The following is a 112183-nucleotide window of genomic DNA, read 5'->3' as shown; positions in this document are numbered from 1 at the left end:
TGTGTGGGGGCCATTATTTACTGAACTGGGACCCTCTGTCGGCAACTTTTAAGTGAAGCCTAAATGAATAGCATTGATCATAATCTAACACTGAGGGTATGTGCTACTGGATAACTAATTATAACTTGAAATTATATATGACAAACTACAATCACAATTTTCCCCTGGCTTCATCTAATTGTCAAAGGGAACTGTGATTCAAAAAAGGAAAAGAACCATCATTCTAAAGGGTACAGGCTGTTTTTTACAACAAAGAGTTAATTTATCTAGTATTCTTTCTGTTCCCTTTGAGCATCCATCTCTCCAGTACCATTTTCCACATCATTGTAAAGAGTCGGGGTATAGGTCCAGGTACACCCGGATTTCGAAAACCTGAATTCCCAGCTGGACAATTTTGGGAAGATACTCCATCTTTCTAATCCTCCATTTCTTTATCTGTAAAATGGGGATTATAGTACCTGCCTCATAGGAGTGTAGTGAGTTGAATGAGACAGTGCTCAGTACACAGAATGCCTGGTGCACAGTTGGGGCTCAATAAACGGCAGATTTTCACTCTAGGACTTTGAAAGAGAACCTCTAGTAGGAGTTTCTCTACTCCACATCAGCTCCTCTCCAAGCACTGAGATACGTTCCAAGTATATATGGCAGTGCCAAGCTAGTAGGTGACATAGACTGTGCTACTGAGGGAAGAAACAGAAAGATGTACAATTAGACTGGTCTCAACGCTCCCCAAAATACTTCCTGCATTTGGTATTTTCTTTATGTGAAAGCTAATCAAAAAAGGAGCCTTAAAAGGAAACTTAGCTAACAAGGACGCTTAGACCCCCAGCTTTTCCTTTCTTTAATGTACAAATGACAAAATTAAAGTTTTAAAGAAGGTTTTTTACAGAGAGAAGAGAGACCAAGCCAGGATGACTTCCCAGAAGGAAGAGATCTAAGAGCTGCCCGATGAACTTCCTCAGCTCACCACGGCTACTTCCTCCTTTTGTACCTATGAAGAAAATGAGCAGGGTAAATAAATACCAACCCACAAGCCCAGACAGGAAGGAGAAGCTCCTTTCCCAGAAAACCTTTATTCACTAACCCCACTCGTAGCCTCCGGCCCTCCAAAACTGTAAACATTACCTGGATTTAGATTTAAAGTTTCCTCCTCGTCTCTGGTGGGGCAAGCCCAATTTTTTTCTTTCTTCAAAGGAGGGGCTGTGAATGAGAAGACGGCAGGATGGTGGACAAGCGGGCAGTGTCTCACCATCCCCACCACCAGCTCTCACACGGAGCAGCAGCACAACGCAGATGCATCATCTTTAGGGTCTGAGGTTCTAAGTCTGTGTTTTTCCACCTGATGATAACAGGTTTATCAAAGTCAGGGCCCAGCTCTAAAGCAAGACTGGAAGAGGCCCTTCCTTCCTGTGTATATAAAAAAACTGCTTGCGTAACTTAGTCTACCCAGCTGCCAACCCCAGCCCAGACGATGTGGGGAGGAACAAAACGTTCCAGAGCACACCACAGTCCTCTGTTCTATTACTCCCCTGAGAGAAGCTATACTTCCAAACCATAATGTGCTATTTTACCTCCAAGGCAGGAGGGCCCTCACACTTCACTTACTCTCACCCTGGGACCCACAGATGGGCTTGGGGAGGGAGTAGATGGGAGCCCTTGAAATTATATATAGGCAGACCTCAAAGATACTGTCGGTTTGGATTCTTTTTTTTTTTTTTTTTGGTTTCCCAGTGCATGTAACAGTTAACGTATATACTATACTAGAATCTATTTAAACTGTGCAATAACATTATGTCTAAAAAACAATGCTCGTATCTTAATTTAAAAATATTCTATTGCTGGGAATACCCTGGTGGTCCGGTAATTAGGCCGTGTTGCTTTCACTGCTGGGACCTAGCTTCAATCCCTAGTCAGGGATCTAAGATCCTGCAAGCCACGTGGTGTGGCCAAAAAACAAAAACTAAATAAAAATAAGAAAACTCTATTACTAAAAAATAAAAAAACGCTAGCCATCTGACAAGGCAGGGTTGCTGCACTAAGTACAATAAAATGAGGTATGCCTAAATTATTAATCTGTAGGTATATGAGAATTAAGAGTGGGGAACAAGGGAGAAGAGTCACAGCTTTTATCAGAAAACCAAGAGCTCCATGATGACTTAAAACCCTACCCAGCTCGATACTGTTTCAGGGCCTTCTTGCTCGTGTTGGTGAGTTCTTCATCAAATACTGATTTCTTCACCTGCTTCTGCTTCTTTGCTGCACACAGAGAGAATGAGTTAGATAAGGCTTCTTTGTCTCAAGCTCCTAAATCCCCTTATGCTCAAGGTTCCCACTTTAGTGGATGCTCTGGCTTGATGTTTTATTGACATGGAAGTGACACACCAGATCCCAGCAGAAACGGGAAAAAGAATCAATTACCAGGTGTGTGTGTGGTCGGGGGGCGGGGGGGGGGGGGGGGTGGACGACAGGATGCTTAAGGACTCCAAAGGTAGAATGGACCCCTAAACATGAAAGTGTCTTCACATCGTTCTACCCTGACCCGCTCCTCCAACAGCAGCTGCTAGAGATCTAGGCTCCAGAAACAAAAAGTGTTAGTTGGTCAGTAGCGTCCGACTGTTTGCGGCCCCATGGACTATAGCCCACCAGGCTCCTCTGTCCATGGGATTCTCCAGGCAAGAATACTAGAGTGGGCTGCCATACCCTTCTTCAGGGAATCTTCCCGGCCCAGGGATCAAACCTGGGTCTCCTGCATTGCAGGTGGATTCTTTACCATCTGAGCCACCAGGGAAGCCCAAGAATGAGAAAGAGCGGGGTTCAAATCCTAGCTGTCCCCACTAACCATGGGATCACTTCACCACTTGGAGCCAATGAAGGACAGCTGTACATGCAGGCACATACTCAGTACTCAAAAGATGTGGGCCCTTGTCATCATCATCCCTCCTATTTCCTCCCTGACCACAAGCACAGGTTTCAGGGAGATCCCTCCTACCAGCGCCTTCAAGCTCCCCATCTACCTACCAGGAGCCCTCACTGGCTCCTCCTCGGGCATTGCTCGGGCCCGCTTGGCTCTGCGGTTCCTCTTGGCCAGCCGCTCCGCAAACATCTGTGCCTTGAGGATTTCGAACTGGGATCTCTCCTCTGCCTGGGGAGAAGGATGACGTGTATGTACAGAACAGATGAGGCAGCCCTGACCCAGGGCCCCAGGCAGGGATCCACCTCCAAAAGGGAGGCCACTCACTGTCATCTCCCCCTTTTTTTTGGCTTCCTTCATAAACTTCTTCCTTTTCTTCTTTCCTCTTAAGGCTAAGTCAAACTCCTGCAGAGCCTTGGCAACTAGGATGAGAAGAGAGCGTGGAATTTCAGGTACTGTTTTATAAAATGTTGTTTTTTTTTTTTTAACTCACAGTAAGTAAACATATTTTAAAGTGATACATTTAAGGGCTTAAAATGAGAAGAACCAACCACTCCCTCTTCTGGTGATTACCTCCATCTCACTAAATAACATGTTTATTCCACTATTCCTTAATTAATCCACTTGAGACATTCATTATCTATTTGCCTCTTGTTATGAAAGACATATTCCCTATACCTTCCCACAATACAGTTTTAACCCTATTTACAACAGAGACTTAACATATATACAGACACCTTAATGTTTGGTCCCATCACATAAAGGCAGTGTTTCTTAAATTCCTGGTACAACCTCTTTGGAGGGTAATTGTGCAACCCCTAACAAAATAATAAATACACATACCCTCTGACATACAATTTCAGTTTCTGGAACTTACCTTGCAAATCAAATATGCTTGCTTAATTGTGAAAAGACATCTTGATAGCTATTCACTTGTTTATAATAGCAAAAGATAGGAAACAATCTCAGTGTCCCTCAGTGGAAAAGTAATAAACTATAATCCACCCGTATGATGGAGAAGACCAGTCATTAAAAAAAGAAAAGGCAGCTGTGTCTATGCCTATATAAAATGATCTCCAAACGACAAATAAGTGGAAAACCAAGGTGTAGAACAACGTGAATTCATCTGTTTGTTTGTAAAAGGGAGAGAGAAAGGAATATATATATATATAAAAATATCCAACTTACTTTTTTTTTTAATTGGGGCAAAATATATATAAACTTTGCCATTTTACCATTCTTTAATGTACAATTCAGTAGCATTAATGACACAATATTGTACAACCATTGCCATCATCTGTTTTTAAAACTTTCATCATCCCAAATGGAACATTAAGGAGCAACTCCTTGCCCACAACATCTAGTAAGTTCTGTGTCTATGGATTTGCCTCTAGGTACCTCATATAAATGGCATCATAAAGATTTGTCCCTTCGTGTCTGGACCATTTCACTTAGCATGTTTTCAAGGTTCATCCTTGAAGCATGTGCCAGAACTTCCTGACGGCTGAGGAACACCCCACTGTACGCATATACCGCGTTTTGTGTACCCACTCATCTGCTGATGGACACGGCTGTTTCCACCCTTTGGCCACTGTGAATAATGCTTCAATAAACACTGGCATACAAGCATCTGTGTGAGTCCCTGTTTTCAGTTATTTAGGGCATAGACCTAGGAGTGGAACTGCTGGGCCTGATGGCAACTCCACGTTTAGCTTTTGGAGGAACCTCCCCAACATACTTTTTTCCTTCTTCCTCTCTTCCTTGGTCTGGAACCAGCTCCTCTCAGGCTCAGGGTTTGGTGCCTCCTTCCCTTTCTCCAGGAGCCGCTGTGCTGTGTTGATCTGTGGGGACAGCAGAAGGATGAAACCACGTCTGATAACACAGAATACGGCGACTGCAGGAAGCCACGGCCTGCAAATGCCTGGGATTCTGATGGTACGTTTGGCAGACACAGCCCATCAGAAGGCAGACCAGCAGGAGCTGTGTGGTCTGCTCACTGAGTGGACTCACCTGGGCTTCCGACTTCTGCATCTCTTTCTCCTCAGCCTCTAACTGCAGAACTGCATACACATCTTTCTCCATTTTCTCAATCTTATCCCGGAATTTGAGGATGACGTCTCAAGGGAAAAGAACAAAAGAGATTTTAAAATAAAGATGAATATGGTGTAACTGATTAAAATAATGCAGGGTGGGTATTTAGTGACAAAACTGTTTTTTTTTTTAATATGTGGCTTCTCTGCCTAATACCTCCCCAAAGGCTTTCTGACACTCCTGGAATAAAATCTGAACTCTCAGCATGGCCCTTCCTACCTCTCTGACTTCTGTCTACTGCTTGCTCACAGGCTCTGGGCCTCTGGCCCTCCTCTTCTACTCACACACCAAGTGTGTTCCTGTCTCTGAGTCTTTGCCCTGGTTTTCTCTGCTCAGCACAAGCTGTCCCCAGACCACCCCCACCTCATTCTTATCATCCAGGACTCAGCTCAAATGCCATCTGTTCAGAGTCCTTTCCCAATAGCTTTTCAAAAATAGTCACTTCTCCTGTTGTTCTCAATCACATCTACTATTGACTTATTTATTGTGCCTCTTTCTCATCAAAGTCAGCTGCTTTGTTTCCTGCTCTATCCCCAATACCTAGAATACAATAAAGAGCAATAGACTGAATGAATCAAATGAAAAAAATTTTAAATGAAAGGGAAAGAAAAAGACCCATGAATGGGAAAAAAGGTCTGAAAAGATGTACCTCAAATGCTACAAGCGGTAAGCTCTTTCATATGCAATTACATTTTTTTAAAGATTTTTTTTTTTTTATGTGGACTATTTTTAAGGTCTATTGAATCTGCTACAATCTTGCTTCTGTTTTATATTTTGGCTTTTGGCTGCAATGCATGTGGGATGTTAGCTCCCTGACCAGGGATCAAACTCATAGCCCCTGCCTTGGAAGGCAGAGTCCTAAGAACTGAACCACTGGGGTGTGCGCGTGTTCAGTCACTTCAGGCACGTCTGACTTTGTGATCCATGGACTGTAGCCTGCCAGGCTCCCCTATCCATGGAATTCTCCAGGCAAGAATACTGGAGTGGGTAGCCGTGCCCTCCTCCAGGGGATCTTCCCGACACAAGGATGGAACATGCGTCTCCTGCATCGCAGGCAAGATTCTTTACCACTAAGCCACCTGGGAAGCCTGGACTGCAGGGGAAGTTCCTACAATCACATTTTACTCTTATTTGATTTACTTTTTTCCAACACTGAATACATATTATTTTTGTAACTTAAAAAAAAAAATTTTGTAAGGATGCACTTTATATGACCCTTACGGATGAGAACAACAAAAAGAATGAAAACTATCCAAAAAGAATGAGTACTGACTTCCTCCTCACTCTCTGGAAGAAGAAGGGAGGAAGGGTTAATAGGGGTGGCACCTTAAGAAGAAGCCTTCTCTTCCCAAAGGCTGACAAATCCTGTGAGTAAACACTTGGGGCACAAGCCTTTCCTCACTCCCTCTCACACACAGTCCTGCCCAAGACTCCTCAACAACGAAGTGGCAGAGCTGGGATACTGATCTGGCTCCTAACAGCAAAGCACCTGCTCTTACCCATCACCTTCTGTCCCCTGCCCCGCCCTCCTGGGTCTGATTGAGGACCCTGCCCGCCCCGTGCCCCACCCCAAGCCATCCTGGGCTGCTACACTGATGCCTGCTCACCCTGGGGCAGAATGCGGGCCTTCACAGGGGCCTTGGCGGCCTTGACAATTTCCTTCAGCATCTTCCGCTCCTCTTCCCCTACCAGAGAGACCGAGCGCCCGGCCCGGCCGGCACGAGCTGTGCGCCCCACCCGGTGGACGTAATGCTTAATGGTGTTGGGCATGGTGAAGTTGATTACCTGGAAGGCCAAAGCTGAGCATCAGTCAGGTCTGGGAGCTGGCAGGGAGAGGAGGGCACAAGGAGGCAGAAGGATCCCCACCGGAAGCTCAAGCAAAGGGAAGCCTGCTCACCGTTTTGACCCCCTCGATGTCCAGTCCACGGGCTGCTACGTCGGTGGCCACGAGGATGTCAATCTGTTCGTCTTTAAAGCGCCTACAAACAGCCACAAACACGTTCCTCTGAATATTCGACCCCAACGCTCTGCAGGAGCCTGAACCCACAGCAAGAACACAAACCCTTCTGGAGTCAAGCAGCAGAGTACAGACCGTCACGGTGGGGACAGGTCCTAAATGTCAGTCTAACAACACTTATGTGCCCCCCAAACATCCCACAACATACAGCAAACGTAGTTTTGTGGATCCAACTTTAAACAGAAATTCCTATGAATGTGGAAGCTCGGGAACCACAGAGCTAGACTATAAAAAGCAGCACACGCAAATGTCTCAGCATTCAAAGCAGCCTTTAAGAAACAACTCTCGGGCTTCCCTTATGGTCTGATGGCTAAGACTCTGAACTCCCAGTGCAGGGGGCCCAGGTTCAATCCCTGGTCAGGGAACTAGATCCCACATGCTGCAGTTAAACATACTGCTGCTGCTGCTGCTAAGTCACTTCAGTCATGTCCAACTCCGTGCGACCCCAGAGACGGCAGCCCACCAGGCTCCCCTGTCCCTGGGATTCTCCAGGCAAGAACACTGGAGTGGGTTGCCATTTCCTTCTCCAATGCATGAAAGTGAAAAGTGAAAGTGAAGTCGCTCAGTCGTGTCCAACTCTCAGCAACTCCATGGACTGCAGCCTACCAGGCTCCTCCGCCCATGGGATTTTCCAGGCAAGAGTACTGGAGTGGGGTGCCACTGCCTTCTCTATAAACATAACTAAGCACAGCCAAATAAGCAATTAAAAAAAAACAAACTCTCAACTGCCTATGATAATGAATAGGGACAGGTGGAGTGTTCTAAAGGGTACTTCCTTGCCTACCAAGTTGATCTCATTCTGTGGGACTTAAGAAATCACATGGAAAAGCACAGGGTCTGGCAAAGTAAACACTCAAGAAATAGTGAATGGATTTGATTCAGGATCTCGCTCCAGCAGACCTGGGGACGTCCACTGCTCTGGAAAGGCTGCAGAGGTCAGAACCTGCTTCTTCCCGAGTCGGAATTTCCTGCTGTGACCCCACTCAGCAGCTCCCAGTTTCTAAGCCCTGGGGCAAGGGTATCATTTCCTACAAAGTCAAAGTTCTGAATGTGTCTGAGACATGACCCTACAATGGTTAGGCCAGAATGTGGGGAACTCTGCTGAGTGCCCTGCCATTACACTACCATGACCTCTGGGAGGACTCCCCCTCTGGAATGAAGACAGCCCTCTCTGAAGGATGCGTGGGAGCCTCAGCCCCCGAGACTTTACCGGAGGGCCTCCAGCCGCTGCGTCTGAGACAGGTTGCCATGGAGCTCGCCCACCTGCAGCCCCATCAGCCCCAGAAGGATGTGCATACGGTGGGCCTGCTTCTTGGTCTGGGTGAACAGCATCACATGGTCAGTGAAGGTTCTCATCAACAGAGCTGCCAGGGAGACAAGAGTGAGCCAGTGGCCATCTCCAAGCACGTCCTGCTCCTCGCCCGCAGTGTGGCTGCTGTGCCTGGGGCCGCCAAAACAAGTGAGGGCCCCGCCGTGTGGAGCTTCCACTGCAGGACAGAAGCAGGGAAGCCAGCACCGCTTCAGGGCTGGCCTCTCTGAAGAGGTGACGTTAGGCTGAAGTATGGGACAGGCTCATCTACGAGACAATCTAGGGGAGGATTCCAGGCAGAGGATCAAGAGCAAATGTAAAGGTTCAGTCAAACACAAAAGCTCGATGGGTTTGTGAAAGCGAAAGCAAGCGGGTATGGCTAGAAAACCATGAGCTAAGGCTCCAAGGCCAGGAAAGCAGGGGCAGGTCCAGAGGATTTTACAGGACTTGCTAGGGAGCGTGGATTTCAGTCTAAGAGCGATGAGAGATGGCAGAGGGGTTCAACAGCGAAGGAACGGGGTGAATGCTTGTTTGTTAATGATCCTCTTTAATGGTCTGCAGTGTGGAGAAGAGACAGAGTGGAAGCAGAGAGCCAGGTAAGAGGCTGCTGCAACAAGCCAGGCGACGCAGTAGTGGCCCAGGAGAAGAGCCAGAGGGACCGCTGGAGGAGGTGTCCAGGAGTTCAGCAGGACATAAGGAAGGCTGGATGGTCGAAGGGAGGTGAGGGGATGAAAGAGAGAGGGGAAGCACCCCTGGTTAAAGTATGGAGCAGACAGCAGGCCCAGGCACGGGACTGGGGAAGACTGGATGGAGGAGGGGGTGCCGCGGGAGAAACCAAACCTTCCGTGTGAAGCTCAGGGGAGTTGAGCACCCTACCCTCCCCGGTCCCACCCCGGGCTTTCACCTGCCACGATGGCTTCCCGGTCCCCTTCCCGGTTAGGCCGGATCCGGATGAACTCCTGCCGCAGGAAGGGGGCCACATCCGTGTTGCTATTCACAAATATCCGGACGGGATTCTTCAAGGAGACAGAGGCCAGATCTTTCACCTGCCAGCCACAAAGACAGAGAGGCTGACTGGTCTGCCAGAGGGCAGGAGGGAGATGCTGCCCCAGCCCAGCCCAGCCCAGGGGCCTCTGTACTGTCTCTCCATTCCCCACGGCCCACCTCGTCCGTCATCGTGGCTGAGAAAAGCATGGTCTGGCGGTGGTGGGAGCACATGCGGATGATCTCCTTCATCTGCTCCTCAAAGTACTCGTCCAGCATCCTGGCCAACAGGGGAGGGGAGAGGTCAACAAAATGGGCTGGGCCTGCGTCTGTATCGACGAAGCACAGAAAACATACAGGAGATGTTTGCGTATCATCCCTAGCTACGTTTCAGGCTCACGTATTTCCTTATTTTATGAGTGTTACTTTATCCTTTTACCAATATTCACCAAGAATTACCATCTGGCCACATTTGCGTAATCTTTCTTTTTCCTTTTGCGAAATCATTTGCTTTTCAGTGGCAGGTATCACAACACCTGACCCCTAAATATTTCAGCACACGTTCCCTAAGGACAAGGATTCTCCCCTACACAGACACAATGTCATTATCACCATTAAGAAATTCAGGTAATCGAGGCTGCTGGCTGAATCCTCACCAGAAACACTGGCACTTTACCGGGGTTACTCCTTGAATCCTCAACAACATGAGGTTGGGTACTTAACCCCCACTTACAAACAAAAAGGATTTGCTTTGAGAATCTACATAATTGCTTCCCAATCTCAGGAAGTGACAGAGCCAGAATCTGACCTGCCTTCCCTCTTAACCATCACGTTACACACAGAGAAAGAGAGCCGGATAATCTGGGCGAAGATGGACAAAGGCGTGAACCTGACAGCTAAACTGGTGAGAGCTACGTAGGACCATGTGGAGTGCAGGTTCCCATCCAGGGGTGGGGCCCTGGGGACCCCAGCATTTCAGGTGTACCTGTCAGCCTCATCCAAGATGAGCACCTCGATGCTGCTCAGGTGGAAGGAAGGGCAGTTGTGGAGGTGATCGATGAGCCGGCCTGGGGTGGCGATGAGGATGTCAGGCGCTGCCCGAAGCGCTGCTTCCTGAGACTTCACGTCCAGGCCACCTGCAAAGAGCAGAGCCCACCAGGTGGGCAGCTGAGTCATTACCGTAAGGACTCGCTACCTGGAAGGACTGAGCCCTGCCACCCGCCAGGTCTCACGGCAAATGCAGAGCAAAAGGCAGAGGACAAGGCCAGCGGAGGCCCCACCCGCATGGATTTTACAGGACACTGGGAGAGATGGGTTAGTTAACTCCAACTGTACTAAATGCAAAAATCAAAAAAAGAGGACGACACAAAGGCACTGCGGAATAAAAGGAGCCACAGAATAGAACGAGTCAACCATCCAAGGACTGAGAGATGCAGCTGTGAAACCGATAATCTTTCTAAGTCACCTGTGACTTCCTACCGCATAAAGGGTAAAATGAAGACTGAGTGACTATCATATAACGTCATCAGAAAAAGCCTGCTCCAATTAATATTTGATTCAGTATTCATGCAAGACAAAAATTATATCCTAAATTTGTTGAGTACCAAGAAAAAAAGTGTTCTCAGTATTCTGAAGTTCCATTTTGCAAGGTTCCTCCCTCCCCGTCCCCCTCACTCTCTACTGTGGAAACGTCATCAGCCCCATGAAGGTTTTCCTACACCAGTCATCCTTCACGGTGGCACACATCCATTCTTCCCGTGTCAGCCTTCCAGGGGCAAACGGCCCTTAGCCAGACACTCACCCACAGCCAGGCAGGTGGTGATGCTGCAGAACTGGGCCAGCTGCTTGGTGACGGAGTGCACCTGGATGCCCAGTTCTCGGGTGGGAACCAGCACCAGCACGCGGGTCACTGGAGCCTGGCGGGGTTTGTAGATCAGGCGCTCCAAGACCGGCAGGGCAAAAGCTGCCGTTTTACCTGGAGGGAAGCGCAGCAGGAGCACAATAAGCAGAAGGGTGTGAAACACTCACAGGCCCAGGTGTTCACCTGCGTACAGAGAGCCTGCACATCTGCTCAGAGGGAAGTGAGGGAACTGAGTTTTCATAAAACTTTCTCTCTGGTTTTAAAATCACATGGTTAATGTAAAACATCTGGGAAATACAAAAAAAAAATTTTTTAAATCATCCACAGTTCAGCCAACCAGAGGTAAGCATTAACAAAACTATATTACCAATCACTTTTTATTAATGGACAGAAATATATAAAAATATACACTTTAATGCAATAATACTATATACTGTTTAGTAACTTCCCTTTATATATATATTTTCCCATTTCTTTATGTACTCTACTTTTAAATGAGTACATCGTGTTCTATTACATGATTATTTCTTCTCTATGACATGACTGTATGATTAACTGCACTAGTCCACAATGTTGTGATAAATATCCCTTCTATAAAATCTTTATTCCAATGACAGGGGCCTATCACGGGAGTGCCAAGAGGTCATGGTCACAGAGACACCCTGATAGAGCCCCTAAAACCTGTAACCTGTGACTACCCTATTTAAAAAAAGTAGAGAGCATTTAAAGAAAGAGAACATATATATAAGCATTACTTAGAAGGGAAGTTACTATACAGAATACATAGTGTCGTTGCATTAAAATGTGTGTCTGCGTATTTAGCAAAGCAGCCTTGTAGTCAGCCAGCCCTGAGCCTCTGCTCCGTTATGCGTCCTCCTCCTGCCGTCCCCCCGCCGCCACCCCAGCTCCCTGTCCTCGGTACCTGTCCCCGTGGCTGCGCAGGCACAGATGTCCTTCCCCAGCAGCCCCACAGGTATGCACGCCTTCTGGATGGGGGTGGGCTGCTTGAAGCCCATGGCTGTGATGGCCTGAAGAGAGAAGGTGGGACCAGACAGGAGGGGGAGGGGGTCTGAGCGTCAAACTAACAAGGCAGGTTTCCATCGGGTTTCAGTCCCTTCCCATCATTCAGTCCGTCTGGTGTGTGTATGTATATGTCGATATTCCAGGCACTGAGCACAGAGCAGGCAACAAAAGAAACAACCCTGCCCTTAGGAATCTTGGAGTCTGTGAGAAAAAAACAGGCCAAAACCAAACAGCTGTGATGTGAAGAGAAAAGCTGTGGGGAAAACCACAGCAGTTGAGCAGGCTAGGGAGGGCGGCAGGGAAGGGATGAGAGCGATTTCCAGGAAGGTGGCCAGGGTATACTGAGGAGAACCCTGAGAGAAGCGAAGAGCAGCCCAACCAGGTTTTTGGAACCATCTTCCAGGCAGTGGGAACACCAAGTGCAAAGGCCTTGAGGAAGAAGATGCCTGACCTGTGTGAGGGTCAGCGAGGAGGCCAGCGTGGCCAGAGCAGAACGGCTGCTGGGAAGCCTCATCAGAGGGGACCAGAAGGGGCAGGGCCGTACGCACAGGCCAGCAGGGGAAACCTCGCAAGAGCAGGCTCTCCAGCAGCTGTGTGGACAACGCAGTTCAGGGAGGCCACCAACCCAGCTTAGGGCAGAGAGCCCAGTTACGGGGCAACTGCAAGAATCCCATGGTTGACGAAAGTAGCCACTACCTTCAGCAGAGGACGGGAAAGGTTCATGTCCTGGAATGAGAGGTTTTCATCGTACTGAGATGCATCTTCAAAAAATCCTCCTGCTTCCTACACCAGAAAATCAAAAGACAAAGAGAATTCAGCAAAAGGGGCCTAAGAAAACTAAATGACCTGAAAATCCTTTCAGGTTGTAAAATAAGCTCCATACGGTTGTCCAAGCCCATGCTCACCTGTCCTTTCTTCTTTTTCTTCTTCCGCTCCTTTATTTTGAGTGTATCTATGGAGAAAAAGAGAGCAAATAATCAGGGCTCACACCTCCTGAGCACTCAGTCAGCTAGACACTGTCCTAAGTGCATTACCTGGACAGACACCTCACTGAAGCCACACCACGACCTGGGGGAGCTGCTGTCACCAGCGTCACCTCACAGAAGAGGAGGCTGTGCGGCTGGGAAGGTAAGTCACTCAGACGAAGGAAGCTTACCATGTTCCAGAGACCAGACTCCCAGTCACTGTGCTGTGTAATAATGCTTTAGCTCTGAACTTCATTTCTGCAAGAAGTTATTCATGGAGCAGCTACTACGTGGGTGGACTCATCTGAGGTGGGAGACCCATCACCCCAAATAAGTTTGAGTCACAGAAGTGCCAATTGCTGTGTGGGGCTGGAGATGAGGAAAAGAGTGAGCTTGGGACCTCCTTGGCAGTCCAGTGGTTAGAACTCACGGCTTTCACTGGGGCCTGGGTTTGATCTCTACTCAAGAGAACTAAGATCCTGCCAGCCATGTAGCATGGCCAAAAAAAAAAAAAAGAAAAAAAGATTTCCCTGGTGGTCCAGGGATTAAGACTTTGAGCTCCACCCCCCTAAAATAATTAATTAAAAAAAAAAAAAAAAAAAAGATTGCACTTGCAATCCAGGGGGCTCAGGTTCAATCTCTGGTCAGGAAAGATCCCACATACCTCATGGCATGAGCCAAGAGGGAAAAAAAAGAAAGACTGAACTCAGTCTGTGAAGTACAACAGCCCTAATAAAATCCCAAGGAAAAGAGAAGCTAAAAGAAAGGAGTTCAACATGGAGACATCTTAAATTTAACTGTGCAGAAGGGCATAAAATAATCTACAGAAGTCAAGACGAACACTCTGGTTTCCTGTCCCTGCTTCTCACAGCATCACCTACCTGCCTTGGTGAGGATGTTCTCATCCGCTGATGAGTAGTCAGTCTCTGATTCTTCATCTTCTGAGGCTTCTACATCTTTTCTTTCAAGGTCTTCCTCCTCCTCTGGTTCAGAGCCCTCCTTTGCTTCTTTCTCCTTCTCTGACTTTCCAGACTTGGCTTCTTTATCCTAGAAAAAGAAACTGTAATAAAGCAAGACGACTACACATTTTAGGCAATCAAGAACCTATGAACAATGTTATGCTCGCCACCCTGGGAGAATGCTATGTGGACTCTGAGTGAGTATTAACCACAGACACGCAGAGAAAGCCTGCCTGGACCAGCTGCACTGCGACCTAGGCTCAATGAGAAACAGGAGGGTTGTTCTGAGAGCAACGCTCAAGGCTGACCAACAAAGAGAAGTGATGCTTTGCTTACTCACCTCTGTTTTCCTTTTCTTTCGAACTTTCTCAATCTTCTCATCTAATGTTGTGGCAGCCCTCTACAAATAAAAATGAAGAGATGAAAAAGAAACATACATACGGGAAAGAGACAAAGCAAGCATCTTCTGAGGGTTGGTTCTGAGATGTTCAGTATAGAAAAAGCTCGTCTGTCCTTGGACAGATTGATCAATCTAGATTACTCACAATAAGGCAAACAAGCAAACAAAAAAACATTAAATAAATGGTCTGTTTGTTTAAAAAATACCTTTAAATTACCTGGAACCAATAAGGACATCCACATTCTAGAAAGTGTTGACTATTCAGAATGATACAATTACCAAGAGATGTCACATCATATCTGAATGAATGCTACTTGGAAAAAACTTTCCCCCTTGCCGATTGAACATAATTTAGCCTATCAAATAAAATATTGAAATCTGAGCAAATTCAGGGAATGATGGGTACTGCTAAAACTCTAGAAAGAGTAAGTAATGGCAGGCCCCCCTTCTGCACGCTCAAAGCACCTTAAACTGCTATGGTACTTACCATAACCACAATTAACTGTTTAATTATTTGTCTAGTTATTTTCTATCCTGCTAGAATGTAAGCTCTATAAGACTTAAGAATGTAAGTCTTCAATTACATGAATTTCATATGAAAAGAAAAAAAAATCCTTCCAAGATGACTTTGAAAAGGCAATGCTGTTTCATTTCAGTCAGAACAAGGACCAGCAGTTCAGTTCAGTTCATTCACTCAGTCACGTCTGACTCTGTGACCCCACGGACTGCAGCATGCCAGGCCTCCCTGTCCATCACCAACTCCCGGAGTTTACTCAAACCCATGTCCATCGAGTCAGTGATGCCATCCAACCATCTCATCTCTGTTGTCCCCTTCTCCTCACACCTTCAATCTTACCCAGCATCAGGGTCTTTTCCAGTCAGTTCTTCACATCAGGAGGCCAAAGTATTGGAGTTCCAGCTTTAACATCGGCCCTTCCAACGAATATTCAGGACTGATTTCCTTTAGGATGGACTGGTTGGATCTCCTTACAGTCCAAGGGACTCTCAAGAGTCTTCTCCAACACCACAGTTCAAAAGCATCAATTCCTTGGCACTCAGGTTTCTTTATAGTCCAACTCTCACATCCATACCTGACTACTGGAAAAACCATAGCTTTGACTAGACGGACCTTTGTTGGCAAAGTAGTGTCTCTGCTTTTTAATATGCTATCTAAGTTGGTCATAACTTTTCTTCCAAGGAGCAAGTGTCTTTTAATTTCATGGCTGCAGTTGCCGTCTGCAGTGATTTTGGAGCCCAAAAAAATAAAGTCTGGCACTATTTCCATTGTTTCCCCATCTATTTCCCATGAAGTGATGAGACTGGATGCCAGGATCTTAGTCTTCTGAATGTAGAGTTTTAAGCCAATTTTTTCCCTCTCCTCTTTCACTTTCAAGAGGCTCTTTAGTTCTTCTTCATTTTCTGCCACAAGGGTGGTGTCATCTGCATATCTGAGGTTACTGATATTTCTCCTGGCAGACCAGCAGTCTGGATTAAACTGCTCTGAGCAGGCAATAATTCTCTCTGAAGCACATGAAATGGAAAAAACTTTCAAGCATCTTCTAGCTTGTTAATAACCACATTCAAAGGAAAGCACAGGATTTTGGCAAATAAGCAGATGACAACAACATTTGTGGTGGTTTTGCCTGTGATGTGTGGGAACCAGGAATCCTAAACACTAAAGTCACCTGAGATCACCTGACAAGTGACAGAGAGTAACAGTCTCTGGGGACTGCATCAAGCCTTCAGAAACCCCACTACCAAGGAAATCTGCTGGACTGTTCTTTGTAATAAACTGACATTAAAAAGGTTTCTTTCTAGAGGAATGAACATCTAGAAAAGAGACCATTTTAACACAGCTATGTCCATTTTTTAGTCAAGCAATTTATATGTGACATTTGGTATTCCTACAACACTGGATCCTGAAACCCAGTGTCCAACCTTAACTGTGTCCGATTCTCGGCCTGGAACTGCCTATCACTGTCAATCTCACCTTCTTCTTCAGCTGGCTTAGGACATCAGCCATGGCCCAGCTGCCATCGTACATTCCCTCCTTCTCAGTGAAAACAAAGTCAGGGTTGAAATCAGCGCTGCGGTTCTTTTGTAAGGCTTTCTGCTTTCTGCCCAGCACAATGGGCCCCTGGGAAGAGGAAGAAGGATGACTATGGGACTAAGATGAAAGAACACCAGAAAGAGAAGAAGGAAATGAGGGACTTCCTTGGTGGTCCAGTGGCTAAGACCCCACCCTCCCCATGCAGGGGACCCGGGTTCAATCCCTGGTCAGGGAACTAGATCCCAGATGCAGCAACTAAAGATCCCTGTGCTATACAGAAGGACCTTGTTGCTTCTCCATCTTATATATATAATAGTTTGCATCAGCTAATCCCAAATTCCTAATCCGTCCCTCCCCTGCAACAAGTCTGCTCTCTATATTTGTGTCATATTTTAGATTCCACATGTAAGCGATAACTTTTCTATGACAGTTTTCCATTCACGAAGTGAAAAGATCATTCTGGCTGCTAAGTGGAAAATACACTGTGGGGGAAGAGGGAGGCGAGAGAAACAGCTAGAGACCAGGTATATTAAGACTGTAGGTAACCAGGTACACGATGGTAGTGGGCTGGACTAGGGTGGAAGCAGTGTGGACTGAGCCCAGAAGTCGCTGAAGAGAGATTTCCAAGGTAGCCTACAGAGCATTGGAGGGGAGAGAGGAGAAGGAAGCTGCATGACTGCAGGGTTTCTGGTGTGAGATGGAGCAGGTTGGCAGGGTGAGGGAGACCCAAGAGTTCAGTTTTGAAAAAACTGAACCCTTAGAGGCCAAGGGACCCCCAAACGGAGGTGTCAGTAAGCAGATGAGGCCACAGAGGGGGAAATACTTGAGCTGGATCTTTAAAGGGTGAGCACCTTTCCAGGACACCTATGCCTTTTTAATCGCCATCCTGCTTAAGTCTCTTAACTCCCCCAAGCAACATAAGCTTCAGGAGAGCGGTTTCCTTGTCTACTCTGTTCACCGCTATGCCCTGGATGCTCAACACTAGGTGTCGCACACGTAAATCAGTTCAATCAGTACTGACTTAATGAATGCATGGATAACACGGCTCCTTGAATAAGAAACCAGGACTGACTCCGTCTCTGGATCTCTGACACAGGCCTGGATTAAACTTCAGTTCAGTGAATGGGTACGGAGCTCACCAAGGCGACACAGAATGGCACGGGCACAGGTGAGGAAAGGCTAGTGGCAACCACCGGGGGTCCAGGTGAGGCCCAGGGACACTTGGCAGCCAGGCAGAGGATACCGAGGACCTGGGGGCAGGGACCTGAGGCACGGCGGAGAAGGGAAGCAGTCAAGGACAGCGACTGCCTGCCGCCGCGCTGCCACCCCGATCGGCCAGTACCTCCTCCTCCTCGTCCTCAGAGTCAGTTTCCGGCTCCACCTGCACGTCCTCATCTTCGCCTATGGTCCGGATGAAGCCCAGCTCCGAGAGCATGGTGCCTCGGCAGCCACTTCCGGAAAGCAGCGCGGTGCGCCGGCCGACTCGCACACTTCCGCGCCCCTCGCGTCGTCACTGCGAACGTGCTGACGTCACTTCCCCTCGGCGCCCTCCTCCGCCGGCGCCCCCCCACCCTCTGGGAGCGCGCATGCGTGCTTTGCGTGACGAAATGAAGAATCGTTAAATTCTGTTTTGTTGGTGCTTGGAAAACGGTGAGGTGGTTGGAGGCGTGTGTGAGGAGGAAGTCTACAGAGATGCGTGGATAAGCCCCATATATATCTGTACAAAGAATTGTGAAAGAAAAATACAGTAAAAAGTTACTAGTGATTGTCTCTGGGTGGTAGAATTCATAGGTGATTTTTATTTTCGTCTTAGATTTTTTTTTTCCCACAATAAACATTTATTTTCATCAGTTCGGTCGCTCAGTCGTGTCCGACTCTTTGCGACCCCATGGACTGCAGCACGCCAATCCTCCCTGTCCCTCACCAACTCTCGGAGCTTACTCAAACTCATGTCTTTTTATTTTCATAAAAAAGAAAATAAGAATAGATAACACCTATAACATTTACTCTGTACCAAGTAATGATCTAAGCACTTTTACAGGTATCAACTAATCCTCACCGCAGTTCTCGCAGAAGGTACCATTACTGTCGCTTTGCCATTTTACAAATGAAGAGACTGAAGGCTCAGACAGGTTCCCAAGGTCACAGAGCCAGTGAACTAGAGAGCCAGGATTATAATCCAGGCAGGGGCTCGAGGGTACTTAGGAAAGAAGATCTCACAATTTACCAAGAAATTTCCATCTCTGCTTGCAGATATCTTACTGAATCTTAACTTTACTTAAACACACCTCCTGCATGAAGTCTTCCTTAACTACCCATCCTCCTTAATAGCTATTTGCTGCTTCCGTATTAACACTCTACTTGCAGCAGAGTAGTAGTTATGGTGTAGAAGTAGGTTCAGTTATCTTTTTTTTTTTTTTACTTTTTTTTTTTTTGGCCACACCTTGTAGCTTGTCAGATCTTAGTTCCTCAACCCAGGATTGAACCCCAGGCCTTCCACCCTGAAAGCGTAGGAGTCTCAACCCACTGGACCACCAGGGAAGTCCTAAGTCCTAAGATTTCCTTCTTTTTAATGGCTGAGTAACATTTCATCGTGTGTATATACAATGTTTTCTTCCTTCATCCACCGATGGACACTTAGGCTGCTTTCATGTCTTGGCTGTTGTTAATAATGTTGCTATGGATATGGAGGTGCAGATATGGTTTTGAGTTAGTGTTTTCATTTCCTTTGGGTAAATAACTGGAAGTGGAATTGCTGGGTCATACAATTCAGTTCAGTTCAGTCGCTCAGTCGTGTCCGACTCTGCAACCCCATGAACGGCAGCAGTTCTATTTTTAATATTTTGAAGAAACTTCATACTGTTTTCCATAGCAGTTGTACTAATTACATTACCACCAACAGTGCATAAGGAGTCCTTATTTTCTCCACAGCTTCACCAACAGTTGTTCTTTCTTGGCTTTTTGATGATAGCTGTTCTAACAGGTGTAAGGTGATACCACCTTTTGGTTTCGATTTGCATTTCCCAGATGATTAATGATATTGAACACCTTTTCATGTATGTAACCATTGGCCATCTATATGTCTTCAATGGAAAAAATGTCTATTCAGATTTTTAATCAGATTTTCTGGGGTGTTTGCTATTGAGTTGTGTGAGTTCCCTATATATTTTGGGTATTAATTAGACTCTTACTGGATATATGATTTGCAAATATTTTCTCCCATTTGGTATGTTGCTTTTTCATTTTGTTGATGGTTTTCTTTGCTGTGCAAAAACTTTAAAAAAATTTATTTTTGGCTATACTGGGTCTTCAATGCTGCAAGAGCTTTTCTCTGGTTTCGGAGAGCAGGGGCTTCTCTTTGCGGTGGTACATGGATTCTCACCTTCCGATGAGCTCTCTTACTATGGAGCAGGGCTTCTGGCCATGTGGGCTTCAGCAGTTGCAGCCCTTGGCTCCCACACTCTAGAGCACAAGGTCGGTACTTGTGGCACAGGGCCTTAGTTGCTCCCCAGCATGTGGGGTCTTCCTAGACCAGGGATTGAACCCATTTCTCATGAATTGGCAGGCGGATTATTTACCACTGACCCACCAGGGAAGCCCTGTGCAAATGCTTTTTAAGTTTGATATAGTCCCACATGTCTGTTTTTGTTTTTACTGTCAAATCTAAAAAATCATCACCAACACTGATGTCAGGGAGCTTACGGCCTATGTTTTCTTCCAGAGGTTTATGGTTTAGGGTCTTAGATTCAAGCCTTTAATCCATTCTGAGTTAATATTGTGTGTGGTGTGAGACAGTAGTCCAGTGTTATTATTTTGCTTGTTGTCGTTCAGTTTTCTGAATACTATTTATTGAAGAGACTGTCCCTTCCCCATTGTATATTCTTGGCTCCACTGTCATAAAACCATTAACCATATATATTTGTGGCTTTATTTCTGGGCATTCTATTTGGTTCCATTGATCTATGTGTCTTATTTATATCAATACCATACTGGTTTGGTTACCATAGCTTTGAAATATAATTTTAAAACCAGGAAGCAGAATACCTCCAACTTTGTTCTTCTTTCTCAAGATTTCTTTGGCTATTTGGGGGTCTTAAACAATTCAAAGTACTCCAGTACTTTGGCCACCTCATGCAAAGAGTTGACTCATTGGAAAAGACTCTGATGTTGGGAGGGATTGGGGGCAGGAGGAAAAGGGGACGACAGAGGATGAGATGGCTGGATGGCATCACTGACTCGATGGACATGACTTTGAGTAAACTCCAGGAGTTGGTGATGGACAGGGAGGCCTGGCATGCTACAATTCATGGGGTCACAGAGTCGGACACGACTGAGAGACTGAACTGAACTGAAACAATTCTTTATGTTAAATTTTCTGTGTTAAAATAATTAGTATAGTTTCTGTCTTGTAACTGAACTTTGATACATAAGCCAATATATATATATACATATATATACAGATAAGCATACACAATCATGTACATCAGAGTGCTATTTATAAAGGTAAAAACTTGTACATGACCCTACTGTGTAACAGTGACAAAATAGTTCACTCAATTGTGGTACATTCTTGCTAAGAAAAACTGTTCAGTTCAGTTCAGTCGCTCAGTCATGTCTGACTCTTTGTGACCCTGTGAATCGCAGCACACCAGGCCTCCCTGTCCATCACCAACTCCCAGAGTTTACTCAAACTCATGTCCATCGAGTCGGTGATGCCATCCAGCCATCTCATCCTTTGTCATCCCCTTTTCCTCCTGCTCCCAATCCCTCCCAGCATCAGAGTCTTTTCCAATGAGTCAACTCTTCGCATGAGGTGGCCAAAGTATTGGAGTTTCAGCTTTAGCATCAGTCCTTCCAATGAACACCCAGGACTGATCTCCTTTAGAATGGACTGGTTGGATCTCCTTGCAGTCCAAGGGACTCTCAAGAGTCTTCTCCAACACCACAGTTCAAAAGCATCAATTCTTCGGCGCTCAGGTTTCTTCACAGTCCAACTCTCACATTCATACATGACCACTGGAAAAACCATAGCCTTGACTATGTTTTGTTGGCAAAGTAATGTCTCTGCTTTTCAAGATGCTATCTAGGTTGGTCATAACTTTCCTTCCAAGGAGTAAGCATCTTTTAATTTCATGGCTGCAATCACCATCTGCAGTGATTTTGGAGCCCCCCCAAATAAAGTCTGACACTGTTTCCACTGTTTCCCCATCTATTTCCCATGAAGTGATGGGACCAGATGCCATGATCTTTGTTTTCTGAATGTTGAGCTTTAAGCCAACTTTTTCACTGTCCTCTTTCACTTTCATCAAGAGGTTTTTGAGTTCCTCTTCACTTTCTGCCATAAGGGTTGTGTTGTCTGCATATCTGAGGTTATTGATATTTCTCCCTGCAATCTTGATTCCAGCTTGTGCTTCTTCCAGCCCAGCATTTCTCATGATGTACTCTGCATATAAGTGAAATAAGCAGGGTGACAATATACAGCCTTGACGTACTCCTTTTCCTATTTGGAACCAGTCTGTTGTTCCATGTCCAGTTCTAACTGTTGCTTCCTGACCTGCATATAGGTTTCTCAAGAGGCAGGTCAGGTGGTCTGGTATTCCCATCTCTTTCAGAATTTTCCACAGTTTATTGTGATCCACACAGTCAAAGGCTTTGGCATAGTCAATAAAGGAGAAGTAGATGTTTTTCTGGAACTCTCTTGCTTTTTCAATGATCCAGCAGAAAACTGTAGACATTAAAAAATATGTAACTCCATTTATGCTAACATGGAATAATATCTAAGATACCATAAGAAAGCAGATTATAAGACAACATGTGTGGTAAGATTCCACTATTAAACAGTTGGTATTTTGTGCTTTTTGCTGCTGTGGATTCACCAGAAGCAGTCAGTGAGATGTTAGGCCCATCAAGGAAGGTTAAATTCAGAGAACCAGAGGAGAAAGCAGCAGAGGTGTGTGGCTTCAAGCTTGTGAGAAGAGTGTTGTCCAATGTTTATGTTGGGTTGTAGGTTTTCTAAAACTAGTAAGAGGTGGAAGCTCCTGCTTTGAGTTGAAAATGGACAACTAATCCAATCCCTGAAAGTTGTTTATTGGTCAGTGAAATGATTAAATGTATGTGTCAACTTGAGTGGGCCAGGAAATGTCCAGATATTGGATCAAACATTCTAGGTATTTCTGTGAGAGTGTTTTGGGGTGAGATTAACACTTAAATCACTTGATTGAGTAAAGCAGATTATCCTCCATAAGGAACCTAATCCAGTCAGTTGAAGGCCTGAATAAAACAAAAGACTGACCCTTTTTTCCTGTGGTCATGTATGGATGTGAGAGTTGGAATGTGAAGAAGGCTGAGTGCCGAAGAATTGATGCTTTTGAACTGTGGTGTTGGAGAAGACTCTTGAGAGGCCCTTGGACTGCAAGGAGATCCAACCAGTCCATCCTGAAGGAGATCAGCCCTGGGATTCCTTTGGAAGGAATGATTGTAAAGCTGAAACTCCAGTACTTAGGCCACCTCATGCGAAGAGTTGACTCATTGGAAAAGACTCCTTTGCTGGGAGGGATTGGGGGCAGGAGGAGAAGGGGATGACAGAGGATGAGATGGCTGGATGGCATCACTGACTTGATGGACGTGAGTCTGGGTGAACTCCAGGAGTTGGTGATGGACAGGGAGGCCTGGCGTGCTGCGATTCATGGGGTCGAAAAGAGTCTGACATGACTGAGCGACTGATCTGATCTGATCTGCTCTGACCCTTCCCTGTTTAAGGTGGAGCTAGTTAGTGGTAAGAACTGGAGACGTGGGTTCCATCCCTGGGTTGGGAAGATCCTCTCGGGTAGGAAATGGCAACCCCACTCCAGAATCCTTACCTGGAAAATTCCACGGACAGAGGAGGGCTACAGTCCATGAGGCTGCAAAGACATGACTCAGCACCATACCACATCTTAGTATGGTGAATTCTTAGTAAGAGAGAATTCTTCCTGCCTCGGGCATTTATTGAACTGGAACTGGAATCCTCCCGATTCCAAAACAACTTCCAGCCTTCAGACTCCAACTAGGACATTGGTTCTATAGATTTTGGACTTACCACACATGATTACATGAACCGCTTTCTGATAATCTCTATCTCTCTCCAAGTCTTCCTCTGTCTCTCTATCTATATCTCTATAAAATATCTCTAGATAGATGGATGGATAAATGTATAGGAAGGAAGGAAGGAAAGGAAAATATCCTAACCCTTCATCACATCTCTGGAATGCTGCTTCCCTCCCATTGGCCAAAGTTCAGTCTGTGGGCATACCTACCTGCAAAGAGGCTGAGAAATACAGATTTTATCCTGAGCAACCATATGCCCAACTAAAATTCTGTGGAAGAAGTGGACAAGAGCTATTGGGGGCAACAGGAAATCTGTCACAGTCAAGAGGTATATACACCCCACTTTATCTCTGGAAGGAGGATAAAATGACAGGTGAGCTTTAGTTCCTTACAGTTTTTTTTTAATACTTGATTTTTAAATAACTGAACATATGATTAGAGGAGGGGGGTAAGCACTGTCACTCTTTTCAGTTTGAGAGGGAAATACAGTTTGAATAAAAGACATGGTAAAATGATACCAAGAGGGGCTTACCTAGTGCTTCAGTGGCTTAGACTCCGTGTTCCCAATATAGGGGGCCCTGGGTTCCATCCCTAGTCAGGGAGCTAGATCCTGTATGCCGCAACTAAGATCCAGCACAGCCAAATAAATAAATGATACCAAGAGCAAAGGCAATCCTTAAAGAAACACATCTGCTTTCAGAAGGTCTTGAGCAGTGTTCCCAAGGCAGTAAAACTTCCCTGGAAATGCTGCTTCCTTTAGCAACCCTGTTTGGTTCTCTGCACCTACAGATACTATCTGCATTGACGTGTGTCTACTTGCCTCAGTCCTGGTGCGCCAGACTGTGTTCTGGGAGCGCTGTGTGTCTCCCTGCACTGCGTATGGTGCCCCCAGGGGCTTAGGCCTCCCTATATGTGTATTAGCCCAACCCAGGCTGCCTTCACATCTTAATTCCCTGAAGTGATTTGCCATGGATAAGATCTGGGTAGATGTGGAAATCTTAACAACCTTGACCAAGAACGAGCAAGTCCTCTGAAATCCTTGGAAGTCAAAGATTGGCAGCTTGCTGTACTTGCCTGTAAAAATCCATCTTGACTCTCACTCCAACTCTCCCCGTCACCATCCACACTCAATTTTTTATCTGCTTTCCAAACCAAAATCTAAGAAGAGCAGACTGGAAAAAGGAAAAAAAATTGATTTATTTTTCTCCCTGGGGGTCTAGCATCAGTCCCAGATCTTTAGGTGCATTTAGAAGAACCAAGTGTTCGCTGTCCAGTTCAAAGCAGAGAGTTTCCTACCGATGTTATTCTCAGAGAGTTGAAGTGAATGTTCTCAACATTTGTGAATGTTCTCAACATTCTACTTCTGAACCATGGTACCAGCTTAAGATTGGTTTGTTAATGTCATGTTTTTATTAATTCCACAAATATTTATTGAGCTCCTGTTTTGCTCCAGCCTCCCTTCTACACACTGGGTGTATTGCCCTCTCATCAGAACCAGCCATTCTCATGAAGTTGAAGTGTAGCCTTCCTAATGGTGCTGTCATATCCTCATTGTACAGGTGAAGAAACTGAGACACAGGGAGATGAAAGAAATTGCCCAAGGTCACACCCATGGTAGGTTGTAGAACCAGTTCAGTTCAGTTTAGTCACTCGGTCCTGTCTGACTCTTTGCAACCCCATGGACTGCAGCACCCCAGGCCTTCCTGTCCATCACCAAATCCCAGAGTTTACTCAAACTCATGTCCACTGAGTCGGTGATCCCATCCAACCATCTCATCCTCTGCCGTCCCCTTCTCCTCCCACCTTCAATCTTTCCCAGCATCAGGGTCTTTTCAAATGAGTCAGCTCTTTGCATCAGGAGCCTGAAGTATTGGAGTTTCAGCTTCAACATCAGTCCTTCCAATGAACATTCAGGACTGATTTCCTTTGGATGGACTGGTTGGATCTCCTTGCAGTCCAAGAGACTCTCAAGAGTCTTCTCCAACACCACAGTTCAAAAGCATCAATTCTTCAGTGCTCAGCTTTCTTTATAGTCCAGTAGAAACAGGTTATAAGTAAGATGAAGAAACCAAGGGAGGTTGATACGGGGACTGTTCCAAAGCAGAGAACTGAAGGTGAAGAAAGGCACCAAATGAAGCTTTCTTGGAAATCCTCCCCACCCACCCCAGCCCTAGGCACCTACTAATCTACTTTCTGTCTCTGTGGATTTGCCTCTTCTGGAAAATTCATGTAATTGTATGATATTTTGACTGGCTTCTTTCATTAGTTTTTCCCCCCAGGTTCATCCATGTTGAGGCATGTATCATTACTTCATTCTTTTATACACAGCTCAATAATCCACTGTATAGATATGCCAGGTTTCATTTATTATCTGTTTTTGTAGGGTGATTTTAATGGTATGTGAATTACATCTCAGTTGAAAATAAAGCAATAGATTATAACCTGTTCAATACAAGAGAAAAATAAATTGAAAGTCTTTATCTGTACAAACTACTGTGCATAAAATAAATAAGGTACAAGGATATATTGTACAGCACAAGGGCTGTAGCCAATATTTTATAATAATTGTAAATGGAGTATAATCTTTAAAAATTCTGAAACACTGTGTTTTACACCTGAAACATGAAATATTGTACATTAACTATACCTCAATGAAAAAAATTTTTTAAAGAAAGAAAAGTCCGATGAGGAATCTGATATTTACCTAACTTCAAAGTGCCTCTCTACAAAATACATAATAAAAAGGAAAAAAGAGTAACTATACAGATGTGAAGCCCAGCAGATGCCACCTGAATCAAGCGTGCAGAGTGAACACCATCAGTTCAGTTCAGTTCAGTCGCTCAGTCGTGTCTGACTCTTTGCGACCCCATGAATCGCAGCACGCCAGGCATCCCTGTCCATCACCAACTCCCGGAGTTCACTCAGACTCACGTCCATCGAGTCAGTGATGCCATCCAGCCATCTCATCCTCTGTCATCCCCTTCTCCTCCTGCCCCCAATCCCTCCCAGCATCAGAGTCTTTTCCAATGAGTCAACTCTTCGCATGAGGTGGCCAAAGTACTGGAGTTTCAGCTTTAGCATCATTCCTTCCAAAGAAATCCCAGGGCTGATCTCCTTCAGAATGGACTGCGAGGGGACAAATCACAGTCCCTTGTCACCTGGCCAGATGTCAGTGAGAACATTCCATTGTTGGTGTTTCATTTTCCTGCCAAAAACCTGAATAGAATCATGAGGAAACCTCAATTAAACCCAGATGGAGGAACATGTCACAAAACAGTTGCCCTGCAATCTTCAAACGTGTCAAGGACAAGAAAGTTGAGGAAAGACTGACGAACTGTTCCACATGGAAAGAAAGAGAACAATCCGAATGCAAAGATGTTATAGCTGGAAGTTACATTATTTGGCATATTGGCAAATCTGAAGGGGGTCTGAGGATTAGATTATAGTTCTGTATCATATTAATTTTATTTGGATGTGTGTATCACATAGCAGAAAGTCCTTATTGTAGGAAATACGCACTAAAGTGTTTGGGATGATGAGGTATCAAGTTATCCTTTACCCTCAAATGGTTCAGGACAAAATATCTGAACCATATTTGCAACTTTTTCTCTGCAAATCATATTGTTTTTAAAAATCCATACACCAGTTTCCACTGACCCTACACGCCACAACTGCTGAAGCCCGGGCACCCAGAGCCCATGTGCTGCAAGTAGAGAAAAGCCCCTGCAGCAACAAAGACCCAGCACAGTCAAAAATAAAAAAAGATAAAAATAAATAAATTTTTAAAAAAGAAGAAAGAAAATCATCCATCCATACTGTTAAAAAAAATTTGTACGCCATTTTCCAATGTGGTTTCATACTTTCTGAATTATTTTAACATTAATCTTCATTTTATAATCTCATATCTCATTGAATATTAATAACATCTACCATTTATATAGCATTAAATTCTTTATACATGTGTGACAATACGCATGAAAACCCTATAATTTATCATATCACATAGAGTTCAGAAACCTGCTCTAACTTAAGTAAGAAAAGGAATTGACTGGAAGGATGTGAGATATATGGCAGGCTCTGTTGGAAATAGCTCCTCCACTTAATAAAAGTTTGTTGATCTTGGGCAAGTGACTTAACTACTCTGCCTCAGTTTCTGCATCCATAAAATGGAAGAAATTATAGTACCTACCTCGTAAGATTGTTGTCGGGAGTTAATTAGGACACGTAAAGCACTTAAAAGAGTACCTGACACATAGTGTTCCTCCATAAATAGTATTTATTATCGTTACCTGACTTGTCCAAAGAAACCAGTGAGTGGCCAGTGCAGGACTTGAACTGAAGTCCATTGGAAACCAAAACCTGAACTTACCAGAGACACTTTGTCCCAACATCAACCGAGCCATGGTTCCCCCTCTCTTCTCCTAAACCTTGATGCAAACTGAAGGATGTTCCTTCTTCCGCCCCAGAAGCAGTTACTTCCTTTTGCATTCTCCTAAGCACTGATAAACAAAAACTTGTCAAGCCAGCTCCACCCTTTCAGAAGCTCTGTCTGTGTCCACACCCTCCAGAAACTTTTGCTTCCCTGGTACACTTTGTTTGCCTTGAAAGTGAAAGTGAAGTCACTCAGTCGTGTCCGACTCTTTGCAACCCTGTGGACTGTAGCCCACCAGGTTCCTCCGTCCATGGGATTCTCCAGGCAAGAATACTGGAGTGGGTTGCCATTTCCTTCTCCAGGGGATCTTCCCGACCCAGGGATCGAACCCAGGTCTCCCGCATTGCAGGCAGACACTTTAACCTCTGAGCCACCAGGTAAGCCTTTGTTTGCCTTGGGTAATGTTATTCTTTTAAGTATGGAGGACATTTAATCTAAGTAATACTGTTCATGATCTTTGATCTAGGGCTGCAACAGTACAGCTATGAGTAACAAACTTGCTTCATGCAATGTCTATCTATTACTCTTCCTTCTCATGCGTGTGTGCTAAGTCGGTCCAGTCATGTCTGACTCTCCGCAACCCTGTGGACTGTAGTCCACCAGTCTCCTCTGTCCATGGGATTCTCCAAGCAAGAATACTGGAGTGGGTTGCCATTTCCTCCTCCAGGAAATCTTCCTGATCCAGGGACTGAACCCACAGCCCTTATGTCTCCTGCATTGGCAGGTGGATTTTTTTACCACTAGTGCCACCCGGGAAGCCCCTTCTTTCTCAGATTTGATGGGAAGTATCAGGTTAGCATCTGAAAGAGTAATGTAATTCCCTGGAAGATGTAGTATCAATCATGTTTTAAATTTTCTGTATTTTTCTGATGTTTTGATATCTTAAAAACACAACTGCCTCATGGTCCAGGGATTAAGAATCTGCCTGCCGATGTGGGGACATGAGTTCAATCCCTGATCCAGGAAGATCCCATATGGCACAGAGCAACCAAGTCCATGTGCCACAGCTACGGAACCCGCACTCTAGAGCCTGCAAACCGCAACAGCTGAGTCCATGTGCTGCAGCCAATGAAGCCCGTGAGCCTAGAGCCTGTGCTCTGCAATGAGAGAAGCCACTGCAATGAGAAGCCCACGCCCTGCAATAAAGAGTAGCCCCAACTCACCACAACTAGACAAAGCCTGCACACAGTGACCAAGACCCAGTGCAGCAACCCCCCCCCCCAAAAAAAAAAAAACTTGTTGATGGGGAAGAGACTGCTCCTCCCAGGGCTGCTCAATCCTTAAAGATAGCAAAGGGCTCAGCTCAGAGCACATCTTTCATACACAAGCCAACGAATCTCTAGGCTGTAACTCTAATCACCTCCTTATCTAACTCACTCATCAAGTCAATACACTCAGCAAACCAACATTTCCCCTACCCTACATCATCCCAAGGCTAAGTGTAATATTAGGAATGATAGAGAAGTAATTTTTCAAGGTCTTTTAATTGACAAAAGCAGTTAGTCAGCCAAAGTGCATTTCATCTACATGATATACCTGTGGTCTTGCTACAGCAGTAGTTCGAACACAACAGAAGGCGTAAGAACCAAAATTCTCTGCTTTGTAAATACAATTCTATGATAGGAAAACAGTTGTGTGCTTTCTGATAGCTCTAGAGTTTGAGAACCTGACAATATAGAATTTTCCCCCACCACCAACAGCAAGAAGAAGAAAGAGGAGGAGGGGGAGGCAAAGAAAGAGAGAGAAAGGGAAGAAATAAGAGAAAAGTTGGTTCCCCATCTAAGTGTAAGGTTCTAAGGAACAGATTTCCACTCCCCCCATCCCCTCTGCCAGAATAAGATAGAAAAATTCTGTGTTCTGAAGGGACAGTGTTTTCTAACCCAAAGTTCTATACCCAGCCAAATTATCCATGAACTGTGAGGATAGAATGAAGACATTTCCAGATATGTAATCTCGCAAAATCTTCTCTTTCTCAGAAAGTGAATGGAGCATGAGGGAGAGAGCCATGAAAAAAGGAACTTAGGGAATCCAGGAAACAGGAGATCCAGCTCAGGAAAGAGGCAAAAGGAAGGGTTAGTGCTGCCCCTTCTAGCAGGCTAGAGAGGAATCAGTCCCAATCAGAGCAAGAGAACAGAGAAGCACGGGGGAAGTCTCCAAGACAGAGAAAAAGAAAAATACTAATAGGCTATCTTATGTATTTGAACCTATTGAGAGGTTTCTATTCCTGTCAGCGACTCTGTGGGTTGACTGGTGATAAGCACATAGAAAACGAAGTGTAGCCAATTTGTTGAACAGATGGGACCTATGAGGTGTAGGCAAAAAAGAAGTTTATTCTTGGATGCAAAGTTTATTCTTCGCATCTTCAGATTGTCTCTGGGAAGACAGTTCTTCCCTCATACCCATTTGATAAAGTCTAGGGCAAACCTCACTCTGAGGTAATAAAACTCTCATCACTTAAAACCCCCAGACAGTCTCAGTTCAGTAATTATAATGTCCCCTCTTATGCATTCTGCTGAATCACATGAACTTGTCATTCTTGTGAACATAGGTGGTTGAATACTGGCAGTTTCACTTGATTCGCTCTAATGAGTCAAAACTTTCCAATTTATTTAAAATAAAATCATCTTCCCTTCTGTCTCTTTGGACTGGTCACCTGAGGTGAGAAGGGTTAGCCTGGTGGGCTTCTCTGTTTCCCCACCCAGGCCTTCCACCACCCTCCTCCACTCAGGAGTCAGCCTGTGGTGCCTCCAGGAATGAAGCGGGCTGTGGAGGCAAAAGAGAAGAGGCGATGTGGGTGCTCTGTGACCTTGGCAGGCGTTCACAAAGAACTCTACCTCTTCAATCTGTGAGGCTCCAGAGACACTCCTCCACCCCACCCCACCCCACCTACCAGCCTGCATTCTACTCCATGGGTGGGGCCTTGGTCAACCTGAAGACCCCTCGAGTTGATGACTGCTTACAATTCTGCCTTTAGCCCCCAGCCATCCAACCTCTTTTGATGGGGTCACCTCACACCACAGGGCAAACCTCTCAGGAAAGATGCAAGCTGGTGTTTGCCCAGCACAGCCCAATCTGGTCCTCGGGACACTGTCCTGCACCCTTGAACGCCACCTCCCCGTGCCCTCTGCCTCCGTCAAAGCAATTAGCCAGCCTCGGTGCCTTTTGTCTACGCCTCTCGGCATGAGTCAGAGAGCACTCACTGTGTCACCTGGGCTTCCTGAGACTCAGCAAGCTCTTCAAGAGGTCTTACCGAAGTGCCTTTCTTTAGGCGCAAAGAAAAAACACCTTTCTCCTCCCCTCCCCACAAACGAGCAGATGTATTATCACATCTCATTCTCTCCAAACTTTTTTTTTTTAATAATCTCTGGAAATTTCAACCTCAGCCCTTTCATGCTCTTGAATGGGTAAGGGACCAAAGATAAAAATCAGTTTTTTTTTTTTTTTTTAATTTAGTAGGTTTAATTTATTATTTTTTTAGAGCAGTTTTAGGTTCACAGTAACATTGATCAAAAGGTAGAGAAATGTTCTGTGTATGCTCTGACTGAACAGATCCATAGCTTCCTCCACTGTCAACCTCCTGTACCAGACTGGTACATGTGTTACAATCATGAACCTACTCGGGGATTTCCCAGGCAGTCCAGTGGTTAGGACTCTACGCTTCCAATGTAGGAGGCATGGGTTCAATCCTAGTTGGGGAACTAAGATCCCTCACGCCACTTGTAGTGACCAAAACAACAACAAAAACCTACACAGCCATTATTATCAAAGTCCATAATTTACATTAGGATTCACTCTTGGTGTTATATATTCTATATAATACCACATGGTATCACATGGTATCTATTTGAAAAGATATATAATGGCATGTACCCACCACAATGGGGCTTCCCTAGTGGCTCAGCTGTAAAGAATCTGCCTGCAATACAGGAGCTACAGGAGATGTGAGTTCAATCCCTGGGAGGATCCCCTGGAGGAGGCATGGCAATCCACTCCAGTGTTCTTGCTTGGAAAATCCCATGGACGGAGGAGCCTGGCAGGCTACAGTCCATGGGGTCACAAAGAGTCAGACATGGCTGAAGCAACTGAGCACGCACGCATCCACCATTATAGTGTCGTGCAGAATAGTTTCACTGCCTGAAAAATCCTCTGTGCTCTTTTTATTCATCCTCCTTCCCTCCAAGCCCCAGGCAACCATTAATCTTCTTCTAACAGTCTCCATAGTTTTGCATGTTCCAGAATGTCATACAGTTGAAATCACATGGTATGTAATCTTTCCAGATTGGCTTTTTCTCAGTAATTTGCATTTAAGTTTTCGTCATGTCTTTTCATGGATTGATGCCTCATTTCTTGTTAGTGTAGAATAACAGTCCATTGTTTGAATGTACCACAGTTTATCTCTTCATTTACTGGAGGACATGCTTCCACATTTTGGCAATCACGGATAAAGCTGCTGTAACCAGTTTTTAATCACCTCTTTTACAAGTCCCGCCTGGGTGGATTTAACTTTGGAATGGGGAAGCATCAGTTGAAACTGAGACTGAAATAGTTCTCTATTACATCCTGTTACATGAGGAAATGAAAAATCAAGGCAAATAATAACTTCAGGGAAGGAAATGTATGTAAGAAATGCAATTGAACCATAATACTCTATATAATCAGTGGTGAATACCATTACTTATACAGTCAATATAAATATTGAGTCAAGAATTGTGATAGAAACATATTGGAAGGATGAGAAAAGGAGAAATCTGTGTTGTGGAGTGGGTTGGAATAGGACTAAGAGAACAAAATTCTCTATACCATAATAAGCGAGCAACAGTAGACGTCTAAATGGAAGAATCAAGAACTATCTGTACAGGCATGTCATTTAGAAATACACAGGAAGAGACTTCCCTGGTGGTCCAGTGACTGACTCCATGCTCCTAATGCAGAGGACTGAGATTCAATCCCTGGTCAGGAAACCAAATCCTACTTGCCTCAGCTAAAAGTCCTGACCACAGCAATGAAAGATCCCAAGTGCCACAACTAAGATCCGGCCCAGTAAAATGAAAGAAAGAAAGACAGACAAAAGAAGATACCAGAAGAGCTGAAAGAGTTCACAGTGAGTGGGTTGGGGTGTTGTTTCATGATAAGCTTCTTAAAACTATTTGACTCTCAAAACTATGAACATATTACATTGAGTAAGCAATTTAATTTTAAAAACTGTAATAAAATATAGGGCTTCCCTTGTGGCTCAGCTGGTAAAGAATCCGCCCACAATGCGGAAGACCTGGGTTCGATCCCTGGGTTGAGAAGATCCCCTGGAGAAAGGAAAGGCTACCCACTCCAGTATTTTGGCCTGGAGAATTCCATGGACTGTGCAGTCCATGGGGTCGCAAAGAGTCGGACGCAACAGAGCGACTTTCGCTTTCACTTTTGCTTTCCTTTCAAGCGATTTAATTTTAAAAACGGTAATAAAATACAAAAGCTCTCTAGAGACTACGTAATATTTGAGTATAACAAGAGCACTTGTGGGAATCCCCTGGTGGTCCAGTGGTTAAGATTCGGATCGTTCACTGCCGTGGGCCCGGAGTTCAATCCCTGGTCAGAGAAATAAGATCCCAGAAGTTGAGCATTGCAGCCAAAAAGAAAAGTGCCCTTAATGAGAAATTATTTGCACGAAGCCAAAAGTTATTTTGCACGACCAGAAAGCTTTCTAGTGTTACAGAGAAAATTGCTCCCTGTAGCTTTCTGCTTGTAGGATAATGTAAAAATACATCATCTTATTTCCAAATAACTTTGAGATAAGCAGTGGATTCTCCTACAGGATCAACTTAAACTTATATCGTGAAGGATCTGTTTTCCCTATTGGATTACTTAGTAATAAATTTGAGAGATAAACAGGTTGGCTAAGCCAACAAGGGCCACCTCATTGCCCTAGAAGTAACTCATGATCACTACTTCTCACCTCACTTATCCTGGAGCCTATAACGTATCCCTATAATGAAACTCAAGCAAGATTTTTTAGGACAGGGGAAGTCCAATACTAAGACTCCATGCTCCCAGTGCAGAGTTCAGTCCCTGGTCAGAGAATTAGATCCCACACGGTGCAACTAAAGACCCTGCATGCAGCACAGTCAAATAAATAAATTTTTTAAAAAAGATTTTTTCGGACAAATGGGAAGAGAAAATGACCAAAAAATGAAAAAGAGAGGGACGTTCTTCATGTAACCTCCATGAGAACAGGGGTCTGTCTTGTTCATTTCAGTATTCTCAGTGTCTGGCCCATAGTTATTGCTCAGTAAATATCTAATTTTGTTTATTTATTTATTGAATGAACAAATCAACGAGTGACCCTACTTCCCCAATTTTCCCAAGGTCTAGGTGCATTGGGAGAAAGTTATATCTACCATAAATCTAGAAAAGTCAACAGGCAAGAGGCCTTAGATAAGGGTATCTCACTGGATGTTTTGTGAAACAGCCCATTACAAATATTGGAAACGTAAAATCTACCAAGTGCGTGAGGAGATACGTGAGGATGTTGACGCTAGTATTGGTTACAATAGCAGGAAATGGCACTAACCTAAAAGTCCATCGAGAGAAGCCTGGGTAAATACAAGATGGTATCCTCATTTGACGCCTTACTCTATAGCAGTGACAATGAACAGACTAAAGCTATGCATACAGGTATAGATGAACCACCGAAAAATGTAACGTTGAAGGGAACAAAAGCAACTCATAGAAGAATTCAAATCGTATGATGCCATTTATATAAGATTTTTAAATATACCAAAGAATATTGTTTCCCAAGCCTTCATTTGCAGTGTAAGTATAAAAATGCAGCTGTTGGTGTTTAGTTGGTAAGTCATGGCCAACTCCTTTGTGACCCCATGGACTGTCACCTGCCAGGCTCCTCTGCCCATGGGATTTCCCAGGCAAGAATACTAGAGATTGCAATTTCCTTCTCCAGAGGATCTTCCTGACCCAGGGATCAAACCCCCCTCTCCTGCATTGGCTGGAAGATTCATTACTGCTGAGCCACCACAGAAGCCCCAAAAATGCATGGATATAAGAAATAATAAATGTTGAATGAATGAACCTGTGCCCCCTGCTTTCAATTTTATTGCTATCTGCTCTTATCTTTGTTATTTCTTTCCTTCTGCCTGCTTTGGATTTAATTTGATCTTTTTCTATCTTAAGTAGAGACTTAAGAAAGTATCTTAAGAGACTAGGATTGAGACTTTTATGCTGTGCTGAGATAAGCATTCAACACTACAAATTTTCCTCTCAGTTCAATTCAGTCGCTCAGTTGTGTGCCACTCTTTGCGACCCCATGGCCTGCAGCATGCCAGGCTTCCCTGTCCATCAGCAACTCCCAGAGCCTACTCAAACTCATGTCCATCGAGTCAATGATGCCATCCAATCATCTCATCCTCTGCCGTCCCCTTCTCCTGCCATCAATATTTCCCAGAATCAGGGTCTTTTCCAATGAGTCAGTTCTTCACATCAGGTGGCCAAAGTATTGGAGTTTCAGCTTCAGCATCGGTCCTTCCAATGAATATTCGGGACTGATTTCCTTTAGGATGGACTGGTTTGATCTCCTTGGAATCCAAGAGAATCTCAAGAGTCTTCTCCAACACCACAGTTCAAAAGCATCAATTTCTTGGTGCTCAGCTTTCTTTATAGTCCAACTCTCACATCCATACATGACCACTGGAAAAACCATAGTTTTGACTAGACAGACCTTTGTCAGCAAAGTAATGTCTGTTTCTTAATACGCTGCCTAGGTTGGTCATAGCTTTTCTTCCAAGGAGCAAGCGTCTTTTAATTTCAGGGCTGCACTCACCATCTGCAGTGATTTTGGAGCTCAAAAAAATAAAGTCTGTCACCGTTTCCACTGTTTTCCCATCTCTTTGCCATGAAGTGATGGACCAGATGCCGTGATCTTAGTTTTCTGAATGCTGAGTTTTAAGTCAACTTTTTCACTCTCCTCTTTCACTTTCATCAAGAGGCTCTTTAGTTCTTCGCTTTCTGCCATAAGCGTGGTATCATCTGCATATCTGAAGTTATTGGTATTTCTCCCAGCAATCTTAATTCCAGCTTGTGCTTCATCCAGCCTGGCATTTCTCATGATGTACCCTGCATATAAGTTAAATAAGCAGGGTGACAATATACAGCCTTGACGTACTCCTTTCCTGATTTGGAACCAGTCTGTTGTTCCACGTCCAGTTCTAACTTGCTTCTTGACCTGCATACAGATTTCTCAGGAGGCAGGTCAGGTGGTCTGGTGTTCCCATCTGTTTAAGAATTTTTCCTATTTTGTTGTGATCCACACAGTCAGATAGACAGAGTACCTGAAGAATTTTCCTCTAAGTATTGCTTTAATTGCATTTCCAAATTTTTTGATGTGTTATAATTGCATTTTCATTCAGTTCAAAATACTTTTAGATTTCTCATTCCTATGAGAAACAGATTTACCAACTAGAATGAGTGTTTTTTATTTTTTCAATTTTACTTTAAAGCGAGTGTTTTTATGCAGTTGTTTTTGCATTTAACTTTACAGTTACCAGTCCAAACACCATTTTCCAATGTTATTTAGGTCAGCTGCTTTTTTATCTCACGCCATCAGTGAGATCCATTTGTTATAGTCTTCATTCCATCTTGGAATCTTTGTTGATTTTTAAACATTTCCATATGATAAAGGTCATTCTGTAATGGTTTTGGAAAATGCAGAGTCATGGATCCACCACTTCAGTAGCCTGCAGACCAGTTCAATCACTGAAACACCTAGATGTTCTCTGTAGCCTTTTGGTCAACTATGTCCCCTTCCCCCAACCCCGGAAACCATTGATCTGTTTTCTGTCCCTATAATGTTGCCATTCTCAGAATGTCATATGACGGAAGCAAACATCTGTAGGCTCTTGGGTTTTGTTTTGCTCATCTAAAGAGATACAATCTAGTTTCATCGTGTTATTTCACACACTTGGCTCCTGTTCCTTGTTATTGCTGTGCATGGAGGGACTGCTGTTTGTCCATTCACCTGTTGAAGGACATCCTGGCTTTACCCAGGATTGACTGTTACGAATAAAGTTACAGTAAACATTAGTGTAAGGTTTTAATGTCTTTTTAATTCACTTGTATAAATACCTAGAACTAGGACTGCTGGGTTGCAGGATAAGTATGTTTAACTTTGTAAGAAACTGCAAGCTGTCTTCCCGGTGGCTATACTGTTTTACATTCCCGTCAGCAATGAATAAGCATTCCTGTTGCTCCGCATTCTTCTATTTGGTGGTGTTGTGTGTGTAATAGTATCTCATTGTGTGTGTGTGTGCGTGTGTTCTATTAGCATTTCCCTAGTGACATATTTTCATGTGTTTATATGTGTTCATGTGTCTCAGTTCTTTTGACCATTTTTTCCGCTCAGGTTTATTTTCTTATCATTGAGTTTTAAGAGTTCTTATGTATTCTAGATACAAATCCTTTATCATTGTGACTTGCAAATACTTTCTCCATGTCTGTCTTATGTTTTCATTTTCTTTATGGTGTTTTTCATCATTCCTTTTTTAAAAAAGAAATCCCTGATTATTATTCCATTGTATAAATTTGTCATAATTCATTTAACCGGTCTTTGGTTGATTGACATTGATATTATTTCCAAACTCTTGCTATTAAAATCTGTATTTTCTTGGACTCATGTTGTTATTTCTAAGAACAATTTGTTTTTCATTTCCCATGAACTGTTTGATGCTATCCTTTAATTCATTTTTTTTTTTATTTTATTTTTTAGCTGCACCATGTAGCTTATGGGATCTTAGTTCCCCCATCAGGGATTGAACCCAGGCCCTCTGCAGTGAACCTCAGAGTTTTAACCACTGACTGCCAGGGAATTCTCCTATCCATTCTTATTTTGGGTTAGTAATCATTTTGTTATTCACAGAAACTCTTCTTTCCCCAGTTTTATTCAGATGTCGCTGACCTACAGCGCTGTGTGAGTTTAGGGTATACAACATAATGATGTGCCTCACATACATGTCATGCACTGATGACCACAAGAGATGAATGAGCATCCGTCATTTCACATTGATACATTTAAGAAATAGGAAAAAATTTTTTTTCATGTGATAAGAATCCTTAGGATGTAGTCTTTTAACAACTTTTATTTGTAACAGGCAACAGTGTTGATCATCTTTATCATGTTGTATATTACATCTCTAGTACTTATTTTGGAGAAGGCAATGGCACCCCACTCCAGTACTCTTGCCTGGAAAATCCCATGGACAGAGGAGCCTGGTAGGCTGCAGTCCATGGGGTCGGGAAAAATCGGACATGACTGAGCGACTTCACTTTCACTTTTCACTTTCATGCATTGGAGAAGGAAACGGCAACCCACTCCAGTGTTCTTGCCTGGAGAATCCCAGGGATGGGAGCCTGGTGGGCTGCCGTCTATGGGGTCACACAGAGTCGGACATGACTGAAGCGACTTAGCAGCAGAAGCAACAGTACTTATTTACCTTATAATTAACCAAAAGTTTGTACCTATTGATGACCTTGACCTAATTCCCCTCCCCCTACGTCTTAGGTCCTCTTTACATGTTATAAATAAAATTTGCCACACTATGCTGCAGCTTATGTGATCTCAGTTCCCCAAACAGGGATGGAATCCAAGCCATTGGCATTGAGAATGCAGTCCTAACCACTGGACCACCAGGGAATTCCTGAAATTTGCCTTTTCTGTAATTGAGATGCAAGTCTTCCTCCAGTTTGTCATTTGCCTTTTTACCTCACATGATTACGTTTTGTATCTTCTTGAAGTCAAATACATTGATCTCTCCCCCTCAGGCTTCTGAATTTTGTGTTATACTTAAAAGGGTCTTCTCCACTTCAAGGTTATAAAAGAATTCTCCCAAGGATTCTGCTGGTATGCACATGGCTTCGTTCTTTCCATTTAAATCTTTGATCCTGGGGATTTCCCTGGTGGTCCAATGGTTAAGAATTAATCCTTCCACTGTAGGGGGTATGGGTTCCATCCCTGGGCTGGGAACTAAGATCACACATGGGCAAAAAGAAAACAAAAAATACACTTTTATCCTTTCAGTGCTTTTCCAGGTATAGATGTGAAGTACGGACTTAGTTATTAATACATTTGTTTATTTATTCAGCTGCACTGTGTCTCAGTTGTAGCACTCAAGATCTTCAGTTGTGGCATGTGGGATCCAGTTCCCTGTTGTTGTTCAGTCACTAAGTCCTGTCTCTTTGTGACCCCTTAGACTGCAGTGTGCCAGGCTTCCCTATCTTCCACCATCTCCAGGAGTTTGCTCAAATTCACGTCCGTTGAGTCAGTATTGCTATTTAACCATCTCATCCTCTGCCGCCTCCTCTTCCTCCTGCCTTCAATCTTTCCCAGCATCAGAATCTTTTCCAATGAGTCGGCTCATTGCATCAAGTGGCCAAAGTATTGGAGCTTCAGCTTCAAGATTTGTCCTCCCAATTCAGGGTTGATTTCTTTTAGGATTGACTAGTTTGATCTCCGTGCAGTCCAAGGGACTCTCAAGAGAGTCTTCTCCAGTGCTATAATTTGAAAGAATCAATTCTTCAGCATTCAGCCCTCTTTAAAAACATTTTTTTAAATTTTAAATTGGAAGATAATTACTTTACAATACTTGGTTTGTTTCTGCCATACATCAACATGAATCAGCCGTAGTATACGTACATCCCCTCCCTCTTGAACCTCCCTCCCATCAGCCTTCTTTGTGGTTCAACTGTCACATTCATACATGACTACTGGAAAAACCGTAGCTTTGACTATATGGACCTTGGTTGGCAAAGTGGTGTCTCTGCTTTTTAGTATGCTATCTAGTTCTGTCATAACTTTCCTTCTAAGGAACAGGTATCTTCTAATTTAATGTTTGCAGTCACCATCTGCAGTGATTTTGAAGAAAATAAAATCTGTCACTGCTTCCACTTTTCCCCTTCTATTTGCCATGAAGTGATGGGACCAGATGCCATGGTCTTCATTTTTTAATGTTGAATTTCAAGCCAGCTTTTTCACGCTCCTCTTTCACCCTCATCAAGAGGTTCTTTAGTTCCTCTTCTCTTTCTACCATTAGGTTGTATCATCTGCATATCTGAGGTTGTTGATATTTCTCCTGGAAATCTTGATTCCAGCTTGTGATTCATCCAGCCTGGCATTTCACATGATGTACTCTGCATATAAATTAAATAAGAAGGGTGATAATATACAGCCTCGACATACTCCTTTTCCAATTTTGAACCAGTCCCTTGTTCTATGTCTGGTTCAAATGGTTGCTTCTTGACCTGCTTATAGGAGACAGGTAAGGTGGTCTGGTATTCCCGTCTCTTTAAGAATTTTCCAAAGTTTGTTGTGATCCTCACAGTCAAAGGCTTAGGGTAGTTAATGAAGCAGAAGTAGATGTTTTTTTCTGGAATTCCCTTGCTTTCTGCATGATCCAGTGAATGTTGGCCATTTTATCTCTGGTTCCTCTGCCTTTCTAAACCCAGCTTTTACATCTGAAAGTTCTCAGTTCACGTACTGCTTAAGCCTAACTTGAAGGATTTTGAGCATAACCTTACGAGCATGTGAAATAAGCACAATTGTGTGGGAATTTGAACATTCTTCGGCATTACCCATCTTTGGGATTGGAATGAAAACTGAACTTTTCCAGTCCTGTGGCCACTGCCGAGTTTTCCAAAGTTGCTGACATATTGACTGCAGCACTTTAACAACATCATCTTTTAGGATTTGAAATAGCTCAGCTGGAATTCCATCACCTCCACTAACTTTGTTCATACTAATGCTTCCTAAGGCCTACTTGACTTCACAATCCAGAATGTCTGGTTCTAGGTGAATGACCACACCATTGAGGTTATCTGGGTCATTAAGACCTTTTTTGTATAGTTCTGTGTATTTTTGCCACCTCTTTTTAATCGCTTCTGCTTCTGTTAGGTCTTTATCGTTCCTGTCCTTTACCCTGCCCATCCTTGCATGAGATGTTCCCTTTATATCTCCAGTTTTCTTGAAGAGATTGCTGCTCTTTCACATTCTATTGTTTTCCTCTATTTCTTTGCATTGGTCACATAAGAAGGCTTTCTTTTCTCTCCTTGCAGTTGGGCATACCTTTCCCTTTCTCCTTTGCCTTTTGTTTCTCTTTTTTTCTCAGCTATTTGTAAAGACTCCTCAGACAACACACGTCAGGTTCCCCAAGTAGGGGTCTGGGTTCTGTCTCCTCACAATGTGACCTGGCCTTAGCCACCTGATCATCAGGGAAGTCCCTGAAGTATGGATTTAACTCTATTTTTTTCTTGAAGACGCTACATAGCAGTTTTCTCAAACCACTTATTGAATGAAATCCATCTTAACCAGTTTGAAATACCACCTTTATTGAATATTAAATGCCTACATGAGTTTGGGTCTATCTGGGAATTTCCCTTCTCCTCCACTGATTCATGGAACTTATTAGATACTAGTACCTAATAGTCTTAATTATAATAGTAAAGGCTTTATGATACATTCACTACGTGGTCAGGCATTTTCAGAAATGTTTTCTTGTTGATTTTTCCATAGGAATTTTAGACATGGTTCATCTAGTTCTAAAACAAAACCCTGTTTGTGTTGTTCTTGGGCTCTCATTAAATGTCTATTTTATATCTCATTAACCACCCTTATGGCAGAAAGTGAAGAGGAACTAAAGAGCCTTTTGATGTAAGTGAAAGAGGAGAGTGAAAAAGTTGGCCTAAAGCTCAACATTCAGAAAACTAAGATCATGGCATCTGGTCCCATCACTTCATGGGAAATAGATGGGGAAACAGTGGAAACAGTGTCAGACTTTATTTTTAGGGGCTCCAAAATCACTGCAGATGGCGAGTGCAGCCATGAAATTAAAAGACGCTTACTCCTTGGAAGGAAAGTTATGACCAACCTAGATAGCATATTCAAAAGCAGAGACATTACTTTGCCAACAAAGGTTCGTCTAGTCAAGGCTATGGTTTTTCCAGTAGTCATGTATGGATGTGAGAGTTGGACTGTGAAGAAAGCTGAGCAGTGAAGAATTGATGCTTTTGAACTATGGTGTTGGAGAAAACTCTTGAGAGTCCCTTGGACTGCAAGGAGATCCAACCAGTCCGTTCTAAAGGAGATCAGTCCTGGGTGTTCATTGGAAGGACTGATGCTGAAGCTGAAACTCCAATACTTTGGCCACCTCATGCAAAGAGTTGACTCATTGGAAAAGACCCTGACGCTGGGAGGGATTGGGGGCAGGAGGAGAAGGGGACGACAGAGGATGAGATGGCTGGATGGTATCACCGACTCGATGGACATGAGTTTGAGTAAACTTCGGGAGTTGGTGATGGACAGGGAGGCCTGGAGAGCTGTGATTCACGGGGTCGCAAAGAGTCAGACACGACTGAGCGACTGAACTGAACTGAACTATCTGGTATCTTAATAATGTAGAGTCTTGCTGGCCATGAACATAGCTTATATTTCTATTTGTTGAAGTTTTTCCTGTGTCAATCTATTAAATTTTTTCTTCACATAGGTTGTGAATTTTTGTTGTAATGTTTATTCCTAGGAATTAAATAATTCTTGCTTTGGAAATGGGGTCTTTCATTATATCTTTTGTTGCATCCCTAAGATGTCTGAAATAGCCCTAGGAAATCGGTCTACCATTAATAATCACTCTGACTGGCAAGTAGTTCTCAAGCACTTTCCCCTTGCAATGTGTAGTATAGGTGACCTTGACATACGCCATTCAATCCTACAGGTGTTCCTTGTTTTTTAGAGACTCCGGCAGAGAAAGAAAGGCTCTGGTTCTTTAGCAGTTGATGGAAATTTATATGTATCAGCTATTGTGTTGACAGTTAGGGATACCATGGTGACCTGAGTCCCCGCCCTCATGAAAGCTGATCACATAGTCCTAGCCAAACAGAACAAACTCAGCAAATAATTGAGTAATTATAAAGATGCAAAGTTCTGCCAAGGGGCTATGAGATTGGAGCAGTGATAATTGTCAGGTGTTAACATCAATTAACACCCACACTGAAAGCTTCAATTACCTCGCAAATGCTTCTCACTCACCTGCCGTGTCTCCAGTCCTGACTTTCCTTTAAACTCCATTTCCACTTCTCCCTCATGAGGTAGAGTGTAATCGCCCTAACCCAGTCTGGACTGGCTTGTGTTTTGCTTGTAGCCAGTGAGTGCCTAGTGAGTGGGCCAATGAGTGGCTTAAAGCTCAACATTCAGAAAACTAAGATCATGGCATCTGGTCCCATCATTTCATGGCAAATAGATGGGGAAACAGTGGAGACAGTGGCTGACTCTATTTTGGGGGGCTCCAAAATTACTGCAGATGGTGATTGCAGCCATAAAATTAAAAGCCGCTTACTCCTTGGAAGGAAAGTTATGACCAACCTAGATAGCATATTAAAAAACAGAGACATTACTTTGTCAACAAAGATTCATCTAGTCAAGGCTATGGTTTTTCCAATAGTCATGTATGGATGTGAGAGTTGGACTATAAAGAAAGCTGAGCACCGAAGAATTGATGCTTTTGAACTGTGATGTTGGAGAAGACTCTTGAGAGTCCCTTGGACTGCAAGGAGATCCAACCAGTCCATCCTAAAGGAGATCAGTCCTGGGTGTTCATTGGAAGGACTGATGTTGAAGCTGAAACTCCAATACTTTGGCCACCTGATGTGAAGAGCTGACTCATTTGAAAAGACCCTGATGCTGGGAAAGATTGAGGGCAGGAGGAGAAGGGGACGATGGAGGATGAGATGGTTGGATGGCAACACCAACTCAATGGACATGAGTTTGGGTAAACTCTGGGAGTTGGTGATGGACAGGGAGGCCTGGTGTGCTGCAGTTCACAGGGTCGCAAAGAGTCGGACATGACTGAGTGACTGAACTGAACTGAATGAGTGCCGAGGAATTGATGCTTTTGAACTATGGTGCTGGAGAACTCTTGAGAGTTCCTTGGACAGCAAGGAGATCAAACCAGTCAATCCTAAAGAAAACCAACCCTGAATATTCATTGGAAAGACTGATGCTGAAGCTGAAGCTCCTGTACTTTGGCCACCTGATGTGAAGAGCCGACGCATTGGAAAAGAGCCTGATGCTGGGAAAGATTGAAGGCAGGAGGAGAAGGCAACGACAGAAGATGAGATGGTTGGACGGCATCACTGACTCAGTGGCCATGAGTCTGAACCAGCTCTGGGAGATGGTGAAAGACAGGGACGCCTGGCTTGCTGCATTCCATGGGGGTTGTAGAGAGTCGGACAGGACTGAGCGACTGAACAACAGCAAGTGAACGACAGCAGATGTGGCTCTGCGTGCCGTCCAAGGCTCAGTCAGATGAAGAGTGTATGTCTGCCTTGCTGTTGTTGTTCAGAGCCCTGCCTTGCTCTGTGGGATTCTCTCCTTAAGCCTTCAGCTGCCAAGTAAACAGTTTGATCACCCTGAGGCTGCCATGCTGTGAGGAAGCTCAAAGTAGCCCATTGAGAGATCACACGGATAGGCTTTCCAGAGGCCCAGCCGGCCCCCAGGCACTCTATCCCCCAGTGGTCCATTCCACACTATGCTATGCTATGCTAAGTCGCTTCAGTCGTGTCCGACTCTGTGTGACCCCATAGACGGCAGCCCACCAGGCTCCCCCGTCCCTGGGATTCTCCAGGCAAGAACACTGGAGTGGGTTGCCATTTCCTTCTCCAATGCATGAAAGTGAAAAGTGAAAGTGAAGTCGCTCAGTCGTGTCCGACTCTTCGTGACCCCATGGACTGCAGCCCACCAGGCTCCTCCGTCCATGGGATTGTCCAGGCAAGAGTACTGGAGTGGGGTGCCATTGCCTTCTCCTCCATTCCACACTAGAGATCCCAAATTAGAAGATCCTTGTCAAGCTCCTTCCAAATTCCAGACCCACAGATCTACTAGAGATAATAAAATGATTGCTGTTCTTTCAAGCTACTAAATTTGGGATCAGTTCGTCTGGCAGTGTAGTAACGAGACCTGGGCCACGTGTCCCAACACAGGGCTTTGCACATGCTTTCCCTCCTACTTGAAACACTTGCACTGCTTTTGCCTAGTTACCGCCTACATGTCTCCTTGGATCTTGGTAAAGCTACAAAGCTTCTGGAGGCTTCACTCTCCAAACCTTGAAACTGGGATTTCATAATGCCCTCATAACACCAGGCATCTCTGGTACTTGTCACAGCTGTACTTAGAGATACTTTCGCTCGTCTTTTTCACAAGTCTTCAGCTCCATAGACCAGCATTCAGTCCATGCAGTTATGTAGGCCAGGCACTGTAAACTCAAACATCAACAGGAACAGGAGAGTAACATAAATGAGAGATGCGGGGAAGGCAGAGGTTGTGGTGAAATAAAAGTACTCATCTCTAGGACACAGTTGCCACTCAGCAGGCTCTGTGCAGCCAAAACTGCCTCCTTTTTAAAAATTTATCATTATTTGGCTGCACCGGGTCTTAGTTGAGACACTTGGAATCTTTAGTTGCCACATGTAGGATCTAGTTCCTCCACCAGGGATGGAACTCAGGCCCCTGTATAGAGTGTGTGGAATCTTAGCCTACTGGATCACTAGGGAAGTCCCAAATCTGCCTCTTTAAGGAAATGATACAAACCCAGATTATTATGTGAATGTTACAATGACAGCTTCCCTGGTGGTTCAGATGGTAAAGCGTCTGCCTGCAATACGGGAGACCCAGGTTCGATCCCTGGGTCGGGAAGATCCCCAGGAGAAGGAAATGGCCACCCACTCCAGTACTCTTCCCTGGAATATTGCACGGATGGAGGAGTCTGGTAGGCTACAGTCCGTGGGGTTGCAAAGAGTCAGACAGGACTGATCGACTTCGCAATGACAGCAACAAATTAAAACTAAAAACCTAGAAGAAAGAAAAGGAGAGAAAAGAAAAACAACAATCACCTTAAGATTTAATACTCCTTATTTTTTTAGAACAACTTTGAACTCTCACTTTGTATAACCAAGGAACTGTGTTTAACTGAGGCACAGGTTAGCCGTGGGCTGGCTGAGGTTCAGGAGTAGGTCACTTGGATTTGTTTTTCTCTATTTATACCTAGAGACTGTCAGTCAAATTCTCTTCCAAGGGCCAGAAGACTTGACTCTTGCCTAATTATTAAAAAAAAATTATTTTTAGGAATTACTTATTTTTCCTTAGGAAGAAGGTGGAAATGAGGAATTGTGACCATTAAGTTACACTAAATCCTGTGCATTCCTTCCCAGAATTTACATTATATGTATTTATAATAAGGAATGGGAACTCACAGAGCTCATGAAGGTCCTGTGAGAGGTTGATATTTATCTAAAGATCATACCTATGATTTCACGTATCGGTTAGAAAATAGAGAAATGAGCTATCAAGCCATGAAAAGATATGGCTTGATATCTTTTCAAGGAATCAAGGAGGATGGACTTCCTGGCTGTCCAGTGGCTAGAACTCTGTGCTTTCACTGCAGTGCCCCGGGTTCAATCCCTGGCTAGGGAACTAAGATCTCGAAGTTACACAGCACAGCCAAAAAGAAACAAAGAGCAGTTGGTCACCTTCGCTGATCAGAGCAGCATACTTAATTCTTTACAACACTAAGGCGAGTCCTACGAGTCTTTAGATGGGGAAGCTGAGAAAGGGTGTCTTCAAACTGCTAATTCTCATGACCCCTAGGTCAAATGGGAACTTGTTCCTATTTAACTAAGAGGAAAACTGAGGCCCAGCTGTATTGATGCCCAAGGCATAAGATAACCTCCAAGGATTGTGTTGGGGCTGCGGGATGGGGAAGAGAAATACCCCCTCAATATATAGAAGGAGGGAAGAAAGCTGAGATTGGAAGTCACAGGCCCATCAGCTGGGTCACAAGGGGTGACAGTGAAATGGGTCAAAACGCTACCTTCTACTTTTAAACCTTTGAAGAGATTGTCTGATTGTGCAGAGACCTCAGCACTGGGTTTAGGGAAACCTTTCTGTGCTCCTTTACCCAAGTGAACTATAGGATCTAGATTGCTTGAAAGTTAGAAAGAAAAATAAAATTAACCTTTAGCAGAGGGCTGGGCAGAACGTTGCTTAGTACTGTCTTGCTACTGCTGCTGCTAAGTCACTTCAGTTGTGTCCGACTCTGTGCGACCCCATAGACAGCAGCCCACCAGGCTCCCCGGTCCCTGGGATTCTCCAGGCAAGAACACTGGAGTGGGTTGCCATTTCCTTCTCCAATGCATGAAAGTGAAAAGTGAAAGTGAAGTCGCTCAGTCATGTCCGACTCCTAGCGACCCCATGGACTGCAGCCTACCAGGCCCCTCCGTCCACGGGATTTTCCAGGCAAGAGTACTGCTGCTGCTAAGCCACTTCAGTTGTGTCCGACTCTGTGTGACCCCATAGACGGCAGCCCACCAGGCTCCCCCGTCCTGGGATTCTCCAGGCAAGAACACTGGAGTGGGTTGCCATTTCCTTCTCCAATGCATGAAAGTGAAAAGTGAAAGTGAAGTTGCTCAGTCATGTCCTATTTTTCCCGACCCCATGGACTGCAGCCTACCAGGCTCCTCCGTCCATGGGATTTTTCAGGCAGGAGTACTGGAGTGGGGTGCCATTGCCTTCTCCGTAGTACTGTCTTACATGGGTACTAAATGGACAGTGAGGTTCCTTTGACTGTTTTTGGTGTCCTAAAATTCAGGTTTCTTGTATTTTTTTTTTTTAAGACTACATAAAAGTGCCTTTTAATTTAGCTAATTTATTATTTTATATGCAGATTATAAGTAAGGAAAATAAAAAATCTTTTTTAGATCAATGGGGGAAAATAATAAAATCTTTAACTCAATATTACTTTCTCATCAACAAGCTGTTATTTCAATTGTTTTTTAATTATTTTCTTTTTTTCCCCTAACTTTAAACTTTTTATTTTGTATTGGGACATAGCGGATTTAACAATTTTGTGGTAGTTTCAGGCCAACAGTGAAGGGACTCAGCCATATATACATGTATCCATTCTCCTCCAAACCCTGTTCTCATCCAGACTGGCAAATAACATTGAGTAGAATTCCATGTGCTATACATGGAATTCCATACGTAGGTCCTTCCTTGTATTTCATAAGGAGCAAAGTCAGGAGGCTTGCCCGATCCGGAAAAGGGAGTCCTCTATGCCCGGGGCAAGGTCCCAAAGCACTGTTTGGAGCAGCCCCATCAGCCACTTGATATCATGAACTCATGCAAATTAAACTATATTGCCCTGGCAAGAGAGATTGAGCAATAGTTAGATTGAGAGATCCTGAGAAAGAGATAGAGAAACTATTTTTAAAGAGTAAGGACGCAGTCCTAGAATAAGCAAGAGAGAACGTGCCTGGACATCAGCAGCCCCTTCGTTTACTGTTCCCTCAACCTCCAACAACGTGTGCGGTTCTTAACTGTGGCTGATTCAACGTTCCCCATGCGCAAACCTCAATCTCTTATATGAGGGCTGCAAAACACTACTTAGTTCATCTAAAACTCGGCGAAAGAACTAAAAACCCGGCCCTTCTTGCCTTTTAACTCATTATAAAAGTTGGGGCTTTTATTGTGTTTTACTCTCCTTAGAACGTAAGTTCCATGAGGGGAGGGGTTTTGTCTGATCACCACTATATTCTCAGCCCTCGGAGCACTGTTCTGCACGTAGCCGGCGTTTCATAAACATTTACGAAATGAGGAATTGAGAGGCGAGAAAGGAGTAACGCAGGTCGGAGGAGACGATGACGGAAAGGGGAAAAGGGAAGAACGAAGCGGAAGGAGGAAAGAAGGAAGGCCCAGCCTCCGTTCCTCTCCAGCGGGCAACCCACACCTCCCCCGCCCCGACCCCCAGAGGACTACAACTCCCAGCAGGCCCCGGGCGCCTAGGGCTGACAGGCGGGGCCGGCCCGGCTCCAGCCAGCCCGGTTCCCGTCGCGCCTCATGTGACGGCGGCTGCCGCAGCGCCCGCCGGGACCTGTAGTATGGGCCGCAGGTGGGGGTGGGGTTGGGCACGGAGACGGGCGGGGGCCGGGAGGGCGGGCGCAGGCCCCTCCCCCGTCACTTCCTGCGGGGCTGCGGGCGCCGGGGCGGCTCTTCAGCGTTTGCGCCGGCAGCGGCCGCGTCTGGCTCTGCTCCCCGCCTCCCTCAGACCCCCCCCGGCCCGGCGGCGCCCGCCTCCTTTGCGGCCACTCCGCCTCTCCCAACCCGACGTCCCTTCCTTCTGCCCCTTCCTCCTTCCCCTCCTCGCCGCCGCCCAGGACCGCCGGCCGGGGGACGAGCCCGGGGCAGCAGCCAGGTGAGACGGCCGGGCCTGACGGGGCCGCGGGGGCCGGTGGGCCGCGCGCCTGGGGCTTAGGCCGCGGCGGGCCTGCGCGCTCTCGGCCTTGCTCGGCGCCCCCTCTCCACCCCCCGCCCGGGCCTCTCTCTCCCGCCCGCGGGGCCTTCCCGGAGGAGGCGGGCTCTTCCGCGCCCCCCAGCCCCCGGGCGCCCCGCGCGGCCTGGACCCCGGGGCGCCCGCAGCCACTCCGTCCCGCGCTGGGCGGCCCAGAAAACAGGTGCCACGCCGCCTTGCTTCATTCCTTTTCCTCGCGCGGCGTTGCCGAAGTTATTCTCGGGGCCGGGGCGGGAGGGGTGCGGGGGGGGTCCCCCCGCTTCCAGTCCCTGGGGGTCCGGGACACCCAGATCACCTCAGCCGGGTATGGAGCGTGATACGAGCCTGGCCCAGGTGTCCGACGCGGGGGTTGTGGGGCAGATCCCAGCACTGTCCCCCCCTTCGGCAAGTCGCTGGAAGTCTTTTGTGTTTTGGTTACTGAAAAAAAGGGGGGCGAATGCCGTCCCTGCCTCCGAAGGCTGGTAGGGTTCAGTGAAACGGGGCGTGGGAAGCGCTTATCAGGGTGCCAGACCCACAGCGTGTCCCAATACACCGCCTGCATAGTTTATTAGCGTGATATTAGGGTCAAACTTAATGGGTAGAGAGATTGGACCAGAGTTGACCTACCTACCCGTTTTGGGTTTCCTTAGAGGCGGAAACGTTTCAGCTTCGTGCCCACCGCCAGCGCCGGGGCATTGTTTTGGGGTGGTCAGCATCTGAAAGGGGCGTCTGTTTCATGGGGACACCCTGAGCCGGCAGTCTGTGAAAGATAAGTGTTGTTATTTCCATCTCCTCCGCTGAGTCAACTGCAGGATTTTCACCAGTTCCCTCAAGTCTATGAGCAACCTGTCCTTTTTTTTTCTTTCCCCCTGCCCATCATCCGGCTTCTTGTTGTCATTCCATTTCTGGGAAAGTTTCCTTGAGTTTAGCAAACCATTCTGGAGCACTTGCTGTGTTTGTCAGGCTCTGGAGGGAGGGTGTCCGTGTCCGGAGCTGGAAAAATGTCTTGTCTTTTCTTGCCGCTGCATCTCTAACTTCTGACTTTTTTTCCCCTCACCGCAGCTTTGCTTTTAAGTCCCCTCTGTCCCCGCGGGCCGGCCTTGCTTTTAAGCCCTTGCCCCACCTCCGTGTTGCAGTGTTGCTTATGTGGACGTTTCCTTCTGTTCGGCGAAGATGTGTGCTTCCGTCTGTTCTGCCTCTGTTCTCTGGCTGAGGGACGTTTTTAAGGTCACTCTTGCCCTTTTGCTTGTCGCTTTCATCGTTTAGAGGGTGGTGGAAAAAGAGACCAGATTTTTGGTTGATTTTGGACTTTTCAGGAATCAGTGTGCTTACCAAAGGTAGATTGCACTGCAGCTTGTTGAAGTCAAAACTAGTGGTGGTGGAGGGAGCTTCAGTCATCCTGGTCACGGGTGGGATTTTTAGTTTTTAATTTTTATTTCTTTTGTTGGTGGTGATTATTTAGTTGGAGCATAATTGCTTTCCAGCGGTTGTGTTAGTTTCTGCCGTACAACCTTGTGAATCAGCTGTATGTGTGTCTATATCCCTTCCCTTCTTAGCCTCCCTTCCAACAAGTGGGATTTTTACACAGCAGCTTGATTTGAAGATACTGAGTTTCTTTTAATTCTGTTTTCAGTTGTCCAGTTGTCCCCTTCATTAAGGAAACTCAGTTTATGGGGGTTCTAACTTATGGAAGAGTGAGGAAGGTGTGTTTGCTTTGCTGACTGACCCTCCTATATCATAGGGTTGTTTTAGGTAGTACATTTCCTTCTGAACTTAAACTTTGATTTACACCCATCTCTCAGTAACACACTGGATGCAAAGTGGCCTCCTGGATTTTGACGTTTTCCTAGAATTTTTTGACACAGTCTTACATCCAAGAAATAGTTTAAAGTCTTTGGATGACTCTCTAAAAACAGCTATACAGGCAATACAAAGCATGTCTTCTGCCATATTCAAAATTGTAGTATTAGGGAAATGACTTTAACTCTGCAGTTGATAATCTAATTTTTTAAAAAACATTTTATTATGGAAAACATACAAAAGTCGAATAGTACAGAGAACCCCCTGAATTGATCATTCACATTTGATAATTATTAACTCATAGCCAAGGTCAGTCTTGTTTCATGTAGTGCCCCCTCCCCCAAACTAGGTTATTTTGAAATAAATCCTGAATATCATACAATTTTACCAGATTGCCCCAGACTCTTAGTCTGTCACAAGGTTTACTTTTAGTGGAATCATAGTTCTTATTTTGTTTGTTGGGCTTCTTATCTCTGTTTATGCATGATTACTGTATATTGGGGGGGGGGGACTTAACCACCCTCAAAGACCTATCCAAAATGCTGCCCTGCTTCTTTGTGTACAATATCAACAGTTCTTGAGCTATTCACTGTAATTGAAAAGCAATCATAAATACATATATCCCTAATCTTGTTTTGGTGGAGGCCTACCTGTTAAACCATTTTTAATGGAGAAAAGCTTTGTGTCAAAGTTAAAGTACAGTTAATAATTCATTATGAAACCTCCAAAGTTTCTTTACAGTAGTTGTGTAAATACACTATCACCTTAGGGTAAGAATTAAGCAAAGGATATTTTATTTCAAAGATTTATTTTAAAGATGGCCACTCCCCACAATCTGCTGTATTTATAAATCAATTTTGTAAATAAGAATGAATTCACAGCATGAATATTCATGTTTTTCCTTCTCATCTAAAAAGAGATCTCTCTTAGAATGGAGGTTGACAGGAATATTGTGTTTGTTACTGTTACTTTTGAAATTTCTGGTTATGAACAGTTTTCAACTTGTAGACCTGTCATATCATTATTTCAATTGTTCAGATTTACTTTTGAGCTTAATCAGTTAATTTACGTGTTAGTTACTACAACCTGGGAGATGAGCAGGAATATGCCTGCCTCTTAAAATTAGGGAGGGGGGAAACCCAACCATTTTGATATCTAAGAAAGGACACAAAACATAGTTTATTTTTAAAAAATGCACAGTGTTTCCCAGTAGGCGTTAAGTAAAACTTTTAAATATTTGGAATTGTTACTGTTAGTTCAGACTAAAGTGCTCACTTTTAAGATTCGGCCAGAAAGCCTATTTATATACAGATTATCTTAAGTTTAGAGATGAGCATGACTCATGGAACTTCCCCCTCTGTGATTCTGAAGTCTAAGCCATTAACATTCTGGATATAATTATTAAACATGGGCTATAGCGTGCTGCTTTATCCAGAGTTTCTCTCCAATAAGACTTGACCATGGGCGGAGGCATAGAGTGGATCTCAGCTTATGGGGCAGTTTTCTCTGATGTGCTTTGACTGGATGGAGTGAGAAAGAGTGAAATTCACCAGCAGAAAGATGAAACTTTCATGAAAAAGGTATCTTTCTGTAGGATGTCGTATATCAATACTAGAAGCCTAGTTTATGAGTCTCCAAACTGGATCATATTTGATGTCCTACTTAGTAGCAAAGAATTGCTCAGTTTGGGGAAATATTAATTTCTCTCCCTCAAATGAGAGCTTTTGGAGTTGCTTTATTTCTCTCAGAATAGGATTTGGGGCCTTCAAAATTATTTAGAGAACTTTTGTTTCCCTTATGTATGTGTACGTATTATATATGTGTGTTCATTGAGTTGTTGTGTAAAATTATTTTTTCAATCAGTAAAGTTCACAAGCTACTATTGTTAAGTTATATTGGTGCTGCTGCTGCTGCTGCTGCTGCTAAGTCACTTCAGTCGTGTCCAACTCTGTGCGACCCCAGCAGCCCACCAGGCTTCCCCGTCCCTGGGATTCTCCAGGCAGGAACACTGGAGTGGGTTGCCAATTCCTTCTCCATATATTGGTGCAGATTCACCTAAAAAAAAAGTTTAGAGAATTTTATAGCATATTTTTGTTTCACATTAGATCTGTAACAGATTGTTTCAGATTAACTTCTTGTGACAGAGACCTTTGTAGTTAAAATGCTTCTGGTGAATTTTCTGCATGGGCTTTTCCTTAAATGCTTGGTTTTGACCAGGTTTTATTTATGCTTTTCCAAAAAATATAATTTATACATTTAACCATGAGAAGACATTTTAGTTGCTATGGTTATTTTTCCATAACATTTTGTTATGAAATTTTTCACACATATAACAGTTTCAAGAATTTCAGTGTACACCTCTGTATTTACCACCTACTTTCTGCCATTATTTTACTATATTTGCTTTATCATGTGCCATTTCTGTCTGTCCATCTCTTTTAATTCATTAATCTGCTTTATTTTCAGTACATTTCCAAGTAAATTATAATATCAGCACACAGCATGATTATCTACCAGAGTTAATCTTAATTGAGACAATTCTACAAGGTATTCCTTGATCCTGAAAGCCAAGAGCTTTGTTGACTTTTGTTTCCAAATTTTATTTTAGTTACAGAACTCTTTGCTTTATTTTTTTGGCTGCACTGTGCAGCATGTAGAACTTCCCTGACCAGGGATTGAACCCGTGCCCTCTGAAGAAGAAAACCAGAATCTTAACCTCTGGGCCACCAGGGAAGTCCCAGAACTTTGCTTTCTAAAGGGAATTGTTTTAAGAACTTTTTGCATGAAGATGTGCTTATCCATGTATCAAGTATTATAAAGTTTGAGTAATGTTGATCAGATCCTTTCTTCTCACATAAGGAGATAGTAAGATTATAAATATGCAGCTATGTTGATCTTAACAAATGCTGCCAGATGGATGGCTTGGATATATTTTGCTGACAGCTTCATGCTCTGAACTAAAAAATTCTCTGAACTATCAAAGATAATTATTTATTTTAATAAAATGGTAGAATGAGGAAATTACTGCCAATAGCTTGTTTATTTTAAATATGTACATTTCATAGAAGTGAATAAGGCTGATGTAAAGTGATTTGTGTCACCAGATAAATGGAGGTAGAAGCAAACTCTCTTCAGACTTAATTATATTTTCTGAAATAACACATGTTCAATTGTTAAAGGAGTATATTCAGGGGACTCCCTCAAAGTATATTTACTGAAAACAAAAGTAGGAAAATCTATCCAAGAATGTATTTGCTTTCAATTAAAAATTGGTCTTCTAAATATTAAATCTGTAGCCCATCTGCTTCTGTTTAAACTGGAATCTAATTTGGAAAAGTGTGATGACTTTGTGAGTTTTTAACAGTAATGAAAGCAAAACAGAAAATTGTTTTATCATATAATAGAGGTCATATTTATCCTAGAGGCCTTTTGAAATGTCTGCTGAACTACAAAGTCTAAGAAAACCTATTTAAATGCCCTGGGGTCTTTTCCCAAAATGAAATGGTTGCTCATCAGATTGTGTGTCTACCTGAGGTATCGGTACAGTTGGTTACCCAGTGAGTGTGGGTTGATTTTAATCAGCATGTTCTCTACTTCCATTAAAAAAAAATTTTTTTTACAAGTGGTGTGTAACTGTAAGTTTATATTTATAGATGTTTTATGACTGAGGACAGGATCAGTGAATTTGCTGGACAATTTTTGCTACTATTTATTGAGCTCTTACCATGTGCCAGGTTAGGATTACAGGGTGAGAGTTACTTGATGCAGCAAAGGAATCTGAAAGGTCAGATTGAATTTATTTAATAATATAAAAGCTGCTGTTGATTGAGCTCTTCCTTTGTGCTAGAGGTTGAAGTGGACACTTTATGTTGTATTTCTGATCCTCCTGAGCTGCCTTTGCAGTGAAGGGTTGTAATAGCTGAGGTCCATCCAGGAGGCCCGGTACTGGAGCGGGTCCTGAGCTCCTCCTACTGAGCACGCCGTCTCTAATTATTCTCAGGTGCTTTTTGTTTAGGATGATTGATTCTGCCGGTCAACAGTGCTTTCTTCCCAGTTTTCCCACCCAGGGCAGTTAGGATGAATTTTGTTCACTAAGGCTTTAGACCAATCCGGGAAAAAGTTTGGCTCAGTAATACTCAGTCTTTTAAATGAATGCTGTGTCATTTCCTTGAAGTAGCTTGGATTTACAGTTTCCTTTTATTTGTTGTGATAGATTGCTCCAGTCAACTTATCAACTGTTAGGCTGCTTCAAAGGTTGAGGGTAGGGCTTAGAAGTAAATGGGGAGGAGGAGGTTTCCTTAGCCTTTCCCTAAATTATTGCTATAATCTCCCTTCATGAAGTTTATTATAAATGATTGATTAACTATAGACAAGATTGTTGCTAAGAAAACTGGTTTCTTTAGAGTCGCGTTATTCTGCTTTATTGGAAATGAGTTAACTAAGCCTCTGACTTTATAGAGCTGTTGCCCTCTTTGGTTCCCAGCCATTTCTAACATTCATTTCCTGGCTGACGGTACTCAGAATATTTAATGTAACTTTCTATTTGGTATTGGACTGCCTCTTAAACAGTTTTTTTTTTTTACTTTCTTTGAATCGATGATCCCCTGAATGAGAAGCCTCTTTGGTTCTCCAACTCTGCAGTCGTCATCTCTTATGGCTAATCTTAAAAGGCTAGATCAGTGAAACTAAGTGTGCCTTTGGTTTTGGCGTTTTAGTGAGATGGTATTTGAGTTTCCATTCTGTGTTTAATCTCAACCAAGGTGTTGTAAGTGTGTCTCATTAATCAGGAAAAGGTGTTGGAAATAGGTCTTTTCTGGGAAGGGAGTGAGCAGATAATGCTTCTTAAGTGGTTACTGTATTAGCTCCTCTCAGGCAGGAGCTTTGGGATCTACCTGCTGCTAAGTCACGTCAGTCATGTCCGACTCTGTGCAACCCCATAGACGGCAGCCCACCAGGCTCCCCCGTCCCTGGGATTCTCCAGGCAAGAACACTGGGGTGGGTTGCCATTTCCTTCTCCAATGCTTGAAAGTGAAAAGTGAAAGTGAAGTTGCTCAGTCGTGTCCGACCCTCAGTGACCCCATGGACTCCAGCCTTCCAGGCTCCTCCGTCCATGGGATTTTCCAGGCAGGAGTACTGGAGTGGGGTGCCATTAGATCTTGTCTAATTCTCGCACATTTTTTTCTTTTTTGAAGTCCATGCTTTCTATAGATTAAAATTAACTGAGGCATGAATTTTCTACCCTTGCAGATTCCATCCTGATACAAATAGGGCCACTGTCTGCCGTTGCCATTGTGATTTGGTATAAAGTGCTAGGTGGTCCTTTCCTCTGTTAGCAGAGAATTTATATGTAATAATAAGTCTGATTATTCTTGGATGCTTATGTTCTTTGTTGCACAGTTTAACCTGCTCCTTGAAGCTCCATGACACTTTACCTAGATGACAGTCAAATATGGTTAGGTAAATAAGTTTCCTTTTGGTTTGTCGTAGAATGAACCTTTAGAGTCTGGAACAGTTAGAGGATGACTGCCTCAGGGAACTATTTTTCCCTATTAACTCAGAATTTATTAAACACCAAACAAAAAAGAATAAAGTAAAAAAATTTTTTGGAGGGGATGAGGTTGTTTTTAAGTTTGTTACAGTCTTTTTTTGCCCGTTTACAAGGCATGTGAGAGCTTAGTTCCCCAACCGGGGATCAAATCCACGCCCCCTGCAGTGGAAGTGTGGACTCTTAACCCCTGGACCCCCAGGAAAGTCCTATATATTTTTTTCTTTCTCAAATAATGTATCTTAAGCATAATTTATTAGTATTATAATGTTGGTTACTGTGTACCCTAAGAAAGTGATGTTTAACAGCTGACTTTGGTGTGACATGTCATCATTTACAAGCATTTCATCTACATTACCAGTTAATCCACCCAGGAATAATATGAGTATGGTTTATTAATCATGTGAAATTGGTGGCAGTAACTCTATTTAACATATTAAAAGGTTGAGCCTACAGAGTAAGTTGCTCAGGATGATTCAGCTGAGCACCAAAATTGGGACCCAGCCTCAGATCCCCAGTCGAGAGCTTTCTCGGCCACTCCTTCTGGGTTGTCCTGCCCTCAACGCTTTGAGGGTGCACTATCCTTTGTTTACCAAATAAAATTCTGAGCTGTAATCAAGCTGTTAAAAAAAAACAGGTTTCTGTACCTCACCCAAACAGCCCTGTAATAGCTAGTCTGCCTTATCCTACATCAGTGTCTTGCAGCCAGAGTGCCTTTTATGTTTTGTTGTGTCTTCTTTAGTGATGAGGTAATGTGTATTACAAATGATGTTACTACTAATTAAAATGCTACTGTAAATTATTTGGAGAAGGCAATGGCAGCCCACTCCAGTACTCTTGCCTGGCAAATCCCATGGACGGAGGAGCCTGTTAGGCTGCAGTCCATGGGGTCGCTAAGAGTCGGATACGACTGAGCGACTTCACTTTCACTTTTCCCTTTCATGCATTGGGGAAGGAAACGGCAACCCACTCCGGTGTTCTTGCCTGGAGAATCCCAGGGACAGCGGAGCCTGGTGGGCTGCCGTCTATGGGGTCGCACAGAGTCGGAAACGACTGAAGCGACTTAGCAGCAGTAAATTATTTATTTAAATTTGTGTGGGTTCAAGGTTGTTCCTATACAAATGTGGAGTCCGTGAGGACAAGAACTTGTGTACTCCTCTCTCCCTAGTGCCCAGAATAGTGCCTACAATGTAGTGGGTGTTCAGGAAGTACTTGTTGAGTTGAACACAACAGTGAGTTTAATTCACTCTCTTGCATTCTAGTGTGTTTCTTGAGTGGGAAAGAAAGGGAGTTGGGCTTAACCTATAGTCTTCTCTGCTGCTTCTTGGCGTGAATGCTATAAACATACACGGATAATAACCATGTTGGCTTTGGAAATGGTTGGGGATTTAAAGAAAAAGTTTGCTCATGGAAATGTGAATGTGTATGTGAATCTCAGCTATCACTTACATGTGTTGAGACATTTGAAATCCAGGTGGTTGTAGACTGCCCTCCCCCCACCCCTATTTTCCTTGCTGTTAAGTTGCTGGCAGGTGTTTCTCACTGTTTTCTGAATCTATTAATAGCAGCTGCTTTATTCCATTTGAATTTTTTAAAAATTAATTAATTTATTTGGCTGTGCTAAGTGTTAGTTGCAGCATGCGGGACCTTTCGTTGAAATGTGTGAATTCTTAGTGGAGGCATGTGGGATCTAGTTCTCCAACCAGGGATCAAACCCAGGGCTCTTGCATCGGGAGCACGGAGTCCCAGCCACTGGACCACCAGGGAAATCCCCCATTTTAGTTTTTTAACTTCAGGTTTGGGCTGGAAAACCAAACCTACCAAAAGCATTCAGCATAGATTTAGATGGGCTTGGATTGAGGAAAGCCCCATTGATCAAAGGCACAGGCTCTGTTAGGTGGCCTTAGACACCTGTTTGGGCTCTGCACAGGCCTTTTCAGTTCCATTCATGCTAGTCTTTGAATGGGCAAGATTGTGGAACAGTAGGGTTCTAGATTGGAAAATTGTTAGTGTAGTATACTATTTACAGGAAGAACTTGGGTTGTTAAAATACTGTAGAACATTAGAACTCATGATTTTATTTCTGAAATTAGTTGGACAGCAAAGCTACTTTTTATTGCTTATTAATCACAGTAGCAGTGTGTAATTGAAATGAGCAACATTAAAATTATTTTATGTTGTAAGAATGCAAAAAGCATCTCAAGGTAAGGAATTCTGTTTGTTACTGACTATTGGCCATTTAAAGAGGAGGAGCCGCTAGGTAAATGAGACTTGGGAGTTTGAGAGTTAAACTCTTATGTTACCTGAAATCCAGTCCTAAAGAATGATTATGGTTTTAGATTTACTAGAGGTAATGTGTTTTTTCATATTTTGCAGTTTAATATAAGAATACTTGTGTACAGAGTGCCTTTTTGTAAATTTTCCCATGTAATTGCATTTGCATCATCAAGCGTATGGTAAGGACATTTATGCCCTAAAGTATTTAACCAGTAGTTAAAAGAGGGGGGCTGCAAATTTAAAAATCAGACTTGTGTGGTTGGAAAATATTTTATGTCTGGATCCTTTTTTTCCTTTTCGGCCACACCATGCAGCTTGAAGGATCTTACATCCCCAGTGAGCAATCGATTGAGCCCGTGCCCTAGGCGCTGAAACAGTGGAGCCCCAACTGCTGGACCACCAGGGAGTTCCCTTGAGTTCCTTTTAAAAAATTAATTTCCGAGGTATTCATAGTTCGCTTAGCAGGAAGTAATTAAGGCTTAAGAAGGACATTTCTGTTGTCCCTTATGTCTGTGTCTGCGACGCGCTTTGCACCCAGTCGGCTCCCAGGCAGGTGTGTCTTCTAGTAGACGCTACAGTGTGCTGCTGCAAGCCTTGACTTCACGCTTTCAGAAGCTTCCTGGTAAATTCAGCAATATATATCTTTGTTTTCAGAAAAAGATTGACTCTAGTAAAGTACCATGCTTTCTTATTTTCCAGGAGTTTCCTAACCACGTAACTAACCTCTCAGAACTGAACCAAAACGACATTGTTGCTGAAGCACTTGTTTTTAAGGTATGCATAGTTTGGCTGTATAATTTCAGGCTTGTTCATAATCTATAATGTTTTTGAATTCTTCGGTGATTTATATGGCAAATGGCTTTTACTTCTGGCTATAATATTAGAGAAACAGAAGAAACTTTATGTAGTTTGATTTCTTTTTACTTTTAGGATTTAATTCAAAAGTAAATACAGGGGAAATTGTTGAAATAATGTAAAACCTTCTAGCCAGCCCTACCATGTACTTTAAATGTAGAGACATGAAAATTGACCACTGAAGCGGCATTAAACATAGCATCTTGGTTATAGAAACTTTATTGAGTTTGCCTTTGATTTAGAGATTTATTTAGAGATTTGCCTTTGATTTTTGCTAAACTTGGTTTTTAAGCTGGTGGGAATAATTCAGCATCATTTTCTATTGTGAATGAAAACAAATTCCATTTCCCACTGGCTGCTTTTGATTGTCTCAACCAAAAAAGGTTTACAGTAAGCATGTTCAGGATTTTACAGTCCTTGATGAGGAGACTGCAAAACACACTGCAAGCACTGGCCCTGCTCTGTGCTCTGTAGCAGTCTCCCTCTAAGAGCTGGAAGCCCATCATCAACACCCTCTCTCTGAGGTGGCGATTAGGAGACAAGTGAGCCCTTGCTTTCCTTGGGAATGAGGAAATTGATGCAAAAGAAACTGTTATACAAAGCCCAGGGAAATGGATATATATGCACTCAACACACTGAATTTGTAAAATACTTTTCTTTTCAAAGAACTGAGTAACTGTTACAGTGCCTCAGGATCCCATCAGGGTTGTAGCTTTCAGATCACTACAGCTGAGGCTTTGTCAGAGAGCCTTTACGTGGCACTTTGGGCAAACCGAGGCAAGCAAGCAGTGGATTGCCAGGAGCTGGACATAGAATTGCGGTCTGAGTTGGGAGTAGAACTGAAAGCTACAACTCAAAAGTTTGATCTGATTTAACATTGTTGGTTGCTACTTAGCAGCAAAGGGCTTCCCAGGTGGCTCAGTGGTAAAGAATCCACCTACCAATGCAGGAGACACGGGTTCAATCCCTGGGTCGGGAAGGCCCCCTGGAGAAGGAAATGGCAACCCACTTCAGTATTCTTGCCTGGAAAATTACATGGTCAGAGGAAGTCTGGTGGGCTGCAGTCTATAAAGTTACAAGGAGTTGGACACAACTGAGCACACAGCCTTAACAGCAAGGCCGGTTTCTTAGAAGCGTAAGTCTTGGCACTGGTCCGTTTTGCCTGAAGATGGTGGTAAATGCTGTTGTGTTTCTAGGTAGATGGCACAGGGCTACAGTCTACAATTTCTCTTCTCTGAAAGGAAAAGCCAGTTAACGGAGTTGAACCAAGCCCCTTCTTATTCAAGATATGGTACACAGTACTACTCTTACAAATCTCCAGCGAATCACAGATGGATATTTTGATTTAAAAACATTTCCATTTTGGGAATGCCCTGGTGGTCCAGTGGTTAGAACTCCTTGCTTTCACTACCGAGGGTCCGGTTCAGCTGCTGGTCAGTGAATTATAGAAGATCCCACAAGCTGTGCTGCGTAGCCAAAAAAACATACCAACCTCTCAAACCCACTTCCGTATTTACAGAAATAATGTATTTGTGTTATTTTTAAGAGTTTCTTCTAGAAGAAGGGAGATTGGCGGGGCGGGGAGCTCTTGATAAGGTTTCAAGCCTAGAAAAGAAAGATTTGCAACTTGCTAGGCTGCAGAACGAAATCTTTTTTTTTTTTTTTTCACTTTAGCCTACGGTATGGTGTGATAGCTTTTCTGTGATAAACAATTAATAATGAATTCTCTTTTAGGAAGTATTTCTTTAAATGGACTACCCAGTGGTTACATTTGTGTGGAAAGAGAGTTGCCCACTGCCCACATGGCATTGGGCCAACTGTGTGAGGGCTGCAGTCAGGCTCTTGTATTGGGTGCAAAGGTCTTGACGAGTCTGGGTTTCCAGGCGTTATTTTTGGCTCACTTTATTGCCTTGCAAGTGATTGTGCCTCAGCATGGCTGTTTGTCCTGTGTCTTTCTCCTGGGCACCAAGTACATTGCTGTCTCTCTCTCTTTTTCCTCTTAAGTAGTTCAGTCATGTTTCTTTTGAAGAACCTTTTATTATTGTGTGATTTGGTATATGGGCCTGTTGTTGAACATTATTTGCTTGACATTGACATTGTCTTTTTGGAAATGATTATGTAGGATGATAATGACTGCCGTGTTTCTGTGCTTCTGGTGCTCTGCCTACGGGTGTTTGGATAACCTTTGGAGTCAGTGAAGTGCTGTCTTTGGGGGGTAGGGGGTGGAGGATGCTGCTGGAGGGGAGGTGAAGGTAGGGTGAAGTGGTGGTTGGGGGAGTGAGTTCACTTGCAGAAAACTGTGTAACCTCATTGCAGCTAGAAAGATGTCTGGGAGAAGGATCTTGGAAGTAACCTGTTGGATGTAAGGGAATGATGTGGGTATTTTAGGTATATTTCAAGACTTTTATAGGAAAAGTGGTTTGTTCCTTAACTTTTTGTTGTTGTTGACGAAGTTGCTCTAAGTAAAGCCTCTCAGAAGCTGTAGAGAACAGATTAATAGATGTTGCTTAAAGAGCTCTTCTTGTGTCTTTGAGGAAAAGTTTAACAAGTAGTTCTAGCACTTGAGAATGTATAGTCTGCCATAGAAGAGTTCACATGTAGTAGAGGCTTAATAGATTTTGTTGAATAGTGAATAAATGTATCCTAAAATTGCCGTTGGTACTGCTAAAGCTGTGTTATGGTGAAGCACAGATCCTTCATATCTGTGTACCCATACTATGTAAGATTTATTAAGTTGGCACAGAAGTAATTGTGGTTTTTTCGGATCGTGAATTTTAAATCACTATAACTAGGCTCAAACACATCTTTGTTACTTAAAGTAGGGATCATTACAATCAACATATTTTTGTCAATGAGAAATAAGTTAGTTTATTCCTGTAGCATAAAAATCTGTGCTTCAGGATTCAACGAACTCATGGAAAGCATTTTCTGCCTCCTGCTGGTTGTGGAAGCGTTTTTCCTGCAAAAAGTTCTCGAGATGCTTGAAGAAGTGGTAGTCGTTTGGTGAGAGGTCAGGTGAATATGATGGAGGAGGCAAAACTTTGTAGCCCAATTCATTCAACTTTTGAAGTGTTGTGCGACGTGCGATTGGATGTTGTGGAAAAGAATTGGGCCCTTCTGTTGACCAATACCAGCTGCAGGCATTGTAGTTTTTGGTGCATCTCATCAATTTGCTGAACATACAGAAAGCTGTAGTGGATCAGACAGGCAGCAGACCACCAAACAGTGACCATGACCTTTCTCTGGTGCAGCTTTGGCTTTAGGAAGTGATTTGGAGCTGCTTCTCAGTCCAGCCACTGAGCTGGTCATCGCCAGTTGTCATATAAAATGACAAATTTATTTAATGACACTTTTCGTCGCATGTTACGATCTGATCGAGAAATGGTTTGTCGTTGGCGTAGAGCAAGAGAAGATGACACTTCCGAACGATTTTTTATTTCTGGTCAGCCCACAAGGCACCCACTTACTGAGTTTTTTCACCCTTCCAATTTGCTTCAAATGCTGAATGGCTGTAGATGGTAGACGTTGAGTTCTTTGCAGCCTCTTGTGTAGTTATAAGAGTATCAGCTCTGATGATTGCTCTCAGTTGGTCATCGTCAGCTTCTGATGGCCGTCCACTACACTCATCTTCAAAGCTCTCATCTCCTTTGCAAAACTTCTTGAACCATCACTGCACTGTATGTTCATTAGCAATTCCTGGGCCAAATGTGTTGTTGATGTTGTGAGTTGTCTCCACTGCTTTACAACTCACTTTGAACTTGAATTAAAACTTGCTCGAATTTGCTGTTTGTCTAACATCATTTCCATAGTCTAAATATAAAATAAATAGCAAATAATGTCGTTCGAAAAAAAAAGTGAGAAATGTGCATTAAAATGATATATTAATACAACATAACCACATTTAAGGATGCATTTCCAGTATCAAATGGCAGGGTTTAACAGGGCAAAATTGCAATTACTTTTGCACTAACCTAATAATAAAGGCAAGAAGGGGAAATACTTAGTGCGGTGTTTTGGCTTTTAAAAGCTTGTCCAGAATTGGGATGACTTTTTTCTTTTCTTTTTCTTTCCTTCCTTCCTTTTTTTAAAAAATACATCTTGTTTGGAAACATCACTTATTACAAAAGGGAATGATGTGTAGATTGCACAAAAGTATGGACACTTATGTGTTAACGCTGTTAAAAAATGGGTATTAGTAATAGAAATGATGTTTTCCCATAATTGCTGAAGTAGATGTTTCATACTGCACAGTTTAGTAGTCTGTTAGTTGAAAGGGATTGGTACTAAGCAGTACTGTAGGTGGTTCTGTAAACTGTTTCTAGAAGGGTCTGCCTTTTTGTGTATTAAGTCACTCAGGCTGTGCACTCAGTATGGCCCAGTTTTGGTAGATTCATTGGCTGAGTTAGGAATGTGCATTTTGTGCCTGATCACTTTTTAGCACATCATGTACAATTTTTCAAAATGCTTTTATAATGTGCCCATATTCCCCTTACTGCAACCCATTAAAAAGTACTTGACACTTGTAAAGTGGAAATTGCCAGGTGAGACTGTTTTTTATGAGATTTTTATGTCGCCAGGCCCAAGTTAGGATCTGGGGGGACTTGGAATTAGGAATTTTTTAAAAAGAGGTACCCATAACTCTTGTCATCTCACCACTCACAATGTTGTAGTCCTTTATTTGCATTCCATAAATTTAGGATTTGAGAACAGGATGAAAATGGTTTCTTGAGTTGGTATCTCAAGCTCCCCAATTAGAGGAAAAAATCAGTAGATGAACGGTTCTCATCTGTGCTGGAGGCAGGAGGCAGGGAAACAGCACAACACAGGCTTCACAGTCAAAAGTGTTTCCAGCCTCAGGGAAAACTGGAGTCTTTGTGTTTTAAACTTTTCAACCTAATTTTCCTGTGTGTGAAATACTCTTCTTCTGTAAGAAGACTCTAATAAAGCATTTACATCTCTTTTAAGTCCCTAATTTATCTGATGGAAAACAATGCTTAAAGACAAGTGTAAAGGAAAGTGTAAGTTTTCATTTAAGGATTTAATCTCAGTATGGTTGAGCAAAAGGTTCTTAATTTATGCGGAAATAATATCTCTGAAATTCTGTGATCCCCCTGAATGCTTCCGTGAACTATATAGATGGCAGTAGTGAAAAGCTTTATTTGTAGCTGCCTGACTTCTCTTAGGGGAAGAGCATCTGTTTGGGTAACATATTAGCATCAGTATTTCAGGGCCTTTTGAGATGAAAAGGGGTTTTCTTTCCTCTCTGAGAATATGAGCTCCTTCATACATGAGTAGGGTTCTGCTCTGTGAATGCATATGTATGTGCTAGAAATGGCACCCTTGCTCCTCTCCCCACTGGATCACCAGTAGGTTCTCCCATTTCCCGGACGTGACGGCCAAATGATGTCTCCAGATACTGTCAGGTGCCCTTGGGGAGCAAAATTGCCTCTTTAAAACTATTTCTTTAGATTCTATTTTCAGGCTTAAAAACACATAGGAAAGTTAAATTAGTAAATGACTTAAAAGGAGTACTGTGCTGAATTTTTATTGGCCATATTGCAAACTAAAAAATTATAAAACATAGAGCCTTATTAGGGTTTAAAATATTTTCTGTCTACAGTTTTGAACTACTTATTTCAACCAGTTGTTTGAAAGATAAAACTCCTCCAGGTGTACCTGAGGTTAGCATTTTTGGGGCAGTCTTAATTAATATCCTGTTTGTTTCATTTCTCAACTTCTAGCAAACCTATGAATTTATGCCTGTCATTGGAAATGCTGGCAGTGGGCCTGCTGTAAAGAAGCTAGCCAACAAAGATCCCTTTGGGCCCCACCCTTTCTAAATTTAGTTCATTCAGTCTCAGACTCTCAAGAGCCACCCAGGGCAGAGTTGGGTTGCTTCCCTGGATCGGGAAGATTCCCTGGAGAAGGAAATGGCAACCCACTCCAATATTCTTGGCTGGAGAATCCCATGGACGGAGGAGCCTGGTGGGCTACAGTCCACGGGGTCTCAAAGAGTCAGACACGACTGAGCGACTTCACTTTCATTTTCTGGGATGCGGGTAGACTCTGGAGCAAACACTGTGCTTTTGGCTTATGTTTGGACCTGTGATCTGTGGTTGGTGTTGTGAAGTTGTGAGTACAACTCTCAGTGGTTTTTTTTTTTTTTTTGCACGGGAGGGTAGAAAAATGCCGTCAGGACAGAGTTGAGAGAGAGGGAGAGAATGAATAAGAGCAGGAGGGGAAGATTGAGAGAGAAATATTTATATTTTGGCAGCTGATTGAACAATGAAAGGAGGTCATAGCTGCCTTCTAAAAGGTTTTGGACTTGTTGCTTGACACTGGCAACTTGTCTGCTAAGACCAGTACCCAAATCTTCAGTGCATCTCCTCTGTTATTTTGTTCTGATTTCAAAAGTAGACAGGAAACAACTGTAATGTTGGAGAATTGTGTCGTGTAAGGTAGTATTTATGCCTGTTACTAACCAAAGTCATAGTTTAGCCAAGGTGCTTTTGTTTCTGATTTTTGCCTTGTTTTGAGTTTTGTAGTCCTTTTTGCTCTCTGCAAAGGGCTTCCCTGGTGGCTTAGATGGTAAAGAGTCTGCCTGCAGTGCGGGGGGAGACCAGGATTTGATCCCTGGGTTAGGAAGATCTCCTGGAGAAGAGCAGGAGCAACCTGCTTCAGTATTCTTGCCTGGAAAATCCCACGCACAGGAGCCTGGCAGGGTACAGTCCATGGGGTCACACAGTCCATACAGTCCATGGAGACACAACTGAGCAACTTCACTTTTTCACTTTGCTGTCCACAAGGGAGGGTGTTCCAAGACTTCAAGTAACTTACGTGCTTTGGTCATTCATCTGTTTGTAGAGGTTTGGCTTTAATTAAAAATCATTTTGAGACTTAACAAAAAACGAAAGTAACAAATTACTTTATAGTAGAACTTCTAATTTGTTAGTTTGCTGGTTTCTGCCTTGCTTGGCTTTTTCTGTTCTTTGTTGCTTAATGGTTATTTTTGAGTACTTTTGATTTGCTTAAACATTTTCAGCTTTTTGAACGATGGCCATGAAAATGAGCAGAACTGTCCTTATTTTTGACTGGTGCAGAAATTTAAATGTATTTAGAATTAATACCTTTGGAACTTACAAGATACAATAAAAATCTTCTCTGTTCCCTTCACAAGCCACACTAGTAAAATTGTCAGCCTGAAATCTGTTCCTCTCTTCTGCATCTTCTCCACTTTTGCTTTTAATAATAAACATACTATAGAATGTTCTTTGCTATTCTGAGGATCCATGAGCATGGTTGTGGGTGCAACAATTCTTGTTTGGAATCTGTAAATAAATGAGACTATCTCAAACAAACCTTACAGGGAACAAAAAGGTCTTTTATCATCATAAGGAAAAAGAAATGGCAAAAAGGAGGAATTAATTCTCTTTCTTCAGTCAACTTAAAGGAGAGCTCCAGAGGTGCCATTCTGAGCTCATGGCCAAAAAATGGAAGCCGTGTTTACGTTCACCAGTAATGGTGTTACAAACCCAGTTTACTTTCAGTTTCTTATCATTTTGAGCCCAGAAACCTTTACCATATCCCATATTCAGTGGAAAAGCTCTTCATGTTTTTAATTTGATTTTTTAATGCAGGCTATAGTTTATAATTCTTAGTATTCAACAATAAGTATTATTGTACCCTGCCGATAGTCTTTGTAAAATGAGCGTGCAGGGTATGTGGGTGTTGTAAGTCATTTTAAAACACTCTGGGGGAAAAAGCACTATGAGAAATTCACAAAGCTAGTGAATCTTACTGTACATCACAGTTACAGACTGAACGGGCTGTTTTCATACTTGAGTAGGTGACACCAGTTTTTGACTGAATATTGGCAATTACATATCTCTTCTATAATTTATCTTTTTATTTTCTTTCCCTTACAACTTTCAGGTAGAACTTTAGACTTCATAGCACTGAATTAACCTGCACTGAAAGCTGTTTACCTGCAGTTGTTCACTTTTGTTGAAAGTGACCATGTCTCAAGTTCAAGTGCAAGTTCAGAACCCATCTGCTGCTCTCTCAGGGAGCCAAATACTGAACAAGAACCAGTCTCTTCTCTCACAGCCTTTGATGAGTATTCCTTCTACTGCTAGCTCTCTGCCCTCTGAAAATGCAGGTAGACCTATTCAAAACTCTGCTTTACCCTCTGCATCTCTTACCTCCACCAGTGCAGCTGCAGGTAAGCGTGTGATCCAAGTGTCTTCTGTTTCAAATGTTTTCTTAGCCTGTTTGCTGACCTGATAAGTAGATTGCAGATACAGGGAGCTCTTGCACATTTACCTTCAAGAAGCAGGAGAAAGTATACTGCCCACACTTCTTTATATCAGATATAAAACACACTTGATAATATACTGGCTCAATAGAGGCCTTTTACAGACTATTTCAAAGTGTAAGGAGAAAATTGGAAACCAAACTGTAAAGCCTACTCTGTTATAAACTGGTAGCTGGCAGAAAAAAATTGAGCAATAAATACCACTTGGGATATTCATTGTTATATGGGAAAATTCTGCTGTTAAAATGATTTCCCAGAACTGATTTGTAGCTGTAAGTACCCTTTTTGGAGGTCTGTAAGATTTATCCCAAGCAAGGGGACAGCCAGATTTTGGGATACAGAAGAATGTGTTGGCATTTGCTAATTTTTATTTTGACTAAGTTTAAATTGCCATCCAGAGGTGGTTGAGAAATCACAGTGAGGGCCAAAGAGAAATTGAACAAAGCAGCAGAGATGTTTAAAAAGGAAGGCCTCAAATTTGAATATTAGGAAAACAAAAATGAAATAAAAATATCCATGGATTGGAAAAGACTTGGAACCCCTGGGGAAATAACCCTTAAAAACAATATTCTGCTCCCCATATCTCCCCCTCTCCTCATCCCAAGTTGCAAAGCTAGTTAACGGGGGTGTCCACACAGGTGTCTCTGTACTGGAGTCGCCTTATAATAAGCTCTTCGCGGCCCTTGATGCCTGACATCTCCCTTGCATTTCCTCCTCCATCCTCTCGCTTCCTTCCTTTGTACCTCTCTCCTTAGGGTTTCAGCTCGTCCCACTCTCCGCTGCACAGACTCGGTCACGCTGCTGCCTCTGGACTTCTTGGACCAGCTCCCCAGGTGGCGTTCTTGACTTGTCACAGTCCCCTAGAGGCTCAGGGTTCCCCCTGTTTGCCATTTGAAAACCATCTTAATAGGCAATGGCACGGACTAGTTCAGTCCTCTGGGATTTAATTGCTGTCTCTTCTAATGTGTTCTTATATCCACATTTTGTTGACTTTATAAAACTCCCGCCCTCCAAGACCATTTTATTTTACTTACATAATTATTAAAGATAGGTAAAGTCTGAGGATGGCAGCCTCTGGAGATAAGACGAGAAGATGTCCCAGGAAGGAGAAGTTAACTATTTGGAAAAAGACAGTCGTTTGAGAAATGGTATTGGCATATTGCGTTTTGTGAAATAATGAACAGGGTACAGCTGACAACTGTTGTAGTAACCAGTGTGTGTATGTGTCTCTGCTCAAAAGACCTCATTGTTATTCCCTTGGTTATAATAGCAGTCCCTCATCCGATTTCAAATCTTGTGTGCTTGCCATGGTTTAGTTATTCCTGTGTTTTCTGTTCTCTCTCTTTTGAAGACACACCCCCTCCTAGGTTACCTGACTTCAACTGGTTCAGAAAAGATCCCAGCTGTGTCTTCAGATACGTGCCCTCAGTGTGGTTTGCAGTTTTGCATTGCTGTTGGCTCTAAATCATTAGACGTTGCGTTTGTTTTCCCTCTCTTCGTAGCCCTGGAGAGCCGCCGTCTCTAACACTGCTAGTTGACGTCAATGCTCTCACATTATTTTTCAGTTCCTTCTAACATGGCACACCCTAAAGAGAAAACCCCAATGTGTCTTGTGAATGAGTTAGCCCGTTTCAACAAGATTCAGCCTGAGTATAAGCTTTTGCGTGAGCAAGGTCCAGCTCACTGTAAGGTAAATATTGTCCATACTGCTTGTGCATTTATAACCCACTAGGAATGTTTTCTTTCTTTTCATACAGTTGCAAGTGATGCAGTGATTCAAAACACATATTTGAAACTGCTGAGGTGGTTTTAAAGAGATGCAGAAGTATAGATTTTGGGCGAGTCACTTCTTTTTTCCATCCTTGCAGAGTGGGTCAAACAAAAGAGATGCTTCTCTGGGGGATATTTGGCTTTTAAAACTTCAGTTAGCTTGTGGTTGTTTAGGATTCTGAATCAAGACAAGTCCCAAGCACCTGTGAATGGTTTCCTGTGAGTTTTCCGGGCTCTGGGCCTCCTGGCTGCAGCCTCCGTCTGGCTCCTTTCCTGTTCGTTTGCACATGCATAGGTACCTTAGGTCCGGGCAGGGAGAGGAGGTGAATGGGAAATCAGTGTTGCTTCTTGTTCAGAATCAGATACAAGGTTTGAATGTGAGAGGTGGAAATTAATCTCCTTGTGAGTACATGGGATTATCTCTGATTTCAGGTTCCCTTGTCACTGTCACCTTAAAGGATGAAAGACTGACTGCAATTTGAATTTTTACTATTTGTTATTCAGGAGTTCAGACTTTTAAGCTTGCTTGATATCTGTGCTAATGTGCTTGGACCCTAAATGTTTGTGTATCTGGTTTTATCTTTTGCAACTACAGTATGAGAGAGAAGGAATTAGGCCTATTTCTGATTCTAGCCTTGAAGTAAGATAATACAGTTTTATAAGGATGAGTTGTTTGTCTCTTTGTGCCTCAGTTTTCCTGACATGCAAACCTCAAGCCTTGAATGATACCAAGTTTCTCTTTTTTCTTGGACTAAAAGTAGCATTGACCACAATTATGAACAGGCCCCATAGGGTAGCACATTTTGGTTAGTTGCCTTTGGAGTCAGGCAGATCTGGGTTTGAATCTTAGCTTCTTACTAACTGGGTGACCTTGTGCAGGTTACTACTTTTTTTGAAACTCTGTTTCCTCATCTGTAAAATGGAGATAATAGTACCTACCTGATAGGTCTATTGTGAGAATATATGTCAAAGTGTGGAGTGCAGTGTCTGGCACATAGTAAATGCTTGAGAAATGGTAGCTATTACAATTAAGCAATTATACATTTAAGAAAAACAGAAATTTCCCACTCTCATGAAGGTAGTTTTAATATTATTCTAAAGCATAATTATATTTGAAATATTTCTTTACTTTTAAAAGGCAATTAGCCAATTTTTTGGTAACTGTTCTGTTTCTTCTACAGGATTTTTTTTGCAGATCTTAACTTTGGGATTCCCTTTATTAACTGTTTTTGATATTTTTGGAAATACGTACTGTCTCACTTGAACTTTGGTACCTTTTAGGTAATTTGGCTGTGTGTTCAGTCTGTAGCTGCTTTTTTTTTTTTTTTTTTTTGCCTACAAGTTCAAAGAGAAAATTTTATTCCCTCCTAGATGATTATTAGACTATTTAAAAAGTCAGAGGTCTGGTGTACTTTTAATTCTGTCTGAACTGAGATCTAACCTCACCACTGCCCCTCCACACAGAAGGCAGCAGCATGGCCGCAGCACCATCGGGACAGTCGTGGAGAAAGGCAAGACTGACCGTGAAATCAACTCTTTTCTGTCTTACAGCGTTTTACCCCTTCGATGTGTTTCTGTGAAAGGGTCACGAAAATGACTGAGGGGCTGCACAGCATTGCAGGCTGCTTCTGCTGTTTGACTTCTCGTGCCAGCCAGGGTTTTGAGTTCATGCTACGGTGCTTTAATGAGTAACTTTATAAACTGCAACATAAATACAGGAGACCCCTAATATTTCAAGGAGGGTGAAGGATTCTTTAATTTTTCGCCCTGTAGTGGAAACTGTGCACTGAGGGAATCCTGAAGTTAAGACCTACAAGAAAAATCAGCTGTAAAGGCAAGTTGCCCCCATCCCTAGAGGCACCAAATTTAAATGACCTACTGCTACTGCTACTGCTAAGTCACTTCAGTCGTGTCCGACTCTGTGTGACCCCATAGACGGCAGCCCACCAGGCTCCCCCGTCCCTGGGATTCTCCAGGCAAGAGCGGGTTGCCATTTCCTTCTCCGATGCATGAAAGTGAAAAGTGAAAGTGAAGTGCTCAGTTGTGTCTGACCCTCAGAGACCCCATGGACTGCAGCCCGCCAGGCTCCTCCGTCCATGGGGTTTTCCAGGCAGGAGTACTGGGATGGGGTGCCATTGCCCTCTCCGTTAAATGACCTGGACATACTCAAATCACCATTTCTCATGTGAATTATTGGTAAGTTAAATAAAGTGATAGATTCCGTGATAAAGAAAATCAGAAGAATAAAAGCTCCAGAGCAGTGAATCCCAACCATTGAAGTGCATCAGAATGACTTTGGGAGCTTATTGAAAATACACAGGCTCAGGCCTCCCTTCATGCTGTTCTTTTCAGTCAAAACTCCTGGCACGTGTATTTTACCAGGCTTCCTGGGTTATTCTTCAGATGCACACAAGTGTTAAAGAATCACTGTGCTGTGATGGGTCCTAGTGTTTTTTGGATGAATTATTTGTCCAATTCTGATGGGATTAACATAACCTAACTTTACGAATGGAGAGTGCACACAAGTTCCCTTTATACTTAAAAAGGAAAAAAGAGGCTTGTCATTGTCCGCAGTTGTTAAGGGCAAAATTAGCTCTTTTGAATGCCTCCTTAGAATTGAGTTCAGAAATGTTAGATCTTTGCTTGCAGTGAATCTCATCTTCTGAAAGAGGGGGCAGTGTCTGAATAGCACAGTCTTAGAAAAGTAGAAGGTAGCATTGCACTACCTGAATGACATTCCCAAATTCATCTGAGGTTTTGGCCTAATGAGATTGTATTTTCAGACAAGAATCAGTGAACAAATTACAACAAATGCTGTCTTCATTTGTATGAGGTACTATTACGTGTCTAAATTAAGCTTGCTAAACTTCTTCCATGAGAAGAAATGGGAAGACAATTTTTATTTGGATGGCTTCCAGATAATTAGCATTTAATATTTTAATATATAAGAGAACAGTTTTTAATTTCTGTACTTATACCCATCTTTCAAAAGATGTTTTTTCATGGAGTGCTGTGCAGTACAAGTTGATGTTTGTATCTTTTCATGTTTCTAGAAACAGTGAAAAGGGGGTGAAGGGATAAATTACAAAGATGATGACAGGCCTTTTAAACCATGACCGTAAATTATGTTCAAGGTCCAAGTGACATATTTTAGTCAATATCAGGTTTCCTGAATTGAGAGCTCACAATTTTCATTTGTAGGTGTTTACAGTACAGCTAACACTTGGAGATCAGCACTGGGAAGCTGAAGGAACTAGTATTAAAAAGGCCCAACACACAGCTGCTGCCAAAGCTTTGGAAGGAGCAAAATTTCCTAAACCTATAGTCCGCCCTTTTCGTAGCGAAGGAAGAAATCCAGGTATTATGCGTGGGCCAAGACAGGTTCCTTTCAAAAGTGTGTCTAGAGGTATCCGTTTAGTATGTATATGAATTCTTTCTTAACTCACTTGTTGGTTTTGAAAGCACAGAGTCTGCACTACCAGTGGCAAATGCTTATCTTTTAGGAATCTTAACCTTACTCTAAAGCAGTGGTTCCCAGTCTTCAGCCCCTTGATGCTTGATGATCTGGAGAGGTGGTCACGGGAGGTGGGGAATGTCACCAAACGATTTCGGAGACTTTCAGAAAAGCTTAATGAAAGGAATTTTTTTTTCTTTTGATAAGGGTTCTATAGATTATGAGAATGTGGGTTTTAACTAAAGTCACTTCAACTTTGTGTGGTAATATTGATTATAACATGTTGATCGTAACCCCAATTGTCGGTTTTATGTCTCTTGATAATTAGCAAGAATGAGAAAATAGATATTTATTTCTTAAATTCAGATTAATAGATATCTCTTCAGGCAAGGTCCCAGTTGGGGAGAATACTGTTAAAGAGGAGTGTCCTGTGAAAGCTTGGGGACCACCGACCTGGCAGCTGTAGGTGGTAGTGGCTGTTTGAGGAGAGTCACCCTCAAGTGTGTGAAGTCACCCAGGCCCTTCGCATGCAGGAATGATCCGGGAAGGCCTCGGCCACGCCTTTCTTGTCCTTTTGCTTTCTCTGTGGGATCTTTGCTTCACATTTATCCTCTGCTGCTGCTGCTAAGTCACTTCAGTCGTGTCCGAGTCTGTGCGACCCCATAGATGGCAGCCCACCAGGCTCCCCCGTCCCTGGGATTCTCCAGGCAAGAACACTGGAGTGGGTTGCCATTTCCTTCTCCAGTGCATGAAAGTGGAAAGTGAAAGTGAAGTTGCTCGGTAGTGTCCAACTCTAGCGACCCCATGGACTGCAGCCCACCAGGCTCCTCCGTCCATGAGATTTTCTAGGCAAGAGTACTGGAGTGGGGTGCCATTGCCTTCTCCGACATTTATCCTCTGCTGCAGATAAATTTTATGGGTCAGAGATGCTCTTACTTAAAACACAACTATTTGAATTGTGTAAAAAGTATAGTTCATATGTTAGCTAAGAAAGAAAAAGAGAGAGCCTAATTACTTATGTGACCCTCTGACTTTGCAGACTTAAAGATATTCTTATAAGTTTGATTTATGCACTAGATTAATGAAACCAGTTACGGTACAGAATCAAGTCATTTTTATTTTCCTCTACCTACATCCTAAAGATGCATTTTCAAGTGGATTTTTGTGTGCGTTTCAATTGAACTTTGCCATTGCTAGTGTTGTTCTGTGTTTGATATGAAGCTGTTGATTTTAAATGTGATTGTGCACTGATGCTAATCTTTCCAGGTTGGTTTTCCTTTAAAATGATTTTTAAAGGTTTATGAATTGGATGAACTTAGAGGGGAAAAAAGAGAAGGAAGAATGATGAGTATTTTCTAAAATTGATAATTTTGAGATAACCTAAGATATACTTGTTCCTGTTGTATATGGAAACAGAACTCATTTTTCTAACAAGTATTACCACAAATCAAATCCGATTATAAATATTAAGAAAGAAAACATCTAAGTATTTTGTGGATCTCATCTGACTTCTCCAGAGAGAATTTACAGTCTTCTCCTCGGCGATTCTGCACCTTTCCTTACAGCACACAAAATGTTGTATCAGAGTTCTTGAGTGTGTCTTGTGTTCTCTGGACTCCTCTGGGACAAGAATTGTGTTTCTCAAGCTCAGCACAGTGCTTTGCCTCCAGTTAGTACTGAATAAATGCATTGTCCTATGAAATAATGTGTATGGACGTCCTTCTAAGTGTAAGGCAGTCAGTCAGTACAACCAGAGTTATATTGGTTGAGTACTGCCAAACAAATGATTTGGACAGTCCTGTGGGATCTTTTAATCATGAAATTTGATGTGTATTGAAACCTATTTCTGACAACTGATTCTCACTGCTAACATCTTGTGTTACATTGCTGCTCCTCAATAGCTGTTACCGTATATTTTGTGCTGTTGATTTTGTATTAATACCTAGAAATCACAGCAGATTCTTGGATTTCCTGACCTGATGCCTAGCAGTGAAGTACTTAGAGCCTTTCACGAAATGCATCATGAGTCCATTAGTAGAAAGCATCCTGTTCTCTTTGATTTTAGTCAGTGTCATTCTCATATCGGAAAAAAAGTTCTTTGTTTTGATTCTGTGTTGCAGAAAGCATAACCCCTACTGTAGAGCTAAATGCACTGTGCATGAAACTTGGGAAAAAACCAATGTATAAGCCTGTCGACCCTTACTCTCGGATGCAGTCCACCTATAACTACAACATGAGAGGAGGTGCTTATCCCCCAAGGTACGTGTCTGTTTTGTTTTAAATCCAGGTGAAAATATATTTGCTCTTTCATGTAGAATGGTGAGATGTATAGATTGCAGCGTGCGTAATGGTCTGGCCCTCTTTGCCTGCCAAAGGCTACCGTCAGTCTGGATTGTCCTGCTGTCACTGGAACTGCATGTTGATGCTCTTTGAACTCCTGTCTTTGGAAAGGTCTTGGGCACATCCTCACAAGCTGTGCGGCTCGTGCCCCAAGCAGTCTGGTTAAAGGTCACCCGCGTGTAACTGCTTTGTGCAGCTGAGTCATATTTGAACATAATTCCTGTGACACCACAGTTCTCAGCCCTCATCGATTTCTTGATTATTTTTACTGGGTACTTTTTTACTTTTGAACTTACTTATGTGCTTTGTAAATAGCCTTGGTATACAGGTGCAGTGCAACATTAGTTGAAATCTGAAAGTGCCATGCATTTAAAACCTTCTGCTCGAGGTCTTAAGACACTAGTAGAGAGATTGATGATCAAACTGGAGGTCTTCATTTCCCTGCCCTACTTTGGGGTGGGAGTGAGGTGGAGGCCAAAGCCATTTTAAAAATAGAAACCAGCCTCTGCCAGGCTCTAGGCTGTTGGGATTTCTAGAAATGCGGGTCTAATCAATAGTTACTTTAAATATAAATGGATCCAGTTGTCTAATTGAAAGACACAAGAGTGGACGACTGAATTTAAAGAAACAAAAGACCCAATTGTATGCAGTCTATAAGAGACTGCAGTTTCAGGAACACACAAACTCAAAGGTGAAGGCAGAGAAAAAGATGTTCCATACAAATGGAAACTGAAAGAAAGAAGAAATAGCTATATTTATGTCAGACAAAATAAAGACTAAAAGACTTTGGTTAAAAACTTCCCATTCTTTTCTGGAGACACGAAAGTGTGAATTTCAGGTATGAGAAAGTAGAGCAAGTTAAGTTTTCTTTGCTAACCAAAGTCTAATCCAGTTTAGATTTTGTAAGTATGGGCTAGCTTTATACATTGAACTCATGTAATTTGTAAGGCAGTTTATTTTGTGAAATGTAAACAGTATTTGCTCATACTGTGTGGCAGTTCTAATCTAGCATAAACGTATGAAATCTCTGGATGTGCTGATGAGGACTCATTATTGGCGAGCAAACACTGCTGTAATTAGGACCTGTGATGAAGGAAATACCTGGAATTTGTCAGAGATGGTATGGTGACTTATCTGAGACTAATTTTCCTCATCCCCTTCTATTTTTAGGTACTTTTACCCATTTCCAGTCCCACCTTTACTTTATCAAGTTGAACTTTCTGTGGGAGGACAGCAATTTAATGGGAAAGGAAAGACGAGACAGGCTGCAAAACACGATGCTGCTGCGAAAGCCCTGAGGATCCTGCAGAGCGAGCCCCCCTCTGAGAGGCTGGAGGTGAGGCGAAGGCCGAGCCGGGGCCCCTGGAGCTTGGGGTGGAGTGGGAGGGTGGTAGGAAGACATCGCTTCAGGTTGGTTTTTCTAAGAGGATGCATTGAGAGCTGTGCTTAATATTTGTTGGTAGATAACGTACAAGTTCTGTGCCCTGTAGGTTCCTTGCCTTTTTGCCCTCCTCCCACCTCAGGAACTTTCGCAGGAACGTCAGGTGCCTTCTTGTGCACTCAGTGGCGTAGTTCTGAACGCGTTAGAAAGATTGTGCCTCACTTGAGTGGTGAAGAGCATGCGATGAACTCTTCTGTGTTGAACATTATTCTTGTCGGAATCTGTGTTTTATGGTATCAGGTTAGGGAATTTTCTGAAGCCATTTTGACCAGATGTTTTCTTTATTATCTTGAAATGCCTGTTAACCATTTGTGCTTAACGAACTGTCCCAAGACTTCGTGGCTTAGATACCTCCAGGCCTTTATCCTGCTCACAAGCCTGCGGTCTAGGGAGAGAGTGGCGTGGAGACCTCATTTCTGCTGCGCAGCTCGAGCCGATGTGGCGCTGCGGGGCTGGAGGGTCTGTTCCAAGGCAGCGCTCTAGCCAGTTGGCTGTGCTGTCATCTGCGATCAAAGAGGGGGCCTCGGTCCCTCGACCTCAGTTCCCCTCCTCTGTGGCCTGAGCAGAGACTCTCTATACACCCTCACGGTATGGTGGCTTGGTCCCAGGAGGGCGCGTTCTGGAAGACAGGAGGTGGAAGCCGCTGCCAGTGTCTCAGGGCCCTGGCTTAGAATTCAGCCCAGCACCACTTCTGCCGTATCTTGTAGGTCAAACAGTCAGGGACCCCAGACTCAAGAAGGGGCTACAGGAGCTCACTTTTATTTATTGGTTTATTTTTGCATTGAGACAAAATTCACGTAATTTCATAGTTTTAACCGTTGTAAGTATACAGGTCAGTGACCATTGGTACGTTCACAATGTTTAGAACCCCACTTGTGGATGAGAGGAGTATCAAAGAATTGGGGACTTATTTTTTTTATTTTTGGTTACAGCGTGCAGCTTGTGGAACTGTTCCCCAACCAGGGATCCAGCCCAGGCCCTGGGCAGTGAGACTGTGGAGCCCCGTCCACTGGACCTCCAGGGGACTCCCCTGGGGGCTGTGTTTTAAAATGATCATGATAGGTATAGGATGTTGTGACTAAATAGGAATATAGGTCTTAGAACATCACTAAGTCATCACTAAAATGACTCCATGCTATTGAGCGGCCAGAGCATTAGTGGCTGGCTCTGATAAAGCAGTTGGATCACCAAAGGTCCAGGAGAGCCCACTGAGTAGAAAACGTTGTGGTTTCATGGTTCTGTTTATCACAGCGGGAAATGCCTCCTGAACACATCCCTTGGAAGCATTTGACTTTTCTTGCTCGAGAAACAAGTTCTCAAACAACCAGAAGATCTTGCACAGAACGTTGAGCCAAATGGGTGATGATAGGTATGAAGTCGGGGGGCCCTTGGCGGGGTGCTTGCAGAGGTCTGTTGTGTCCAGCTGTCCCCTAGGGCGACCCAGCTCGGGGCGGTGCTCTGTGGCTTCGTGGCTAGCCGCATGGGAAGGTTTATTTTCCTTTTGTTTCGGTGCATTTTCACAGAGATGTTCTATTTCCAGAGTTCACTGAGGACCAAATAGAAAGGAATGGACTATAACTTAGGAAGGTTTATTGAAGTGAAAGGATGAGGCCCTTAGTGGTGAAATTTGTTAAAGTACTGAAGGTAGTGAAATCTGAGTCATTTTTGGAGGCATTGCATTTGTTGAGTTGACTTTGGTGCTAATCTAATTGGAATCAGATGGAGTGGGTATTTCTTGGTTCCTTCTAGCCAGCAGTTGTTAAACGATTACTGAACACTGGTATGTGGGCCGTCTGCTTCGGAATCACTTGAGAATTAAAAAAAAAAAATTCCTTGGCCTAACCCACACGATTCTAGATTCTAATGCAGTAGGCTAAGACCCATGAATCTGGCTTTTTTTTTCTTTTTTTTCCTGGCCATGCCACGTGGCATGTGGGATCTTAGTTCCCTAACCAGGAATTGAACCCATGCCACCTGCATTGGGAGCACAGAGTCTTAACCACTGAACTGCCAGGGAAGTCTGACTTTTTATTTTATTTTTTCCTTTTTAACAAGCTCTTAGAGTAACTGAAACAGTCAGGGTTTGGGAATCACAGGTCCTAAATATTGTCAGTGGTTCTTAGGCAGTTTTCGGCCTTTGAATCCTGCTTGGAAGTTTGAACTCACTGTATTGCTGCAAAGGGAAAGTGCCTGTCAGAGCCTTAGAGTGACCCATCGCCCACTGGAGCAGTTGGTTGCCTCAAGCCTGAGGGCAGAGGCTAGAGCAGCGGACGCCCTTTCCTCGGCTCATCTGACTTCTGTAGGCAGCTTGGATGGGAGTCACGGGCATCATTTGTCCCCTTGTTTCCTCCTCTTTGCCCGTTTTCTAGTTCTGTGTGATTTGAAGTAGAGACAGTTCCCTTAAGAAATGGTGCAAAGACTGGCCCAAACAGTGCTTCAGAAATGACATTTTCTTTGAAGTTGTAAGTGAAACACGCTTGGCTTTCCACCTAACTGAGCTGTCGCTGGTCTACCAGGCCCTCCGGAGAGTGGGCAGCAGGGCAAGGAAGAAAGACAGTTTTAAAAGATAGCTTTAATTTTTTGTTCTCAACAAGGAATGCCTGTAAACTATAACAATTTTTAACTTCAAAAAAAGAAAAAATAAATTTCCCACTTGTAGGTAGTCACTGTAAACATTTTTGTGTATATCAGGGCATATGTAAGTAAGCACACACTGCTATCTATTTCACACAAATGGGATGATATTGTATAATAACCGCTTTTTTTTTTTCCCCACTGAAGTGCTTATTATGATGTGTTGATGCTATTTACTTAAAATTCCATGGAGGACTCAAATTCAGCATGCCTCTAAGCCATCTTCAAGGGCTGCAGAGTGCTCCACATTGTGAGCATACCAGTTTAGTTTTTCAACAAAAGAGGCTTGATTTTTGGGTTGTTTGCAATTTTTCCTGTTATAAAATAGGTAGTGAAGAACATTGTTGTCATGAAACCTTTGTGTATGTCTGTGGTTATTTTTGTGAGCCATAGTCCTCAAAGTGGAATTGCCTGGTAATGTATGTGGCCAGGTTCCCCACCAGGAAGATGGTACCTGTTTAGGCCTCTGCCAACAGGGCCCGAGGAGCCTGTCTGCCCACAGCCTGGCTGCGTTGGAAGTTCTCATTGTAAATAGTCTGTTTTGTTCTTGATAATTTTATTTTTTTATTTTTATTTTTTTTTAATTTGATTTTATTTTTAAACTTTACATAATTGTTCTTGATAATTTTAGCACTTGTGATTGTTTGGTGGATCAGTTCATCTTCTCTAGAGCATAGCCAATAAAGCCAGCAGTTTCCCTCTGTAAGACAGGTGTAGTCTGACCCCTTGACAACAGGCCCTGAGCTTGGCCAGCCCTGCAGTGCCCCTCCCCGTGTGGAGCTTGGTTGGATGGAGTGTCACCGAAAAGTGCAGCGAGTGCTTGGATGAAGGTAGCACGTATCACGAGAGCATAGAGTGTCTGTTTAGGTTGGAGTACTGATGGCGCCCTGAGGGACGAGCCATTTAAGCTCAGGGTGAAGATGAATAAGAGAACAGGACAAGTACATTCCCAGCAGAGGGAGCAGCTTGTGCAAAGGTCCTGAGTTGGGAAAGCGGTTCTTTTCTATCTATTCTATTCCTTTCTTTTCTTTTCCCTTCTATGGCTTGTACTAATAAAAGATGACTTAGTGTTGAGGTGTTAGGAGTAAGATGGTCATAGCGACAGTGTCTGTGATAGGGAAAACAGGAGCTAGCCTCATATAGCCATTCTTAGGGAAATGGTTAAATATAATAAATGAATACATTTATCCTAAGACTACCAGAGTGTGGTAGATCTATTTACGCAGACCTAAAAGAAGGCGTATAATGTATTGAATGGGCGGGGGAACCATGATGCAGAGCTATTACTGCAAGTATAGTGCTGTTGTTTGAGTTAAGTAAATGCAGGCGCCAGCTGTGTGTGTGTGTATCTCTGTATATTTGGATGTGCATAGTTTCTGTCTTTGGAGAAGGCAATGGCACCCCACTCCAGCACTCTTGCCTGGAAAATCCCATGGACGGAGGAGCCTGGTAGGCTGCAGTCCACGGGGTCGCTAGGAGTCGGAGACAACTGAGCGACTTCACTTTCACTTTTCACTTTCATGCACTGGAGAAGGAAATGGCAACCCACTCCAGTGTTCTTGCCTGGAGAATCCCAGGGATGGGGGAGCCTGGTGGCCTGCCGTCTCTGGGGTCGCACAGAGTCGGACACGACTGAAGCGACTTAGCAGCAGCAGCAGTTTCTATCTTGAAGGTTATATCAAACTTTAAAATTAGTTTTCTCTTGGTGGTAGTGTTAGAAGACAGACTTCTTAAAATTGTACTGTTTAAAGTTTTCTTTTTTTAAATACCATGCCGTGCTTAGTCACTCAGTTGTGTCTGACTCTTTGCGACCCCATGGACTGTCGCCCTCCAGGCTCCTCTGTTCATGGAATTCTCCAGGCAAGAATACTAGAATGGGTGGCCATGCCCTCCTCCAGGGGATCTCCCCAACCCAGGTCTCCCGTGTTGCAGGAGGATTCTTTACTGTCTGAGCCACCAGGGAAGCCCAAGAATACTGGAGTGGGTAAGCCTATCCCTTCTCCAGAGGAACTTCCAGACCCAGGAATCAAACTGGGGTCTCCTGCATTACAGGCAGATTCTTTACCAGCTGAGCTACCAGGGAAGCCCTGGTTTTTAAATACTACTTCTGTAAAAATACATAAATGTAGCTCTTCCTGTTCTTGAGTTCTTATCTTCACTTGAGCCAGGGATGTGTTTAAGTAGGAATAAACTAAATTGGAGACCTTACTTTTCATTATACTATCTATATTTCACTATACACTCAAGGTCCATTGAACCCAATTTTTATTTTTGAGCTTTTTTCTAGTTCTGTAAGAGTTGATATTACGTGACTTATTCTTTTTCTAGAGGTTTAAAAGAACAAGGTAAAAATATACTTAATTTTGAAAGTAGAATGATAATTTGTCTTACAGTCATGAGGGTCCTTTGGACCCTTTTATAAATCTTAACATTATGGACTCTTAATTTTCTTTTGTTTTGAAACATTTTGCTGCTTGTCATCCTACATTCTATTTCAGCACTATTATGTATTCCCAAATCTGCAATAAACAAGACTAAAATAATAAGGAAGTGGAAGAATGATGAAATCCCTCAATGGATGATATGGTTGTGAAATAACTGTCACTGTTGCATCATCTTTAATGCTCTTATTGCATTGCCTAATGTATCATGTTATCTTTCAAGAAGATACAAAGGAAGACTGGAGACACCTGTCTTTTTACTCTGCTTTTAGCTTTTGTTGAACCCAGGTGAGAATTCAGAATTTTTTTTTTTCCATCCCTATTGGCAAACAAAAGAAAACTGATGGAGGAAGACATTTTCCTTGTTAGACCAATTGGAAGATGAATGCAGAGAGACAGACAGCAGCACTCTGGCCTCTCAGGGGGACAGGGAGATTGAGTGTGGATGTGACTCGGACTGGGGGTCTTCAGATGATACCTTAGATAAGTTTGCCCAGACTCAGGAGTCTGCGAGGGGACTGTGTTTCTGTGGTATATGAAAAAGAGATGTGCATTCTCTCCTGGTCACTCATTCAACAGGAAGGACTTTTACCACGCAGTATTTTCCAAGAACTGAACCATCCTGTTTTGACTTTCTAAAAATATTTGTATGACAGATTTCTTGCATATGATGCTTAGCCACCAGAATTTTCTTGCCGCTTAATATCTACAAAATAACTGGATCATGCAGAAGGAGGTGTGTGTATTAGAAGGAAATTGATGATACAATAATGACAAAAAGATCATTAGGCTGATCCTTCTCTTGGTGTTTATAAACCTGGAAATGAAAGCATTTTGTAGTTATGGAGCAAAGGAGAAGGCTGTTCTCCCTTCAACAGTTATGAGTCATTTTCAAAAGTAATATGTTTTGACAATACGAGTACAAGAAGAATTGGAATCACGATAGGCTGGCAGCCACGGGAGTGGGCTTGCAGTCTGGCGGCGTTACTGTGGGCTGTGCTCTGAGGTTCAGGCGTGGCAGCTGGAGAGCTGTTAGCTGTGTTTAGTGTCTTTGCCTGTTTTGGGTATATTTGCCTTCATTCCTGACCACAAACCTGGAATAAAAAGTTAAGTTTGTTATTTTTTTTATGAAAATCTATAATGGAATGATTTTTTGTTGTCCTTTTATTCTGTATGTTACTTGTAAAATGACTTTAAATACAGAAAAATCTAGAGGGTCCATTGGAGCCAGATGGTAAATGGTCATGATTGTTTTTCCCTGGCATGTTGAGGGTTAAGCATGGTTCAGTGTTTTTGTTTTTTTTCCTTAATGTTGCCTAGATTTTATTGCTGAACCATGCACTATGGGATTGATGTTAACAATAATTCCCACTTCCTGAAGGTAAGACTGAGAGCCCGCTACAGTTTCTTCATCTCACTGGGAATGGTATTTGTGGATTTTTTTTCTTTTTTTTGAGTCATTTGCTGCTTCCCCCATTGCAACATTTTGTCCAGTCCAGATAATATTAAAATTATTTATGTAAAAGAGCAATATAATCTCTCTTATATATTTGTTTTCTGTTTTGCATTTTTATTTTACTGGCTGCTTTGTCCAATCTGCAGTTCTGTTTGAAGCAGTAGCTTCGAGCTGTGAATCTCAACTCTGGTCGCTAGGGGATTTAAAAGAAACCATATATAAAATGGATATCCAGGCCCTACCTGAGGAAATTTGAGTTCACGTATCTGGAGCGGGGCTCTGGCATCTGTGTTTGTACAGCTCCCAAGTAACCCTGATGCTGCTATGCTTGAGAAACACTGGCTGAGAGTTTAGAATTCAGTAGTAGACTTAGGTAGTTCCTGATGGATTTAGGTGGAACCTCAATATGCAGAGTACAAAAGTAAGTTCATTAGTAGAACTTGTCAGTTTGAATTTTAGAGTATTTATAAAGGCAGTCAGTGAGAATGATTTATGTGAATTTTCACAACACCAAATTACCCTATATATTGTTTTTGTCCATTAAAAAACAACAACAAAAAACCCACATGGCTGGGAAAGATCCAGTCCCATTTTAGAGTAGTGGTTAACTCTCCTGTGGGAAGGAGTGTAAGAAGGACTTAATTGTTTTCCTTATCAAAGGAAAAAAATAATGTCAGTGGTGTTTAGTGTTGCCGTTTGTTATATCCAGTAGAGTTGTGGGTTACATTATTATCTGTACTTTTCTGTATGTTTGAAACAGGTCATAACTAGAAGTAAAAATTAAAAGGAATTGAACTGGTATAATGAACAAATAAAAAAAATGGAAAATTGGGGTGCAAGTCTTGTGTCAGCAGCACCTGGTTTGTTTCCAGATTTGGTTCTGGTTGCACCTGAGGAAAACATTCTCATTGACAGTTATGTATCATGAGAGTGTGTGAATAGCTCATGTATTGTAAAAATCTCTGAACTCTTCAAATAAACAGCTATCAACAGACGTGGTTATGCACAAAAAGTGGCCTTAAATACATTCTCGGTGCGTGCCTCCGTCACCACTGTCCATTTTCAAGACCCTTTCTCCACGTCACACCCAAACTGCAGGACTGACGGACACCCGCTGTCCTAGGCCCGTGGTGAACCTCTGTCCTGCGTGTGTCTCTGTGCTTACTATTGGAGATACCTTGTGTCAGTGCACATTTGTCTTCTGTGTCTGACTTACTTCATTTATCATAATGTTTTCAAGGTTCCTCTGTGTTGTAGCTTGTTTTATAATTCCAGTCTCCCCCCCGCACCCCATTACTTTTTAAGACTGACCGTTGTATCTGTACATTTTTTTCATCCATTCATCTGTTGATGGACGTTTGTGTGATTATCATCTTCTGGCTATTGTGAATAATACTGCTGTGAACATTGATGTACAAGTATCTGAATGCCTGCTTTTAATTCTTTTGAGTATCTGTTTAGCAGTGAAATTGCTGGATCATATTGTAATTCTATGTTTAAATTTTTCAGAAACGCACCATACTGTTCTCCACAGAGGCCATACCATCTTACATTTTCAACAGAAATGTGCAGTTTCTTTCAACAGAAAGATTGCAATTTCTACACAACCTTGACAACACTACCATTTTCTGTGGCTGTCCTTATGGGTGTGAGGTTTATCTCACTGTGGTTTTGATTTGCGTTTCTCTTTGCCATTCCCTTCTCCAGTGGACCACATTTGACAGAATGTGGTCCACTGGAGAAGGGAATGGCAAACCACTTCAGTATTCTTGCCTTGAGAACCCCATGAATAGTATGAAAAGGCAAAAAGATAGGATACTGAAAGAGGAACTCCCCAGGTCAATAAGTGCCCAGTATGCTACTGGAGATCAGTGGAGAAATAACTCCAGAAAGAATGAAGGGATGGAGCCAAAGCAAAAACAATACTCAGCTGTGGATGTGACTGGTGATAGAAGCAAGGTCCGATGCTGTAAAGAGCAGTATTGCATAGGAACCTGGAATGTCAGGTCCATGAATCAAGGCAAATTGGAAGTGGTCAAACAGGAGATGGCAAGAGTGAATGTCGACATTCTAGGAATCAGCGAACTGAAATGGACTGGAATGGGTGAATTTAACTCAGATGACCATTATATCTACTACTGCAGGCAGGAATCCCTCAGAAGAAATGGAGTGGCCATCATGGTCAACAAAAGAGTCCGAAATCCAGTACTTGGATGCAATCTCAAAAATGACGGAATGATCTCTGTTCGTGTCCAAGGCAAACCATTCAATATCACAGTAATCCGAGTCTCTGCCCCAACCAGTAACGCTGAAGAAGCTAAAGTTGAATGGTTCTATGAAGGCCTACAAGACCTTTTAGAACTAACACCCAAAAAAGATGTCCTTTTCATTATAGGGGACTGGAATGCGAAAGTAGGAAGTCAAGAAACACCTGGAGTAACAGGCAAATTTGACCTTGGAATACGGAATGAAGCAGGGCAAAGGCTAATAGAGTTTTGCCAAGAAAATGCACTGGTCGTAACAAACACCCTCTTCCAACAACACAAGAGAAGACTCTATACATGGACATCACCAGATGGTCAACACCGAAATCAGATTGATTATATTCTTTGCAGCCAAAGATGGAGAAGCTCTATACAGTCAGCAAAAACAAGACGGGGAGCTGACTGTGGCTCAGACCATGAACTCCTTATTGCCAAATTCAGACTTAAATTGAAGAAAGTAGTGAAAACCACTAGACCATTCAGGTATGACTTAAATCAAATCCCTTATGATTATACAGTGGAAGTGACAAATAGATTTAAGGGCCTAGATCTGATAGATAGAGTGCTTGATGAACTATGGAATGAGGTTCGTGACACTGTACAGGAGACAGGGATCCAGACCATTCCCATAGAAAAGAAATGCAAAAAAGCAAAATGGCTGTCTGGGGAGACCTTACAAATAGCTGTGAAAAGAAGAGAGGCTAAAAGTAAAGGAGAAAAGGAAAGATTTAAACATCTGAATGCAGAGTTCCAAAGAATAGCTAGAAGAGATAAGAAAGCCTTCTTCAGCGATCAATGCAAAGAAATAGAGGAAAACAACAGAATGGGAAAGACTAGGGATCTCTTCAAGAAAATAAGAGATACCAAAGGAACGTTTCATGCAAAGATGGGCTCGATAAAGGACAGAAATGGTGTGGACCTAACAGAAGCAGATGATATTAAGAAGAGATGGCAAGAATACACAGAAGAACTGTATAAAAAAGATCCTCACGACCCAGATAATCATGATGGTGTGATCACTGACCTAGAGCCAGACATCCTGGAATGTGAAGTCAAGTGGGCCTTAGAAAGCATCACTATGAACAAAGCTAGTGGAGGTGATGGAATTCCAGTTGAGCTATTCCAAATCCTGAAAGATGATGCTGTGAAAGTGCTGCACTCAATATGCCAGCAAATTTGGAAAACTCAGCAGTGGCCACAGGACTGGAGAAGGTCAGTGTTCATTCCAATCCCAAAGAAAGGCAATGCCAAAGAATGATCAAACTACTGCACAATTGCACTCATCTCACACGCTAGTAAAGTGATGCTCAAAATTCTCCAAGCCAGGCTTCAGCAATACGTGAACCGTGAACTTCCAGATGTTCAAGCTGGTTTTAGAAAAGGCAGAGGAACCAGAGATCAAATTGCCAACATCCGCTGGATCATCGAAAAAGCAAGAAAGTTCCAGAAAAACATCTATTTCTGCTTTACTGACTATGCCAAAGCCTTTGACTGTGTGGCTCACAATAAACTGGGAAAATTCTGAAAGAGATGGGAATACCAGACCATCTGATCTGCCTCTCGAGAAATTGGTATGCAGGTCAGGAAGCAACAGTTAGAACTGGACATGGAACAACAGACTGGTTCCAAATAGGAAAAGGAGTTCGTCAAGGCTGTATATTGTCACCCTGTGTATTTAACTTATATACAGAGTACATCATGAGAAACGCTAGACTGGAAGAAACACAAGCTGGAATCAAGATTGCCGGGAGAAATATCAGTAACCTTAGATATGCAGATGACACCACCCTTATGGCAGAAAGTGAAGAGGAACTCAAAAGCCTCTTGATGAAAGTGAAAGTGGAGAGTGAAAAAGTTGGCTTAAAGCTCAACATTCAGAAAACGAAGATCATGGCATCCGGTCCCACCACTTCATGGGAAATAGATGGGAAAACAGTGGAAACAGTGTCAGACTTTATTTTTCTGGGCTCCAAAATCACTACAGATGGTGACTGCAGCCATGAAATTAAAAGACGCTTGCTTCTTGGAAGGAAAGTTATGACCAACCTAGATAGCATATTCAAAAGCAGAAACATTACTTTGCCAACAAAGTTGCGTCTAGTCAAGGCTATGATTTTTCCTGTGGTCATATATGGATGTGAGAGTTGGACTGTGAAGAAGGCTGAGCGCCGAAGAATTGATGCTTTTGAACTGTGGTGTTGGAGAAGACTCTTGAGAGTCCCTTGGACTGCAAGGAGATCCAACCAGTCCATTCTGAAGGCGATCAGCCCTGGGATTTCTTTGGAAGGAATGATGCTCAAGCTGAAACTCCAGTACTTTGGCCACCTCATGCGAAGAGTTGACTCATTGGAAAAGACTCTGATGCTGGGAGGCATTGGGGGCAGGAGGAGAAGGGGATGACAGAGGATGAGATGGCTGGATGGCATCACTGACTCGATGGACGTGAGTCTGAGTGAACTCCGGGAGTTGGTGAGGGACAGGGAGGCCTGGCGTGCTGCGATTCATGGGATCACAAAGAGTCGGACACGACTGAGCGACTGATCTGATCTCTTTGAGAAGTGATGTTGTGTATTTGCATGTCTCCTTTGGAGAAATGTCTGTTCAAATCCTTTGTCCATTTTTGAATTGCATTATTTGTTGTTGAGTTGTTACAGTTCTTTATGTATTCTGGACATTAATTCTTTATCAAATATGTGCTTTGTGAGTATTTTCTTCCATTCTATGGGTTGTCTTTGTTCTCTTGTGTCCTTTAATGTACCAGCGTTTTTTGGGTAGTTTTTTTGTACTAAAGTTTGAAATTTTGATGATGTCAGAATTTACGTATGCTTCTGGTGTTCTATCCAAGAAATCATTGCGAAATCCAGTGTCATGAAGCTTTCCCCCTGTGTTTTCTTCTAAGAGTTTTATACTTTTTGCCCTTACATTTAGGTCTTTGATCCATTTTGAGTTAATTTGTGAATGTGGTATGAGGTAAGAGTCCAACTTCATTTTTTCTGTGTGTAGATATCTGATTTTCCCAGCACTATTTGTTGAACAGGATTACTTTTAAAAATGCTTTTTAATAGGTTTGTTTAAACCTATTTAGAAAATAAATTTCAAACCAAACCTCTGTGGAAACCTAGAATTCTAAGATACCTTGCTTGGAGATTTATGGCTTTAAAGATTCACTCATAAAACGGCAGGCCCTCTTTCTCTTTAGGATTTAAACAACAAGTGTAAAAATGTGTTCAGCTTATTAAACCATCAGAAATTGCTATGTAAACAGTATATCACCAGGCAGGGGTAAAATGAAACCAGATGGAAAGAAAATTTTATCATGAAAGGAGAGACGAAATTACATTGTCTGGTTAAATTTGTGTTTATAGGATCCTATTCTTAATTCTTAATTTTTTTTTTAATTTAGAACTTTCTTTTGTTTGTAGCTTGAAATATGGATCCTAGGTTAGGGTTAGACTCTACCTCAGGAAATACACAACAGATCGAATCCTGGATTTGGCTACACATTGCCTGTTCAGTAATTTCAGCCACAGGTTCCTGTCAGAGAAATCCTGATCTTGAAACTAAGATTTTACAAGTTCTTTGATTAAAGAATCCCCAGGAATAAGAAAAGCACGGTGCATTGCCCTGTTTAGGATCACTGCTGATCTTGTTTCTCATATTACCACCCCTGCACAGTGTAGAATCCTTGTGGGCCATGTGCACAGAGATCTCTGCCCCTCTTAGTCCAGCCCCTGCAGGTTGTAAATGGACCTTGTTACAGAGCTGGAGGCAGCTTTTGTTCAAGGCTAGTGGTGCTAGTGGTAAAGAACCTGCCTACCTGTTCAGGAGACATAAAAGTCATGTGTTTGATCCCTGGGTTGGGAAGATCCCTGGAGGAGGGCATGGCAGCCCACTCCAGTGTTCTTGCCTGGAGCACCCCGTGGACAGAGGGGCCTGGGGGGCTGCAGTCCATGGGGTCACAAAGAGTTGGACAGGACTGAAGCAACTAAGCCGGCAGGCAGATTTGTTGGTTTGCATCTTGCGTTTTCACCAGCAGCAGTGAAGCGTGAGACCCATAGTGGTTTTATAACCGTTCCACTGCAGCTTTTCTTTAAAGTGGTTTCCAGCGACTTTTCGTCCAAATCAGAAACCCACATACCCAGGTGGAGAGACGTCCATTTGTCCTTGCTGTGGCCCACATAGACTGACTGCTTGTTTCTAGAGTGTGGCTTGCCTGTCCTTCGGGGGCGGGGGGACAAATCCAGGGGGCTTCGGGAGCGCCGCTCCTGAGTGGCCGTGGCTCTCACCGTCAGGCTGATTATATGTAGAGCCCTGCTATGTGTGGATTGCTTATGGTGGATTTATGAGGTGTAAACTGACCAGAATTTGATAGGACGTTTTTTAAAACCTTTTAAATTTCACTGATGCACAGTCCATGTGCTGCTGTGTTCATGGGGTTAGTGCTCAGTCCATAGAGCCTCGGTTCAGTGCTTTTAATTTTAAGGTTTATCATTGCAGCTGGGATATTGACAGCTTTTTAACATGAGTTAACTCTAACCGGTTATTCTTCCTTTAGGTAAATGGAAGAGAGTCAGAAGAAGAAAATCTCAATAAATCTGAAATAAGTCAAGTGTTTGAGATTGCACTTAAACGGAACTTGCCTGTGAATTTTGAGGTAAGCTTATTTTACGCATCTGTTATACTCCTAGTGTTCATCATCAGAATAGTATTTTTCCTAAATAACATTGGAATGATGATCACATATATGCAAATCTTCACATCTAAGATTCAGACTTCATATTTAGCAAAGCAGTATTTGGTCCTAGGGCAGCCATGAATCTCCAGACAGTCCGTAGGTGGCCTCAGTATGTCTGTGAACCTCCTAAAATGGTCTGAAGGGGATCGTGTTTATGTTCCCATGCGTTTTCTTCTGGAGGGAGGGTCCATTGCCTTCATAAGAGTCTCAGAAGCATACGCTACCCCCCAATATCAAGACTCTGCTCAAGTGTCCAAGTAGTTGTTAAAAGAACTTAGGTTTTGTCATTGTGTGGTGTGTGCCTCCCAGTTCGCCCATTTAGTAACCTCAGTCTGTTATTGGAGACTTTGTGGTCTAAAAACAGTAATTAACAATTACCAGTTCAAAATGGAAAATAAGATCATTTAGTGTATGTTTCCTTCAAAGGCACAGTGAGTCCAGATAGATTAGGCAGGTTGGGGGAATTTTTTTTATTTTAGGTTTCCCTAGGTTTTGAAAATTCTTTGTAAATTCTTTCATTTGAGTTCTGTGCTTGGCTATGCAGGGTTGTATTTTAATAGTTTTTTTAATCAATTACTTGGTTTTTCAAAATTATAAAGTATGTATATATCTAGTTTTCCAAAGAGCTTTAAGCTCAACATACTAGTTACTTGAGACAAATGAAATTTGAGGTGGGACATCTGCTTAAATGGAGAAGGAAATGGCAACCCACTCCAGTATTCTTGCCTGGGAAATCCCATGGACAGAGAAGCCTGGTGGTCTACCAGTCCATGGGGTCACAGAGTCAGACCCAACTGAGCGACTAAGCACAGCACATCTGCTTAAAACAATTTTAAGTGGTTCATAAGTTCTTTTGGCCTTTTTCTGTTTTAAAAAGCCTACCTGAAATTTATTATCCTGTAAAATACTTTAGCTCTGTAGTTTTAGGTAATCCCCAGATTTCATGTCTGAGTTATATGACTTTTATAGGAAATCTCCTGTTATGTACTAGTACCCTAAGCTGGCTCCTGAGTTCAGTCCTTACTCTCTCATTCGAATAGAGATGATTTCTGACCTAGCTGGCCGTGCTCACCTGCTGCCATGAGGCCCAGATGGGGCTGGGGAGCTGCCCTTGGGTCACAGGGCCACCCTGCATCCTGCGGCAGTACCCCGCCCTGTCGCAGCAGGCAGGACCAGTGTCTTTTCCCCGCTTCCAGAGCACAGCATGCCAGATGGGGCTGGCATCTTCCTCCCTGGCCCCGCATCCCTTCCAGCCTTTCTCTGTTCTGGGAGGGAGGCAATGAGACAGGACATTCAGAATAACAAGGCTGTTGCTGGGTGGGAACCAGGTGGGCGCTCCACCCAAGGAAGCCACAAGGTCTCCCTGGGAACCTGTTGTGGAAAAGGGAAGAAACACTTTTCCCCACACTAATCCCTGCTGAAGAATTAGTGTGGCACACGAGTGGCTGTTTAAAGACCGGAGGGAGGGATCCGAAGACTGTGGGGTGGGAGAGGCCTACCTTCTCAGGTCAGACAAAGGTCACAGAGATGACTGCTGGCCAGGGCCCGAGACCCTGGTGATGTGTCTCGCCTGCTCACACTAACCTCTGCTCTGCCTGAGGGTCCCCGAGCTCCTTGGACCTCAGTAAGGGATTGCCAGTTTCTGTTTTTGCTTTGGAATTTGGAATGAGATTGCCTCTGCCCCACCTCTACTTGTGTTTAGGTTTTAGATTTGGCTTTCAGACTTTGCTGTTCAGGAATAAATAACATACAGCAGGGAATTGTCAAGTAGTCACAAAAGAAATTGTGGGAATTCCCTCTGGTGGTGACTGAGTCTCTTAAGGTAATTATTTTAAAACATGACAGTTTGTGTGTACGTGTAGCATTGAGTTTGTTAGTATGAGTGCTTTTATTATTAATTAGCTCTCACGGAGCAAATGTTCATCAAAAGTCAAATGTTAGCTTCCATTATTAGGTTGGGCAGGAGCTTGCATTTTTTCCCCACAGTTCTGTCTCTGGCACCTGGAAGATTAGTTGGCAAATATTGGATATTGGATGCTCAGGGAACAGTTACTAAGTAAATGAAAAGAATAGTTTTTTTTGTTTTTTCGTTTTTCGACAGCAAGATATGTCATGTTGGAAGCAATAGGAGAAAACAAGAACCACTCGTATAATTTTTCAGAAAAGTAGAGACCGCTTGCTTTTTGATAAAATCGTTATAGTTAAAAGTATTGTGCTGATTGACAAGTCTCTGGGAGGCAGTCGTGACTTGATCCCACTGAATTCAAATGGGCTCGGTGGCGGGGCTATGATGTGAGCAGGCAGTGAGAGTGGGCCCAGGATGGGCGTGGATTTGACGTGAGCATCGGGGTGGATACTGTTAATTCTCGGGTCTCGTCTGAGGACGTGAGAACCTTGCTCAGGGAGGTAGCGCTCGGCAGGTGGGCTGTCGGGGTGGGGGGCAGCCAGCCGGCTTGCCGAGGTCAGCCTGCGGGTGCCATGGAGCGAGGCTCTTTTCCGCAGCCTCCTTCATAGGGCAGCCAGCCGCTCCCTGAGCTGAGGTGCTCCTGCTCTCCCCTCGGGAGCACAGCACATGTGGGCTCACGCGCTTTCCCTCATCGCCTTTTCCACTTTTTACTTTGCAGTTTTTCAGGCCAGTGGCAAGTTGTAAGGCTAGGGCTGTGACTGTGGCCAGTGGCAAGTTGTAAGGCTAGGGCTGTGACTGTGGCCTTCACCAGGGTCACCAGCGCTCCACGTTTTAGTACCTTTGCTCTTCTGTTCTCTAAACCTACATGTTTTTCTACAGTTTATTTAGCTGAATCATTTGAGAGCAAGAAGCAGATCTTTGACTCCAAATATTTCAGTATGTGTTTCTTAAGAGCAAGGACATGATCTTAAATAACTATCATCTAATTGTCCACACAGGAAGCGTAACACTGCTGTAGTACTGTTTCCTAATGTGCGTCCCAGATTCACATACTGGCATCGTCCCCATGGTGTTCCTTTATTTTCCTGGTCTTGAGCCTGGTATAGGATCACACATTGCGTTTAGCTGGTGCATCTCTTTAGTCTCCTTTAATTTGTCACTCGGCTTTTTTTTGGTCTTTTATGACATTGGTATTTTTAAAAGTCAGTTTTATGTAATGGCCCTAAATTTGGGTTGGTTGGATTTTTTGCCTCATGATTAGTTTCAGTTTATGCTTTTTTTTTTTTAAACAGGAGCACTGAAGAACTGACGTCAGTTCTTCTCAGCATTGCATGGTGTCGTTTTACCTGAGTTAGTGACGCTAATTACGTTGTCTGCACCAGATGTGCGCCCCTCCAAGGAGACTTTCTTTCCCTTTGTAGTTCACCCACAGCCTGTGGGAAGATGCTTGAAGGCTGTGTATGTCCTTACAGAGTTCCTCAGTGTTTCTAGCAGTCATTGATGGTTCTTTCCAGCACCAGGTATCACTGCGGTGGATGTCAAATGTTCATCTTCTGCATGTCCAAAGAAAATCTCCTCCTGCCTTATATTGTTAATGTGCGTAGTCGCTCAGTTGTGTCTGCCTCTTTGCAGCCCCATGGACTGCAGCCCCCCAGGCTCCTCTGTCCATGGGGATTTTCCAGGCAAGAATACTGGAGTGGGTTGCCATGCCTTCCTCCAGGGAATCTTCTCAACCCAGGGCTCGAAGCCAAGTCTCCCACACTGCAGGTGGATTCTTTACTGACTGAGCCACGAGGGAATGCGTTAATTTATATTAGTATAGATTAATTCTACATGTTACTCCATTATTCTCGCTTGTCATTTTAATGTTCAGATTGCCCTTCAGACTAGCTCCGGTATCCTTTGACATGCCTCTATTAGGTTATTTTTGGGGGGTGAGGGGATGAGAGGTCAGACTTCTTGAGTATAATTTACATGAAGTAAAATTGGTCCTGTTTATGTGTCTGATTTGATGTGTTTTGATAGTGCAGTTGTGTAACTGCTGCCACCACTGTGATAAAGAACGTCTTTCACGCCGTTAAGTTTCCCCTAGTCCCCTAGCGGTCAGCCCCTTTCCCTCCATCCTCACCCTTGGGCAGGCATCCATCTGATGTCTGTCCATACCTTTTGCTTGTTTCCAAAATATTACATACATGGAGTTATTGAATATACTGCCTTTTTTTGGTCTTTTGGGGCTTTCCCTTTGTCTGTTTATTTAACAGGAATGGGTAATAACATTTTGAGAAGCCTGGAAAGAGCACGTAAAAATATAAAGCCGTCTTAGAAAACACAACCCAGACATGACCTTTTTCTGTAATTATATTGTAAATCATGATAAGAAAGGCCATCGTCCCTTGTTCTGTTCCTGCCCTCAGGCCTCTCATGTTGTAACAGATGGTCCACCAGGTACAGTGTGTTCAGTGTTGTCCCTTTAGAAAGTTATAATCTGAAAAGATTACAGATCTCCTGGCAAGAGTATCTTATTGCCTATTACGCAGCTTCTTTAATGTAGTGTAGACTTTGAGTCCATGCGTTGTATGTATCAGTAGTTTATTTCTTATTTCTGAGTAGTATTCCATTGTCTGAATTCACCACAACTTACTCATCCATTTCCCAGCTGAAGAACATTTTCATGGTTTTTAGTGATTATGATTAAAGCAATCACGTACATGTATCATCTCATAATCACCAACAACTGAAAACCATGAAGATGCTCTTCAGCAGAGAAATGGATGAATTCAGTTCAGTTCAGTTGCTCAGTTGTGTCCGATTCTTTATGACCCCATGAATCACAGCACGCCAGGCCTCCCTGTCCATCACCAACTCCCAGAGTTCACTCAAATTCATGTCCATTGAGTAAGTGATGCCATCCAGCCATCTCATCCTCTTTCGTCCCCTTCTCCTCCTGCCCCCAATCCCTCCCAGCATCAGAGTCTTTTCCAATGAGTCAGCTCTTTGCATGAGGTGACCAAAGTACTGGAGCTTCAGCTTTAGATCAGTCCCAGGGCTGATCTCCTTTAGAATGGACTGGTTGGATCTCCTTGCAGTCCAAGGGACTCTCAAGAGTCTTCTCAACACCACAGTTCAAAAGCATCAATTCTTCGGCGCTCAGCCTTCTTCACAGTCCAACTCTCACATCCATACATGACCACAGAACCATAGCCTTGACTAGATGGACCTTTGTTGGCAAAGTAACGTCTCTGCTTTTTAATATGCTGTCTAGGTTGGTCATAACTTTCCTTCCAAGGAGTAAGCGTCTTTTAATTTCATGGCTGCAATCACCATCTGCAGTGATTTTGGAGCCCCCAAAAATAAAGTCTGCCACTGTTTCCACTGTTTCCCCATCTATTTGCCATGAAGTGATGGGACTGGATGCCATGATCTTCGTTTTCTGAATGTTGAGCTTTAAGCCAACTTTTTCACTCTCCTGTTATAAGGGTGGTGTCATCTGCATATCTGAGGTTATTGATATTTCTCCCAGCAATCTTGATTCCAGCTTGTGTTTCTTCAGCCCAGCGTTTCTCATGATGGACTCTGCATAGAAGTGAAATAAGCAGGGTGACTATATACAGCCTTGGTGTACTCCTTTTCCTATTTGGAATCAGTCTGTTGTTCCATGACCAGTTCTAACTGTTGCTTCCTGACCTGCATACAGATTTCTCGAGAGGCAGGTCAGATGGTCAGGTATTTCCCTCTCTTTCAGAATTTTCCACAGTTTATTGTGATCCGCACAGTCAAAGACTTTGGCATAGTCAGTAAAGCAGAAATAGATGTTTTTCTGGAACTCTCTTGCTTTTTCGATGATCCAGCAGATGTTGGCAGTTTGATCTCTGGTTCCTCTGCCTTTTCTAAAACCAGCTTGAACATCTGGAAGTTCACGGTTCACGTATTTCTGAAGCCTGGCTTGGAGAATTTTGAGCATCACTTTACTAGCGTGAGAGATGAGTGCAATTGTGCGATAGTTTGATCATTCTTTGGCATTGCCTTTCTTTGGGATTGGAATGAACACTGACCTTCTCCAGTCCTGTGGCCACTGCTGAGTTTTCCAAATTTGCTGGCATATTGAGTGCAGCACTTTCACAGCATCATCTTTCAAGATTTGAAAGAGCTCCACTGGAATTCCATCACCTCCACTAGCTTTGTTCGTAGTGATGCTTTCTAAGGCCCACTTGACTTCACATTCCAGGATGTCTGGCTCTAGGTCAGTGATCACACCATCGTGATTATCTTGGTTGTGAAGATCTTCTTTGTATAGTTCTTCTGTATGTTCTTGCCACCTCTTCTTAATATCTTCTGCTTCTGTTAGGTCCATACCATTTCTGTCCTTTATCGAGCCCATCTTTGCATGAAATGTTCTCTTGGTATCTCTAATTTTCTTGAAGAGATCTCCAGTCTCTCCCATCTGTTGTTTTTCTCTATATCTTTGCATTGATCGCTGAGGAAGGCTTTCTTATCTCTCCTTGCTACTCTTTGGAACTCTGCATTCAAAAGGTAAATCTTTTCTTTTCTCCTTTGCTTTTGGCTTCTCTTCTTTTCAAAGCTATTTGTAAGGCCTCCTCAGACAGCCATTTTGCTTTTTTGCATTTCTTTTCCATGGGGATAGTCTTGATCCCTGTCTCCTGTACAATGTTACGAACCTCTGTCCATAGTTCATCAGGCACTCTATCTATCAGATCTAGTCCCTTAAATCTATTTGTCACTTCCACTGTATAATCATAAAGAATTTGATTTAGGTCATACCTGAATGGTCTAGTGGTTTTCCCTACTTTCTTCAATTTAAGTCTGAATTTGGCAATAAGGAGTTCATGGTCTGAGCCACAGTCAGCTCCCCGTCTTGTTTTTGCTGACTGTATAGACCTTCTCCATCTTTGGCTGCAAAGAATATAATCAGTCTGATTTTGGTGTTGACCTTCTGGTGATGTCCATGTATAGAGTCTTCTTTTGTGTTGTTGGAAGAGGGTGTTTGCTATGACCAGTGCGTTCTCTTGGCAAAACTGTATTAGTCTTTGCCCTGCTTCATTCTGTATTCCAAGGCCAAATTTGCCTGTTACTCCAGGTGTTTCTTGACTTCCTACTTTTGCATGCCAGTCCCCCATAATGAAAAGGACATCTTTTTTGGGTGTTAGTTCTAAAAGGTCTTGTAGGTCTTCATAGAACCGTTCAACTTTAGCTTCTTCAGCGTTACTGGTTGGGGCAGAGACTCGGATTACTGTGATATTGAATGGTTTGCCTTGGACACGAACAGAGATCATTCCGTCATTTTTGAGGTTGCATCCAAGTACTGGATTTCGGACTCTTTTGTTGACCATGATGGCCACTCCATTTCTTCTGAGGGATTCCTGCCTGCAGTAGTAGATATAATGGTCATCTGAGTTAAATTCACCCATTCCAGTCCATTTCAGTTCGCTGATTCCTAGAATGTCGACATTCACTCTTGCCATCTCTTGTTTGACCACTTCCAATTTGCCTTGATTCATGGACCTGACATTCCAGGTTCCTATGCAATACTGCTCTTTACAGCATCGGACCTTGCTTCTATCACCAGTCACATCCACAGCTGAGTATTGTTTTTGCTTTGGCTCCATCCCTTCATTCTTTCTGGAGTTATTTCTCCACTGATCTCCAGTAGCATACTGGGCACTTATTGACCTGGGGAGTTCCTCTTTCCGTATCCTATCATTTTGCCTTTTCATACTATTCATGGGGTTCTCAAGGCAAGAATACTGAAGTGGTTTGCCATTCCCTTGTCCAGAGGACCACATTCTGTCAGACCTCTCCACCATGACCCACCTGTCTTGGGTGGCCCCACGGGCATGGCTTAGTTTCATGGAGTTAGACAAGGCTGTGGTCCTAGTGTGATTAGATTGACTAGTTTTCTGTGAGTATGGTTTCAGTGTGTCTGCCCTCTGAAGCCTCTCGCAACCCCTACCGTCTTACTTGGGTTTCTCCTACCTTGGACATGGGGTATCTCTTCACGGCTGCTCCAGCAAAGCGCAGCCACTGCTCCTTACCTTGGACGAGGGGTATCTCCTCACCGCCGCCCCTTCTGACCTTGAACGTGGAGTGAATAAGTTGTGGTGAATCCAGACAGTAGAATACTACTCAGAAATAAGATGAGCTACTGATTCATACAACATATGGACTCAAAATCTGCACTACATTAAAGAAGCCACATAAAGGGCAACAAGATACTTGTATACATGGGCTTTCGTGACAGCTCAGTTGGTAAAGAATCCATCTGCAACGGAGGAGACCCCAGTTCGATTCCTGGGTTGGGAAGATCTGTTGGAAAAGAGATAGGCTACCCACTCCAGTATTCTTGGGCTTCCCTTGTGGCTCAGCTGGTAAAGAATCCACCTGCAATGCGGGAGACCTGAGTTCAATCCCTGGGTCAGGAAGAGTCTCTGGAGGAGGGTATGGCAACCCATTCCAATATTCTTGGCTGGAGAATCCCCGTGGACAGAGGAGCCTGGTGGGCTACAGTCCATGGGGTTGCAGAGAGTCGGACACGACTGAGCTACTTGAAAGCACAGCACTGTCCGTGTGTGGGGGCTTTGGTGGTTCTGTGCCCTCTCTCACACTCAGTGTGGTCCGTTTCTAGTTGGTGTGTAGTCGTAACTTACGGTTTTAATTTTTATCTCCCTGCATACTAGCAGTATTGAGCATGTTTTTCATACGCCTGTTTACCATCTGTACATCTTCTTTGGAGAAGTGTCTGTTCTTATCTTTTGTCAGGGTTTTGAGTTATCTTTTATTATTGGATTTTATATGTTCTTTATATATTCTGAATACAGTTCTTTTCTCAGATAGGTATTTTCCAAGTATTTTCTCCCAGTCTGTGGCTTGTCTTTTCATTTTTAAACAGTATTTTCCCAAAAAGCAAAAATAATTTAATTTTGGAGCAGTCTAGTTTGCTAAATTTTTCTTTTATGGCTCATGGTGGTTGTGATCCATCTGAGATAATTTGCCAAATCTAAGGTCCTTCTCCTTTGTTTTCTTCTAGAAGTTTTGTCTCTTAAGTTTAGATTTATGGTTCATTTTGAGTTATACTTTTTATGTGTACCGTGAGGTAATAGGCAAGGTTTTTTTTTCTTTTGTGTTTTGTATTTGGAGGTCTTAGTGTCCGTGTGTGCTGGCTCTCAACTCCCCTTTTCCGACTTTGAGAGACCTTCATTCCTTTGTGATACAACAGTGTTTTCGCCTTACTTGGAACTTTCCCTGTTCTAACTTTGGCCCTGGCAGAAATGGAAATTCGAATACAAATGGTCTCAACTGTTCTTCCAAGGAGTTCTGGTTCCCTTTAACAGAGTGGCATGTAAGGGCTGGACTGAGGGGAGGTTAGCTTGTTGCTGCTGCAAGTCATTGCTTCCAGACCCTGTTAGCAGAAGATGGCACTAGGAGATAGGTACGCTGTTGACAGAACCACAGGTTCATCCCTCTGCTTTCAGTCCATCATCACAGGGCTCTTCCTCGGTTTCATTCCTCCACGTTTGGATCTTTTCCCATCATGAGACTCGGGCTCCCAACAACATCAATATATTTATCCACACCCTCACCCGCAAGCGTCCTAAGTAAAGTCCAAGTTATCTGAGCTTTTTATCTGCACACTGAACGTGTCTTCAGAGCATTGCTTTCGTGACTTGACTATTCTTCCTCTATGCTAAAGTCTATTATATAGTGAACGTAGGTATCTTAAGTGCACAGCCTACTACATTTTAGTGTGTGTTAAAAAAAAAAAAGTTCATTACCCAGATCAAGATATGGAACTTTATCATAACCTCTGTAAGTCCCTGTGCCCCATTCCACCCAGAAACAGCTGCTTTCTGCAGTCTCTGTAGCCGTGTTTTCTGTGTTCTTAGACTTCGCGTACAGTACGGATTGTTTGCTGTTAGGTCCCATCCACATGTTTCAGTAGTTTGATGCCAAGTGCTGTTCCCCTGTACGAATGGAGTGCAGCGTGTCCGTTGCTCTGTTGGTGGACACTGGATCGTTGGGAACTGCTGTGAATGAGGCTGCTGAGTCGTCCTGGGTGCATGTGCAGCCAGAGCTGCTAGGTCAGAGGGCAGGTGTTCATGTAAAAATTATCAAACTATTTCCCAAAGTGATACACTTCTACCACTGGCTCCCTGTCCTTGCCAAGAGTGCCTGTTGAAGTATTTTTTTAATTGAGTATTTGTCTTTTTATTATTGACTTGTAGGATTTCTTTCAGTGTTCTGGGTATAATTCTTTTGTTTGGTACATATATTGCAAATATTCTCTCTCATACTCTGAGTTCCCTTTTTTACCTCTTTCCCCTCCCCCCCCCAAGATTTTAAACTTTTTATTTTATATTGGGGTATGTAGGCAGTTAACAATGTTGTGGTTGTTTCAGGTAGACAGCAAAGGGACTCAGCCATACATATGCATGTATCCATTCTTCCCCAAACTCCCCCTTTTTTACTTTTTAAATATTATCTTTTGATGAGCAGTATTTTAATTTTGAGGAATTCTAATTTTACTTTATGGTTTGTGTCCAAGAATTCTTTGCCAGCCTCATGGTCATGAAGTTTTCTCTTATGTTTTCTTCTGAAAGCTATTTTATAGTTTTAACTTTCATATTTGTGTCTGTTTTAGCTTAATTTTTGTTTTGGGTAGAATTTGAGATCTTGGTTATCTAGTTGCTCCAGTGGCATTAAAAAAAGAGAGGGACTTTGCTTTTGCTTTGGTTCGTGTTTGCTGAACATCAAGAGGCTGTATATGTGCAGGTCTCTTTCTGCATTCTGGTTTATTGATCTATTGGTTTATCGCTAAACAATACCATGATGTCACAGATTCTGTAACTACAGGACGTCTTGACGTTTGGCATTGTAAGTCTGATAACTCAGTTGTTCTTTTCAAGGGTATCTTTCCTAATGTAGGTTGGATTTGATTTTTATCTTCCTTCTGTGTGATTATGTAATCACTTTAATATAAAGTTAGGTTTCTGTTCATAATCCATTTTAGTATTTTCCCCCATTTCTCTTGGCTTACATTTTTAATATGTGTAACAGTAAATGGTCCAAAGTGTCAAAACTACACAAAAAGATTCTCAAAAGTGTCCTCTTGTTCGCCTACCCCAGTCCGTCCCCCCACCTACTGTAGGAAACTGTTTAATTCCACTGGTTTGTGCTTTATCCTTCCTGAGTTTCCTTTTGCAAAAAAAGAAGCATATAAACACATACGTATGTCTATTTATGTGTGTGTATGTATATATAGATTTAATACGCCGCACCTTTTTTTTTTTAAACACTCTTTGCAGTTTGCTTTCTTTACTTACCAAGTGCTAGAAATCATTTGACGTGTTTGGAGATTTTCTCATTCCTTTTTATAGCTCAGAGCAGCCAGTATTTAATAAGCTTGGTCTTGGCTGGTGGCTCAGCGCAAACATTAAACTTGAACTCTCAGTGCTGCGTTTATTTCTGGGCTTTGCTGGGCTAGCTGCCTTGCTGCCATTTGCAGGGGCGCACGCTAAACTCAGGACCGTCTGTGATCCTGGTGGTGGAGGTAGAAAATGGTGCCCTGCTCCATGGTTCTTATGGACTCATCAGACCTGAGAACTTTAACAAGTAGGGGGTAAAAGAAATGGGGAAAAAAGCATTCAGAATTCTCCACGTTGACACTGCCTTCATTTAGTGAGTCTTGTCCTTACGCGCCCTTTCCCGGCTGCCACGCTGAGCAGTGTGCCTCGCAGCCGGTAATGCGTGTCTGTCACGCTTTCACTCAGTCTTTCCCTCCAACACAGGTTGCCCGGGAGAGCGGCCCACCCCACATGAAGAGCTTTGTGACCAGGGTGTCGGTTGGGGAGTTTGTGGGGGAAGGTGAAGGGAAGAGCAAGAAGATTTCAAAGAAAAATGCTGCTATAGCTGTTCTCGAGGAGCTGAAGAAGTTACCACCCCTGCCTACAGTGGAGCGGGTGAAGCCTAGAATCAAAAAGAAAACAAAATCCATAGTCAGGGTAAGAACGTGCCTGAAAGAAGAGGGCGTTTCCATTGCCTGAAGACAGCTGGGGGTTTGCAAGGCTGGTGAGAGAGGCAGGGCACCGGCCTGCACACGCCCGCCTCGCGAGTCCTTCTGGGTCCGCCTGGTGCCGCGCCCAGGAGCCCCGGGTCTCGCAGTGCCAGGCTCGGCGGAGGCCCTGGGTGTGGACCCCGCGAGCAGCTGTGGTCATCTGCGGGGAGAGGAAACACGGCTGCTTGTCTTGTGCCCACTGCACGGTTCTGCGTGAGCGGGAGACTCCTGGGCAGAGGGGTGTCCGGGGCGGCCAGGAGTCAGACGCGTACAGTACAGTACCTTCTGCTAGGCTTTTGAGTCATGCTCGTGAGCCATTCAAGCATTGCACTGTCCCCCAGCCTCCCAGGGAAGGGAGGGTCCCTATGGGGCGTTTAGGAATGCCAGGGTCCGTTTTGCTGTCATTGTCCGTACAGTCTCACGTTGTGTCAGAATACAAGTTTTTCTGACACACGACTTAGCATTCTTTGCGTAGGAACGTTAGGAATAGATATATATTTTATATAAATATAAATGATCTCTGGAGTTTGAGTCATTGTTAAGAAAGCTGGAAACCCATCCTTATAATGTAGGCTTTGGGGTAGTTTTAGGGAGTGTTTGTTAAGTTTTTTTACCTCTTCATTTATTATCATCCATTGACTTACTGTTCAAAAGCACACATTACAACGATGCTTGCCTACTCATGATGAATGGTGACATTGGTTTGCTAAGAAGACCTAAAATCACCTCAGAGCAATCAAAATCATTGAGGTATCTTTCAATGAAAAAAAAAATTTTTTTTTAATGTGATTAATTCTCAGCCATTAGATCAACATAGAGGTGTTCAGCTGTCGTGTCCCAGTCTCTGAATCGGCAGGGTCTTCTCTGTGACTAACTCAGCACATGGTTTCTACCCGGACTGTTTCTCAGCTACAGGGCGGCCCCGAGTGTGGCCAGGGGATGAACCCGATCAGCAGACTGGCCCAGATCCAGCAGGCGAAGAAGGAGAAGGAGCCGGAGTACCTGCTGCTCGCCGAGCGGGGCCTTCCGCGACGCAGGGAGTTTGTCATGCAGGTGGGCCAGCCGGGCTGTGGGCGTCCTCCCGTCTCGGCCGGAAGCGGTCCAGGGCCGGGCCCCTCCCCCAGGAGGCCGGGCCCAGTGCGTCGCCCTGCCACCCAGTGTTTCTAAGATCACTGCTTGCCGTAACTTGATGCCTTAACACCTGCTGCACAGCACACGTGCTGCTGTGTCAGCAGGAAGGCGCCTGTTTCTTCTTTGTTACCCCTCAGAGGTTTATATTGTCTTATAAACTGTGTAAAGGATCTATTCCCGCTCCTCCTGATCCTTCCGTAGGATCTGGAATCCATGGACTGGGGTTACACTTCAGATTGTGCAGAGGGAACAGTTACTCTTACAGGCAGCTGAATTTGTGATGGGAATTTCATAGTGTTTTCTGGAGAAAAACAGAAAACTCTGTGCAGCAGTTTAGAGCTCATAGAGCACCAGCAGTTAGCCTGGTGTCTCACTCCACTGTCAGGGCAAGAAGAGGAATGATCCTTCCACATACAAGAGACAACTGCAGCATGCTCAGTAATTTGCCCAGAGTCAGATGGCTGGTGGATGCCAGGTTGGGATTCAACCTCATAGCTCTCCTCACAGGCCAGGGTTTCCTTAACGTTTGTGACACGGGGCTTTTGGTTTTGGTCTGTCGTCAAGACCCGCTTCCCAGGTGGCCTGGTGGTAAAGAACCCGCTTGCCAATGCAGGAGACACAGGTTCAATCCCTGGGTCGGGAAGAGTCTCTGGAGAAGGAAATGGCAACCCACTCCACTAGTCTCACCTAGACAGTCCCATGGAGAGGACCCCTGGCAGGCTACAGCCCGTGGGGTCACAGAGTCAGACACGGCTGAGTGACTCACACACAGCAGCAACAAGACCAGCTTGGAAGGGGATGCTGAGCTGTGGTGTGCTGGTGTGTTTAACGTAACGGCCGCTGTTAGGGGAGGCAGTTAGTTTAATAATAACTACCTTTAACCGCCAGCCCTCCAACCAATTCCTCAGTGTTTCATGATGCGCTCTTGCGGGCTGGTGCAAACCAGCTCCAGGGCAGCACTGTGAAGCCATACGGGTTCTGATCATTGTGGCTTCTCTTCCGTTCCTGGCGGGTCTTTATTCTGAAGGTTTGAGCACTGATCCGAGTCCTGCCTTCCGTATGCAGGTCAAGGTGGGAAACCACACGGCAGAAGGCTCAGGCACCAACAAGAAGGTGGCCAAACGCAACGCGGCCGAGAACATGCTGGAGATCCTCGGTTTCAAAGTCCCGCAGGCCCAGCCCTCCAAACCTGCCCTCAAGTCAGAGGAGAAGGTGCGCTCGGGCTCTGTGTCCTTCTAACTGCAGGATGACCTGCTCAGCTCATCTGCGGGACCTCTGGCTCCTCCAGGGCAGCGCTTTGGGGCACGGCCGCCTCCTCTGGCTGCAGAGCCGCCGTGCTGAGCAGGGTCTTGGCCGTTGCACCTCTGCAGGGTGCCCGGGAGGGGAGGTGCGTGTCCACGGCTCCAGGCATGGCGCTGGGTTAGGTCGTTACTGCGCCAGTGTCTTTGTGCTGTGGGACGCTTTGCTGGAGGGCAGCTTGCTCCAAACCAGTGTATGATTCTATCATTTGTGCTCCTAGAATGAGGCCTCCATAAAGGACTCATCAACCTTAGGCTTTTGTTGTAGAGCAGGCTTTAGTTTTCCTGGGACATGGGGATAGCGAGATGTTAGATCCAGGGCCAGATCATAGTCTCAGCCTGTGGTTTCTTTTTCATTATGAATTGAACATTAGATAGAAATGATCCCATGTTGAAAATTGCACTTCTGCCGAGGTTGGTAAGCAGGACCTGCAACGAAAGCTGTGGCTGACCTTGTTTCCAGACACTGGATGGTCCTTTTGGGATAAACTTGAAAATACCAGAACTGATTGAGTTCTGTCGGCCAGTGCTGTCAGCAGAGACAGATGGATGGCATCAGCTGTGGCCACATAGTTAATAACGGGGATCCCAAGCACTCACCAGAGAACCTGTAGAGATCCTGGACTTGGCTTTGGGGGCTTTCATTCCAAAATCTTGCAGGGCATCACAGGCACCTTTGTCTTCCCAGAAAGGAGACTGCTGTGTTTGGCATAATTTTTATTGTGTAATATTTTCCCCCTCTATTTGTTAACCTTTGATTTGTCACCTTATCCTTTAGTTGGACATTTGCTTCAGGAAATAGTCTTTATTTAATTGTTTAGCATCAACCTAAAAGTTTCTTTCTTGGTCAGCTCTATCAGTCTCATATCTTCTGGCTCTTTCCCGTTAAACGTTCCCCTCTCCTCTCTTGAGCACAGAGCAGAGGCCCCTCTGTTAGATGCTGTTCACGGACAGGCTGACGTGGCTGCATGTGTGCCTGGGGAGGAGACAGGGGCTCTGCTGGGGGGCACGTTGCACAGGCCTTCCTGCCTGTGCCCTCTTATTTAAAAGTTAATAAACCAAGAGTTGTTGGTTGGAGTTTGTGTAGTTTTGAACAGCAGGAACTAATTTTTGAACGGTTTCATTGATGCTCATGGCCTTTTTTCTTTTTTTAAGACACCTATAAAGAAACCAGGGGATGGAAGAAAAGTAACCTTTTTTGAACCTGGCTCTGGGGATGAAAATGGGACTAGTAAGTGTGATGTTAACACTGTCCTGATCTGATTGTGCTTCTGGCCTTTGCGTGGTTCCCGGTGGTAGCAGGTACCTGGTGAGCGAGGTACAGAGTTTGGTGTTGGGCTCCGCCTTGTCCCTGTGCTGTGCTGAGGGCGGGCCAGGGTGGGGCTATGTAACATTTTTCCAGGCAGTTGATTTGTCCTTGTCCCTCTGCAGGCAATAAAGAAGATGAGTTTAGGATGCCTTATCTTAGTCATCAGCAGCTGCCTGCTGGAATCCTTCCCATGGTGCCCGAGGTTGCCCAGGCAGTAGGAGTCAGTCAAGGACATCACACCAAAGATTTCGCCAGGGTAGCTCCGAATCCTGCCAAGGCCACGGTAACTGCCATGATAGCCCGAGAATTGTTGTATGGGGGCACCTCGCCTACAGCCGAGACCATTTTAAAGAGTAACATCTCTTCAGGCCACGCACCCCACGGACCTCTGACGAGACCCTCTGAGCAGCTGGACTATCTGTGCACAGTCCAGGGATTCCAGGTAACCGTTCAGCCCGAGCTGTGCGGTCTGTACCTCTGTGGTCCTCTCTGGTTTCTCTGAGAATCAAGTACCTTGTTTTTTAAAGCAAGCTGTTGGTCTAGGTGGATGGTTGGGGGATGCCTGGTGAAGGGTGATTCTGAGGAACGGAGGAGGCATGGGAAGTGTTAGAACCCTGGACAGTAAGAATATCCTCAATCTTTGGTGAATTTTAAAATTCCAGGGCAACCATAATAATGAAGCCTCTAATCCAGTGGTCGTTACAAATTTAGACTTTAGTGAGAACAGATGTGTTGTGCTGGCCCTTTGCAGGGCTAGGAAGGGACACGGGTTCTTCCAGACCAGGGTTTTTGAGTAGATGTCTAGATTCTTCGGAGATTCTGGAAGCTGAGGCTCTGGTATCATGCCTGCCCCTTCACAGCAGGCCCCACGGATGGCCTTTCGTGCCTGCAGAGCAGGAGCTGGTGTAGACACGCTGGGCTGAGACAGGGGCACAGACCCAGAGCCACAGCCCCGCGCCCCCTCGACCTCGCCTCCTCTCCCAGTCCCTCGCCTCAGCTCTCTTTTCCCTTGTAGGTTGAATACAAAGACTTCCCCAAAAACAACAAGAACGAATTTGTATCTCTTATCAACTGCTCCTCTCAGCCGCCCCTGATCAGCCACGGTATCGGGAAGGACGTGGAGTCCTGCCACGACATGGTGCGTCCCCCACGCGGGGCCCGGCCCCAGCTTGCTGCTGGCCTCAGAGACAGGGAGAGGGTTGTCCGCGGACTGTGGGGACAGTTGGCTGTTCTGTGGATGTCATATTTCTGAAGACTGCTCCTAGATTACTGGCACGATGTCTCATTCTGTCAGAACTCAGGGGCTTTGGCCAACCCTCTCCTGCCTTTCCTTGCTGACCTGAGGGGGACCCGAATCTTGAAAGGCTCCAGATACTGAATTCATTTCACCTCTGACCAGAACAAGGAATTGCAGCCCCAAGTTCTAGCAGCTTAGACTCTCATTTTAATGTTCTGTTCAGATGAAATTGTTACTGTTAAGAAATATTAAAACCAAGAAAAGGAATTGATTAAATTAATAGACATAAACTATGGTATATTCATCTAATGGAATATAATGCATTCATGATATGTCACTGAGGGGATGTATTCTAATGCTAACACAGAAACAGAGGTTTTACATTAAAGTGGGGATATAAAATTTGTAGTCTGGTGACCACAGGATGAAAATACTGTAATGTGATACATAATAAAATTAACAGAGGGTATGATTCAGTGAGGTAACCCTGGATAACTTTGTACATTTATATTTTTAATTAAAGATGCACGCGTGAGAGGGTTATTCAGTGGCCCGTGTATTTTCTTGGGCAGGAGAAGCCTCGGGTCGCTGTGCAATGTCGTGTACTCGAGTCCTGAGCGGTGGCCACGGTTTGACTTTGACTTTTCATTCTCACCAGGCTGCACTGAACATTTTAAAGTTGCTGTCTGAGTTGGACCAACAGAATACAGAGATGCCAAGAACAGGAAATGGACCAATGTCTGTGTGAGTGAGCTGATTTACTTGGAAAGGCAGTTCTCTTCCTCATTTGCATTAAATTCAAATTGTCTGCTCAACTTCCTGGGAAACACTTGCTGATTTAGCCACTTTCTGTCCCTTTCCCCTGAAAGTTTCCAGGTTTCGGGCAGAGGTGCCACCTTTAAAGAAAAGAAATGTGTGACTAGGTAGCACAGTCACAGGGTGCGAGTCACAACCATGTACAAGGCGGCGAGCCCCGCCCTCACGCGGCCCGCGCGCTCTGCTTGCCAGGGCCCCCGCCAGGGCCCGTCGGTGCCAGTTCCTTGTGCACCTTTCCTATGTTTTGTTTTTAATGCAAATACATTTCTTTCCTTATTTTCTTCCTTTCCCCCCTGGAGATAACATACTATCTACCCATTCTCTTCTTTGCTGTTGGCTCTTGATTGTGTGTGTTGGTTGCTCAGTCATATCCGATTCTTGGTGACCCCATGGATTACACAGCCCACCAGGCTCCTCCGTCCATGGACTTCTCCAGGTCAGAACACTGGAGTGGGCAGCCTATAGCTTCTCCAGGGAATCTTCCCAACCCAGGGATCAAACCTGGGTCTCCTGCATTGCAGGCAGATTCTTTACCAGCTGAGCCACAAGGAAAGCCCAGGAACACTGGAGTGGGTAGCCTATGCCTTCTCCAGCGGATCTTCCTGACCCAGGAATTGAACCCAGGTCTCTGGCATTGCAGGCAGATTCTTTACCAGCTGAGCTAGCAGGGAAGCGCCCTCCAGCCCCCAGTGTGCATCAGCTATCATAAACTGGGGCCTGAATAGCAGGCTTCTTGATGTCTGCTCATTCCATTTTTAACATGGCTTAATTCTCTTAAATTTTAAAACTTAGATCATTTTCATGTTTTTCTTCCTTAAAGGTGTGGGAGGTGCTGAACTTTATCTGGCCATGAATCATTGAAAAATCCCAACATGTATACTGAATATGCTGAAACTGCTTTGAACATTTGGAATTTCTGATACCTCCAGTGGGCCGAGAGACACGATGGGTAAAGGCCTGGAGATGGCAGTGGTGAAGACGGCGGGGCCGGAGGAGGCAGCGGCGTGGATGGGGGCGCGTGGCTGTGGCTGCTGGGGGCCGGGCGGTCTGCAGCCGCCCCTGGCTCCCTTGGGAAACCGCAGGCCTGTGCCCCAGGCAGCCTAGTGTTGGTTTTGGTGGGGTTTTTTTGTTTGTTTGTTTTGGGTGTTTTTTTTTTTTTCTTGCTGTGCGAAAGAAGAAACAGAAAGCACCGCCCCTTCTCAGACTGGCTCACTCGGAACACTTTGGGACAAACCCTGGACACCCGCGCTGGAGAGAGAGGGCTGAAAGCCCCAGAGAAAATCACATACGCTTCCTGCTGGGCCGCAGCTGACCTCGGCACGCTCTGGCCCACGCCTCCCGCGGTACCCACACTGTCGCCACTGCTCTCTTCCAGGAGAGATATGTATTCTTATAGTTTCATTATTTTCTTTTGATTGAAATGACACTATATAAATTTTCATTCGAGAGTTTCTCAGTTGTATCTAGTTACATAGCACAGTTTAGAAACTTGTCTGAGACGGACTTTATCAGTAATCTAACCGGCAAAGATCATATCCGTGTGTGTGTGTGGTTATACACTTTTATTTCATTTGACTTAACCCAGGACCATTTCAGTGATGCAAATTGTGTGCCCTCTGGTTTAGCTGAAACAGTCCTGGCCTTGATGAAGTCTCCCACAGTGGTATAAATTGGACAACTTAGGAATTTTAAACTTTAACCGATCATTTGGTTCCTTTTCTATTTTATTTTTTTGTTAATGCAGCAGGATTTAAATGAACTTTGGTCTTTGTTTTAAAGATTAGTAAACAAATTGTGTGTATATAATACAACTCTTGAGGACACACCGCTCTCACTACACTACAGGATATGGTCTCCATGTAGCACATCTACAACTGCAGATTGATCTTCCTTGAGTGCTTTATACTGTTGATTACATCTCCATGAGGGCTGGAAAGAATAGCCCATGTTTCTCTCTCTAACTGTTGCTTCTGAAGTCGTGTTGCTGTGCACAGAGATGTGTGCGGCGAGGTCCCGCGTAACAGCCCAGGTGACAAGCACGGCAGCCTGGCGGGTTAAGCACTGCTTGGACTCGTTGCTTATGCCGGAATTGTTTCTCCCCATGGAATGTAAGTAAGACTTAGTGTTTGTCACCAATAAATGGTAATACTAAATTTTTTTTTTTGTTAATTTATTCTCAAATGCCACTACTGCTAGGTTGGTCCTTCCCAACCTGCCCCTGACCCCTTTTTTATTTTTAAGAGAAAAACTTTGTAATGCTTGTGATTCCATTTGGGCAAAATTCTGAAGATCTGAAATAACTTTATATCAAACCATTGATCAATAAACAGCTACTAATGAACGTGTGGTCCTGTCGAGCAGTAACTGAAGAAGGGAAGATGTGAGGGTATGAAGTATGGTGCTGGGGGCGGAGCTGCCAGCGAGGGGCGCGTGGAGCTTGTTGCTAGTGGGCTGTTGGGGAAGAGCATCTGTATCTGTCTATATGTACACACCTGTCTATATGTACACACGCCTGCTGATGCCTCCGGCACCTCGGCATTCTTCAGCCTTCCCTGCTGCGTGTTTTTATTTGGCTGCGTTGGGTCGTGCAGGATCTTTCACTGTGGCGTTTGGACTCTCTGGTGCGAGCTCAGTTGTGGGCTTAGTTCCCCAATCAGGGATCAAACCTGTGTCCCCTACACGGCAAGTTGGAGTCTTAACCACTGGACCGCCAGTTAAGTCCCTTGGCTAATTTTTCAACTGTGTATTGGTTCCAGCTGCCAAAGTCTTACGCGGGAAATGACCTAAGATTCCCCTGGGCCTTCGTTTTTCTGTGCGTGTCCCCCGGTCCAGGTACGTCTGCCTGTCTGTCCTGTATGCCAAGCATATGCTCACTGGGTGGATTCAGAATGCGTACCTGAAAACGCTTCTCTGGATTGTAATAATTTTGTCGACTGGCTCCTTGGGTTCACGGATAAGAATAGTGTAAACCAGGCTGAACCCAGCTAAGAAACCTGGGAACACTCAGACCTCCCTCAGCCCAGGGACCGTGACTTCCGGAACAGTGGGTGGCTAAGGGGGGCTTAAGCCTAGACTGTGTGGGCAGCCAGGTAAGCGTGTCCGAGATCCCCAATGCCAGAGTGGGCCCAGACCCGGCCTGGTTCTCTCTGCAGTGGTTTGTCATCGCTCCCCGCAGCCAGGCAGCGTTTTCCCGAGGCCCCGGAGGCGGGACAGCCCGGTAGATGGTGGTTGTGTGTGGCCATATCTTCTGTGCTGTGAAGAGCGCCTGTAACTAGATCACCTGGTGAAGGGCCCAGATGTTTTAACGGGTGGACGCTGGTCCAGAAGCAGCTCCGCAGCGTGCAGGGCTGGTACTGCTTAATCAGCACCTTCCACCGTTCTGCAGCCCAGGCGGATGCCATTTCACAGTCCCCCCTCTCGGGGGCTGAGGCACGCCCTCATTCTGTCCTCCTGTCCCGTGCTCAGGGCTCTCCTCTCAGGGACACAGACCCTCGTTTACTCCTGAGACTCTCCCAAGAAACAGGGCCATGAAAGCAAGAGTTCCCGTCCGTTTCAGCTCGGTGGGAGAGAATGGATGACTTCTGAAGAGGCCCTGAGGCCTGCGGCTCTGTCGGCCCACAGCTGTGATGTCTGCCACCCTCTATGCA

The 112183-nt window shown here is 43.8% G+C and overlaps 2 protein-coding genes across 21 annotated transcripts; one reads left to right on the top strand and one right to left on the bottom strand.

Annotated features, from left to right (window-relative positions):
- Window positions 1-827: 827 nt before the first annotated feature.
- On the bottom strand, window positions 828-18036 carry DDX27 (DEAD-box helicase 27). 2 transcript variants are annotated; one of them, XM_025000567.2, is made up of 21 exons: window positions 17913-18036; window positions 16511-16657; window positions 14461-14520; window positions 14043-14208; window positions 13102-13148; window positions 12893-12979; window positions 12096-12201; window positions 11114-11287; window positions 10298-10448; window positions 9493-9592; window positions 9233-9374; window positions 8230-8506; window positions 6900-6981; window positions 6610-6787; window positions 4922-5028; window positions 4650-4752; window positions 3239-3333; window positions 3019-3142; window positions 2169-2256; window positions 1126-1200; window positions 828-991 (listed from the first exon to the last, which is right to left on the bottom strand). In XM_025000567.2, exons 1-21 carry the CDS (start codon window positions 18003-18005, stop codon window positions 973-975), a joined length of 2421 nt encoding a protein of 806 aa, XP_024856335.1. In that variant the 5' UTR covers window positions 18006-18036; the 3' UTR covers window positions 828-972.
- Window positions 18037-49136: 31100 nt separating this feature from the next.
- STAU1 (staufen double-stranded RNA binding protein 1) lies at window positions 49137-110877 on the top strand. Of its 19 annotated transcripts, XM_025001306.2 has the most exons (17): window positions 49228-49372; window positions 59384-59512; window positions 59769-59843; window positions 67857-68145; window positions 69804-69928; window positions 73210-73366; window positions 75583-75721; window positions 76973-77138; window positions 90594-90692; window positions 102462-102692; window positions 103655-103798; window positions 104942-105088; window positions 106330-106405; window positions 106606-106925; window positions 107499-107621; window positions 108379-108464; window positions 109357-110877. In XM_025001306.2, the coding sequence occupies exons 4-17, from the start codon at window positions 67941-67943 to the stop codon at window positions 109370-109372; spliced, it is 2034 nt and encodes a 677-aa protein (XP_024857074.1). In that variant the 5' UTR covers window positions 49228-49372; window positions 59384-59512; window positions 59769-59843; window positions 67857-67940; the 3' UTR covers window positions 109373-110877. The 19 variants fall into 19 exon arrangements, 18 of the variants coding, with proteins under 18 accessions (XP_024857093.1, XP_024857092.1, XP_024857091.1 ...); XM_025001307.2 differs by lacking the exon at window positions 59384-59512 and having other exon boundaries at window positions 102480-102692; XM_025001305.2 differs by lacking the exon at window positions 59384-59512.
- The last annotated feature ends 1306 nt before the right edge of the window (window positions 110878-112183 follow it).

The sequence above is a fragment of the Bos taurus genome, chromosome 13 (genome assembly GCF_002263795.3).
Source record: "Bos taurus isolate L1 Dominette 01449 registration number 42190680 breed Hereford chromosome 13, ARS-UCD2.0, whole genome shotgun sequence".
NCBI lineage: Eukaryota > Metazoa > Chordata > Mammalia > Artiodactyla > Bovidae > Bos > Bos taurus.
The sequence above is the reverse complement of the archived record's forward strand: the minus strand, read 5'-3'. Positions and strand labels throughout refer to the sequence as shown.

Bases quoted from the DNA above. Each gene is read 5' to 3' on its own strand.
- DDX27 (XM_025000567.2), bottom strand. From the start codon at position 18,005: ATGCTCTCGGAGCTGGGCTTCATCCGGACCATAGGCGAAGATGAGGAC. The intron at 13,149-14,042 runs GTAGGTGATGCT...TTTTCTCCATAG, and splicing joins GAACATCCTCACCAAGGCAG to ATACACTCAAAATAAAGGAG. The intron at 6,982-8,229 runs GTAAAGTCTCGG...GGCTGTTTGTAG, and splicing joins CAGCGGCTGGAGGCCCTCCG to GCGCTTTAAAGACGAACAGA.
- STAU1 (XM_059893075.1), top strand. From the start codon at position 67,941: ATGTCTCAAGTTCAAGTGCAAGTTCAGAACCCATCTGCTGCTCTCTCA. The intron at 75,722-76,972 runs GTACGTGTCTGT...TTCTATTTTTAG, and splicing joins GGAGGTGCTTATCCCCCAAG to GTACTTTTACCCATTTCCAG. The intron at 106,926-107,498 runs GTAACCGTTCAG...TTTCCCTTGTAG, and splicing joins GCACAGTCCAGGGATTCCAG to GTTGAATACAAAGACTTCCC.